At 36.3% G+C, this 144,179-nt stretch overlaps 9 protein-coding genes and 2 non-coding genes across 14 annotated transcripts in view; 4 read left to right on the forward strand and 7 right to left on the reverse strand.

Moving 5' to 3' along the window:
* LOC142171428 (cleavage and polyadenylation specificity factor subunit 3-I-like) overlaps window positions 1–13,039 on the reverse strand; it is a 13,348-nt gene extending 309 nt beyond the window's left edge. Inside the window, exons 1-6 of the mRNA XM_075233786.1 lie at window positions 12,893–13,039; window positions 12,170–12,323; window positions 11,975–12,072; window positions 6,304–6,349; window positions 6,070–6,219; window positions 1–1,521 (exon numbers count right to left, since the gene is read on the reverse strand). The exon at window positions 1–1,521 is cut by the window's left edge and continues 309 nt beyond it. Coding sequence (XP_075089887.1) covers window positions 1–1,521; window positions 6,070–6,219; window positions 6,304–6,349; window positions 11,975–12,072; window positions 12,170–12,322 — 1,968 coding nt within the window. The 5' untranslated portion in view covers window position 12,323; window positions 12,893–13,039. The remainder of the gene's footprint in view (window positions 1,522–6,069; window positions 6,220–6,303; window positions 6,350–11,974; window positions 12,073–12,169; window positions 12,324–12,892) is intronic.
* A 20,968-nt stretch (window positions 13,040–34,007) lies between these two features.
* LOC142171432 (cleavage and polyadenylation specificity factor subunit 3-I-like) lies at window positions 34,008–40,319 on the forward strand. Its single transcript, XM_075233793.1, has 3 exons — window positions 34,008–34,612; window positions 37,121–37,166; window positions 37,252–40,319. Exons 1-3 carry the CDS (start codon window positions 34,599–34,601, stop codon window positions 37,447–37,449), a joined length of 258 nt encoding a protein of 85 aa, XP_075089894.1. The 5' UTR covers window positions 34,008–34,598; the 3' UTR covers window positions 37,450–40,319.
* LOC107828028 (cleavage and polyadenylation specificity factor subunit 3-I-like) lies at window positions 35,368–41,882 on the reverse strand. 2 transcript variants are annotated; one of them, XM_075233788.1, is made up of 4 exons: window positions 41,564–41,882; window positions 40,512–40,665; window positions 40,330–40,427; window positions 35,368–35,958 (listed from the first exon to the last, which is right to left on the reverse strand). In XM_075233788.1, exons 2-4 carry the CDS (start codon window positions 40,662–40,664, stop codon window positions 35,928–35,930), a joined length of 282 nt encoding a protein of 93 aa, XP_075089889.1. In that variant the 5' UTR covers window position 40,665; window positions 41,564–41,882; the 3' UTR covers window positions 35,368–35,927. The 2 variants fall into 2 exon arrangements, with proteins under 2 accessions (XP_075089889.1, XP_075089893.1); XM_075233792.1 differs by lacking the exon at window positions 41,564–41,882 and adding an exon at window positions 41,080–41,262.
* Window positions 41,883–47,551: 5,669 nt separating this feature from the next.
* Window positions 47,552–49,200, forward strand: LOC107828029 (uncharacterized). Its single transcript, XM_016655277.2, has 2 exons — window positions 47,552–47,985; window positions 48,405–49,200. Exons 1-2 carry the CDS (start codon window positions 47,618–47,620, stop codon window positions 48,808–48,810), a joined length of 774 nt encoding a protein of 257 aa, XP_016510763.1. The 5' UTR covers window positions 47,552–47,617; the 3' UTR covers window positions 48,811–49,200.
* An 882-nt stretch (window positions 49,201–50,082) lies between these two features.
* Window positions 50,083–50,156, reverse strand: TRNAR-UCG (transfer RNA arginine (anticodon UCG)). Its single transcript has one exon. It is a non-coding gene; the product is annotated as a tRNA-Arg (tRNA).
* A 6,150-nt stretch (window positions 50,157–56,306) lies between these two features.
* LOC107828027 (transcription factor MYB1R1-like) lies at window positions 56,307–56,951 on the reverse strand. The gene has a single exon (XM_016655276.1). The coding sequence runs from the start codon at window positions 56,949–56,951 to the stop codon at window positions 56,307–56,309; it is 645 nt and encodes a 214-aa protein (XP_016510762.1).
* An 8,780-nt stretch (window positions 56,952–65,731) lies between these two features.
* On the reverse strand, window positions 65,732–70,403 carry LOC107790804 (phospholipase D delta-like). The gene is made up of 9 exons (XM_016612772.2): window positions 69,196–70,403; window positions 68,930–69,046; window positions 68,616–68,810; window positions 67,924–68,187; window positions 67,773–67,841; window positions 67,476–67,623; window positions 67,064–67,212; window positions 66,620–66,970; window positions 65,732–66,308 (listed from the first exon to the last, which is right to left on the reverse strand). The coding sequence occupies exons 1-9, from the start codon at window positions 70,111–70,113 to the stop codon at window positions 66,015–66,017; spliced, it is 2,505 nt and encodes an 834-aa protein (XP_016468258.1). The 5' UTR covers window positions 70,114–70,403; the 3' UTR covers window positions 65,732–66,014.
* An 8,170-nt stretch (window positions 70,404–78,573) lies between these two features.
* On the forward strand, window positions 78,574–78,644 carry TRNAG-GCC (transfer RNA glycine (anticodon GCC)). The gene has a single exon. It is a non-coding gene; the product is annotated as a tRNA-Gly (tRNA).
* A 581-nt stretch (window positions 78,645–79,225) lies between these two features.
* Window positions 79,226–88,054, forward strand: LOC107790801 (MLO-like protein 4). Of its 2 annotated transcripts, XM_016612770.2 has the most exons (15): window positions 79,226–79,441; window positions 79,536–79,593; window positions 79,920–80,146; window positions 80,235–80,351; window positions 80,723–80,783; window positions 81,046–81,137; window positions 81,539–81,613; window positions 84,390–84,475; window positions 84,779–84,828; window positions 84,906–84,946; window positions 85,025–85,198; window positions 85,284–85,319; window positions 85,909–85,976; window positions 86,318–86,378; window positions 86,467–88,054. In XM_016612770.2, the coding sequence occupies exons 1-15, from the start codon at window positions 79,316–79,318 to the stop codon at window positions 86,896–86,898; spliced, it is 1,704 nt and encodes a 567-aa protein (XP_016468256.1). In that variant the 5' UTR covers window positions 79,226–79,315; the 3' UTR covers window positions 86,899–88,054. The 2 variants fall into 2 exon arrangements, with proteins under 2 accessions (XP_016468256.1, XP_075080561.1); XM_075224460.1 differs by lacking the exons at window positions 79,226–79,441; window positions 79,536–79,593 and adding an exon at window positions 79,619–79,831.
* Window positions 87,312–88,076, reverse strand: LOC107790802 (ferredoxin-like). Its single transcript, XM_016612771.2, has one exon. The coding sequence runs from the start codon at window positions 88,029–88,031 to the stop codon at window positions 87,597–87,599; it is 435 nt and encodes a 144-aa protein (XP_016468257.1). The 5' UTR covers window positions 88,032–88,076; the 3' UTR covers window positions 87,312–87,596.
* Window positions 88,077–89,346: 1,270 nt separating this feature from the next.
* LOC107790800 (transmembrane 9 superfamily member 1) lies at window positions 89,347–102,624 on the reverse strand. Of its 2 annotated transcripts, XM_016612768.2 has the most exons (12): window positions 102,233–102,624; window positions 96,140–96,329; window positions 95,956–96,060; window positions 94,127–94,144; window positions 93,924–94,018; window positions 93,698–93,850; window positions 93,264–93,398; window positions 93,009–93,175; window positions 92,632–92,726; window positions 91,383–91,756; window positions 90,207–90,480; window positions 89,347–89,939 (listed from the first exon to the last, which is right to left on the reverse strand). In XM_016612768.2, exons 1-12 carry the CDS (start codon window positions 102,323–102,325, stop codon window positions 89,872–89,874), a joined length of 1,767 nt encoding a protein of 588 aa, XP_016468254.1. In that variant the 5' UTR covers window positions 102,326–102,624; the 3' UTR covers window positions 89,347–89,871. The 2 variants fall into 2 exon arrangements, with proteins under 2 accessions (XP_016468254.1, XP_016468255.1); XM_016612769.2 differs by lacking the exon at window positions 94,127–94,144.
* Window positions 102,625–144,179: the final 41,555 nt, after the last annotated feature.

Genomic DNA, 144,179 nt, shown 5'->3' on the forward strand with positions numbered 1-144,179 from the left:
AGCCACATTCCCATCAACATTTATTACCAGCTTACCGTCGTTCCCAAATTTCACATCACCAAACAGAGAAACAAGGAGTGCATGGACTATTTTCTCAGCTTTCTTGGCATCTTCCTCCTCGTTCATCAAAGTTTCCGACTCAACTGATACTTTAGGCATCTCCCTGCTGGCATTCAAAACCAATGCCACGATGGAGTCAGATACCATGTCACTAATTGGATCTGCTGTCCAATGAAGGGAGAGATGATTCTCTGACTCCTGTTTCACCGTCACTCGCTCATGCACTCGCAAACTTGGAACACCAGATTCCTCATCTGTCGAGGACTCTACACTTTCATAGATTTGCTTAAGCCTGTGTTGTATAACGGCAAAAGCACCTGAATACGGGATAGTAATTCTCTGTGTGACATTTGCAGTGGATAGCTGAGAAAAGACATGGAGATCATCAGGTGCCATGATCTGGTAAGTGAAACCTTTCTTTACAAGTAAACCACTGACGATTTCACCCACTTCAGGGGTCTTTTCAGCCAGCTTTCCAACAGTTTTAGCCATTTTCTCAGAGTTGAAGTGCATTTCAACCGATTGGCAGTTCTTGGGAGTAATTATTTTAGTATTGCCATCAGCAAAGAGAGAGGTAAGTTTCTGCTTGAGCCTTCCCATCTCATTAGCCTCTCCATGGACTAGAATTATGTTGGGAGGCATAAGTTCTTTCAAGAAGGTACTAGTCTGAGCATAATCCGCATGAGCTGAGAATGAAATATAATGAACCTGCATATTAAGTGGAGCACTCAAGCCATTTTGTAAGGTGACTTCCTTCGGTTCATTGATGATAGTCTTCGCCAAGGTTCCTTCCACCATATACCCAGGTATAACACAAGCATTTTTCTTGTCAGAGCACCATTTATCGAACAGTTGCCTTGACAAACCACTTTGAAGACTACCTGGGCTTGCCATCACCACACATGGTTTGTTGTCTATAAAATCTTCAATACTGTTCAGGGAAGAAATATGTTTGAAATTGAAGGGATTTGAGCTGGCAAACTGATTGCGGATCCTTTCATTCATGGCATTGATGTAAGTCTGATAGACAGCCATACACCTTCTTGCAAGTGGAGAAGCATAATATATGGGGAAATTAGCAAGTTCAGGATGGTTAGACCAATATTCCTCCAGGATAAGGAGAAGTTCCTGTGCACGTCCCAAGGCGAAAGCAGGAATCAGCACCCGACCGCCTTGCATGAGTGTTGAGTGTATCACATCAGTGAAAAGCTTCTCTCTTATCTGACGTGGCATATGGAGTTGAACACCATAAGTTGATTCTATAATGCAAATATCTGGAGAAAATTCTGGGGTCTCAGCAGCACGGAGATGCCTGTCTTCTTCACGGGAGTAGTCTCCTGTATAGAGAACTCGAACACCAGCAATATCAACCATAAACATGGCAGCACCAAGGACATGACCGGCAGTATAACACCAAAAGCGAATGCCATTTACTTCCATAGTCTGATGGAAGTCGACAACCTACAGAACAAGTTTTCACATGTCAAATAACCCTAGCCATATATGTTGATAAATCTTTTAAAAAGAATGATAAAGTGATCCATTGATATGGTGGGAAAAACCCAGTATACAAGTGTTATGAAAAATGTAACAAAGTGGTGAACCTACATAAAAACATGGCTCTCTACAATATGAAATTAGAAAGAAAACAAATAACTTTAAAACTGGTCTAACCAAAACATGAATTAGTGCCTATACTCTCTGACATTCATAAACTGCATGTATTTCTCCCAGATTGCAGATGTCCAATTGGCATGATGGCACATTCAAGGCACAATCTATCCTTTTCCTCAGTAAAAACATTAATTTTTTTGATAACCAGTAAGAAGATTAATTTTAATCATTCATGGAACCCAGACGCTACAATGAATACACGCAAAGGTCTGAAACTCTCTTAGCTAAATGAAAAGCACTATCTATCATCAATTGCTTCTCTAAGAAACATTTAATTCTAAGTTACATTTAACACTCTTCGGGACAATTAAACAAAAGGGAACCCAAAGAGTCCAGAAGATTTAAATTTCCACTGCACAACCCCTTATAGTCAAGAGAGATCAAATAACACAATCAGAATCCTACCTTCTCGGTGAAGAAATAACATATTGCCTTGATTCCATATTCCTGTTCATAGGCCAAGGAAACTTTTTTGTGTTAACGTTTCCATCGCATCCCCAAATTAGCAATACTCTACTCCTCCCACCATTCCACCTCCACCACAATTTAATACTTTAGCAAATTGGTTTTTATATTGATTCATTTTAAATTTCTTTTGATAATTGAGAAATTCTCGAGGTCAGCGGTGCACGGGTTGAAGCTAAGTGGATGATGGGCCCACCCCTCTACTCCCCCACTTAAATACCAAGCTTTTGTCCGGGACATGTTTCGAACTTGTTGCTTCATTTGAACTTATTTTCATGTTAAAATGTTTAACTACATGAGAAAAGAGAAGCTACCATTGAATTAGTGAAGAAAGTATATAGGAAAGAGCTCCTCATATAGGAATCTAGAGTACAAGAAATAAAGGGAAGTATCATAATTACGAACAAGTATTTCTAACATTCTAGATGCTGAACATAGGAAATGGTTTAACATAACCCTTTACAATTTTTTTTTTTTTAATTGATAACGTTAGTATATATTAATAAAGTCAGTACATAGGTTGTACTGGGAACCATATTTACAGGTAAATGCTAGCTGGATGTGCTAGTGTGCAGTCCTAGCAAGATCCTAGTATGTCTAGGATTGACAGTGTATCTTCTGTGTAAATCTGTTTACACCAAAAACAAAAAAGAAGAATACAATTGAGTTTGATCTTCTGCACTGAGTTGCTTCTGTCTTCAAAACATCTAGCATTCCTTTCTTTCCAAACTATCCACCAGATGCATGCTGGAACAGTCCTCCATCTATCTCTGTTAGTTGCTTCAGCTCCAGCTTCTTCCCAACTAAAAAGAACTTTTGTAATCCTGCAGGGCATTGTCCATGAAATACCCCTTAGACTAATAAAAAATTTCCATAGTTGGTCTGTTATCTTGCAGTGTATAAATAAATGGCTAACTGTCTCCGCATTTTCCCCACATAGAAAGCATCTTGAACACAAAGAGATTCCTCTCTTTATGAGATTATCCTGGGTTAAGACAGCCTCCTTTGCTAGTAGCCAAGTGAAACAAGCTACCTTATAGGGAATTCTTGGTTCTCCATATATGCTTCCATGACCAATCATTTATCTGTAGATCACTTTGATTCAAAATCTTATATGCTGCCTTCACCTGATAGACCCCTCTATTGTGCCTCTGCCACCAAAGTGAGTCCACCCCTTCCTGTATTCCTTTGAATGCTTCCAGCTTGTTGTAGAGGTCAGTTAATCTTGCTATCTCCCAATCATATAACAGTCTTCTAAGGGTGAGTTCCCATCCTTGAGAAGTCCACATTTCAGCTACTGTCTTCTGTTGGTTTTGTGCCAAACCAAACATATCAGGGTAAAGTTCCTTTAGACATCTATGTCCCAACCAGTTATCATTCCAGAATGATGTTTTCCTTCCATTATTCACTCTAATGAAAGTGTTATTCTTCATTGTAGGCCAAAGTGCCCTGATGGATTTCCACATACTAACTCCATATGATGTGCTGACTTTCTTTGACACCCAGTTATTTTCCTCACCATACTTAGCTTTGATCACTTTGCTCCATAAGTTTTGGGATTCTTGAGAATATCTCCATAGCCATTTCATTTTGAGAGCCTTGCTTTGATTCCCAGACCACCTTGTCTTTTCGCCACCGTGAGGGATTTCCATTTGACCAAATGGAAGACCTTTTTTTCCTTATTCCCCTGCCAAAGGAATGATCTTCTGAGTTTGTCTAATCTCTGTATAACTCCGGCTGGAACTGTGAGTCTAAAACTGAGTTGATTAAGACTAGCCTTCCCCCCATTGATAGATATTGTGCTTTCCACCTTGACATCTTCTTCTCGCATTTTTCAATAACTGAGTTCCAAATCTCTTTGGATTTAGATCTTGCACCCAACGGCATCCCAAGGTATGTAGTAGGTAGAGACCCTACTTCTCCTCCCAGTACAAAAGTCAGTTGCTCCATATTATAAACTTCATTAATGGGATAAATATGGCTCTTTCTCCAGTTGATGTGGAGTCCTGAGATTCCCTCAAACAGAACCAAGATAATCCTCAGAAACCTCAATTGCTCCTCTTCAGCATCACAAAAGACTAGAGTATCATCAGTATATTGGAGATTTGTGATCTCTAGACTGTTTGATCCATTCCTGTCAACCTCAAAACCTTTAACCCATAAATTGACTTTAGCTGCCTTAATCATGTTGTTCAGGTCTTCCATGGCTATAATGAAAAGGAAGGGAGAAAAGGGATCACCTTGTCTTAGACCTCTATAAGCAGGGAAGAAGCCTTCAGGAGATCCATTTATGAGAATGGAGAATCTGACAGTAGAGATACAGAATTTCATCCAATTGACCCATTTCTGTCCAAAACCCCTTTGTTCTAACATTTTCAGCAGAAATCTCCGGTTGACATGATCATAAGCCTTCTCAATATCTAGTTTACATAGAATTCCTGGTTTTTTCTGTTTGATTCTTGAGTCCACAGCTTCATTAGCAATCAAGACTGCATCCATTATTTGTCTTCCTTTGATAAAAGCCATTTGTTGAGCATCTACTAGTTTGCCTACCACCCTCTTAAGTCTTTTAGTCAAAGACTTTTGAGAGCAGCTTGTAGAAACTCCCTATCAGACTGATTGGCCTGAAATCTCTCAATTCTTTGGCCCCCGTCTTCTTTGGAATCAGAGCTATGTATGTTGCATTGAAGCTTTTCTCAAACATCTCCTGGGAATGAAAGTTGTTGAAAGCCTCCATGATGTTCTGCTTCAAAATATCCCAGTACTTAATGAAAAAGTCCATTGTGTATCCATCAGGACCTGGGGCCTTGTCACTTGCACACATCTTCAGGCAGCTCAGGACCTCTTGCTCTTCAAATTTGCTTTGTAGAGACTCCTTCTCTAATTCTGAAATTATGGGACAATTGTCGAAATTGGCTGCAGGTCTCCACTCTCCAGGTTCTGTGTATAACTTCTTGTAGAATTCAATAATCTCATTCTTTATTCTGTTTGGCTCCTCCACTGTTTCATCTTGAATCACTAGTTGGTCAATATTGTTGCATATCTTGTGTGCATTGGCAGTGCGATGGAAAAACTTTGTATTTCTATACCTTTCTTTGAGCCACAGGGCCCTTGATTTCTGTCTCCATGCACTTTCTTCATTCTTGAGGTGATCCTCAAATTCTATGAGGATAGCTGCCTTCCTTACTGATTCCTCCTCTGTCAAAGCTCTTGTTTGTTGTGTTGCATCAAAACCTGTCAATTGACTCAGCAGTTTTGATTTTTGCATTCCCAAATTTCCCTTACAACTTCTGCTCCATTCTTTTAACTTACCTTTGAGAGCTTTTAGTTTGCAAGCTAAAATATAGTCTGGTCTTCCTGAAAATTCAAAAAAAGACCACCAATTCCTGATTCTGTCATCAAAACCTTCGGAATTCAGCCACCAATTTTCAAACTTAAAGTATGATTTATCTTGCTCCCAAGCACCACAACGTAGGGCTATATTTATCTTTACAATTTGAATACAAGATATAACCCTGCAAAGATCTCTTGCGTTTTATTTATAGATCTCTTGCCTGTAAAAGTAAATATCTCTCGGCAGATTTGACATAAAACTATAAAGAACACCAAAGTGATGGTATGCCTGCATGATGTTTCTTCAGTGCACAAGGGTCAGCATGATGACATGATTGTCACCAATAATAATAACAATTTCATTTACTTAACCTATAATTCTATGGGATAAATACAAGATTACAAGTATACAACAACCCAACGCAAAGTGATGGTATGCCTGCCGGCCTGCGTGATGACGAATCAATTTCATAAATGTCTGCATGATGACTAATCAGACACTGCTTGGAGATCAATCATGGGATGTTGAAAACGAACCTCAATTTTGTCCATGGAGCGAAGAATGTCATGTTCATCAAACAACATATCTTCAACCGAGACTTTGCTCACTTTAACATAATCTGACAAAAGCAACTTATATATGGCCTTTGTTGCATGAGTCATAAATACGCGCCCTTTAAATGTAGTCTGAAAATAAAAGGAGCTAATATGAATCAGCAAAAGAGGTACTAAACAGTTGCAAGTAAAAAGATTTTGAACCCCTAAACAAACCTTTTCGAGGAAATAAGGAAGGGAGGCAGCATGATCTAAGTGAAAACTGCAAAGCATTAGAGCAAGTTAATGCAAGCATTTAGAGTAAGATAAAAAGGAAAAGGAACCAAAAAAATTCAGGATAAAAAAGAAACAGCTAAACAAATGGTCAACAGTTAATATGCATGCCGAGGGACTTGAACGCACTACAACGACAATTAGCGAGTGCGCATGTAATCTGTATTATATTAAAAGTACGAAGGACCTTAGTGAAATGTTGTTCCCCTTTTTTACCCTTTTAAAAAAGAGTTCACACTAGACAAAATAATCACTTAATTATTATCCTAATATTTAAGATTTTTAAATTGACTAAAATTTTGACCTTCTAAACCTTTCCTTATTTGAACTAGGTAAGAACTTCTAATATTTAGACCTTTAAAATTATCAAGATTTTGCCTCTAATAAAGTATTATCATCCTTAATTTACTTCTACTAAAATATAGGATGGATGACACGAAGAATTCCATAAAGAAGAAAAAAATGGAAAATAGTTATATTAATCTTATAAGAACAATGTACTGTAGATTTTATTCTATTCGAGGTCAAAAGTTAAACTAACAGCAAAATAATTAATAATCATTTACAAAACTATTTTTCATGTTTTCTTTTCTTGGGTATAAGTATTAATAACATAAAATTATATTAACTATATGTTTAAAAATTACACTCTACAAAAATAACTAAGAAATATTTTTAACAATATAAAAGAGAAATAAAGAGAAAGAAAATGATTGCAAAAATTAATAGCACTAATGCTTCAACAAACACAAAGCGCAAAAATATGATTTTTTTAATCATTTGAGAAAAGAATTCTTTATTAAAAATATTTAATTTAAAATTTGATATGAGCTAATATTAAGAATTTGAATCAATATAAATAAATACTTTTTTAACATTTAAAAAAATAATTAAGTATTTGAATTAACTAATTAGCAAAAGAATCAAATTCTATTCTTTCCCAAATTCATAAAAGTAAATTCATTTTTCAAGTGAGACTCAAATCTTAGAGACCATAAATTTGTTTCCATATGAACAAATCAATTATATATAATAAAGTATTAAGAGTTAACTTGGTTAAAATTTGCAAACTTGAAGAAATGCGGATGAAATAGTAAAAGATAAAATGTATTCAAACTGATATTTTTTTTATAATGGCAACATGTATATTAATAAATAAAACAGCACTAGGGCAGTGCCAAGCCATATTTACAAGGAAAACAAAACCCAGCTATGTCAACCTAAGATTACAGTGCACCTATCAGGTCTACTAGAGATTCTGCCTCCTCTACACAACTTTCTTTACACCAGAAATGAAGCAAAAGTAAACAGTTCATCTTTTTTATTATTAAAAGTAAACAAAAGTATTCAAACTGAATTATTATTAATTATTTTTCTTTTTTATAAAAATTAGGAATGATGATATTCGAAAGAAGGTGGGTGTGGCTCCCATTGATGACAAGATGCGGGAAGCGAGGTTCAGATGGTTCGGGCACGTACAGAGGAGAAGCCTAGATGCTCCGGTAAGGAGGTGTGAGCGACTGGCTTTGGAGGGCACGAGAAGAGGTAGAGGGCGGCCTAAGAAGTATTGGGGAGAGGTGATCAGGCAGGATATGACGAGCCTTCAAATTTCCGAGGACATGGCCCTTGATAGGAAGCTGTGGAGGTCGAGTATTAGGGTTGTAGGTTAGGAGGTAGTTGAGTCTTGCCTTAGTCCGTACCTTTGTGCGGCTAGTCTAGTAGGTTTTTTTGTCTGAAACAGCTAGTGGCAATGTTGTGTCTTACTACTCTTTTGTTTTTCATAGTGTCGGGCCTATTTACTGGCTATCACTTTTGCTTTGCATTTATTTTCTGGTTTTCATGATGTTGTTATTTTTTCTTATGGTATATGTTGGTGGTATTGATATTGTCTCTTTTCGTCTTCTTGAGCCGAGGGTCTTTCGGAAACAGTTTCTCTACTCCTCGGGGTAGGGGTAAGGTCTGCGTACACACTACCCTCCCCAAACCCCACTAGTGGGATTTTACCGGGTCGTTGTTGTTGTAGTATTTTTCTTTTTTATTTCGTAACTAAAAGCTTACTGCATATTTAATATTGAAACCTTTGAGGGAAAATAAATTGAGAAGGTATAAGATTCATTTCTTCAATTTATGTTACTTGACAATTTTTGAAGAATCGTAATAAAAGTATAGCAACCCTATTTTTATCTTCTCGAATAAACTTTAAAATAGCTTTTTAAGAAAACTCTCATCACAACTCTTAAATCTTCAGGGATTGTGTCTAGCTAAAACTAAAAAGAAAGTATGATAAATAGTGAAATTAAGCTAATAAAATTGTATAATTAGAACAAAATTTAAGATAAATATATTGAATGATGATGGAGGACTTCTATGAGACATGGTTTTTTTCTTTTATTACAAATATAACAATAACAGACCTAGTGTAATCCTACTATTGGGGTATGGGGAAGGTAGAGTGTACACAGACCTTACCCCTACCTTAAGAAGGTAGAAAGGCTATATAGGATCAGCATTTATCAATTTTAAGAGCTTATACTTTTATTTTATAACTCAAACACAGCTTTTAAGATAACCCTTACGTGATTTTTTAAGAAAATTAATTCATTGTGATGGAGTACACACGCAACGCACGTACACTAAGACTAGTTCACTGAAAATCAGAACCGCATAGAATAGATAATAAGATGAACTAGATCAGTACACTCCCCTAATCCCAGTTGAGGCAAAATACTAGGTGATTTCTCATCATCTATCCAAGCATTGGTGAACAATGTTACCTAGTAGTTGTGCTGGTGGGAGGTAGCAAGGATTATCTCGTAGATTTAGTCAAGGTGCGCACAAACTCGCCCGGACACCATGGTTATTAAAAAAAATAAAAAATCAGTCCACTCCCTCCACTCAACTAGCCAATCCTCCCACGGCTCCATAAAACAATAAAAAACAATTCTATGCAGCAACCATTGAAATAATCAAAGCCACAACTTCACAATTGGAAGGGTGGGTGACAATTAAAAATGAATTGCTAGTAAAACTTTTTTTCTCTGAACATTGGCCGTTTTGCTTCTAATAACTCGTCAATGGATCTTTGAAGCATTGTCCCCCTATCTGGACCATTTTATCAATAATAACAAAAATAATTTCAAATAGTGATGAGCTAGTCCATTGATGAATTCAAACCAATTGAAGTTTGTGCACTTCCAAACATGTGAGAGTATAATCACAAATGGAAATCTTCTTTTTCAACAGATAAGTGTGTAATCACGAAAATAAAAAATATTACAAGCCAGCGCAGAGAACAATATAAAAAGTTACTTCCTTTGTCCCATATTATGTTTGAACCTTAAATGAGCAGAACAATAAAGAATTGGAAAATAGCACCTTTGGTCCTTATGTTATCAGTTAATTCCAATTTTAGTCCTTGTGATATTAGATGAAGCACATTTAACCTTTAATTAAACAATATGAGTGTTATTGGTCCCTTCACTACAATAACAACAACAATCCAGTATAATCCCACTAGTGGGATCTGGGGAAGGTAGTGTATACGCAGACCTTACCCCAGGGAGAGAGGTTGTTTCCGATAGACCCCCGACTCCCTCCCTCCAAAAACTCCCCACCTTGCTCTTGAGGTGACTCGAACTTACAACCTCTTGGTTGGAAATGGAGAGTGCTCACCACTAGAGCAACCCACTCTTGTCTTTTGGTCCCTTCACTAAAGGAACTTAAAATAAAAACTGACAGTAGCTACTAAGAGGCGCAATTTGGATATTATATGTACAGCTTTCAGCAACAAATCCTCACAAATAATAACCTAATTCTAACATTTTAATTTGCATTGGCTCAGCAAAGAAACCCTTTTCCTCCCATCTTCCGTTTGGATTCAACTAAAGAATAGGTTTTTTAGTTGGTTAATGACAGTGCCCTTTTTCTGACACCTCTTGTATAAGAAGAGCCGTGAAAAGCTCTACCAAGAACACATAGAATCACCCAAACATAAGAGCCGATAATATTAATTCTACTTAGTTGTGCATCTTCTTTCGTCATTATAATTTGTTTTTCTTCTTGTGTTGAAACTTAAACACTCTTCTTCTGGAGCCTTTAGCAGCATGAACTTGATAAAGAATCAAACCAATTGATAAAGAATCAAACCAATATACAGTCAAATAGGCTCCACCATGAATTTAGCTCAGATGAGCTTTGCATCCGTTTAAGCAATAGAACACTTTGGGAGAAGTACTGTACTCAATACCTATTCAATTTATTGCCACTTAATATCAATATGACTAACCCACTACTAACCTAAATGGAGGGATTAAAGACTTAAAATCAAGCTGAAATTTTTTAAATATCTGAATTTCCCTTCTTAATATTTAGCTGTCAGTTTGTTTTCTAAATTCATTAGTGAAGGGACCAAAAAAACTCACATTATTTAATTAAATGTTAAATGTGCTTCGTTTAATATCAAAAGTAGGGGTGTACAAAGAAAACCGATAAACCGCACCAAACCGATAATCCGAGTCAAACCGGAAAAAAAACCCGATGTGGTTTGATTTGATTTGGTTTGGTATTGGAAAATAAAATCCGACCATAATTGGTTTGGTTTGGTTTTAACTAGAAAAAGTCAAACCGAAACCAAACCAACCAGATAGTAAATTTATATAATTTTTAAAAATATTGTGTACATATAAATATTTATTGTAATGTAATTTATAAATATTTCTTAAACTTTTTCACTGTTTTATCTTTTAACGTATTATTTCAAGTTTAGACTTAACATTCTTTAATGGTAAATAGATTTTATAGCCCATAAATGTAGTAACTCAAATAAAGTTCAAATCAATACTAATGCTAACAAAAGAAATTCAATTCAATATTAGGAATGACGATAGTCTTGGATAATTATTTTAGTTTTACATTGGTTTATAATGAAAAAGCATAAATTAGTTTATCTTTTTCTTTAGTGCTTAGTTATGTAATTAATATTAGTACTTACTTATTTTAGCTTGACCTACATAGTATTTTTACATTATGTTAATTTTCATTATGGCTTATTAATTAGCAATATTTGTTTTATGTAATTTTATTATTTTATCTTTGCTATTGAATATTTTAGTATAATGCTATGATTTATCTCATATTATTGTGTTAGTTTCTTGGAACACAAGTTACATATTTTATGCTATGAAGACTTTACCGGAAAAAAACCCGAAAACCCGAGAAAAACCCAGATTGAAAAACCCAACTTTGTTGGTTTGGTTTGGTTTATAAATTTAAAAATCCGAAACCATTGGTTTGGTTTGATAATTGAAAAATCCGAACCAACCCGACCTATGTACACAGTACACCCCTAATCACAAGGACTAAAACTGAAATTAAGCAATAACACAAGGACCAAAAGTGTTGTTTTCCCATAAAGAATTAACACTCAACATTCAAAATCATCCACCAAGAGAAAAACAATAAACAAAAGAAAAAAGTTTAAGAAGCCAGTCGTGGAATAAAGCTGGAAAAAGAAAATAGAAAGAAAAAAAATTAACTTGTGCTGAGGTGCTGTATTGAGACACAATCTTTCAAACAATAAAATGAACATTATAGAACTAAGGCACAGAAAACTTACTGGGTAATGAGAAGGACATCAATAGTTGAAGGATCAATTTCATCAAAATACGGCAAAGCAGCCATGCCTGAGTAAGCTGGATGAATGCCACAGTCAAACTGCCAAAAAACATCAAATGTAATTAATCGAGTTCAGAACTTGTGGCCCAAAAAAAAGAAAGATTTTGAAGAAGAATGACAAAGATGTGTAGCCTACCAAGACTGTTTTTCCTTTGAAAGACATGTAAACACAGGACCGTCCCACTTCATTCCCAGCCCCTAAAGGAGTGATAATGAGTTTATCTCCTTCTCTATTAACTGCAGGACTAGGTCTCTTCAAAGATGACTGTGGTTGTCCAGTAGACGCCATTCTTACATCCAAAGAACATATAAAATCAAACTATGAAAACACTAATCTTCATGCAAGAGATAAATAATAAAAAGAAATCCAAAATTTAACTGGTTAAACAATCATTCAGTTTCATTATGACCAATACCATAAAAGTCAACAGAATTCATCTACTACGCGTCAATCCTAAATTAGTTGACAGCTACAAGAGTCCTCGGATATCCATTTATGTTCTATTCAACATAGTTTGAGGAATTTTAAGCTGACTGCCAACCTACTTCAAAACCTACTTAGGGTCCATTTATCATATTGTGTGGTTCATGAAAAGAAAAGATCAATTAAAATAGGCGCTGATAGAATTCTACTCAGTAAAAACCCTGAACATACACAATCACGAACAAGGCAATGTTTTTGGGGTAATTTTTACCAATGTCGGCAAAAAAAAAAAAATGGCAAGCGGGAAGAATGCTGAATCATACAAAAACTTTAATATTAGGAGCAAAAAGAAATTAAACTCCAATAAGAACAAAGATTCAAGAGAGAATAAGAGTTAGGAACCTAAACCCTAAGTCCTGAACTGAAGATGCTTACAAGGTCTATTCGAGTATTAATTACTTCCGGCTGGAGATTTGCTCGGAAACGTGAAGTCAGCTCGGAGATTCGACGGGTTTTCACCGGCCGGACGAGGTAGAGAGTGAGAGGAAGTGCTGTTTTGCAATAAACGTTGGAATTGAAATTGGGCCGGAGAATGAGTGGTTTTATTATTTTGTTTTTTTGTTTTTAGTTGGTAAATAGAAAACTTTTTTTGAAAAATACTTTTTTAGTATTTGAATAGTGAGTAAAAAAAAAAAAAATTTATGTTAATCTCCTCGCTCACCCTACCTCCAATCTACATGTTTCCTATGCTACTCGCCCTCCCCCTCTAAATACCTAACATTACTATTCTTTTGAAAAATTCACATAAACCCAAAATAACTAATGTGTTGGTCTACTTTTTCATACACCTGTTAAAATTTGAGCTCAATAATTGAAAAGAAAATTATTTCTACAAAATAAAAAGAAAATACTCATTTTGCGAAAAAGAAAGAAAATAATTTTTTTACATCATGAAAAAAATTACTCATCTTGTTGAAATGAGGAGGAGGAGGAGTACGATATCATACACCATTAAAAAAATACTCTTAACAATATTTCTCTTATATTACCTCTTGCAACATATAAGATTCATACTAACAATAATAAATGTTTCATATACAGAGAAAAGAGAACGAAATATGAGCAACCCTATAATATTCATTCTCGTTCTAGGAATACTCAAAAAGCAAGTAGACATGAAAAAACCATCACAAAAATAACACATACCATATTAGAGAAGCAACAAAATGTTTTTCTATGATAATTGCTTCCTATTCTAGCTATGTTCTTTAAACCCTGTTGTGCATTTTAGTGTTTTCGCTTGAATCTTTCCGGCCAAACCTTGCGAAAATTCTGACTTTTTGCTATGAATGCCTTAGCTATCATGTCATTTTGCACCAAATAATCAAAAGCTTCACCTAAGAACTCTTCTTCGTAATCTTCAATTGCCATAATTTCTTCGTACAACCTTATCACATCTAGTCGACTATCAATTATCTTACCGATTGTCGCTGTCACTTCTCCAAGCTTTGTTGATATATAATTGACCACATCTTGCACATCAGAAGAACGACTTCGTTTGCGACTTTCTTTGATTTGAGAAGTTTCACTGACTACTCCAACTAAAGATTTTAATTCCAGTGGGGACCTCTTGCTTTGATTTGAGAAGATTCGCTGACTACATCTTGCACATCTTTTTTCTTAGATGGTCCTTCAATGTCATTATCATTACTTTTCTCTAAACTACGATCCAAGCCTAAAAACTCATTTTTGTATGTTTAACTTAGCAAAGGTAAAGCAGTTTCCTGTTTTGTAAGACAAGATACAATTGTTTGGATTAATTGACAACCTTTTCTTCATAGTATTAATAATCACCATTTCAATCTCGTTATCATGAATAGAGGGTTAGAATATTCACTAAAATCATAAAACAAACGTGGATGATAATAAAGCTGGAAAAGGGCTTAAGCTAGCCTAGTTTATAAATATTTTCCATTCATCTATCCGTCTAAAAAAGTATAAAACATTAATTCTATTAATAAAATTACACCCACGACTAACGGCAAAATCGATGGTCCTTCAATTTAATGACGTGGCATTATTTTAATGGGCAGTATGGCAATCTCTGACTGAAACAAAAAAATAAATCTTATTTTGACTCACATATCTGATCTAACCCAAGGTTTTGTTACCTGGTCATAAAACTATATTAACCCACTTACCTGATCCTGAATTCGGATATCTCACCACCCAGCAGGAAGTTTTGTTTCTCAAGTACTCTTAACTTAATTTCTCGAAGATGCCAATGATTTATGTAAGCTTTTTTATTTTCAATTTTATGGTTTAAAATAAGATTTTTTTCCCTCACTTTTCCTTTAGTTATCTATAACTTTAGGGGGTTTGTTCATGGGAGCAACGATTATGGTGTTGAGGTAGGCAACGAGGTAGAGGAGGTGATGAGAGCAGCGACTATGGTGGTGGGAGCAGTAGCTACGGTGATGGAGTGGCAGAGACAGTAGCTACAATGAAGATAGTAGTTGCGGTCAGTATGATGGTGGAGATCAACTCGTGAGGGTGGTATTTGGGCAAGAGAAAAGATGAACGGGAAAGAAAGTTTGGGTGAAATCAAGAAGAAGATCGGAAAAATAGGGAAGCCATTGGGAACAACAGGATAGTTGGATCCAGGATTTAAACCCTATGGGTTCAGCTTTTAAAATTTTTAGTATTGAATCCATTATATTTTTAAAGTAATGAATTCATATCTATTATTTTTATAATTTTAATAAATTTTTACACGTAAATTTTACTCTTTGTCAAAAGTTATGAGTTAAATTGAACTCGTCCATAATACGCTAGCTCCGCCCCTATCAGAGTTCATTAGGAGGAGGGACGAGCGAAGGAAGCATCCATGTTGACTAATCTGTTCTGCCACGCTTTCCCTGGCCTTGGCATCGCCGTCGTCGCTTTCTCCATCTATTGCATCGGCAAATTTGCTTACAACAATATGTCTACCCCTTCTTGTTCCACCTCTACCGCCACTGCTTCTCACTTTAACAAAATCTTGGGTCAGATAAGCTAGGTGGGTCGAAATAAGATTCATTTTCTGTTTCAGTCCGAGATTGTAAAAAAATGTCATGTCATTAAATTGAAGGCCTAATGGTTCTGTCGGTAGTTGTGGGGGCAATTTTATTAATACAACCAACGTCTTGTGCTATTTTAGATGGATAGATGGATGAAGAGTATTTATAAACCATTTAGCAAACAATAGGGATAGTTTAGGAAGAAGAAAAAATCCCCAATTAGAGAAAAATAAGTTGATAGGAAAAATATTTTTCAAACCTTGATAGGAAAAATATTTTTCAAACCATTTATGTCAATCGAATATGAGATAATGGAAAAATATTTTCTTGCCCTTAACAAGCACAACCTTTATATGAGATAATGGAAAAATATTTTCTTACCCTTAACAAACACAACCCTTGTCTCTTTCTTTTAGGAATTAGATATTAAAATGAACCGGATTGGACCTGAGAAGTGTGCTCTTGTCCGGTCCGAACCGGATCCTCTGTCAGTTCTGTTCAACCCCCTTAAACTTATACCTCCACAATGAAGTATGTTTCATGATTTATTGAAGTGAATATTTTTTTTATGGGATATTAGAAATCAACATGGAGGAGGAGAAGATGCATCCTAGTTGCGGTGGAAGTTACAGCTTCAATTATAGAAATTTAGCAAAAAGAACACATGCCACCCTTATAAAAAAAATTAAAGGGATTTTTTAGTTATTAATTTGTTATGTTGATTTATCCTCTATGTTTATTGCTTGGGTGTCCTAAACTGAACCTCTTTCTTGCTAATTTTTAAGGTGGAAATGCACTACACTTTGCAAAAAAAATCTATGTTATATACTCCTTATGTTTAATTTATATGAATCTATTTCAGTTTTAATCAATTTTAAAAATAATGAACTCTTTCCTAATAAGGAAACTCGTAATCTTAGGATTCCATAATATGCTATGTTTTACATTATAGGTTTTAAAAGATTTATAGTCATACAAATATTATGACTTGTTTACAACAACATGTTTCAAAAGTTTTGTTCTTTTTCTTAAGGCAGAATAGCTTGGGTGACACCCCTACTTGTTCTGGTTTGACTTCTCGGCCCTTGTACTACATAAAGTTTCATCTAGACACCTGAACTCGATCAAAACTAGTATTTTAAATATTTCTGACCGTTTACCAAGCTTATGTGAAATTAATATAGCTGAGGTAGACAAAATGCTTCGTATGCACGCGCATAGTAATCGTGAAATGGTGATTTTAATTTTTTTTAAAAGACAAAATCAGAAAAATAGACAAAAATAAAAATAGAAAGGTAAAAAGGTATAACAACTCATATCATTACCAACCCACGAGCCTCTTCAATTTTGGCGTTGGCACCGTCGCCTTCTCCCATTCCACCACCACCACCATCTACATCGCTACTACCTCATTCTATTGTTCCACCATCACCGCCACTTCCCCAAATTCTAGAACCATTTCTGAGCCATTTCTTGTGTCGCCACCACCTCCACTATGATAAGATACCTCCTCGTCTCCCTATTCCTCCACCAATTCAGACTATGCTGGGAAACAAATAAAACAAAAATCTAATTATTTGAAGTGTTGGAGACTATTTTGTATGAATTTTTTGAGTCCTCAAATAGGTCGAGTTCAACGGATTTGGAGATTTTGGTGATTTAATAGTAATAGAGATATCAAATTTGTACAGCTGTCGCGCCCCATTTTCTTGCAAAAGCGGGCCTCGACGTGTGACAACTCTTTTAAAGGGAGGTATTAAGAGATAAAAGTCTCCACCTAATAATTTTTAGGATGTGTTAGGGAACCTATTTGCAAATAACTCTGTTTGACTAGTTTGTGTCACCAAAGATCGGGTAAGGGCTCAAATTACCTCAAAGAGAAGGTGTTAGGCACTCTTTGAGGTCCCCAACTATGAGTCCCTGATGAATTTTAAACTCTGTGGATTAGAGAATCAAGCTAGGTGATCAAATAAGCAAAGAAAGATGTAGAAGTTGAAAACTCTATTATAACATAAGAATTAACTATATGACTAATTGATACAAGTCTTAAAAAAAATCACAAGGAGTACAATTGCTTTGATTTATGACTAAATGCGAACAACAAGCATATAAAGAAAAGGGTGGGGACTAAATTTTTTAGCCTAAAGGATCACCCCGTGCAACATAAATAATACTTCGCAACTTCCTTGAGGTAGGAATTTCTCATACTATTCAGCGGGCACAGACTATCATCTCCTGCAACCCAATTACTTTATTACTTAAAGGCGCTCTAATTCAATTCTAAGTCGTATCCTATGCGTGCACTACCCGTTACATGCCTATGGTCTAAGAGGCTTTGGACCTACTATTAGGTGGTTCTAGACTTTACTTAGGTTGCTCAAAATGATAAAACTATGCGACATTCAAAACAGATAGGACTGCACACAATAGCAATGAAAAGCGCAAGTTAACATCCACACATAAGCACAAAAGCACGCGATCAGATTTCATGTTACGTAGTAGACAGTTTCAGGATTAAGACATATTTGAGTCGTTAAATCCTATAGGCGTAGTTCCTATGTGATTCTGATTTCTGGTATTATACAGGCAATACTGCAGCTTTTAAGCAGATTGAAGCGTTACAAGTCCTATAGGTATGATTTCTAATTTTTTGCGTAATAAGGTAGGGAAACTGTCCCATAACTCCCAATTACTAGCGTTGATTTTGTGGACAGTGTCCTATAGGCAGGATTTCTAATAATCGCATAGTGAGGCAGTGAAGTCGCTTGAAAACACAGGATTAGCAGCGTCGATAAATATCTTATAGGCAGGATTTCTAACAATTGACAATTAGACTTGATTTTATAACACTTTCATCCCTATAGGCATGTCATATAAGTAAGGCAATACAAAAGTAACATAAAGCAGTTGATCAATTATTAAACCTTATAGTCATGATATCTAGATTAGCAAAGGCACTGTATTATTGTATCCTATAGGCATGCTTATCTAAGGCGTTGAGCAGTAGACATGGAAACAAGTGTAGCAACATAATTTGACAAGTTGAGTGAAGTGTGTGCGTGATTCCTACAGGCATGACTTCTACTAGTGTGTAGAAATGGAGCATGTCAAACAAATAGCAAACAAGCCATGCAGACTGTTTTCCACTTTATGCAAAAAACAGGATATACCTCTTTTCCCAATTTTACTAACTCCCCAATTATTTGTTTACAAATTATTACAGGACCAGATAATGAGTACAAGTACAAATATTACACAAAGAACCATCTGCGAGCCTGAGAACATGCACAAACGAAAGTAACCCAGCACTGACTGGGCCTTCAATAGCATCACTCTCCACACAACTAGCAGGACCAAATCCCAAACTTAGTAAAACAATAGAGTATACCTGAATCCGGCACCCAAGTCCAACAGTATATATGTCCTAATACCCTGCCTAAGATGCATGACTTACTTAACCATACAAGTAACAACTATTCGATGAAGTAATTAAGCAACTCTGAAGGACACACACTTAGTTCTTAAAGCTGTAATTAACAACAATTCTAACCAAGGTATATAGACAGAATCACACGAAGTTTTGGAAAATAATAAGGCATACATAAGGTGGGCTCATGCTAGATTTCAAAGTGACAGGATTGAACATCATAAACTAGAAAACTATTTCAAATAGAGTTTCAAAGCAAAGCATAGTCCAGAATTAGCCTAAACATCTTCGAACAATTAATATGAGAATCTAGTAAAGTCATGGACATGAACAAGTGGATGGAAGTTTTTACATGAAGGTTTTTAACATGAAAGCATAATGAGCATGTGGTCACAAACAATATAAAAATATGCTAATGGGCATAGTTTACAACGGTGGACAAACATGTCACTTAGTCGAACATGAGACTTAACATATTGAGTATCAATCATAGTACAAAGGTTCAAAAACAACATTAGAGCTCATGATAGGTGAAAATATGTCAACTCTAAATTAACATGACATGCAGACACTAGGTCTTAATCATATATAAGAGAATGAGCTAGCTATTGAATCTCATTCTAAAGGTCTTAGGCAATATTAAAGAGCACTGAATTGAACAAATCAAGGAACACACATTAAGTAGAAAGAAATCATATTTGGCTAATCAACATGATCAAGAAATAAATCTAGGAAAGCATTAAGTTATATATGAATAGTTTAACAGGAATTAGAACATATTCTAGGCGTAAATTGGTTTAATCACAAGAATCCAGAATAGGGTATAAGATAAACTCAAGACAAGCAGCAAATGTAAGCATTCAGACGCACATAAACACATCGGGCTAGACATGCTTAAGAAATCTAGAATCGGGGTTAGAATTTGGGCTAGTTCAGGTGCTAGAAAAAATATAGAACCACGAGAATAATTTCAGAGCAAATAGGGCTGCAAATAGAGATGTCATAGTAGCATATTGATTCACAAAAGGTTTCAATGACATAAATATACAGAGCATGAACACAAACGAATAGAGAATGAAATGACAAAGGCCAAAGACACTTACCAATTACAAATTAACGGACAAGTAAGTAAGAAGAATAATTTCCAGTAGTGCTTTAATTGTCAGTAGCAAAAGAGCAGCAGAACCCCTAAAATCCCAGTGAGTCAGAGTTCCCAAGGGTTTCAAATGAACCCGGGGCAGTGCTCGCACTGAGAAAGAACAGAATCGAATTCGAATGGCCTTGGCTTTCAGCCGGCCAAGGTTTCGAGTTTAAGAGTATAATAAATGAGAATGAGAGAATAATCAAGTGATTCTGGTCCCCCTTAGGGGGATTTGGAAAATGGTTTATATTGTGGTAGAAGTTGAACGAACAAACATAGAATCCAATCAATTAAACACAAAATAAGAAACGAAAATATCACATGCAATCAATGATAGAACCAGTAAAAGAAGAATCAAAACCCAAACCCTAGTTGGATTCGAATTTAGGACGAATGGTTCATAAGCCCCAATCACGACGCATAAGCCACGAACTCATATAATATCTAATGTTCATATAATATCCATTTGATTATCACAATATAGCATCATGGGACCCTAAGAGTTCTTCATAATATCCAAATGCTCAAAGAATCTCTTCAACCAAACAACTTCTGGTACTGCAGACACATAAGCCACGAACGCATCTTCCATCGTCGAAAGGGTTGTACAATTCTGTTTCTTACTTTTCCATGAAATAGCACTACCATTAAGTAAGAAAGCATAAACGGATGTTGATTTTCTATCATTCCGGTCACCAGCCCAATCAACATCTGTATATCCTCTCAAGTATAAATTATTTCCACTATAATATAATGAATAATCTACAGTTCCCTTCAGGTATCTAAAAATTCTCTTCACAGCTTTCCAATGATCTCTTTCAGGATCATATATGGAACTCGAGACATGTCTTCCTTCTCATTTTCAGTCTTCGGACACATTTTAAGACTTAAAATTTCACCTCTAGCTATAGGAGTATCCATGGATTTGAAACTATTCATGAGAAAACGCTCCAAAATTTTCTTTATATAAGTTTTTTGAGATAGAGTCTATAACTTTTTGGAACGATCTCTTTGGATCTTAACACCAAGAATATAGTCTGCCTCACCCATATCTTTCATGTCAAATAACTTAAAAATTCATGACTTGATAGTTTTCAAATACTTCAAATTATTTTCGACCAATAAAATATCGCCCACGTAAAGAGAAAGAATTATAAATATCTTATTGGACTTCTTCACATAAATGCAATTGTCTTAATTAATCATGGCGAAATCATATGAGATCACCTCCTTATGAAATCTCAAATAGCATTGCTTCGAAACTGCTTCAGGCCATAAATAGATCTTTTCAATTTGCAGACCTTCTTTTCTTGGCCTTTAGTGATGAAACATTTAGGTTGTTCCATGTAGATATTTAATTTAGTATTCCATTGAGAAAAGATGTCTTCACGTCCATTTGGTATAATTCCAAATCCAAACATGCAATAATAGCCAAAAGTATGCGAATTGAGGTAAACTTCACAATTGGTGAAAATGCTTCCTCGTAATCTATTCCAACTTCTTGAGTAAAGCCTTTTGCCACCAATCGTGCCTTGTATATTTATATTGACCCATACACTTTGCGTGTACTTTAAAAACCCAATGTCTCTATGCCTAGACGAAAGGTCAACTAGATCCAGACTTTGTTGGATTTTATGGACTCTAATTCTTTTTCATTACTTTAATGCACTCATCTTTTCCAGGGCTCGATAAAGCCTCAGTCACAGACTTTTGGCTCATCCATTTATGTGGGAGATACCAAAATTGTAATCTTCAATCTTATAAGTACATTTGGGTATATTTTTCCTCGTACTCTTTCATAGGTGAAATTCAGGTTCATCAGAAGAATTTTAGAATTGAGAATTTCCACGCCCACTCAGATCAAGAACAAGAGCCTGATCAATTTGATTATCAACCGTGTCAAAAGACACTTGCTGACTATCTGAGTTCAACATTTCATAAAGAGGCTCTCTGTACTTTACCTTGCTCTTCTTTGGAAAATCATTTACTAGAAATATGATATCTCGTGATTTAATCTCATTAACACTTAAATCCCCTAATTCACCAATGAACACACCCTTTGGAGTGTTCTGAATAGCTTATAAAGAAACATTTCTTATCTTTTGGACCTAATTTACCAAACTTGCTACTTTACAACCCCAAGGTCCTAAATTATTTAAGTTTGGTTTATGATTAGTCCAAAGCTCATAAGGAGTGGAAGAAACTGTTTTAGAAGGCACTTTTTTCAATATGTAGGTTTCACTCAATACCGCATCTCCCCAAAAAGAGATTAGTAAATTTACATGCGCCATCATGGACCTTATCGTGTCCAATAGTATTTTATTCCTCCCTTCTGCTACACCATTTTGTTGATGTGTGTAAGGCATAGTTAATTGTCTGGTGATTTTCTTTTCGTTACACAATTCTTCAAATTCTTTTGATAGATATTCACGCCTTCTATAGGTTCTTAAGGTCTTAGTTCTTTTGTCTAATTGATTCTCAACTTCATTCAAATATTTCTTAAAGCTTTCAAGTGCTTCAGATTTATGAGAAATCAAATAGACATAATCAAAGCGCGTAAAATCGTCAATAAATGTAATGACATATAAAGCACCAGACCTAGCACTCATATTTATTGGACCACAAATATAAGAATGGATCAATTGCAATGAAATATCAGCTCTCTTAGCCTTTCCAAATAGTTTACATGTAATCTTTTCGGCAAGATAATTTTCACAAGTTGGCATTTTAATTTAAGATAAAGAACCTAAATGTCCTTCATTAACCGATATATCCATTCGATCATGCCCTATGTGACCTAATTTTGCATGCTATGTAATGACATTAACACCATTCTTACTAGAATAACATTCCATAACACAACAGTCAATATAATAGTTATACGTAGAAGGATTGCAATCTAACACAATAAAACCATCATAACGATGTCCAAAACCATAAAAATATTGTCTAGAGTAATTCTAACACAATTGCAACTAAAGTTCGAATTGAAATCTAAATCTAGAAGAATAGACACAGAGACTAAGTTTCGTCAAATCTCTGAAACATATAGGATGTCATGAAATATCAAAGATCGGCCACCATACATGTCCATCTACAAGGGCATATCCCTTTGACTTCAAGGTTTGCAATATTTTCCACATATACATGCCTTAATCCTGGTGAAACTCGACGAAACTCTATAAATGCTTCTCTATCACGACTCACATGGTCAGTAGCCCCTAAGTCAATGATCCACACATGATAAGATTCAGTTAGTAAAATAGTGCATGGCACTTAGAGATGCGTTTTGAAATACTACCTTTTTCGGCTCAGTGTACTCACGAGCAAAATTCCCCGGAACTTTACAATTGTAGCATTTCATCTTTCTATTGTTCTTCTTCTTGTAGAACCATTTTCTTTTCTTGAAATTTGGCTTGTTTCTTTTCTTGGAGGATCCATCTCCGTCTTCTCACCTGTCACGACCTAAAATCCCAACTTGTCGTGATAGCGCATATCTCGATACTAGGCAAGCCGACAATCTCGATAAACTATAATTTCTCTTAAGTTTGAAAATACAATAATTTAATACAATACAAAATCCCACAAATACTAATACGAACACTCCCCAAAACCTGGTGTCACTGAGTACATGAGCATCTAATATGAATACAAGTATGGAAAATATGGTCTATAATAGTCTGAGACCAAATACAGTAAACAAGGAGATAGAGAAGGAGAGACAAGGTCTGCGGAACACGGCAGCTACCTTAAAATCTCCTGAAAATCAACCGCGCGAAAGGATCAACACCTGCTATGTTTGAGAACACCTGGATCTGCACACGAAGTGTAGGGTGTAGTATGAGTACAACCAATTCAACAACTAACAATAATAACTAAGGAACTGAAGATAATGACGAGCTACACAGTTATAGTTCACTTTCAGTAATTGCAGCAAAGAATAGACATGCTTTCAAATCCGGTAGTTTAAGTCAAATCAATTTTATACAGTTCAAGTTCATGTAATCCGGATATAAAATCTTTCAGAGATTTCACAACAATGGCATATAGCAACCAAGTGCAACAACAAATGCAAAGCAAGTACAGCCTCTCAGGCAACAGTTACTCAACTCATCACTCGACTCTCAGCCCTCAGCACTCACACTCAATGGGTACCCGCACTCACTGGGGGTGTACAGACTCCGAAGGGGCTCCTACAGCCCAAGCGCCATAATCTGCATGGACAACTCACGTGCTATAATATCCTCTGCACGTACAACTCACGTGCCATAATATCCTTACCTCACCGACAAGCCCTCGGCCTTACTCAGTCCTCAACCTCTCTAGTCTCTCGACTCTCATAAATCACAAAGATCAGCCCAAACAAAGATAACATAGTGTATGAACAAATATCCAGAAAGACTGAGGTATAATACGTAAGAAAAATCATGACTGAGTACAAGACAATAATTAGCAAATAATTCGACAAATACGCGACCTCGGTGGGTCCCAATAGTACTATCACATGACCTAAGCATGATTTCTAACATGATTTATAGTCAAAGTTCTTCAACACATAGAGAGCATATAGCTAACAATAAATTATTCAACTTAACAGTTTCACGGGATGGTCCAAGTCACAATCCCCTCACACATCCGTCACCTAGCATGTACGTCACCTCCAAATTAATCACATGACAAAAAATTCTGGGGTTTCATACCATCAGGACCAGATTTAAAATTGTTACTTACCTCGGATAAAAATAACCATGGATTCGGGTAATTTAACCAATATTGAGTTAAGAATACTTACCCCATTATTTTCCTTGAAAACTCCCGAAAACCGCCTCTTCCCGAGCTCAAATCCTTCAAAAACTAAGTCCCATTTTCAGAACTTAAACTCTCTGCCTAGACATTTGCTCTACACGATCGCGAAGAACAATTTTCCATCGCCCAGATTTTAATCTACGCGATCGCGAACTTTCCCACGCGACCGCGAAGCACAACATCACAGACCTACGCGATCGCGAAGCACAAAACGCGTGACTTCTATTCCTGCTCCACTTACTCTACGCGAACGCGACCTTCTTCACGCGTTCGTGAGTCACAAAATCCTAGAGCTACGCGATCGCAAAGCACAAAATGCCACTACCTCACATTAACCTTACACGACCGCAGAAGCATTCACGCGATCGCGTAGAAGGAAAACATCATCAGATATCAGAAAATTCCAGTAGTTGTTCAAGTCCAAATTTTTGATCCGTTAATCATCCAAAACTCACCCGAGCCCCTCGGGTCTTCAACCAAATATACCAACAAGTCCTAAAACATCATCCAGACTTAGTCGAACCCTCAAATCACCTCAAACAATGCTAAAACCATGAATTACACATCAATTCAAGCCTAATGAACTTTGAAATTTCCAATTCTATATCTTGTGCCGAAATACATCAAAGCAATCCGGAAATGACGTCAAATTTTACACACAAGTCATAAATGACATAACGAAGCTATTCCAATTTCCAGAATCAGATTCCGACCTCGATATCAAAAAGTCAACCCCCCGGTCAAACTTCCCAAAATTCAACTTTTGGCATTTCAAGCCTAATTCCACTACGGACCTATAAATAATATTCCGGACACACTCCTAAGCCCAAAATCACCATAAGAAGCTATTGGAATCATCAGAATTAAATTCCGAGGTCGTTTACACATAAGTCAATATCCGGTCAACTATTTCAACTTAAGCTTCCAACATGAAAATTCATTCTTCCAAGCTAAGTCCGAAATACCTTAAAACAAAAACCGGTAATTCAAACAAGTCATAATACCTCGTAGGAAGTTATTCAAGACTTCAAATAGTTGAAAGGAATGTAAATGCTCAAAATGACCGGTCGGATCGTTACATCACTCTTTCCGTTATTTTTCTAGTTTCTCTTGCGCTTGAAGCTTGAATTCTTTGTACTACTTGATTCCGACACAAAGGCACTAGGTACAACTTTAGAAGCACCAAGCCGCTCGTCTTCAAGCTCCACATGACGGACAACATCATCAAAAGTTTTGATGTTGTCATTTTGGGTCAAGTTAACCTTAAGATGTTCTTAATTATTGTGAAGAAACCGAATTACTGCCTGAACCTGCTGCTCATCGTAGAGAACATGACAATCACTTTTGAGTTGAGCACTCATATTTGACATCACCTTTAGTTGTTGCTTGACACTGTGATCATGGAGTTTTTTGTATGTGTCACATTTGATTGTCAGTTGTCTAAGGCGAGTCACAGTTGTACCGCCATATGCCTCTCTTAAATGTGCCCACATGACTTGAGCATTAGGATATTTCTCACATTCGTAGATGAGATCATCATCAACTGAACTTACAATAATTCTACGTGCAATGAAATCTTTCTTTTTGCAAATATTGTAAGTTTTTAGATCCCTCTTGTGTTGGGCAATGTTACCCTCCTTTGGGTGACTCAAAATATGGTTAATACTTTCAAGAGCATCTTGTTCTTTGAGTACATACCACATCTTACGATGTCAAATATCATAATTTTCACCATTCAGTTTGTCACCCTTGTTCAAGTCAACAATGATACTTTTCGATGCCATATCTGTTATTAGAGACAATATTACATCAATATATACTTCAGTCAGTTTATGCATGTTATTACACACTAAAGAAACTTAATTATAATATTAATTCTACATTTAGTATAAAATCGAAAGGTCGCTACGTTTCCATTCATCATCTATATCTAAATATTTTAATTAATATTAAAATCACATTTTAGTATGTGCTTCATTTCAAGTCTCAGCCCATTATAAAATAAAATAATATATAATACATGTAACCGGTGAGACAAACAAACAAAAATTCAAATTTCATTAAAATAAAATATATAATAACAATTTACATGATTGCTAGGACATACATATACAAATTGAATACTAACTCTTGGATATATACACTAAAAGGTGTACTAGGCCAAATATCAGTTAAAACTTCACCTCAAGACTCTGAAAGAGAGCCTGCTAAAATAGCTAACGCTTTCCAATCAGTAATCTCTATGTAATTAGACTAATCAGTCCTTTTTAACTGAAAAAAGTGATCAGGTTTAGGAATGGAAGCGTCAGGGGCCATTTTGAATTTCCTAAACTCCCTAAGTTTCTTTTCTCCTTCCCTTCGCTCAATTCTTTGATCCCTTGACTCATTTTGCATCGCTCTCGAAACATTCCTGGTGGCTTCAGGCTCCGAGTCTGAATCATTATAGAAATAAATCCTGTGATGATGCATCCTTCTACGTTGTCTCCTTCCTCGACTTCGAGAACTCTCACTTGGAGTAATTCGAGATTGTCCATATTCAACCATGTCTGAAATAGGATCAAGAAAATAATAAGAATGGGTACAACCATTCAATGTGACAATATACGTCACAATAACTTGTAGAAGAATAGGGATATTTGGGACGTTAGATCCCGTTTGGCCACGCAACCAAAATTTGATTATTTTGAAAAGTACTTTTTTCAGAAGTACTTTTTTTAGAAGTACTTTTGAAAAAAACTGTTTGTGTTTGGCCAATTTATTTAAGAAGTATTTTTTTGCAACATTTGATAAACAAATTGTGTTTGGCCAATCTTTTTAAAAAGTACTTTTGAGTGTCAAATTACCAAAAAGGATAGTACCAAGGTTTTATAATTCTTTTAAATAGAAAAATAAACTTAAATATTTATCGTAAGAGACTTTTATTATTATTTAATTTAATTAAAATATAAAATATAAAGTAAACAAGCATACTACAGATTTTTACATATATAGTTATACCAAAGCATATGATATTATCTAGTATAATTACTTATTGTTATATGATGATTTGAATAACTAAAATACATCATTTAGTATAAATTAGAAGTCTATCCACAAATTATTATATATTGATAATCCATCATGAAATAATAAGTAAAGTCACTCACACATGATAATATTCTCAACAATTTCATCTCTACTTCTATCACACAACGCCTCCATATTAGTAGAAGACCTGCCTCGCATTTCTAAAGGAATATCAGAAAGCTCATCTCCTTCATCAATCTCTGCAGTAATGTCTTCATTAGCATAGTAGTTGAATTCTTTATCGGTAGAAGAATGTCATCGGATGAAATTATATATAGACATAGTAGTTGTAACTAGATAATTCTGAGTGTCAAACTTGAAAGATGGCATTGAGCATAAAATAGAAATAATTTTAAATATATAAAATAAATCATAAAATAAATAGTTAAGTATGTTTAAACTAATTCAAAAAGAGTAACTTATTATTAACAACACATAATGTATATTTTTTTTTATTTTTTTAATTTAAATTTTTAAAAAAACTAATTATTACATAACCTTACTAACTTAGTCCTAAATTGCCAATTTTTTTATTGTGAGGTTGTCACTTGACTTAATGTGGATACATTTTCTTCTTCTTTTAATAATATATAGATAGATTATGCAATGCAATTGTAAATTTATTACCTATTTGTAGGTCATTTTCACAAATTAGATTTGATAACTGTTTTAAGATTCAGGAACTAATAGCATATAATAGAAGAAATTATAAATGATTATTTGTAGGAAGAGAATTGATAATCCAAAAAACGATGTAGATAATTTGCTTTAGTGTGAAAAAAGAAGAAGATAATTTGGAAAGTTACAAGACATTACACAAAGAAAAAAAAATCAAAAATAAGAAAAGTCAATAAAGAATTTGGAAAGTTACAATATGATTCATATATATATATAGAAAGTTACAATATAATTCATATATATAATATCTTTAATTTTAATAGAATGGTAAAAACTAGAAACAAAAATGAAAAGAAAAAACTTAAATTAGTAAGGGATAATTTAAAAAATATAAATTTATGGTGAGGATAGTTTTGTCGTGAATAAATTAATTTTCTACTTTTCCTTCTGCTTCTTGGAAGAAGCTAGAATTTTCTGCTTCTTCCCATAAGCAGAAAAACTACTTCTTCTGCTGGCCAAAAGTACTTTTCTGTATTAGCCAAACAACTCAAATTTTTTAAAAAGTACTTTTTGGGGAAAAAAGTACTTTTGGCCCCAGAAGCTTGGCCAAAGTGACTCTAAGACTAGTATTCTTAATATTAAAATATTCAGAGAAGCACTTAAAGAATATGTGTGTAAGTCTACATGGCCATTGGTATAATTATGTCACGACCCAAAATTCAACTAGTCGTGATGGCACCTAACCCAACCTGCTAGGTAAGCCAATTATCAACTATCCAATTCCAATGAAATTAATAAGGCAATTAATTTAAAAAAATATCTAAAATCAATACATTTCCTCAAGAACTGGTAGTACAAATCATGAGCATCTAAGAATAGAGTTTACAAAGCTGGTACGAAATAAATACATCATCTGTTTGAAAAGTACATAAACAGAGTTTTATGAATCTAAGACTATCATGAACAAGAGACCGCTACAACCGGAATACAGGTACACCTTCAGATTCAGCTCCCGACGAACGCAGCAACATCTGCACGCAAGGTGTAGAAGTGTAGTATGAGTACAACCGACCACATGTACTAAATAAGTAACAAACCTAATCTTAGGTTGAAAGTAGTGACGAGCTTGTACCAAGGTCGGGTCCACCACCAATAACCAACAACAGCTCATAACAACATAAAACAAGTAACAAAAGAAGTAACTCTGAGATAAAATGCTCATCTTGATCATGATTCTGAAAATAGTTATGCCTTCCAAGCACATCAGTGAAAACCCAAATCGTTACCGAAATTGCCAAAAATATGAATAAGTTTCAAAACAACAATTTTCCCAAATGCTAATAATAATTAAGATGTTTCGTTTTCTTTCCAGATAGCCAGTGGAAAAATGCATCACTAGGCCCATATGCCAATATGTGTGAGAAATCATGAATGATGTGATACCGTACATCATGAGAAAAATGCATCTCTATGCTTGTATGCCATATGTGCATGTCAATGCGATGCACTCAGTGATAAAACAATATGCATACTCTCAGAGTATCATTTCACTCAGTCCTCCCAGTCACTCAGTACTCCCAATCGCTCGGCACTCGCACTCAGTAGGTACCTGCACTCACTGGGGGTGTGTACAGACTCTAGAAGTTGCACGGACAACTCACGTGCTATATAAAGCCTATAAGGTCTGCTGCAGGCGGGCAGCCCCGATCCATATAATAATAATAATATATATAAAGCCAATATGGCCTGCTGCGGCGTGCAGCCCGATCCCAAAAATATCCTCACAGTCAGGCCCTCGGCCTCCCTCAGTCATCAATCTCTCCATTCTCTCTCTCATGGGCTCACAATGTCATGAAAATAACCAGAAAATAATGATATGATGTATCAATAAATAACAACAGAGACTGAGATATGATATGTAATGAAATGAATATGACTAAGTATGAATTTTTAATTTAAAATAATTAATTCACAGCAATAAGACCTCTGTGGGTCCCAATAATACTGGCACATATCCTCAACATGATTTTTAATATGATTCTCAGCTCAATTTCTTTAACACAAAAAACTACATGAAAAATGCCAAGATTATTTAACTACAAAATTTTACGGAACAATTACGTCATAATTTCTATGGTGCACGCCCACACGCCTGCCACCTAGCATGTGAGTCACCTCCAAACAATTCACATTATACGTATATTCAAGGTTCATACCGTCAGCTCCAAGATTAGAAGAGTTACTTACCTCGAACAAGCCGAATCCAATATCGAACAAGCTAAACAATGCTCCAGAAATTCCATTATGCGCGTATCAATTTCCAAACAACTCGAATCTAGTAACAATTAATTTAATTCAGTTAATACAAATTATAGGAATTTATCCTATATGAAAATACTAATTTTTCCACAAAATCCGAAATTACACTCAAAAATTATTTGTGGGGTCCACGCCTCAGAACCCGACAAAAGTTATAAAATATGAACGCCCGTTCAACCATGAGTCAAACCATATAATTTTTACTCAAATCCGACATCAATTCGACCCTCAAATCTTCAAATTAAACCAAGAGGGTTTTCAAAATTTTCCAACTTAATTCACTAATTAAATGTTAAAAACAACTATGAATTCGAGTAATTTTACTAATAATGAGTTAAGAACACTTACCCCTTTGTTTTCCTTGAAAATCTCCCAAAAGTCGCCTCTTCCTAAGCTCCAATCCGTCAAAAATGGAAAATGGGACGAAGTCTCATTTTCAGAACTTAAACTTTCTGCCCAGGCTTTTCTTCTTCGCGAACGCGGTGAGTGCCTCGCATTCGCGAAGAACAAAATTATTCCAGTCCAGATTCCTCCTTCGCGAAAGCGACATACCCCTCGCGCTCGCGAAGCACAAAGTGCCTCAATGCCTTTTACGTGAACGCATTCAACCAATCGCGAACGCGATGCTTCGTTTCCCCCTCACTACGCGAATGCGACACCCCTACGCGAATGCGTAGACCAATTGCATGGGGTTCTCGGCTGCTTCCTCTCTTCTTCGCGAACGCGTAACACCTCTCGCGTTCGCGATGCACACCCTGTCCACCCTTTGCGAATGCGTCCTCCTGTTCGCGAACGCGATAAAGGAAACCAGATGGTGCATCAGAAAAATTCCAGCAGAGTTCCAAGTCCAAAATCCAACCCGTTAACCATTCGAAACTTACCCGAGGCCCCCGGGACCTCAACCAAATACACCAGCAAGTTCTAAAACATGATACGAACTTAGTTGGACCCTCAAATTACCTCAAACAACGCTAAAACTACGAATCATACCCCAATTCATGCCTAATGAACTTATGAAAATTTAAATTTCTACAAATGACGCCGGAACCTATCAAATCAAGTCCGATTGACCTCAATTTTTGCACATAAGACATAAATGACATAACAGACCTATTTCAATTTCCATAATCGGATTCCGATCCCGATATCAAAAAGTCAACTCCCCGGTCAATTCCAAATTAAAATTTCTATTTTAGCCATTTCAACCTAATTTAGCTACGGGCTTTCAAATAATTTTTCGGACACGCTCCTAAATCCAAAATCACCATACGGAACTGTTGGAATCATCAAAACTCCATTCCGGGGTCGTTTATACATAAGTCGACATCCGGTCACTATTTTAACCTAAGCTTTAAAGCCTTGGATTTCATTCTTCCAAACTAACTCTGAAATACCTGAAAACCAAAACCGACAATTCACACAAGTCATAATACATCGTATGAAAGTATTCAAGACTTCAAATAGTAGAAAGGAGCATAAATGCCTAAAACGGCCGGTCGAGTCGTTACAAATTATTTCCTACAAATTCACACTGAAGTCAGGTGGAGACCAAAAAAAAAAAAAAAAAACACAACGAACATAATGGCTTTGAAAGTCATAGCCACTGTTCTCCTCTTTAATTTCTTATATTGGAACCAAAAGAAATAAGACATCAAATAATTCCAAAACTAAAGTTTTCAATACTTTTTAATCGCAGAAGTTAGTGCATCTTCATAGAGTAATATATTCACTTTAACTTCTAGTGCCCTTGCTATGAACACATTTTTAAAGGCTGTTCAAACAAAAACAATATGGAGCAAATTTTATTCCAACTGAAGATATGAAAGCAATTTCAATTCCAATACTATTTCTCTATGTTTCAGTGTAAAGACCCCATCAAATCAGAAAAGAAAAGTAATGATTTCGAACACTTCAAAAGAAATTCACACAAATAACATACATAGTTTCTTTGTTAGACAGTATTTTGTCTTCACAACACAGTTCCTATCAATTTTTTATGGTAACAACGCCAAAACACCAGAAGTAATTAAAGTTAAGTAATTAAAGTTTCCAATTACCAAGCAACTATGTTTCAATTAGAATTAAACACTGTGTTTGCTTTCCATGTTCAAAATCCAACTGTGAAAGAAAAAAAAATGGTTACATGTAATCACTAAAACAATGATTTGATAATCTTTAAAAAAAATCATAATTTTGTCATGATTCCGTACTGGCACATAAAAAAAAAGACAATACTTGGCCAAGTTTTGAGGCATAAATTGGTTTTTATGCCGAACGTCGATATTCCGATTCGGATTAGAACTTGTTCTTTTGCCTTTTAAAATAAATTTAATATAAAACAACACAACAAACAAGGCTCTCATCCATCATATTACAATAAGATACGTTTCAATTTTCTCTTAAAGTTATAGAAGTCATTTAATCAGGAAATGCTATTAGGGCACATACAATTTTTCATACAAATTGCGAACATCGAGTTCATTCGAACTCTCTGTTAATCAATGATGTAATAAAATTAATACTGATTGAAATTAAGTTGTGTATTCATCTCAATAGAGTACACTTCTAAAGCTCTGATATCAATGATGATTTAATAGTAATATGGATATCGAATTTGTGTACATATTAACAGCATCGGAAGATCGTTGAAATTTGTGTGACAGAAATTGCTCCACACTGATTCTATTTCACTTTGGAAATAGAATTTTGATTCCACAAACTAAGTGTCCTCTGTGTTTTTCTTTTTGAGAAGAAAGGAGAAGAGTTCTTTGTGTTTTTTCATGTGTCTTTGAAGAGAACATATTGTTCCCTATTTATTCAGAGTTAAGGAAGAAAGCAGTTCTAAAGAAAACTCTTCCCACCCAAATAACCGTATAGAATATGCTTTCGCGGATTCATCGTGTGGAATAACTTCTCATAAGAGGTTATTTAATCTTATCTATTCAAAAATAGGTCGGGTCAACCCACATGGAGTGACCCGCGATCCAAATAAAAAAATCCAACAAATTTGATTCTCAACGACGATATACCATCAACATCAATTGGATTTTTACAAGCCTTCATGTCCACAAATTCTATGGCTTAAACAATTCAAATCCTCCATTTTCTTTTCGTTGGCCTTAAAGATTATAGAATTGTGGTTATCGATAAAATTAGTTGTTGAATTGTTATATTAGATGGATTTGGAGGTTTTGACTTTTTGTAATTTAGGAAGAATAGAGTAGAAAGAGGCGGTTAAATAGATGAGGAAACTATAAAGGATGGCAGGAAGTAGCTTGTCACCAATCACCGTGTGAGAAATTAGTGAGCTTTCAAGAATGAAAATGATGGTGGTGGGTGAAAGATAGAACGCCGGGAATGTGGAGAGATGAGAGAAAGGTGTGGGATTTTATTTTATTTTTTTCTGAGAAAAAGAAATTGATTTGAAATTTTTATAACAATAATTTATGTAAAAGTAAATTATGATATGGATATTACTTATCTAGGTGGATCTGATGTGTCCTCCATATAAGGGAGAATGAACAACGCACAGAGTTGGATGTGTTTAAAATATTAATTTTGATCGAATTCAGGTGTTTAAATGAAATTTCGTGAAGTACGGGGAACAAAATATCAAACCAGAACAAGTAGAAGTGTTTCCTAGGCTATTCTGCCTTTTCTTAAACTCTTTGTCTGGCGACATATGTTCACACGAATTAAAATTGCATGGCAATTATGAGGTACGTTTGTCACTACTTTTTCCTTTTGTTTCAAAGTTTCCCTCCATTTATTTGATTTGCGAGAATGCCCATTTTTTTTTTACTTTAAGTTATATTACTTGTATTAATATAAAATAAGTTATATTCCACTTGCAACAACGATCTCACATATTTGGGAAAGACTTAAAATAATTTTTTTAATATATTTTTAAGTAGTTTATTTTTAAAATTTGTTAAATAGTGCATGTTTAGCCTCCATTAAATATTAACAAACTCTGACTATTAAATTTAACATGAACCATGAAATAAAATTTTGGCACTTCTTGTTTAAGATTTCTAATAAATTATATATACTCTCTCTATTCACTTTTACTTGATAACTATACTAAAAATATATTTTTATTGTTACTTGTCTATTTTAGCAAATCAAGAGAAAAATAATTTTTTTTTGTTTGATCCTTATCATTAACTACTCATTCCCCAATATTTTTTGAAAGCTATCATTATTATGGGTAAAATTATAAAATATATATTTTATTTATTTATTCTTAAAAGGGATGCTAAATCAAAAGTGGACAACTAAAAATGAAGGAAGCAAGTAACACATTTCATGCATAAAGTGGTCAAAACACACATTTCAATTATTAAAAGGTTAAATGTGCTTGATTAACAAATACTAAAGTACTATTATCTGAACTGCTAAAATAGACTTTATGTAGATCAATTAAGATCATAATACATTATAAATAAATGTGTGTGCGCGCGCTTGTGCTGATAAAAAGGCGTAGTATTTACATTTTAGAACCTAGCAACCAACCTAAATAGGCCATAAATTGACTATAAATAGGCCATTTCAACCGATTGGCAGTTCTTGGGAGTAATTATTTTAGTATTGCCATCAGCAAAGAGAGAGGTAAGTTTCTGCTTGAGCCTTCCCATCTCATTAGCCTCGAATTATGTTGGGAGGCATAAGTTCTTTCAAGAAGGTACTAGTCGGAGCATAATCCGCGTGAGCTGAGAATGAAATATAATGAACCTGCATATTAAGTGGAGCACTCAAGCCATTTTGTAAGGTGACTTCCTTCGGTTCATTGATGATAGTCTTCGCCAAGGTTCCTTCCACCATATACCCAGGTATAACACAAGCATTTTTCTTGTCAGAGCACCATTTATCGAACAGTTGCCTTGACAAACCACTTTGAAGACTGGGGTCTCGGCCTGTTTTCTTCACGGGAGTAGTCTCCTGTATAGAGAACTCGAACACCAGCAATATCAACCATAAACATGGCAGCACCAAGGACATGACCGGCAGTATAACACCAAAAGCGAATGCCATTTACTTCCATAGTCTGATGGAAGTCGACAACCTACAGAACAAGTTTTCATATGTCAAATAACCCTAGCCATATATGTTGCTAAATCTTTTAAAAAGAATGATAAAGTGATCCATTGATATGGTGGGAAAAACCCAGTATACAAGTGTTATGAAAAATGTAACAAAGTGGTGAACCTACATAAAAACATGGCTCTCTACAATATGAAATTAGAAACAAAAAAATAACTTTAAAACTGGTCTAACCAAAACATGAATTAGTGCCTATACTCTCTGACATTCATAAACTGCATGTATTTCTCCCAGATTGCAGATGTCCAATTGGCATGATGGCACATTCAAGGCACAATCTATCCTTTTCCTCAGTAAAAACATTAATTTTTTTTGATAACCAGTAAGAAGATTAATTTTAATCATTCATGGAACCCAGACGCTACAATGAATACACACAAAGGTCTGAAACTCTCTTAGCTAAATGAAAAGCACTATCTATCATCAATTGCTTCTCTAAGAAACATTTAATTCTAAGTTACATTTAACACTCTTCGGGACAATTAAACAAAAGGGAACCCAAAGAGTCCAAAAGATTTAAATTTCCACTGCACAACCCCTTATAGTCAAGAGAGATCAAATAACACAATCAGAATCCTACCTTCTCGGTGAAGAAATAACATATTGCCTTGATTCCATATTCCAGTTCATAGGCCAAGGAAACTTTTTTGTGTTAACGTTTCCATCGCATCCCCAAATTAGCTATACTCTACTCCTCCCACCATCCCTTCCCACCACTAACACCTCACCTCCACCCCAACCCCGCCTCCACACCGTCTATTCCACCACAATTTAATACTTTAGCAAATTGGTTTTTATATTGATTCATTTTAAACTTTCTAGGTAACTCTGTCCACCAAAGCTTGGATAAATGGGGACCTAGTATTTTTGCCTCCACTGGGAATCTGGGATAGGGGATTGGACTGATCTAGTTCATCTTATTATCTATTCTATGTGGTCCTGATTAGCAGTGAATTACTTGTGCACCCGCTAATTGTCTCTACAGTGCGTTCAAGTCCCTTGACATGCATATTAACTATTGACCATTTGTTTAGCTGTTTTTTTTTAATCCTGAATTTTTTTGGTTCCTTTTCCTTTTTATCTTACTCTAAATGCTTGCATTAACATGCTCTAATGCTTTGCAGTTTTTACTTAGATCATGCTGCCTCCCTCCCTTATTTCCTTGAAAAGGTTTGTTCAGGGGTTCAAAATCTTTTTTACTTGCAACTGTTTAGTACTTCTTTTGTTGATTCATATTAGCTTCTTTTATTTTCAGACTACATTTAAAGGGCGCGTATTTATGACTCATGCAACAAAGGCCATGTACAAGTTGCTTTTGTCAGACTATGTTAAAGTGAGCAATGCCTCGGTTGAAGATATGTTGTTTGATGAACATGACATTCTTCGCTCCATGGACAAAATTGAGGTTCGTTTTCAACATCCCATGATTGATCTCCAAGCAGTGACTGATTAGTCGTCATGCAGACACTTATGAATTTGATTCGTCATCATGTAGGCATACCATCACTTTGCATAGGGTTGTTGTATACTTGTATTTATCCCAGAGTTATAGGTTATGCAAATGAAAATGTCATCATGCTGACATTTATGCACTGAAGAAACATCTTTTACCTACTCTAGTATAAGGTTTCACATCGTGTTAAGTACTTTCGTGGAACAGAGGTAGCGCAGTCCAACTTAATTGTGGCTATCTGGCATATGAAGCATGCCCTCGATATTTTTGAGGAGATTGAGATTGTGGAACCTAATGCTAAGTTATTTCTAGGATAAGGGAGCATTTATCAGATCTTGGATGCTGCAGGAGGTTTTTTTGATAAGCCATTAGCTAGGATAGTAAGTTCCTATAGTATCATCATAATAGTTATTTGGACGTGCATTTTAGTGGTGCGTGGGCTCGTACATGAAGATTGAGGACATACTAAGATTCAGTTTCTTGCTTATATATGCAATATCGTATCACAGAGCCCTGGGCCGACCTGTAGGTATGCTAACGTAAAGCGAGGAGCCTGAACCTGCATAGATTATTGGTTATTGATGGATACTCATCTAAAGGAGATCTTCTTTCAGATATTATGTTTTAAGTTATGTATCAAAAAAGGGGAAAAAACTATCTTAATGGGATTTAACATACCTTATCAAAAAAGTAGTTGTCTTAATGGGAGAAATCCCTTTTCTTGAAAATATAAGTATGATATAGTTACTAATATCTCAAAAAATAACTTTTTCCTAAAAAAAAGTATGGTATAGTTACTGCGTCAAGTGTGGAGGTTGAATATAAGGATGTACATTGATTTCATATTAGCTTTTGATTAAAGTAGTTGGAAGAGGAGGTGAAGTTTGGGACAGCGATGCAGATTAAGCTGATTTAAGATAATCAAATTGCAATGCATATTCCTTTTAAGCCAATATTCTCATCTGCAGGAAAAAACAGTTTACATGTATGTCTTCATTATTTTTGTTAGCTTACTTAGAAATGCTTGTTAGTAATTATGATACTTCTCTTTATTTCATGTACCTTAGATTCCTATATGAGGAGCTCTTTCCTATACGCTTTCTTCTCTAATTCAATGGTAGCTTCTCTTTTATCATGTAATTAAACATTTTAACATGAAAATAAGTTCAAATGAAGCAACATGTTCGAACCCTGCCCCAGACAATAGCTTGGTATTTAAGTTGGGGAGTAGAGGGGTGGGCCCATCATCCACTTAGCTTCGAACCGTGCACCGCTGACCTCGATAATTTCTCAATTATCTAGTACGTGTGCTGGTGGGAGGTAGCAAGGATTATCCCATGGAATTAGTCAAGGTCCGTGCAAGCTCGCCCGGACACCATGTTTATTTAAAAAAAAATATCAGTCCACTCCCTCCACTCAACTAGTCAATCCTACCACGGCTCCATAAAACAATAAATAACTACAACAACAACAACAAACCCAGTATAATCTCATGAGTGGAATCTGGGGAGGGTAGTGTGTACACAGACCTTACCCCTGCCTTGAGGGTAGAGAGGTTGTTTCCGATAGACCCCCGGTTCAAGAAAAGAAAAAGAAAGTAGTAACAACCAGCAATACCAACAACAACATAATAAGAAAACAAGCAGTAACAATAACAAGATAATAAAAGCACAAGCAGTAACAACAACAAGTTAATAAGAAAACATGTAGTAATCAAGACTGTCAATAACCGAATACAAGGAAAACAATAAATAACTATTGAAATAAAAAAACAACTCTATCCAGGAACCATTGACATAATCAAAGCCACAACTTCACAATTGGAAGGGTGGGTGACAATTAAAAAGAACTACTAGTAAAGCTTTTTTTCTCTGAACATTGGCCGTTTTGCTTCTAATAACTCGTCAAGGGCTCTTTGAAGCATTCGTCCCCTATTTGCACCATTTTATCAATAATAACAAAAATAATTTCAAATAATGATGAGCTAGTCCATTGATGACTTCAAACCATTTGAAGTTTGTGCACTTACAAACATGTGAGAGTATAATCACAAAATGAAAATCTTCTTTTTCAACTGATAGGTATGTAATCACGAACATAAAAAATATTACAAGTCAGCGCTGAGAACGATATAATAAGTTACTTCCTTTGTCCCATATTATGTTTGAACCATTTTAAATGAGCAGAACAATAAAGAATTAGAAAATAGCACCTTTGGTCCTTACGTTACCAGTTAATTCCAATTTTAGTCCTTGTGATATTAGACGAATCACATTTAACCTTTAGTTAAACAATATGAGTACTTTTGGTCCCTTCACTAAAGGAACTTAAACAAACAACTGACAGTAGCTACTAAGAGGCGCAATTTGGATATTACAGGTACAACTTTCAGCAACAAAACCTCACAAAAGAATAATCTAATTCTAACATTTAATTAACATTGTCTCCCAGAAAAGAAACCCTTTTCCTCCCATCTTCCAACGAAAGATTAGGTTTTTTAGTTGGTTAATGGCAGTGCTTTTTTTTTTTCTTTCTCTGAGTCCTCTTGTATAAGAAGATCCGCCAAAAGCTCTACCAAGAACACATAGAATCGCCCAAACATAATAGCCCATAATATTAATTCTACTTAGTTGTGCATCTTCTTTCGTCTTTATAATTTGTTTTCGTCTTGCGTTGAAACTTAACCACTCTTCTTCTGGAGCCTTAGCAACATGAACATAAAGAATCAAACCAATATACAGTCAAAACTCAAAATAAGCTCCACCATGAATTTAGCTCAGATGAGCTTTGCATTTGTTTAAGCAATAGAACACTTTGGGAGAAGAAGTACCGTACTGCAATACCTATTCAATTTATAGAACTAAGGCACAGAAAACTTACTGGGTAATGAGAAGAACATCAATAGTTGAAGGATCAATTTCATCAAAATACGGCAAAGCAGCCATGCCTGAGTAAGCTGGACGAATGCCACAGTCAAACTGCCAAAAAACAAATAATCGAGTTCAGAACTTGTGGCCCAAAAAAAACGAGTTTGAAGAAGAATGACAAAGAGTGTAGCCTACCAAGACTCTTTTTCCTTTGAAAGACATGTAAACACATGACCGTCCCACTTCATTCCCAGACCCTAAAGGAGTGATCATGAGTTTATCTCCTTCTCTGTTAAATGCAGGACTAGGTCTCTTCAAAGATGACTGTGGTTGTCCAGTAGACGCCATTCTTACATCCAAAGAACATATAAATCAAATTATGAAAACACTAATTTTCATGCAAGAGATAAATAATAAGAAGAAATCCAAAATTTAACTGGTTAAACAATCATTCAGCTTCATTATACCAAAACCATGAGTGTCAAATGAATTCATCTAGTACGTGTCAATCCTAAATTAGTTGACAGCTATAGGAGTCCTCCGATATCCATTTATGCTCTATTCAACATAGTTTGAGGAATTTTAAGCTGGCTGCCAACCTACTGCAAAACCTACTTAGGGTCCATTTACTATATTGTGTGGTTCACGCAAAGAAAAGATCAATTAAAATAGGCGCTGATAGAATACTACTCAGTAAAATTGAAAACGAAACATTGAACAAACACAATCACGAAAAAGGCAATGTTTTTGGGGTAATTTTTACCAATGCCGGCAAAAAACGAAATTGGCAAGCGAGAAGAATGTTGAATCATCAAAAAGTTTAATATTACCAATAAGAACAACGATTCAAGAGAGAATAAGAGTTAGGAACCTGAACCCTAATAGCTTGTTTGGATTGTTGTTACATGTAAATGTATCGTATTGTATTGGATTGTATTATTTGATTAATACAGATAAATTGTGCCGTGCCAACAATACAAAGAATAAAATTATAATATTATTAAAAAAAAAAAAGTAGTGTAATGATAAAATATGGTTATTTAACAATAAATCAAGGACAAAACGAAAAGAAAAAGGCACCACGCCAAATTTATCGTTTTTGATGTTACGTACGGATATACAATATAATAAAATTAAATAACAATCACAATAAATATTATATTTAAAGTTACAATACGATACAATTACGTCTATTCGAACCATCCAAACAAGCTGCACGTACTGAACCGAAGACTGAAGATGCTTACAAGGTCTATTCGAGTATTAATTACTTCCGGCTGGAAATTCGTCGGGTTTTCACCGTAACGCCGCCCGAGGTAGAGAGGGAGAGGAAGCGCTGTTTTGCAATAAACGTTTGAAATTGAAATTGTGCTTACAAGCTCTCTTTTTCACTTTTTCACTTTGTCTCTTTATTTTAGGAATTATAAATTAAAATGGACCGGACCTGAGAAGTGTCCTCTTGTCCGGACGGATCGGACCGTCCCTCTGTTATGTTATTGAATTGAATGTTCTTTATATTTTTGGGATATTAGAAATCAACACGGAGAAGGAGAGAATGCATTCCAATTGTGGTGGAAGAAATTCATAAGAAAGAACACATGCCACCCTTATAAAAAAAGTTAAAAAGGGGTTTTATAATTATTGTCACACCTCCTTTTTTCCGGGATAGGGGATAGGAAGTTTTTCCAATTAAAGTGACATTATTCGAAATATGATTATTTATTTATTCAAAGTCGCTACTTGGAATAATTTATGGTATCCCAAGTCACCGATTTATTTTAGAATCCCAAATCGAGAAAATTTGACTCTTATTTATGGTCTGCGACACAGAAGACCGGGTAAGGAATTCTATTAACCCGAGAGAAGGTGTGAGGCACTCCCGAGTTCCGTAATTTTAGCACAGTCGCTCAACTATTAATAATTGGCCTAGTTATCTGATTTAATACATGTTTTAAACATATATGCGCATTTTTATTCCTTTTAACCGTTTTTAATTATTTATGAAACTTATTTGTACAAGACGCGATGTCGCAAACTCATTTATTTTTGTACATATTGCGAATCGCGTCACGTGAAACGCACCCGCGATTTACAACATATTTATTTTTATTATTATTCGAAGTTGAAGTCAAGTCACGTGAAACGCGCACTTGAGTTGGGGTTTACGTATCGTGATCATGCCACATGAACCATACTCATAGTCACGATGATTTATTAATCGCACCTAAAGCAGCTAGCATGTGTTCATGATTTATTTTTCCTTACGGGTTTGAGATTTGTGTAAGGTCAAGAGCTATGAAAATCAATTGTGGAAAATGGGTCAGCTTTTGCTCTTACTAAATTGGGCATGACAGAAACTATTTTGGACCAGATAAATTAAATTGGATCGTAGTATAATTGGCCATTTAAAGTCAATTAAAGAGTATGACCAGTTACTAGTTCATCAAGCTACTCCCTTATCAATTAGTCAATTGCAGTAGTACATGTTTCATTAAGTAAAGCCCAAACATCGGGACCAATCATTATTTTTTTAAAGTCCAAACCTCATATTTCAATTTCAACTAGCAGACATAGATTTTATCCCCAAAGTTCAAACATTCACTACGTGCCCAAAAATCATATTTTTTTTTATTATCAATCTTCATGTTAATCATCAATAAAGTAGCAAAATTTAACAAAGCTAATGAGACCTAACAATTAATACAGAAAAAAAAATTTAATTTTCATGAATCTAAATAAGATCAAATTAATATTCAAGCATAATATCTTAATAAAACAATGATGAGAGAAATGGAGCTTTACAAGACTGTTTTGAAGCTCTGATAATGGACAAGGATGTAAATGGAGCCTAGACCAAAATCGACAAATGGAGCTCGAACTCGACGACTCAACTTTGGAACTGTTATTTTCTATACAAAAGATGATTGTTTCGCTGGATTTTCGGCTCGTTTTTGTGGTGCTTTTTAGCTTGGTTTCCAGTTGGTTATGGGCTGGAGTTTAGGTGATAAATTGCTGAATTTTTTGAAAGAAAGCCGAAGAAAGAATGACACGAGTAGAAATTCCCTTATCCTAGAAGAAGAAAAATAAATTTCTCTCAATTCCCTCCCCCCGCTTTTTTTTCCCTCCTTCTCTCTCTTTTTTCATCACATTTCTCTTCTATTTATAAAAAAAAATTCGGAATTTTCAGTTATTTATTATTATTATTTTTTTTTTAATTAAAAAGAATTTTCACTTTCGATTTTTCTTATTTTTTTTTAAAAAATAATTCCCCACTTTCCTTTACTTTTATTTTTTAATTTCTCACTTTTTTTACTTTTAATATATTTAAAATCCCACTTTTTTATTTATTTTTTTATTTCACACTTATTTTACTTTTCTTTTTTTATTTCCTACTTACTTTTACTTTTTAAAAAAAAAATAAAATCAGATACCCTTAATTTTATTTTTTATTTCCAACTTTATTTTACTTTTCATTTTTAAAATTTTCACATTATTTTACTTTTATTTTTTTTAATTTTTTACTTTCTTTTACCTTTTTTATTAAATAATTTCTACCTACTTTTACTTTTACTTTTAAATTTTATATTTCTACTTTTCTTATTTTTTAATTCCTATCTGAAATTTGTTTTTTAAAAAATTATATTTATTTTCGGTTTTTAATTCATTTTATTTAAAAATAAAGATAATAATAATAATAAAAATAATATTAATAGTAATAATTGACCTTTTAAATTATTAATAATTTTTCTATATATATATATAACAAAGCTACAAAATATATATTAAATTCTGAAAATATTTACATAGTAGAAGGTGATAAAAATTCAAATATAGTCAAAAATTAGGTGCTCACAATTATTATTCCTTCCGGTTCACAATAATTGACTATTTTACCTTTGACACACCCATTAAAAAATTATGAACTCCTAGAGAAAAAAGATGTATTCACTAAATTAACTTTAATTAATTATTATCATGACACATTGGAATATGTAAATAAGGGCAAATTTTGGAAAAATAAAATTAATTCCTTCTTAATCAATTTAAAAAAGAATAAACTCTTTACAAATAAGGAAGCTCTTACTTTTAGGATTCCATAGTATGTTACTCTCTCCGGTCCATAATAAGTAATTTTTTGGTCTTTTTTGTGATCCAAAATAAGTAATTTTTTCATATTTCAAGAATGTATTAATTATTTTTTTCCTACATTGACCTTGGAGTAAAAAGTGTTGGAGTATGTGCTAGGAATGTTTATGTGAAGAGATAGTAAACGTTAATATGGCCAATAGCCAAAAAATTACTTATTTTAGACTGAAGGGAATATATTTTACATCACAAGTTTCAAAATATTTACAGCCATACAAAAGTTATGACATATTTTAAAAACACAAGTTTCAAATTTTTTATTCTTTTTCTTAAACTCCATGTAATGTTCACATGAATTAAAATTGCATGGCAGGTACATTTGTTACCACTTTTATCTTTTTGTTTCAAAATCTCCCTCCATGTGTTTGATTAGCGAGAATGCCCCTTTTTTCACTTTAAGTTATATATAAAATTGGTTATATTCCACTTGGGGAATGATCTCTTATATTTGGAAGAGACTTAGAATAATCTTTTAATGGAGTATATTTTTTTGAGTAGTTTATTTTTAAAAATTTGTTTAAAAGTGTATGTTTGGTCTCCATTAAATAACTCTGACCATTAGATTTAACGTGAACTTTGAAATAAAAATTTAACATATTTTGCCAAAGATTTCTAAAAGTAGTTTATATAAAACACATTTTATACATAAAATTATCAAATCACACATTTTAATTTTTAAAAGATCAAATGTGTTTGATTATATCAAAATCAAAATTTACAAATATTAAAGTACTATTATTTGAGCTGCTAAAATATAGATCAATCAAGATCATACACAGATTTGTGCTGATAAAAAGGATAACCAATAGGATAGTATTTAGATTGAAAAACCTAGAAACCGACATATATAGGACATAAATTAACTATAGTAGATGCCGAATAAGAAGACCAATTTGAATGTTCAAGAAAAAGCAGAACAACTATCAATGCTGAATATTCAAGAAAACAGAATGTGACTCCACCTTCTTATAATGTTAATGTAGAGGGTCAAGAAAAAGAAATAGAAGAAGCAAAAATAAAATTCAAAATTTATGAACAATAATGATAGCTTCTTATTACCCCCTGTGCAGTATGTGTTGGCTCTCATTATATTCTTTATAGTATAATTTATGAATCTTGAAAGCTAGTCCCACTTTAATCATATACTAACAAAGTTAAAGACTATTAAGTTTTGGGAGGATTAATTAATTTAAAGTGACATCATAAAAAAAATTGATATGTATGAATTTTTTTTCAATGGTAGAGGAGAACTTCCTGATGAGAATGATGATGAGGAACAATTATGAATATAATGTGTGTCTGAGAACCCATTAGCAAATATATAATAATACTCAGACCAACTTGCTGAGTACTCCTATTGGTAAGATCTTCGGGGCAACTAATGGACATGAAAGGAAAAAAGTCGAATTACATGAATTTATTGATCGTTAAGGCAGATTATGCCATATTGAAAAATATATGAGAATCACTAGAAGTCTCTCACTGTTTTTTCAGTACCGAAAGCAAAAGAAGAGATTACAACTGCTGCTGCTACTCACAATAATAACTGACAAGTACTCCTTCATCCTTAACTAGAAGTTTCGGGTTCGAGTCTCTGGGTATGGAGTCGCCTTTGTTAGAGAGCGCTTTACCCCTCAATGTGAGACTTTCCAACGCGAATCCGGATTTAATCGGGCCCCAATATGAATACCGGACACCGGGTGAAAAACCAAAAAAAAAATAAACTGCAAATTAAAAAGAAGGCAAAGGTGTAACTCTTGAAAACATTGTTGGAAATAAGAAATTACAGATTCATAGTGACAACTGACAAAGATATATAAAAGGGTGCAATCAAAGGATTTCAACAAGATTTATGCTTCACCGCAAATTTCTGATTAATTTACAGAAGATATATACTAGTCGTAATATACATTTATATAGTCACCAAATGCACTAGTCAATATTGTCGTGTAAACACCTCAAATGAGAAGAGCACTAGCTTAATTTCAGGTTATAAATGGAACTCGTTGTTGTTGCTAAAAGTAGGTAAAAATATTTGGAAAGCAAATTCTTCATTAGTGTTGGATGAATCTCTGATTTTTTGTTGATCGCAAAAATAATAGCCATATATGATGGTCTTCACACTACTTTTATTATGATGTATATAAAGATTTGGGCTTGTAATAAACTCTAATTTTATTGGCCAAAAAAGTGCTTTTGTGCACTAGCATACTAGCTTTTAAGCAGTTGACAAGATATTAGGAAGGTTAAAATTTAAATTATTATAATCATATACCTAAAATAATACTTTGAAACTAAAAGCTCGACTTACGTGATTGGTCAACAAGTTGAGTTAAATTAGAGATACATTCAATTTGAAGACTCAAAATTTGTTAACTTTCGTCTAATGAATTGTATTGTAATATGTTTCATAACAGCTTACAAAATAATTAACTTGTTGAATTGTGAAATATTACTTCCTTAGTTCAAGAAAAAGTACGTTACATTATTGACATTATAATATAAAATAAATTTTGGTCAGTCAAATTAGCGAGTAAAACATAATGCAAATTTGATTATTGACTCAATTCACAAAATACGTGTCGTATATTAGTTTATTTAACAAATTTTTTCTCATTCAGTGTTTATTATTTTCAATTGGGTAAAATCATTTAACTAGGCTGAATTGGCGCTGCCAACTCAACCAACTTGACTCTAATATTAAACATTAATAAACTATTTCAACTTTATCTGGTTGAGTTATCTTTTTAAATTGACGAGTCATAAATATACTTGTTTAAAACTTTAAATAATTAGTCTTAATTTGGATCAACATTTCTCTAATTTAGAACTTAAGCCCAAATTTTATATGCATTTTATCCAATACATATCTACAGCTTCACTCCTAGAAAGTAGAAACCATATTTCCGCACAATTTTTTTCCCCAAAACCTTTTCAATTATTTTTTCTGGAAAATTCCTATGAATTGCCAAAAAAATAATTTGGAGACGTTAGAACTAACTAACCAACCGACTTAAAAAGTTGGGATAGATTTGGTTATAAAATGAGAATTAGTGGCTCCTTTCTCAGTGAACTCTATTTCTTCTCTCATATCGTTCTCTCTCTCTCTCTCTCAAAATCAAGAATCGCCTGCATTTCATCATTTGGAAAGGAAGATGAGGAAGAAGAGCAAAGTAGATGTTCAAGAAAAAGCACAAGCAAAACCAACTTCATATACTGGTTCAAGAAAGCAGAATCTGATGGCTCCAACAGAAGCCACAAACGAAGCAAATTCATATACATTTCTAGGTCACAAGAACGTGAAAAGGCGGAAGAATATTAATCCATATTATAATGGAGATCGAAATATGTTGATGTATAGGAATTCTTTCCATGTACAAAGTCGTGAACAAGTGATGATCAGAGATAATCTCATGATTGAAAATAAAGAGTCTGTCACTGATGCTGCAAATTACTCAAAATCAAGTAAGGGGAGTGGAATCAAGAATTCATTTAAACAGATGATGATGCGTATTATCAATCGGTAAACACAAGAAACTACTTTTTTTTTTCTTTTTTTTTACTCTTGTGGGTGTTGATTTATTCAATAATTAATCAATTGAGTATATGAATCTTGAAAGTGGGTCTCAATTTAATTGTATACAAACATGGATAAGATCATTAAATTGCATCCTTGCTTCCTAATTTCTTATCTTATATCCAGAACTTGAACAATAATGATATATGAATTCTCTGACTGGGTTTGTTTCTAATTTAATTTAAATATAATCATTTGAGTATATGAATCCATTTTAATTGTATACAAACAGAGATATGGAGTCTTTGCTTCCTTTTGTTATCTTATATTATGGGGATTGGGGAGTGGAATCAAGAAGTTGAAAAACATAATGATACGTAGCGTAGGAACTCTATCATATTTTTTTTTTATCATTGTATTTGCAGAGGCAAACCAGCTAAGGAAGAAGGGCGAGTTTATAGTGTGTTTGAGAAAGCATTAACAGAGAAAGATGTTCAAGGCATGTTGCTGATTCCAGCGAAATTTGCACGCTATTTCCCTTCTTTTGATAAGACCATAAGTAGAACTAATGGACATACAAGGAGGGACGTAGAGTTACAATTTTTTGATCCTGGAGGCACATTTTGGGAGATCAAATGGGTTAAGGATCGTTCACAGTATTTTTTCAGTGGAAAATGGAAGGACATTGTTGCTGAACATGAGTTGAAATCAGGGGATGTTATTATCATTGAGCTTTCACATGACAAGCACTTTCCTATCAGATTTAAGAAGCAGAGAAACATTTTAGTGTGGGAACAACAAGTAGTCAAGGAGTCGGAGTCTACACATTAAGTGTCATCGGTGATTACTGTTTACCGAAATAAAAGAGTTCCTTAAGAATGCAAAAAGATTAATACTTCACTGCAAATTCCCATTTTTAGTTACTAGTAGTAGTATTACTTTCTTAGATCATATTAGTCATGGCAGCACAAATAAATCTTGTTTCATAATTCGCTCAAAATGGAAGAGAGTATTAGATTAGTATGCTGAACAAGTTGTTGATGCACAAGCTTCTTCGTATGTGGTGTCATTCTGTTGATACATTGTGCTCTATAATGTTCCCTTCTTTTGTTTTTCTTATCTCTTTTTTCCATGTTAGCACTTAGCACTGAGATTGGTTGGTATAACATGGAGTTTTAGTCTCCCTAATACTTGAAATTTTGCCCCTGTAATTCTATGATAAGATGGTGATATGCACATTTGGAAAAGAACTGGTTTCATCTCCATATTTGGCACTAATGTATGTTGTCTTTAATTAACACTTTTATACTCCTAATTATTGTTTCTTAGATTATGCTTAGCTTGCTGCATTATTCTTTTGCTTGTTGAAACATAAAAGAACTCATTGCTAGCTGTTGCTAAGACATGAAGTCTTTTAGTAGGAATCATATTTCACAAGTAGGCAGAAATATTTGGAAAATATTTTCTTCAATGTTGGATGAAGTTTCAGTTTTCAGTTGGATATTTATAGTAACGGCAGCTGCAACTGTTAATTGGCTTCCCACTATGAAACTGTTCCTTCTAACTTTTAAGCCGATATTAGTCTCGTGGCTAAAAAACATATTGGTGCAGTGGAAGTTAAAGGCTAATTCTTTCCTGTAACAGTCCGGTTTCCTTGTAATCTGCTTATATATATGGTGCTTTTTATTTTTAGGTTACTTCCCAAAATATACAACTGGTTTTGTTTTGTTCAAAGAGTAATATTCAACCACTCCCTCTGTTTCAATTTAAATGAGGTAGTTTGACTCGACACGGAGTTTAAGAAAACGAAAAATTTTTAAAACTTGTGATCTTAAAAACTTAAGGGTTAAAAGCTTTGTGGGGCATGTCAATTGTGTGATTATAAAAACTTCTCATTAAGAATAAAATTGGTAAAATTGAGAGTTTAAAGTTGAATTATTTCTAAATTTAGAAATGTGTCATTTATTTTGGAACAGACTAAAAAAGAAAGTACTTTATCTAATTTGTAACAGAGGGAGTAGTTCATTTAAAAGGTACTGTAATACCATCTGCCAAGAAGGCAAAAATGCCATCACCGGAGAAAAGCAATTTAGGTGGAAAAAACGACCACAGTGGGAGTCGAACCCACGACCTTCTGATCCGAAGTCAGACGCGCTAATCCACTGCGCTATGCGGTCCCAATATGCTACATTTCAGTGATAGCTTTTAATATCCCAAGTATCGCTAAAACACCCAAAAACCCTAAATTTAAGTGTTGATAGTAACATGAATTAAAACTTAAAATACAATATATTTTTATTTAATGACTAAAGGACGTTTAATATTCGGATATATAAAAATATTATTTAGGTCCTTTAGACCAATTCACTAATTAGCATAAAAAGGGGGCACATGCCACTTCCTGCTTTGAGTTTCAAACTCTCAATCCACATTCACCTTCCACGGATTTCAATTTTATTTTATTTTGATTTGATATTTGAGTGGGTTTTGCAATAGTAACATTAGATTCTCGGATTGCCAAATAATTAAGCCATATTTGCTTCCGTAATACAACAACATACCTAATATTATCCCACATATTTACTTCCGTAATCAAGAAGTCAAATACAAAATAATCCCGTAATTGGGGTGGGGGTAGGAGGAGGTTTGGTTCTAAGATAGAACTCGATAAACATTGCACTTAGTAAGAATTTCAGGGCTAACATTATCGAGTTTCAGTCAGTATCGTCTGTTATTTTATTTAGTTAATTGTATATTGGAAGACCCTACCTAGCTAAATAAATTTCCTAGCCTTATTCTTTTTTCATATTTAAAAAGGTACAAAATGTGGGACTGGCGGATACATACAAATATTACTAGTATATATGTCGCCTTGTTCAGATACATAATAATACTATTGTCATGAAATAAAAGCAATTTAGTAAAACATGAACAAGAAATGGAGATAAAGAGAATGAAGAGATTTTCTTCTTTAAATTGTGTATCTTTACCTATCTATTAAAGGTCTTTATATAGGTATGAAAAGTGAAGAATCACTATTGTAAATATGTCATTGAACATATCATTAAGCATTTGAGAGGAAGATCATGGATTTACAATCATAACTCCATAAGTATTAGAGTAGTGTGAGTTATGGAGATAATGGAGAGGAGTAGACATCCACCATAAATTAATTTTTCTTATAACACTCCCCCTTGGATGTCCATAGATAATGTGCCTCGTTAAAATCTTATTAGGAAAAAACCCTACGGGAAAAAATAATTCTAGTGAAGGAAAAGAAGTACACATTTAGAAATATGCCTTTTGGTTACTTCGTTAAAAACCTTGCAAGAAAAACCCAATGGGACAAAACCTTGTAAGGGAAAAAGAGTACAACACGTATTAACTCCCCCTGATGAGAGCATCAATTCGCATCGTTGAGCCTTCGCATCCCAATCTTATAGACTAGTTTCTTGAAAGTTGACGTCGGTAGAGATTTGGTGAACAAATCAGCCATATTATCACTTGAACGAATCTGTTGCGCATTGATATCACCATTCTTTTAAAGATCATGTGTGAAAAATAACTTTGGTGAAATGTGCTTTGTCCTATCTTCTTTTATGAATTCTCCCTTCAATTGGGATATGCATGCTTCATTGTCTTCCTACAAAATTGTGGGTAATTTATCACACTTCAAACCACATTTGTCTCGAATAAGACGTATTATAGATCTCAACCATACACATTTGCTTCATGAATAGCAATTATCTCAGCATGATTAGATGAAGTAGCCAAGATTGATTGCTTAGTCGATCGCCAAGATATGACAGTGTCTCCACATGTAAATACATAGCTTGTTTGAGATCAGGCCTTGTGTAGGCCAGATAAATACCGAGCACTGGCATAACTAACAAGATCGGGATTGCAATCACTGCCATATAATAAGCCCATATTGGTAATTCCTTTTAGATACCGCAATATGTGTTTGATTCTATTCCAATGTTTAATTGTAGGAGAAGAGCTATATCTTACTAAGACATTAACTGAAAAAGTTATGTCAGGTCTTATAGTGTTAGCAAGATACATTAGTGCACCAATTGCACTAAGATATGGTACTTAAGGACCAAGAAACTCTTCATTATTTTCATGAGGTCAGAATGTATCTTTATTTATATCAAGCGATCTCACAACCATCGAGTTACTCAATGGATGTGTTTTATCCATATAGAATCGCTTTAAAATCTTTTCAGTGTATGCTAATTGATGGACAAAAATTATATCTTTTATATACTCAATTATTAGACCAAGACAAAATTTTGTCTTTTCAAGATCTTTCATTTCAAATTCTTTCTTTAAACAATCTACTGCTTTAGGAAGCTGGGGTCCCCAGGAGTTCAAATGATATTTATATCATCAACATACACGGCGATTCTAATAAATTCAGATCCAGATCTTTTTATAAAGACACAAGGACAAATTGAATCATTCTTGTACCATTCTTTCAACAGGTACTTACTTAGGCGATTATACCACATGCACCCTAATTGTTTCAATCCGTATAAAGATTTTTGAAACTTTATTTAATAAATTTCTTAGAAACCTTAATATGTTTCAGAACAATTTAAATCCTTCAATGATTTTCATTATACGCATATCAAGTTTTTCATGTATTGCTAGATTAAAACCTGAAATGACTACATCCACCACAGGAGAACATGTCTATATGTAATCAGTGCCAGGATATTTAAAATTTTCTTGTGACACAAGTCGTGTTTATGTCTATCGACTTGACTTTTTTCGAACAAGAACACATTTATACCTCCACTGGCTTTATACTTTTAGGTGTTGGGATTATCCGTCCAACTTCATATTTTTCAGGTGAAGTCAATTTTCATTGCGTATTTTTTATTTGGACAATCATTTATCTGTCCAAATTTCATGACAGATTTGAGCTCAATATCCTCGTCAATAATATTTAGCGCTATATTATATTAACAATATCGTCGACGATCATTTTATGTCGGTTCCATTATTACCCAATAAAGACATAACTTAATGAGATCTCTTTATCTCATTATTTTCAAGTACTCGAGCCTCTCCCATAAAATCTTATGAAGTTTTATGTCGTGGTGCTCTTCTAGAGCACCTGCCTCCTTATTATGACCATTTTGAACGTTTGCTCCTCTCCTTCTTCAATGAGCTTTAACTTTGGAACCGATTAGTCTATTACGCTTTATGCGTGCCATAAAATCTGTCCATCAGGGACGTTATTCTATTTGGAGCATTATCAGCTGAAATATGACATTTAGCTTTGGGTCCGCAAATGCGTCTGGCAATAATTTGCGAATGAATTATTACTTGAACTTCAAGTTCATATTTTCTTGTACGAGGATCTATATGTATTCATAAAAATTCATTCCACGTATCGCTTTTTCAGTTGCCCCCCCCCCCCCCCCCCCAATATTGGGATCACCAATACATATCTCCAATCTTCTTTAGAGACCCATTTTTGCATTGCGGTGGAACAATTAAATCATATATCACATTCATATTTCTAGTTAGAAATTATTTGGTTCCTGACCCTGAACCAATTGTGATACGGAGACCATATCATAACTTGGCTAGATGCGTACAAGTGCTATTGTATATTAAATAATACATAACATACCAAATTTCGTTTTGGATTTTTTTTCCTCATAACCAATGGTTTTAGCTATAATTGGAGGCATATAATTTCTACTAAATTAACTTAGATTTAAACTAGCATTATCAAGATAAATTATCATAATTTATATTATGGAACTGTGCTCTCATAATTTGAGCAAGCAACCTTGCAAAAGCCAAACTGCAAGTTGATAACAAATGCACATGTGGCCATAGAATAGATGCATCTATTAAAATTATATTATAGTAAACGGTTCACATGGAAGGTGACTGGGCCCATATATTTATCACCTTTTATTCGTTCCAGAAATCGAGGGATTCAATCTCAACTTTAACTGGTATGTCATGTGAATATGCAACACAAGAGAATTCTTGAAGAATCTTCTATTTCTTCAATATATGCCAAGTGAATTCTCAATTAATTCTCGCATCATAATTGAATCGTGATGGCCAACCGGTCATTCCAACTAATATTTATTTCAGTAAACTTCTAGTTTATTTGTGGCTTGTGATTGCATCATCATGCTTATACCTGTGTAGTACAGATAGAAGAAAAGTCAAGTAATCTTTCATATTTACCCGGTATGATTATAGTAATATAAAGATATTCAATCTTATTTTTATTTATAGTATCAATATGCTAACCATTTTGGCTAATACATTTGAAACTCAAAATGTTTCTTTTGAGACTTACTACAATATTAATATCATGGACAATTTCATTCATCCGGGTAGTAATAAATTAGTTCTTCTGGAGCTCTTAATTGATCTTCTACTGCAAGATCTTTTGTCACACCATCCATAAAGTGAATGTCTCTTTCACAGAGAAAATCATATCATAATAAATTGTCATGGTCAAAATCATCATAAGCAAAATCATTTCTTGCTTTAATTTTGCCTTTAATAGCTTTTATAAGGCATGCCAAAATACTTTTTGGCGTATCAGATGTACGCAACCAATTACATATTCATGTAACCACACAATAATATTTATTTTTTTTATTTCACTCAATCCTTTCTTAGAGGTAAGTTGTATGGTATGAATCCAATCATGCATTGTATGTCTTTATTCATTACTTTTATCACATATTGCCGCATTCACCTTTAGGAATGGGTCTACATTCTCAATGCTTATCACAAGTCACATTCTCTTCAAGGAATGGATCATAATCAGCAGCATGCTTTATTATTTTTCATATCAATTTGATGGTAAATATTGCCTTCACACTTTGAAGGACTATTTCTAGAACCCTTATTGTTCTCCTTTTTATAATCATAGTGATGACTATTATTATTTTGATCTTTGGAACGCCGACGTTCATTGGTCAACCACTTGCCTTTATTTAGACTTATTATGTGTCGCTACCACATTCATTTCAAGAATGGAGCAAATCAAGTGGGACAATCTTCATACATTTTTCATGAAAAATATATTATTTTTCTTTAATCATCATTACGTCATCAACATGTCATCAACTCTTACCCATATAATGGTATGTTAGGCCATAATGAGTTGGGGCTCAAACCCAACTCTTATAATCACGGTGCACCGGGACTCACACCCGACGCCTTACCCTCATGGTGCATTGGGACTTGAGCCTACCGTCTTATCCTTATATAACGTTTATCACAAATTGTCTGATTCACTTCAGGGAATGTAACATAATTTTACATAGCCATAAATTAAAACTTTAGTAAGTTCAACATATCAAACACTATGATAAAAATAAGTGAATTAAAAATGATAAAAATAAGTGAATTAAAAATGATAAAAAAATATTATCAACGATAATTTTGGTCTAGTAAATACTCATGTACTAATATACTATATATAAACTTATCAAAACATATTATTTAGATATAGTACTATATATCATGAACTACCATTTCATTAACCATAAATTAATCCAAAGTGTAATTAGATATATTCTACTCCAGAAAACAAGAAAGCTTAATCATTGTTACTAGCATATTCTGTATTTACACAAAATATGTCCTAATAGACTAGCTAGTTATAAACCTTGATGATATTACCTTATCTAAGTATTAGTTAATGCACACTGCATCTAGTAGTAGATTAAATAAATAATTTCTAAATTATTGGTTCATATATATGAAAAACAGTAAAGACTGTTGTAATCAACGCATATCATTTCGTGCAAATAAAAAGCCATGGAAACCAAATGACACATGCATATGACTAGTAATTTTGAACATAACTAAAAAGAATTAAAAATATCCGGCAAGCTAAGTCATCTCACTATTCTTGCAAAAGAAAAATTATTCATATCTCGATTGGAGAGAAATTGACTTACTCTTTTAGGAAGGAGATAATACCTTAAAGAAATAGATATCTCAATTGGTAAGAGGATCGTGCTGATAACGTGTCATGAAATAAAAATAATTTAGTAAAACATGAACAAGAAATGGAGATAGAGAGAATGAAGAGATTTTCTTCTTCAAATTGTATATCTTTTCCTATCTATTACAAAGACTTTATATATGCATGAAAAGTGAAGAATCACTATTGTAAATATGTCATTAAGCATTTGAGAGGAAGATCATGGAGTTACAATCATAACTCCTTAAGTATTAGAGTAGTGTGATTTATGGAGATAATGGAGAAGAGTAAATATCCATCGTCAATTAATTTTTCTTATAACAACTATAACTATCCTTGATTTTTAGTTAATTGCAAAACTATGGAATACAGGTAAATTCAACCATGTGGACACCGGCACAAAACATGGAATAATGAAGAAATTATTACTATGATTTCTCTCAGAGCTAATTGCAGTAGGTTCTTGGTGATCTTGAGCATGTTCTTGAATAATCTCCAATGGAACAATGGCACGTTCACATGGAACTTGACTTGTTGGAATATTTCCACCAGTTTCTTGGGCATGTTCTTGAATTGTATGTTCAGAAACATTACGAGTCTCTCTTTCTGAAATAATTATTTCTTCAAGATGAACGTCGAAAATACTTGGCTTCTTACGATTTTTTCTCTCATCGGAAGCAGCAGCCAATCTCATAAAATACTTCTGAGCATGGCTAGCAATTTGAATATGTGTTCTATTAGGCAAGAAATCTTTACTAATCTTTGCCCAATTGCTTTTCCCATGAATCTCCAACCCCTTCAAGAATAATCTGTGTTCATCTTCAGTCCATGGAATTGCTTTCTTGATTTTTCTTCCATAGTTGGCTGAATCTTTTTTAGATGTAGTAGTAGAGATCTTCACGCCGAACAATTTGATGCTCTTGCCTTTCTCACTACATGTTCTTTGGTTATGCCCAATGCCACCACACAACGTGCAGTTCCAGGCCATTGATAATTTTCTCTTACTTTGCTATACGCTCAAAATCAAGAACGAGAACACAACTGGAGAATAGCTTTGGTCCATATATATAAAGAGATAGATGGATGATTTATATAGAAAAGTTTCCTTTTATGCTATGTAAAGCTGCAATGCTTTTATTAGATCCGAGTGAAAATAAAAGGAACGTGGTCTCTCTCGTAGGACTAAGGAAAATATTGACAATTATTTATGGGAAAGAGAGGTCAAGGTCTCAAGGATCATGATTATTACTGTAATAACTTACCATAATTTTTCCTTCTTTAAATCTGCTTTCAAATCCAAACGCCGTGTAATAATTCAAGGAAAGTTATTTTTCCCTGAGATTTCATCTAAATTTCAAATAATCCACTAGATCCGGAAAATTGATCAATAGATATTTTCCTTCATTAACAGCTGATTTTTAATATGTAGTGTTTAATTTCTTTCCAACCGACTTTTTATTGTATTTATTTATGGAGACACAAATCTAAAAGTTATTTACTAGTATATTATATTGCCATAGTAAAGAATAAAGATATACAATTCATTGATCTTTCATGGACAAATAATCCGAATTTTTTTATGGGAAGGAAGTCAAGGATCATAATTATTAGTACTAATAAAAAACCACCGTACGTATTCCTCTTTAAATCTGTTTTAAAATCCAAAAGACACGTGTTATAAATCAAATAAAACGATGAAAATTATTTTGAAGAAATAACACCAGGTGTTTTAATGGTGTTACTTAAAACATAGGCACAATTGATCATGTACATTAGGGTGTACAAAGAAAATCGATAAATCGCACCAAATCTATAATTCGAGTCAAGCCGAGAAAAAAAATCCGACTATGTTTTGGTTTGATTTGATTTGGTGTTAGAAAACAAAACCCGACTATAATTGGTTTGGTTTGGTTTTTACTAAAAAAAAATCAAATCGAAATCAAACCAATCCGACATTACATGCATACAAATTTTAAAAATATTTTATACATAAAAATAATAATTGTAATGTAATTTATAAATATTTTAAAAACTTTTTCATAGTTCTCTCTTTTAATGTATTATTTCAAGCTTAGACTTAGAACTTTTGAATGATCAAATATGTTTTATAGCCCATAAAAGTTAGTAACTCAAATAAAACCCAAAGCAAAATCAAATCAATCATAATGCTAACAAAAAAAATTCAATTCAATACTAAGAATGACAATAGTATTGGATTTTTTATTTTAGTTTTGCATTGGTTTAGATAGTAAAAATGCATAACTTACTTTAAGTACTATTTAGTCATGTAATTAATACTTATTACTTATTAGTCATACTTATTTTAGCATGACTTAATTAGTAATTTTAGATTATATTTATTTTATTATGGCTTATTAATTAGCAATATTTATTTTATGCGATTTCTTGAGTATTTTAGTATAATTATATTATTTTATATTATTTAAATGGGTAACATCTTATATAGCTTTATCCTACTAGGACCTAAACAATATTAGAGCACAAATTATATATTTTATGCTATGAAGATTTTGTCGGAAAAAACTCGAAAAATCCGAGATTGAAAAATCCGACTTTTGTTGGCTTGATTTGGTTTATAGATTTAAAAATCTGAGACAATTGATTTGGTTTGGTAATTGGAAAACCCGAACCAACCCGGCCTATGTACACCCCTCAATGTACATGTTTAGAATTTAGTACTTCGTAATGTATTCTTCTTCTTTGCAGTCTCTCTTCATCCATTCACAATGATCCCAAAACTTTTGCAAAATTTGCTTAATTATCCAAAATTTGCTCCGATTCACTCAAACATGTAGCAACACTAACTAATTATAATAATGTGGCATCGAAATTGGTAAGAGATGCCAGACAACAAATTCTACTACTATGGCCATCTAATAGTGACATTTGCAACTCAAAAGCACCAACTTTGTATGCAACAACAAACTTGTCTAGCGGTAGAAATTATAAAATAATTTTACACAATTACATTTCAAGCTTCAGGACAGTAGCTTGAAATTCGAACTGCAATGAAATTTTAGGACAAAGGCCTGAAGTTTAAACTGCAAGAACTGAAGTTCAAAGTAGGTCTCTGTTGCTTTTTTGGAATTGTGACTATGTTTTAAATACATTGCAATGCTGGCTATGCTTTTAAATAACAGGCCTAAAGGTGACTACCAATGCAACTTACCCATATAATATTGCTGTAGTCATCAATTTTTAAATTATTCCAGAATAATTAATCATCTTATGTCACTTAATGTAAGGAGGAAAACAAAACTGTATCCCACTATTTTATGGCTTTATCCATTCATCACTTCTTTTTTTTTTAAAAGAAATATCCATTCATCACTTGCAATGGTGATTTTATACAGTTTGTATTTGACAAAATCTTTACTTCTAAGTTCTAACGTATTATTGCGTTAGATGTTGATTAATAAACTTTTTTTAACATTTCTTTCTTATTTGTTTGTAGCTTAGAGATGTCGTTTTAACCTGTCCACTTGTATTTTTTCCTTATATGGTAAAACCTTCTCTTTATTTTATTATTTTGATTTTGATTTACTATTCCCTTTTATTTTCAGGTTTATAATAAAGTAAAAATTGATACTTTTATGGAAACGACAAGGCCTTGTTATGATGACTAATTTCAAATGTTATGTTTGGGTAAATTTCACAAATTGTCATATAATTATGACATTTTTTCACAAAAGTCATATAACTTTGTTTTCTCACACAAAAATCATATAACTATGACTTTTTTTCATTAAAGCCATATAACTTTGTTTTCTCACACAAAAATCATAAAACTTTCACTAACTCTCACAAAAATTATAGTGGTCGAAAAAATAATTTTTTCGGTAGTATTTTCTTATTTTACGTTTTTTTTATTTTTTATTTTCAATCTAATAAATAATTATCCAATTAAAATAGGAGAAATATGAGTATATTTTTAGTCGTTCCCAAAAATAATAGCCTATAAAATATATATATATATATATATATATATATATATATATATATATATATATATGTGTGTGTGTGTGTGTGTGTGTGTGTGTGTGTGTGTGTGTGTGTGTGTGTGTGTGTGTGTTATATACATATAATATACACATTCTATATATATTTGGGCTAGCAAATGCATTTAGTTTCGGCCGACCGATTAATTTTATATTTTTCCCTTAAAATGGGAATGACCTTACAATACTCATATACGTAAGTTAAAATAATACTAAAGTCGTTTGGTATGAGGGATAAGTAAAAATAGTGTTGGGATAAAAATTTAATACCACCTTATACCTTGTTTGGTTACCAAATATGGATAGTTATCTCGGAATTAAAATTAGTACCGGGATAACTTATACCTTGTAGGGGATGGGATAATTAGTGTTAGGATTATTATCCTAAGACAAAATAGTGAAATTCACAAAAATAGCCCTAAGGTCATCTTTCCAAATATTCGTTGGGTTCATTTGTTTCTCTTTATGTGCTTGAAAATTATAAACTTTTGCTCATAGACTCCTTTTTCTAATTGAATATTTTTGTGTATTAATGCTTTTCATTTTTATTATGGAAAAATTAGGTTTTCTTATGGATCATCAACTATTGTCCGATATCAGCAAGAAGATTTAGAAGAAGAAATCAGCAAATATATTTCAAAGAATTGAAAACTAGAGCCTCAAAAAATTATTTAATACTTGTTGATATAAGAATTGAAAATTGACGTGTCAACTCGATAAAGAAGCAAGAAGATGGAGTCTAAATAAGATGGAGGTTATTTTTGTAAATAAATAACTTCTTCTTAGAAATTATGCAATGCATGTCATTTTTAATACAATATACCAAATAGTGGATAAAAAATAATCCCCGCATAACCTGCATTCAAACCAAATGACCCCAAAGTGAATTCTTCCCCTGTAAGAAACTTAGTTCGGAATGCATGAGATTTTGATAAAAGAATAAGAAAATAAAAGGTATAATTAGATAGCACTTGAAATAAAAATGCTATCGATTTGAATAAAAATCTTGAAAATAAAAATAAAAAATAGAAGTGTCATGTTTTGAAGGATTTAAAATTCACTTTTAGTATTATTTTAATTTTTATATATGAGTATTGGGTTGGGTGGGCCAGGTCGGGTTGACTCATCCTTATTTTAATTGGATTATTATTTATTAGACTGAAAATAGAAAAATACTACTGAAAAGTTATATTTTCCAATCACAATAATTTTTGTGTGAGTTAGTAAAAGTTTTATGATTTTTGTATGAGAAAATATAGTTATATGACTTTGGTGAAAAAAAGTCATAGTTATATAATTTTTGTGTAAGAAAACAAAGTTATATGACTTTAGTGAAAAAATATTATACTCCCTCCGTTTACTTTTACTTGGCACGTTTTGACTTTTCACGCCCCTTAAGAAATAATAAATGAAGTGCATAATTTACCACGATACCCATATTAATTGATGCATATTTTATTGGATTTGAGAAAATGATTTGAAATGAGTAATAAATATTGTGGGTATAACGAGAATTTTTTTGTCTTCTCTTGATATGATGTCACGACCCCAAATTCCCTCTGTAAGATGTCGTGATGGCACCTAGTCTCTAAGACTAGGTAAGCCTATCAATGCAGAATAATCATAAATATCTGAAATAAATAAATTACAATTCAAATAATTACAACTCCCAAAATCCGGTAGAAATAAGTCACAAGCTTCTAAGAATTTATTCTCTATGTCTCTATACATCAGAGTCTAAAACAATTAAGGAGGCAACATAGTAAGATAGAAAGGGACTCCGGAGTCTGCGGACGCTGGCAGGTATACCTCGAAGTCTCCTCGTACAGCTAGTTTACTGATGCCTAGTCTGATAAGATGTACCTGGATCTGCGCAAAAAGATGTGCAGAAGCGTAGTATGAGTACACCACAGCGATACCCAGTAAGTGTCAAGCCTAACCTCGGTAGAGTAGTGGCGAAGTCAGGTCAGGCCCTACTGGAAAATAAATAATAACATGGTAAAATATTTAATAATATAATAGATAAAATGATAATGGAAATGAATCAAGTAGCAGGTCGCTATTTAATTATACAAAATAATGGCAAATGATATCTCGTAGAAACCAACAAAATTTCCTTTCAACTTAAGAAAATCACAACAAATAATTAACGGCAACTACGACCATAAATTAATATCAACAAGGGCACTCCCGAGGTACCGTCTCGTAGTCCCAAATCATAAATAAATTCACAATATCTCATTTTCTTATCTCACCGCGGGAGCCTTCACAATTTATTTTAAATAAAATATTTTTTCCGAAATAGCATCCCGCATTTAATCCATCCTTATCACACCGCATGACCTCTAGTAGTTCCCTCCTACTAGCCACGCGTATCAAGCCACCCTTATCTCACCGCATGCGTTTCAATACCCAGACCTTATACCACCGCATGCGTATCAATATCACCACATGTCACAATTTGCACCTCAAGTACCCAAATATTTTAATTTGCCAAAGTAAATCAACAACAATATTTTTCCACAATAAAGAGCTCATAGCTCATGCCAACATAAATTATCAATAATATTTTTCCACAATAAAGAACTCACGGCTCCATCACAATGAGTACAAAAATCTTACAAACATATTCGAAAATAAATAATTTAGCAAAATAATATTTCAAATCTTTAATACGTTGCTTCAATACCAAATTTAAAAATGTCAAATACTTCATATTAATAATATTTAATTTAAAGAAAATCAATTTCTAATAATGCATAGAATAAAAGAAACCAAGTTTCAACTAAATAGGTAAAATAATTAGCAGGAAAAGATCAAGCAAATTTTAAGTATACAAATCAAATCAATGATGGAGAATATAACAAGATTTAATAATTTAATTAATGTGCAACAGTGATCTTCACAATTTAAAAATATAATCCTTCACATTTATTCCGTGTACACATTCGTCATCTCGTGTACACGACTTTCATCACATTACAATTAATATCAATCTTAGGAAAAATTTCTCCCACACAAGGTTAGACAAGTCGCTTACCTTGACTTGCTCCAATTTAACCAAGTAGTGTATTTTTTTCTCGATTTTCCGATTCCGGTCAACTCGTATCTAGTCATAATTAATTCGATACAATCAACAAAAATTATAGAATTAATACTATAAGAAAATACTACATTTTTCAATAAAAATTCGAAATTAACTCAAAAATGACCTGTGAGGCCCACGTCTCGGAATCTGGCGAAAGTTATGAAATATGAATGCCCATTTAATCACGAGTCTAACCATACTAAAATGACTAAATTCTAATAACAATTCGACCCTCAAATCCTCAAATCTATCCATGAGGGTTTTTTCAAAATTTTTAAACTTAAATCACCAATTAAATGTTAAAAACAGTGATGGATTCGGGTAATCTAACCAAGATTGAGTTAAGAATACTTACCCCGATGTTTTCTCTGAAAATCTCCCAAAAATCACCTCAATCCGAGCTCCAAATCGTTAAAAAGTCTCATTTTCTAAACTTAAACATTATGTCCAGTGGTTTTTTTTCGCAAACGCGACCCTTGACTCGCGTTCGTGAAGCACAAAAATGTGTTGCCCAACTTTCCTCTTCGCGAACGCAAAGCTTTGCAAACTCATACCTTCGCGAACGCGTCCCTTACCTCGCGAACGCATAGAACAAAAGACCGGGGTTCCCAACTGCCTCACTCTCCTTCGCGAACGCGACGCCACTCACGCGTTCGCGATGCACACATTGCCCTACCCTTCGCGTTCGCGTTCGCGTCCTCTCCTACGCGAACGCATAGTACAAAAATCTCACCAGCTCAGAACACTATTCGCGAATGCGAGGCTCCTCTCGCGAACGCAAAGAAGAAACCAGAAAAATTGCAGCAGCAGATATCAGTTATCTCACCAAGGCCAAAAATGATCCGTTAACCATCCGGAACACGCCCGAGCCCCTCGGGACCTCAACCAAATATACCAACAAGTCCTAATACATCATACGAACTTAGTCGAGTCTTCAAATCACATCCAACAACTCTAAAAACACGAATCACACATAGATTTGAGCCTAATAAACTTTGAGACTTTTAATTTTTACAAACGACGCCGGAACATGTCAAATCAAGTCCGACTGACCTCAAATTTTGTACACAAGTCATAAATGACATAACAGAGCTGTAAAAAATTTTAGAACTGGATTCCGACCCCGAAATAAAAAAGTCAGCTCCCCCGGTCAAACTTCCAAACTTAAATTCCTATTTTAGCCATTTCAAGCTTAATTTCACTACGGACTTCCAAATAAAATTCCGATCACGCTCCTAAGTCCAAAATCACCATACGGAACTGTTGAAATCATCAAAATTCTATTCCGGGGTCGTTTGCACATAATTCGGCATCCGGTCACTATTTGAATTTAAACTTTTAATTTTTCTTCAAAATTTCATATCTCGGGCTAGGGACCTCGGAATTTGATTCCGGGCATACGCCCAAGTACCAAATTACGATACGGACCTACCGAATCTGTAAAAATACTGATCCGAGTCCGTTTGCTAAAAATATTGACCAAGGTCAACTCAGTTGAGTTTTAAAGCTCTAATTAGCATTTTAATTCATTTTTCACATAAAAATTTTCCGAAAAATTTTACCGACTGCGCACGCAAGTCGAGTAGTGATAAATAGTACTTTTTGAGGTCTTAGAACATATAATTAATTATTAAATTTAAAGATGACATTTTGGGTCATCACATATGCGTAAAGTGACAAGTAAAAATGAAAATCTATTTTTAGTATACATGCCAAATAAAAGTGAACGGAGGGAGTAGTTATATGACCATTTGTGAGATTTACCTGTTATGTTTCTTCAACTTTATGGTTCTCTTTTCGGTGTGAATTCACTTTAGTTCATTAAATGGTTTCTTCCATGGTATTTTCCATTAGCTCCATTCTTGGGTACCGTTAGCTTCATTCTTGTTTATCTTTTTTTCTATTTTATATATAAATTCTGTTTTGATCACTTGATTTGGATATAGATGTGTCAATATACAAATTTTGAGGAAGATTGGAGGTGGTTTGGTATCAAAATTCGTAGTTAAAATCGATTTCAAAAAATTCTTCTGAGACACATATATATGCATGTATCACACACATAGGTATACATGGATATACATGTGATACACATTTGATACGAATATGATACATATGTGATACACATATAATTTTTTTCATGTTTCATCTTTTACTTCGAATTTTTAATTCAAACCACATCAAAACTCCGCCAAATCATCCGAAAATTGAGATTCAAACTCATTAAGATGTACCCAATCTATTCTAATAACACCCATTAAAAAAAATTAACCTTTTTGACTATAAATAGCTAATTGACTAATATTGGTAACATTTGACCAATATTAATAATATTTAATGAATTGGCAAATTTTTATAACAAACTTATGCCCCTATTTAAATAATATATGCACAGGTGTTTGATCTGAACCGAAGTTGCTGCTGTTTGAAGTGAATCAAGGTTCACTAGGTAATTTTTCTTTCTTTTTCATTTTCAAACTTACCTGGTTAATGAATGTTTCCCCCCTCCCTCACCCCCCCCCCCCCCCGCCCTAACCACAAAAAAACCCCTCCTCTCTCTCGAAATTTGTCTCCGTTTTAATTCCTAGTAATAGTAATAATAATAATTTATACTATGATATTCCTAAAAGCAACAAAAAAAAAATCATATTACACCAACTATAACAAAGTTCAAAATATTTATCAACGTTTTCTTAACATCTAACTTGCACAATGTACAGACTTCTTAAGTAGTTGTAGCCAAAAAAATAGAAATAAGTTTGTACAACTAAAAAAAAAAAAAAATGTAGATAAAACTGACTATAAAGATTCTGAATAGATGCAATCATATCCTGCATAAACAATCTCTTATCTTCCTCCGTCTTTTAGGAATCTAGTATCCAAAATCTACTGATCCGACTAAGCAGAACGCGTTTCAAGCAGTGCCATTAGGTATATGTGATTGTTAAGTGGTAAGAGCATCAGGAAGATTTGTAGGTGCCCCTAGAATCTTACCACCAACATCAGGAAAGCATTCAAAGCCAGGCATAGTTGTGACATCTCCATTCTTGCTAACCTGAATTGGATATTGCATCAAATGCCCCTTCATCTTCTTGTACTCATCCCCTGAAAATGCATTCCAGTTGTATCTCGCAATCTCATTAACGCGTCTAACACATTCCACTGTCTGGGGCTCCGTCAAGGTATTCTCGATCACTCCAAGATGCTCAGCCCAGAGAGACATCCGATAACCATAGACCTGAATGCAAAAAGATCCATTTCCATTGATTGTGTGGTTAAAGTCGGCGAATTTCACTTATATGCACTGACAGTGTAACACATATTATGTTAGTTAAACTCATGAATATATGAAGTTCTCTTGTCTTGCATTAGCCCCTTAATATGCTCATATACTATGCTTAAAATAACAATTCGATGAATTTAGCCATCCAACTAAACTGCACCAGTAATCCAGTTCTTTGTTGTACTACTTTTACAACTATAGACTTCTTTGAACCACTTTTGTAATGCAGAAAAAGGGTAAAAGTGTTTTAAGTTATATTTCCAAACCTGGCCATGTGGATGACGATCTTTTTTTGCCCATGTGTAATTTGGTTGATAAGCTCCCATAGCAATTTCTGTATCCCTAGAACCACTCAAAGATCTTTGGTTGATATTTGCAGAACCCATCAACACATACTCATCATCTACTATCATTCCTTTTGAGTGTACATATATCATAAATCTCCCAAACTTCTGAGCCAATCCCTGTGACACAGATTTCTCACTTTTACCCTTTGCTACCTCGCGCTTCCCCAGGCAGTAGAAGTTCAAGTAATCCTGAGGATGAAAATACTGAGAAACCCTTGCCTTATCTAGAGCCTCTGCCACTATTTTGTACATCATAGCCATTGTTTGGCTCTGCGATAATTGAAGATTAATCAGAATTATAGTGAGGCTTATGAACAATCAGTTCAAAAAAGCAGGCATTAATTAAGTAGAGCTACTTCGAACCTGCCAGAAGAGAATTTCTTGGACTGGTTTACTGCTTGGGACACCTTCAGGCCACATTGGAACCACAATGTATGCTGCGAAAGGTTCATTTGCTGCTATTTTTCTGGCAATTTTCAGAGCTATTTCCATAGGGACTAGGTTATTAGCTCCTGTTATAAAGATAGAGTACTAATATGTTACTATACATAGACATTCAAGTAAGCTATGAAATTCGCTTTTCTTGTTAAAAGCCATTCATTTGCATCTTAACTCTTAACATTACGGATACAGTTTGAATTAATTTATTCTTAAGAGCTGTTAGTTTATAATTGGCTATTGGACCTCCAGGTAATCATTTGTATAGGACTAATTTGAATCTATGCTAGAAGTTTTAAGAACAATAGATGAAATTGAGTTAAGAAAATTTGCATACCTGAATTTCGGTGAGATGGCCAGCTATATGCAGAACCAAGAAAATACTGATTCTCTACGTAAACAAAGTGCTGGGCAGATCGAATTGCTTTCACATAAGCCAAATGTATGCTTCTTTCTATCTTCAAATTTTTTCCACTGGCAAGATTCTGCAAATGGAGATAGCTAATTTGACATGTTCCATTTTCACTTTCTGACTTCATTTGCCACACATCATCTACCAGCAACAACTTTCTGAAACTAGTAGTAATATATACAACTCAGGTTTTCAAAAAGCTTTAGTTCTATAGTATTATACCTGAGCCTCAGCTTCCTTAACGTCTTTTGGAAATCCTTTTACTGATCCTGAATCAATTGATCGAAATACCTGGGAAGAGTGCACAAGAAATGATTAGAATGAACTTCTAATGATTGACGAATAATCAAATGAAGAAATATGTCTAATATACTTGCACATGCCAACTCTCTGGATCTTGTTCACTTGTGACACGGACCACACGGTCACCATCTGGCCCAGCAGAAGGCATGCGAATTGCTGCTATTCGATCTAATTTAAGCAATGTATCAGATCCTTGTTTGACTTTTCTTAGTTTGAGCCATTTAATGGCCTTGTTAAATCTTTGCTCGAAGTTTGTCAAAACATCATAAGCAGCAGGACCCTCAATTTTACAGTGTAGATCATGCCATGGTTCTCTTGGGCCACCTGAAGTAGTCTGTATATATCATAAGAGATTACAATGATATACCTATCAAATATTAGCTTTCTGAAATGTATATGAAAGAAAAGATAAAGTCAACATTCAATGAAAAACGCAAAAACTACTGTTGTCCGTATTTGAACATAATGGTAAGTTGGTAACTCATCCATTTATTATCTATTATTATTTCAGCCACTATCACATGAAAAGGGAAGGCACTTTTACTTGTTTTCACCTGCAATCGAAATACTAACATGCAGAAATCCAAGCTGTAAATCCATCAAATAGCAAATGGCGTGTATCTTTCATGTGAATAAGAAGCTCAGGCACTAAGTATGGAGAAAAGGTTATACTTATAGAAGACTTTGGTTCCTGAAGAAGTTTAAACGGCTCTTATAAAACCTTATCCAGAAAACTTCAACAGATCCATATTAACAGCTTACCGTGAATGTAGGATTATGAACATCATTTCCAAAGACAGTATCAAGATCGCTGAACAGTCTATGCTGGGGAGTGTCATAGCGGCCATCACATAAATCCAGGCCACCAATAAAAGCAGTGATTTTCCGTTCATTCCCAGGTGCTTCTGTGTCAACAAGCACACATTTCTGATGATGTGTAAAAAGGCTTCCAACAATCTGCAGAAGAAAGTTCTTCTTAATTTGATCAATAGATGAAATCAATGATAATCATGAATTTATCCGTCAAATACTTTCCCCTCCACCTGCCCCTAAGAAAAAAGAAAGTATATATATACCTGTCTCTTCAAAACACTAAGCTTACTGCTGGCGGAACGAGGACAAAGCACACAGTGTACACTTGAGTGTTTAAAAAACTTTCTGGTCTCTTCATCATGAGTCTGCATTACACCTTCCTGAAATCGAGACAATAAAACAAATACATTATTATACTTGCCAAGCAGCTATATGTTCCATATATATATATATATAGAAAAAAGACTGCAAAATGGATTGCCATGAGATATTCAGCCTGAGGCACACATCATTGAATCTGAAATGTTACCGTTTTGAGGAATAAATCATCATTTGAAGTTTTATCATCCCAAATGAGCAGAATGACGCGAACTCCTTCTTGTGACTTGTACTTGAGCAAATCTCCAAGTGTTCGTTCCCCTGCAGACGGCAACGTCCTTGTAGGTTCTCTTACTAGCCGTATAGGATGATATACGGACCAACCAACAACATATATTAAATACTTAGCCTCCAACATGGCATGACAAATGTCTTCCCAACATTTGTTATGATTAAAAACCTTCCCATCATCTAGCAATATTTCAGGAAGTGTTGCATCAGGTACATGGGCATCCTGATAAAGAGTAACATTCCCTCCTTTTCGCAGTGGAAAATAAGTATGCGGTACTCCTACTCTATTGGCCTCACCTCCAACACCATTTCTATATATAGGGTTCTCTGCCACTGGCTTGTATTGGATTGACAGATGCAGTTGAGCACCAGTTTTCAATGGATCCCCAGAAGATCCAAGAATAGGGAACCAACCACTTATTTCTTTACCAACATGAATTTTATCAGCAGGTATTTCCACCTTTCCAATCAGTTCAGCACCTACCCCATCATTGTCCTTGACAAAAAATTCTACCTTGTCAACTTTGTGAGCCACTGGTATGCGTACATGCTCATTCCATGTGGGGTTTTCATCGTTGCGAATCACTGTTGTTCTAGCTACTTTTGCCCCGCCTATACATACAGACACATAGGGGTCACTAGTATCTATTATTTTACGAGTTGCTGATTTATTCCCTGTATCCTTGCTCTTAACCTTTCGCGTTCCAAAAGGACTAAACTTGGAACAACATGCCATGTCCATGTTTGGAAGTGACTTTGCTTCGATAACCCGCAAGTCCAGTTCTCCGTGCAGAAGTACTGAACCTCCAGGTATGTCCATACCATGTTTTCCAGCCATATTTTGCAGCTGATATATTATCAGTAACTCAACGCCTTATTTTCCTTGAATTCCTTGTAGATTTGCATGTATAATGGAATCATAAGCAAAACCACAGAAACTACAATCTTACTTGCTAATACATGTCTAATGCCAACCTCAAATATTTGACATTGTTTTGCCAAAAATGGCAACTGTATGTATCCGCTAGCTCCCTCACATGAAAGATATATAGATCATTCAATTCTCAGAAACAGAAAAGATCTGTGTTATAAAGCTTGCAAGTGTTATACCAAATACATGTCTTTGTCTGGAAGCAAGCATAGAGATGGTCAATTATGCTTCATTGCAATTCCTTCACCGAAGCATATCCAACGGCGTGGAACTGATCCCAACTGGAAAAAGTAAACAGTGTGAAACACATATAGTAACAAAGTAAACATCAATTGTGTCATACATGTTCTATTTTTGTGAACACTTGGAATTGTTCCCAGCTCAAAGGTACCTCCTTAGAGCTTAACCTTTACAAAAGGTTAAAATAATGTCCGCGCGCACACACATAATTACCATATTAATTTTAATTCACCACGCAAGAAAAGATCACAAATCCACCATTTTCGCGAGTAAAAACAATATGTATATCAGATCTCTACACCTTTCCCAGGTTTGTAACATACACGAACAGAAAATATAATTGTAACGAATGCCAAAAGAATGGCATTGATAACAAGAATTTACATAGTCTGTTTATTTGCATGTATATAGGACACACATTATATATAGATCATTAACAAATTTTTCATGATCTGTTTGAGGTGGGGGTAGGGGGAAGAAGAGTATTAGTTTACCTTAATTATTAATAATGATGAGAAGAAGGGTAAAAGAGAAATGAAAGGATCCAAGGAGACGTTTTGAGTTTTGTTTGTTTCAGTAAAGAGAGTCAGCCATGAGAGTCCGGATTTGGCGGGAAATAAGGAAATATAAACAGTTATTGTTGGGGTTTGTTTATACAGAGGCTAATTATACGCTCTGCCGTTCTTATTTTTCCCTCCTTCTATGTCTTTTATTCGTCTGAAAACAATATTTGCAGGAATTGTTGAACTAAAAGTAAAATTGGGGTACAACTATTTCAAAATTCTTGGCAGGATTTAGCAATCACTCGCATACACAAATGAAGAATATTGAGCTTATTTTTTGTTTTTTGTCGTGCTACAAAATTGTTTATCTCCATTATTGTAGTGTCATTGAGATGCTCTCTTTGTTCAATTTCTGATTGACAAGAGAATGGCATGTCATTGATTTGTATATAGTGTGAAATACATAAATTTATTAGTACAATAATTAAAGTCGCGTCGAATATAGAATAAAAAGAAATACCAGAAGCACCATTCGTACTAATCATGAATATATTGCGTTAAGTCCGTTCAACAAATGTTAATTTGAATAATTTCATTGACAGAACAAGAAAATTTCAGACTGTTATAAATATAGTATAACTATATATATTCACCAAATTATTCTTACCTTCTCGTCCTAATTTTGTTATGTACAACTCTTGAATAATGCCTAGGAAACTTAGTTGGTTTAACAAAAGGCAAAAACGGGAGGATAGCTAAAACTTTCATGCGTTATAATTGGTCAAACTAGACTAAGTAGCCGTTAGCAGGGTTCGAAGAGACAGTTGCAAAGCTCATAGCACGAAGCCACAACACCATTGCTTCGTGCTTTAGGAAGTTGTGTGTTTCTTTAAAGCGAATTTTGAGTGACGTTTAATTTTTATTAATAAAAAAAAGCACACATTAAGGTATATTGTTGCGAGAATATGCTGAGGTGGAGATATAGACACCTCCATAGGATGAATGATAAAAGCTACTGGTAGTATTATGCCAAAAAGAATATAATGTAAGCCTTTAAAAAAAGAATATAATATAAATTGCATTTAAAGTCATTATCAATTTAAAAGTTTATTTGACTTCTAACAAATGTTGCTGTATTGTTTGAAATTTAAGTGAAAAAAGTTTGTAATTTGACCTTTTGCAAATTTTGCACCGTAGTCTACAGTTGAGACAAATTAAATTTTTATAATTGGAAAAGATTCGGAGATCTTTCAAACTAAGAAGACTATTGCTCCTCTTATTCATTAGAGACAACATTTTTGTTTTGGAAGTCAAGTTTTTATTATAGAAAAGAACTATTATAACAGTATCCCCTCCCCCCCCCCCCTCCCCCCAAAAAAAAAAAAGAAATAAAAAAATAACATAGTATTGCTCTCTCTCACTCTCTCCTAATAGGGGTGTCAGTGGATATTTAAAAACCGATTAAATCGACCGAATCGCACCGTATTGAATCGATTTTTAAATTTCTTTTAATAAAACCGTAATTTTTTATATAAATCTGTAATTGTACTGATAATTAGGGTATGTTTATATTTTATAAAAATAAACCGAGAAATATCGAACCGTATCGAATAAATTTACAATGTGAAAAATATATTTATATATTAAGTTTAAAAATAATAAAATATTAGTTTTTTTCTTGTGCCTTGGAATTATGAAACATTTACAAGCCAACAAGTAATTAACTCAAAATCCTAATTCTCAAACCTATTATGCTACTCTTATTGAAACTAAATTATTTTCAGCATATTCACTAACAAGACACAAGGTATTGTAGCGATTATGAGTAGCAAACTACAATGTATTGAATATATTTCCTTTCGTATGATTTAGATTTATCTTTTTGAATATTTAATCTTCTATAGACTAATCTTGAATCCAGTTTGGTTAATATCTTTCCACTCATGTGATTTATATCTTCTTTATATTTGCTTAGTTTCTTTTACGGTGAAGTAGAATAGTTGATGGATCTATTCTAACCATCTTTCATATTTTCTTAATCGGAAAAGAGTTAAAAATGTCCTTAAACTATTGAAAAAGGTTTTAAAATACCCTTCTTCCACCTATTGGGTAAAAAAATACCCCTCCATCTACCTTTTTGGTTCACTTATACCCTTTGACCGTTATGTCAATGCTTAATTTAAAAAATAATTATTTAAATACCACGTGAAAACTTTTTATTGGCCAAAATTAAAATATCTAACTATCACGACCCAAAATCTACGTGACCGGCACCCGGTATACTACCCGACCCGAGCGAACCAAACCATGTGATGCACCCAAATCATATGTATGAAAACCAATTTAAATGCGGAAGCTCCTTGAAAATCATATACATTCTCAAGGTAGATGATAAAATATTTTCCAATTCAAAATCACACATGATGTCTTTCATGTTAATAACAATGAAACTAAGTAAAATAAATATTCTTTACTAAGTAAAATAAATAGAACCAGCGGTTGGATTAGTTCCAACAAAATAAAATAAGGAAGAATATGATAGCTACCACGAAATAAAAGTGGTGCTTCATAATACCTCGGAAAGAGAGTCATCCTGGCCTGACCACATGACACGTATCATACATCACCCTGAACACATGTAAAGTAAGCAGGGCCCTGGGGAGGGGGGGTTAAGGAATGAGTACACCACATCGGTACTCAATAAGTGTCACAGAATCTCTCTAACTCAAGTTCCTGGGACAAACTTTATAAAAATAATGCACCAATATTTGATATAAAATAATAAGAAATTCTATCAATCCATGACCCTTGTTATTTTAAATAACAACCAAGTGAAATATAACTTACAATATAAACTTTTAAAGCACTTACATCAATCCAAGATTTTGGATAAAATCGTACAAAATCATTCCATTTGCTTTAAGTCATCAAAATCACTTTCGGCTCCTTAGGCCTAAACATAAGAAAATCATCCTTACCTTTCACTGGGAGTACTATACCATCACCGACACAAGAAGGTCAACTAGGTTATGTACCTAGCGGCAAGTATCATATACCCTACTTGCTCAGGTCGTCTCATCGTAGTGTTATACGAATCGACTCAGCCATGCTAATAATAACACAAAAATAGTACTCTCTCGATGGAGAGCATTTTGTCGTAGTCTATACCACAAAGTGGCCATCTACGCCTATACCGACACGTGTAGTTTCATGACAACGAACACGATATATCCGAAATCAATCTCGGTGAACACGAGTAACTCCGAAAACATTTGATACTTCAAAATAGATTCATAGTAGAGTAGCCTCAAATGATCTATTTTTATCAAATCATAGCATTTATAGAAAATTCAAATCCTTTGAACAAAATTTAAATAAATAACCTTTTACATGCTAAAGCCTTTAGTAATTTAACATAAATCTTTAAAAGATACCACAAGTGCTATTATGTTCGTCAATTTCCAAAAGAAATACTTTTCATGAAAATTTATCTTTAGCACTCAAATATGCATACTCTTGTCAATACGTAAGTTTTGATAAAAACTTATAACATTTACCTTGAGTGTCACTTTGCTAACAAGATTTAAAATAAAAATTTATATAATGACATTATGGGTTTCGGATGCGGCCCTCTTCCCTCGATTTTGCATTTATAAGCCCAAACTTTTGGGTTTCGGATGCGACCCTGGATGATTCGCATCCCCATTTCACTCCTCTTTGAAGTTTCGGATACGTACTTGGACGCTATGGCAACACTTTACTGCCAGCCGCTCTTTCGGACGTGGCCTCGGATGCTTCGCATCTGCATGCTCCTCCGCCAGCCTTTGGTAACTTGGTCATAACTTCTTGTAGGAATGTCCAAATGGCAAACGGTTTGAAACTAGACTCGAAGATAGTTCATTTGATAGGTTTTACATCACATAACCATTTATATATATGTAGATATACTCATACAAAGTTGGGTCTTGTGCGTACTTATTTGGAACTTTAGTCTATCATGTAATTTCCAACTTGACTAAGTCTTAGAGCTCTCCTTAGACCCCACATCACTTATAATATATACCGTACACTTATTATCATATCAAATTGATATCCATCATATTAATAGTCCTCGTCTGCACATAAAATAATATAATTAGCGCATATCAACCTTCTTAATAACGCTTAAGTATTTCGAAATTATTTTTCGGGTGCTACATTCTCCCCCACTTAAGGCCATTCGTCCTCAAATATTTTACAAGTCACTTATAAGAATAGAGTTACCATCCTTTTACCTTTAACCATCATGCATAAGCACTTATGACTACATGGGTCTTATACTTCCTTTCCAAAATCTCAACTTACTTGCCCTCAAAATTTGGCTATCTTTACAAATTCTTAAAAATTTCGGCAGAGCTTCTCCTATAACTAGGACTATCCAAAAACTTTAACCTATCCAGAATAAGCTCCCACACGGGCACCAATAACAATATCGCTCAACAACCAACAATACACAATATAATGTACCATCTTGACCTTACTCGACCGTACATATACCATAAGTGCATCAAATGTATATCTTTAAAACTTTTAACTTGTAACATATATGAATGCCATTCAATATCAATAATTGCTCCTATACATAGCTCCAATATCACTATTATACATGCCTGCATTTTTTTTAGTCATGCATACGTCAAATTGTATCTGAAAAGTATCTTCAAGTAAACTAAAATCTCTCTATGATTGGAACTTTTACAAATTTCATAATGTAGAATGGAACATATCCATGCTGCCTAAATTCTCAGCTTCCTCGAAGCTATGGCTCATGCTTAGTGAGAGAAAAATTATGTTTCCCACTTGGTACCTATAAACTTATCCATTCCGACTCATAGTCTCAAAATTTTCTTATAACCAATACTTTCAAATTAGTTTGTTGCCCTTTTTGAGTCTTGTTTCCAATAAAAGTCTTCCTACTTAGAACTTTTAATATTCACAAATTATCAAAACTATTTTGGAATGTTCTTTTATTCCTTACCAAGATTAATAAGATATTTGTCTCCGATTTATCCGTCATATAATAATTTCATATTCCTACTTTCGCTCATACCTTTAGAGCTCATGTTAGATCCATAACTTGATAACTATTGTTACCAACAAGTTTGCTCTAAAAATAATTCAACTCACTTCATTTGAGTTCATAACACTAGTTTGACACCTACTCGTGGACATTCGTGTTCTAGTTTTATTTCTTGACACCATCGAGTATCATGTGACATTTTTCTATCAAAAATTTGGGATTGCATTTATTTTCATACGCACCATAGACATGTTGCCATAGCCCGTAAACTTTCAACAGTCAAGAGTCATCATTACCACGATGATACTTGCACTCTTTTAATATTAGTGCTCTTCTTTGAACCCGTACTTTTTACTCACATACTTTATTTTTGTATAGAAGTCTTTTCTCACTTAAGAATAATCATTGTATTACCCCTTCTATTTTATTCCGTGCAAAGTGTGCACATATTAAAAGGACTCCCTTATTCCACATAATTCCACGCATAATTCAAAGTACTCCCCCATTCTCCACAATACTTGAATTTAATTCAAACAACACATGTCCCTAAGTTGTAGGAATACATTCAAGTTGCGTATTAAATCCTTGACTATCAGAAATAACTTTCAACATCCATGATACAGAACATCGTACCTATTGCTCGTAATGAGTTTGTAAACGTAGTACAAGCACTTCATGAAAATTGTACCCTTCTGATCATAAAGGTTACTCATAATACCCCATTCATCTTGTTTTTAGTAACTATAACCTTTTATTTTTTAATTTTATAAACCATCACTTTAAAGGTGACACCTGCTTACTCAGACGCTCCCTCACTTAGGAGCAAATGAAATTTGAAACTCTTACTACCACTCAAAGAGTTATCTAAAATTTTGAATAAATTTTCTCGGACCATTTATATGCTCACCTCCTTTTGCACCCTTTATTTTGTCAAAAACTTTATGGCGGGCTCCCCCAATTATAAATCTCTATTTTGAGCTCAGAATCGCCCAGTCACTTCAAGAACCCTAACCCCCCAATACACAAAATACCCTCTTCCCCCGATTTTGTATTTATAAGCCTAGAATTATGAGTTTCGGATGCGGCCTTGGATGCTTCGCATCCCCACTTCACTCCTATTTGAAGTTCGGATGAAAACCTGGACGCTATGCCAGCACTTCACTGCCAGCCTCTCTTTCGGACGTGGCCTCGGATGCTTTGCATCTGCATGCCGCCAACCTTTGGTAATTTGGTTATAACTTCTTGTATGAATGTCCAAATGACAAACGGTTTGAAGCATTAGAAACTAGACTCGAAGATCTTTCATTTTATAGGTTTTACATCACATAACTTGACTTGTGTGTACTCATTTAGAACTTTAGTTTTTCATGTAATTTCCAATTTGATTTAGACTTAGGGTTCTCCTTATACCCCATATCACTTATAATATACATCGTACACTTATTATCATATCCAATTGATATCCATCATATTAATAGTCCTCGTCTTCACATAAAATAATATAATTAGCGCATATCAACCTTCTTAATAGCGCTTAAGTATTTCGAAATTATTTTCGGGTGCTACACTAACCCATTAGAAAGAACCACCCATATCTACCAGTTTTTCGTACTAACCCGCTTCAAACACTAATCCGACCCGAATCAAAATTTCAACTAAAAAAAAGAGGCCCCACTTCTATCAAACTCCATGGAACAAAAGCTCCATGAAAGTTGCAATGAACATGTAGAAGCAAATTTACTACGTATTTTTTTTTTTTGGTTATGGCATCTAGTTCAATTTACATGATAGACACAAATTGTATTTTATTCAAGATGAGTTTAATTTAATTATTTTCACATAACAGAAAGATCTCAAAGTGATTGTTTGGAAGATATCATAAACCGTTGGACTATCCCTATTTTCCGCCTCACATTATTGTCAAGAAAATCATTGGCTCATTCATGCTAGGCTTTTCTTGTTTGTTTAATTTGTTCGTGAACCTTTATTCGATGATAAAATAATTATTTTTTAAATTCAGCATTGACCTAACGGTCAAAGGGCATAAGTGAACCAAAAAGGTAGACATAGGGGTATTTTTAGCCCAATGGGTGGATGAAGGGTATTTTTAGACTTTTTTCAATAGTTCGGGGGCATTTTTTACCCTTTTTAGTTTCTTAATTCATCACCTTTTAAACTGTAAAAATGTCTAGAGAGTTTTGCTAAGCTGTATAAAAGTACGTATGTTATTTCATTCTACTTCTATTAATGACTTTTATATGACATTTAAAAAAAATTAGCGAACCGTACCAATACCGAAGAGAAACCGACATGATTGGGACGACTTCAAAAAATCCAATTTTGGTTATACATAATAGAATAACCGAAAAATTGGAATGATACAAAATTTTATAAAATAATCGGTCGAACTGACCCCTGACCCTCCTACTTCTAAGTACTCTGAAACTACCCCCACCCACCCACACATATTATATTATATTCAATGCAAGGATAAATCAGATTTTATTTTTGTATCAATAGCAGAAATCATATTTCAATGTTATCGAGAAAATGCTATAACAAGAAGCATCAGTGGTCTAGTGGTAGAATAGTACCCTGCCACGGTACAGACCCGGGTTCGATTCCCGGCTGGTGCATAATGAGTGCTGTGAAGATAATTGCGCCATTGGTGAGAATTTGGGTCTTCGCCAAGTCTGACATCAGACGATATTTCAGCGCATCTGAGCCTCTTTTTTTTGCTTTAATTTCTTACTCCCTCTCCATTTTTTAGTTTCTTTCGTTAAAACTAATTTTAAAACTGAGCAGCAATGCCGAAAAGAAACTGTCAACTGAATATTTTATTCCAGCTTAACTTTAATTGATTGAAAAAAAGAAATAGGGGGTAAAATAAAGAGAAAAAGACAGTTAGTAATGGCATAGAGTTTAAAGTTGAAGAAGAGTAAGGCGCATGCACAAAGACCGGAAGTTGGGGGGGTGAAGTACCTTCCTGGGACAGCCTGCATGTGAAAAGGTCGGACTCTGGGGAAACAAAAGCAAAAGATGTTAGCACCTCCCAACGCATTTTGTAGCTATGGCTTAATTTCCCCATTTTTTAATTAAGAAAGAACTAGCCACATGTACTATACATTATTAATAAGAAATTAAAAAAGGAAGATTCCATGCATGGTGCATCTCTCGTACGTACTAGTAATATTATATTATACTCCGTTCAATTAGAAAAATGTGTAGCCAGCCTTTTCAGTATCCAGTGATTAGCCACTTGCTGGATCTTGATTTTCCCAGAAAGTAGGTAGTAATTTTTCAAGAAATGGAAGTAGTTTTCAGGGAAGGGAGGTCATTAGAGGAAACTCCAACATGGTCTGTGGCAACAGTTACTACTGTTATGGTATTTGTTTGCCTTTTTGTCCAACGCTCCATTTACCGATTTGGAAGGGTCAGTACTAGCTACTCAATCACTCAACTTTATTAAGCACAGAATGGACAGTCTTTTCTTAATAAGTTGTGGGTTTGTGTTTATACATATGCAGTGGTTGAAGAAGACCAGAAGGAAAGCTCTTTTTGCTTCTGTCGAGAAGATAAAGGAAGGTTAGCAATTGCTGCTTCTTTAACTTTTAGGAACAACTTACGTTGCGACGATTTGTTAGATTTTGACTTCTTTTCTTAACCTCTACTTAGAAATGAACAAACAGATCCTTGCTTGCAATTTCATATAATGCTCAATTATGATGCTTCTCTTCTCAAGATCTTTTATGATCTTTTTCATTTATCTTTTTTACTTGAAGGGCTATAAGTTGTCAAATTGTGTGACTGACTCATCTAAAAGGTTAAGTTGTTATAGATTGCACACATTTATTTATTTAATTGTATCTTCAACATTTATCATTTGTTTCAATTGATTATTATTGGGACAGAGCTGATGCTGCTTGGGCTTATTTCTTTGTTGTTGGGACAATGCGCAAGGCAGATTTCTCAAATTTGTGTGGATTCATCCCTTTTCAGTAGTAAATTCTACCTTTGTTCTCAAGAAGATTATGACAGTGCGAGTGAGACAATCCATTTGTCGCGCTCCTCCATTTTCTCAAATGATACTGATATTCCTCCCAAGGGAATTTATCAACCATCACATCAATGTGGTGAGGTAAGTTGTTTTCTTGATTCGTATTGCACACGAATATATGATGCTTTCTGCTACTGTTCTAAAGACAATCTTTTGTAACTAACATCAGGGACGCGAACCTTTTGTCTCATATGAAGGTCTTGAACAGCTCCACCGCTTCTTGTTTGTTCTTGGTATCACCCATGTCCTGTACAGTTGTATTGTTGTGGGCTTGGCCATGAGTAAGGTAGAGTTCCCATATCAAGCTTTTATAGGCAGAGTCCTTATGCAACCAACAGTAGTGTACATAGGATTTTGTCGCCTCATTATCACAATTCGACTTTGTATGTGAGTTTGGGTTTAGGGCGGTAGATACTTCTTGTATCGAATTGATGTTTTTACTTTGCATTATTCTCAAATAGTGTCAGTCTATACATATAAATATATACATGTTGTTTTGAATAACAGTAGTATTATTTACTATATATTTTGTGAAGTTATTTGTCTAAGTGATGTCGGATGATACCCCTATATACAGGGTTCATGCTCTTCTTTGTTTGTGCTTTTGAAATTAAGGCATGCAGGATAATTATTCTCTCCTGATGAATTTGATTGTAGATCTACAGTTGGAGGAAGTGGGAAAACCAAGTGAGCTCTGGGACAGAGAACAGCTTACAAGGTACGTGGAATTGAAGATAATAAACTACGTGCACACAATATAAATTCACCCTCTTTCTGAATGAGCGAAAAATATAAGTTAATACTTGCACAAAATACGAATTTTAAGGAAACTTAATATGGATAGTTCAACATATATGCAATTTGATTGCGCGAATTGTCTTAAATATTAAACATGTGCTCTGATATTTTAGCATAGAGCTGAGCTTCTAAGTAGTGTCTCTACATATCATTCTTGTATTATCTTTTTCTGTTATTTTTAGTGCCAAAGAATAAGGAGATGAGGCGACAATCCACCTTCGCTCTGCATCATGCTTCTCATCCATGGAGTAGGAGTCGAATTCTTATATGGATGGTAATAGCTCTAGCCATATTGCAACAACATTATACACTCGTTTGTAAAGTTTGAGGAGGATCTTGATTTTTAACACAAGGAGGGGAAATGATTGTCACCGCATAGGTTAATGAACTATAAATGGATTTGGACACCGGCCACTAGACTTCTTTTCAAGTCGCCGAAATATTATCTTCTTGTCAAAATTTTCAATTTGTATTAGACTAAACTATTGTTACAGTCAATTGTTCCCTTCACCCCTCTTCAATTGGTCCATTGATTTCTTAAGACAGAGACTTGTCAGCCTCCCTTGCAAACAACAAATTCCCATACATTTTGTCTTGAATATTATTTTAGCAATTTGTTTTTAGATTAGCTCTACATATATGTATTTGACATACATTTGTTTTGTAATCTTGCAGCTTTGCTTTCTAAGGCAGTTCAGGACTTCAATTCAAAAGTCAGATTACTTGGCACTGAGATTGGGCTTTATCACTGTAGGTATTCAGTTTCTTTTGGTACTTCATTCCTTTAGATTATTCTCCTTATAAATATCTCAGTTCCCCTGTGTATGTGGAGGGAAGGGAAGAGGCAAAATGCTTATTATCCTTTACATGGTTAAAATTCGTCGAACATCACCCTCAACGTGCTTAAGCAGCTGCATTCGAATTGCCACGTTTATCCTTTTACGAAAACTTTAAGCAAATCTTGAAAATGCTGTTGATGCTAAGTGATTAATCTCTGAACACTAAATTGAATGCTCTAATTCTGTTTGTTCTTTAAGTTCAGTATCCTTGTACTATTTTGTTGCTTGGAGGTTTTTGTGGAAAAGGTTGTTCTATTTGTTTGGAATACCAACTTAATATACTATAACTAGTGAATATGCGCGATTATAAAAGAATATCAATCTATGAAATGATAAGCAATCCAGTATCTTCGATATTGAAAAACAAAATACTCATAAGCAGCATACCTTTCGGTTAATTCAGGCATAATAAATATTACTAATATTTTGATTGTCATAAGAAAGTCTTCTTGGGCATGGGATCGATATTTGGATGAACAGTACGATGTGCAACACTAACAATATAATAGCAAAAAGCTTTTTCGGTTCATCACTCTTCTTCATAGTTATTAGCATATGCCTTGGAATAATTTTGTCCTTGTTATCATTAGCCGCATTCTTAGTTAATTTTAATTTCTATAACCATTTATTTCAAATTAAGTTCACTTAACCCATTTTAGAAAACTGTATCCATATTAGTATTTGCGAATTTCACCTCTAACACAAGCCAAACTACTAAGGTTTAATTTTTTTTCTCTAAAGTGACTATGTCTCGACCAAATATACATCCTGACGTAATGACGTTATTTCTCAAAAACTATAATCAAACCTTCTCTTATGTAGATGTTAGTGAAATAATGGAAATGAAGCAATAATCAACTAATTTCTATACTATTGAGGCAATATTCTTTATCATTTCTATCTTTGACAACTTATTATATCCCCAGTAACCACCAACCAAACTAATTCCTGTCTAAGAGAATGGACGAAGAAGGAATCAAAGCCAAGGGCATATAAACAATCAGTATGAAGCAAACTTAATTTCCATCTAAATTAAGGTACCTTACATTAAGCAAAATCTGTCGAGATATTTTTCATTTTTCGAAGATGAACTATCAAGGGAAAAAAATTATTCTCAAGTTACTTTAAATTTCATCTCAAAACTATATATGTAACTCCACCTCATTTCATGATTTCTAACATGACAAAATAGTTTGATGTTTTTATATTAGCTAATTCCCAAAGACAATTCCCATTTCATTTAAACCCAAAAAGCAAACAGAATTGAAGAAAAGAGAAATTAAAAAAATCGGTAAATAATTTAACCTCACTAAACTTGGGAATATTTTCTCATGTCCATTTTGTTCACAAGTACTTCACCAATCTAATAGATTAGTTGAAACACACTAGAATTAAAATTAAAATCAATTTAGGCAGAAATAAGTAATCATTTCCATTTTCTTCTCTAACAAAAGTGAACGAAATAAAATTAAATTTATATATTTTTTAGACTCCGAAACAAATTGGTCAAAACCTACTTGAGGAAGAAAATAGAAAAATTGCCGCCACCCCTCTCCCCCAAATAGATTCATAGAACCAAACAAATTATCTACTCAAGGGAGAAATCAGAATTTTGCAAACCCACAGACAAAGATAAGTAACCAAACAAAAAGAGAATTTCTCAGAAAATAAAAGAAAAAAGACAAATACATATTCTGAGCACATGACCTCTCATAAAACATACTCCTATAGTCCTACTACACAGACATGAAGAGGATTACCTTGAATTCAAGTTACCGCTCAACATAGAAGTGCTTGACCGCACAGTTAGTCTTCCCAAATCCCAGCCACAGTTAAGCTTCTGTAGAAAGAGACGTTTTCCTCCTATGTAACCAGCTTAATTTGGTTGTCTGCAAACCGGATAGGCTTCTGCTAGTTGTTAATTAGATGCGACTCATGAGAGACCTCCTTGATTTCTTCTTCTTACCTTTTTCCTCCTCAACAGTCTAAAAATCACCCTTTTACGGTTTCTTGTATGCATCATCTTCACAGATTTACGACCAACACTTGAGAGGAAGTTAACACCTAGATCACCATCTTAGGCTAACTGGCACGTATAATATTAATCCTAATCCTCCAAAAAGAGAGAGAAGATAAGTGAATTTGGTGCTTGTCATAGCAAGTTATCTTGCCGCTAATTTGTTGTGCCGAGGGAAAGGTATTTAGCAGGAAAAGGTGCTATCATAATAATAAAAGTGTCCTTGAAGTTTTTTCTTCTTTTAAAGTAACACATTAGTAGAAGAAACGGTACATGTAACCGTTACTGCTTTAAAGGAAAACAAAAAGATTGCATTATAAGAATTGGAAAGTGTCGTTTCATTTTTTAACAGTTACTCCTACTACTTTTGGGCTATTAAAAATGAGATGAGGTAAATGGAGAAATAAAGGGAAAGAAGTCAAATAAAGGAGAAAAAAGATAATTAGCTTTCTTGGCCAAAGAGAGGTGCCAAGTCAGCACTCTTTTTCCCTCCTTTATATATATAGATATATATATAGATATAGATTAATGATATTGAGAGAAGAGGACACATTTACAGCTGTTTTATTATTTATTCACAACAAGAAGCAGTAATGGCTGTTACTCTCAAAATTCAATTGCATCAGACTATTTATCTGCATTGCCTCATTCTTGCTTCTATAACATGCAGAATCACAAGCTTCCACTTACTTACAATTTCCATAAGTACATGGTTCGTAGCATGGAAGATGAATTTTATGAAATTGTAGGGATCAGGTATGTTTTTGTTATTTGTTTAGATCATTTTAGTTCACAATAGGTGGGAGGATATTTTGAGTCAGTAATTATGACACTTCATCTTATAACATCTAATTAAAAGTCCTACCTGAGGGTATGTTGACGTATATTATAAATGTTTCTAGGTGTTTTGGGCAAATTTTTGCAAACGTATATATGTTCTAAGTTGTTGGGATCAAAGAAAGAGAAGAGGAAATCTCATCGATGTAGTTCTATTGCTATTTGATGCTAGCTTCTTCTAGAAATGGGTGTTTAATTAGAATAGTTGTGCTGACTTTGCAGTTGGCTACTTTGGAGTTATGCCATCATATGCATCTTCATCAATATTCATGGTAATTAAATTTTCTAATGTGAAAACATCATTTTTGGCTCGTTCAAGTTTCAGAGTGATGTTTCATATATAATGCAGGTCTTGATATCTACTTCTGGCTTTCTTTTGTTCCTGCCATTGTAAGTCCGCCTACCTTCTTTGGTCCGTTACCTAATTGAAATATGAAATGATCTACTATATATTTTCTTGTGCCAAAGCTTGTGATGGTGGTTGGAACAAAACTACAGCATGTAGTCTCTGTGTTGGCACTTGAAATTGCAGAGCCTAAGGATCCACTAATTATTGGAACACAAGTAAAGCCACGCGATGAATTGTTTTGGTTTGGGAAACCGAAGATACTATTACGGTTAATACAGTTCATATCATTTCAGGTCAATAGCTCTTATACTCGATTCACTGTTCAATATTCATTTCATGCAAAACAAATGAATCCATCTTTTTTGTGTGTGTACGCAGAATGCTTTTGAAATGGCAACATTTATCTGGTCCTTGGTGAGATTCATTGCCTTTCTTCTTGTTTAAGATTAATACATTGTCTTCTGCTAATTAAAAATGAATGAATGTGGAGTGGATAATCAGTATGAAAGGAATTTATGCACATCTACATATGACGAGACAACAACACATCCCTTGAACCAAAGTCGGACATTTAATGGTTCAATCATAGTAACCTTAAATTAGTTATTTAATAAGACTGGATTCCCTTCAGGTAGTTGAGGATTCTTCCCCTATGCTATCATTTTTTATCAATTTTTCATTTTCTTAATGCTTTAGAAATGAAAACAAACAGGTCACTTCTCTCTCTCTCTCTATTTGGTTGAATTCTTTTTATTTTTATCTGAGAAAATTACAAGTTCAGTTTGCACACTCTCTTCAACATAATATGCTCAAGTGATTTATTGACATGAAAATAATGTCAGAAAACTAATATTTGCACTTTTTGGAGGGCTACCTACTCATACAATGCAAGCTGTTGTTATTATGAAACCATGTATTTGTATTGGCTTAGAAGTTATTTTTAATTTCTGTGGAGAAGAATATTGATGATTCATTTCATAACAGTATTAATCGAATTGTGCAGTGGGGTTTCGAGCAACGGGCGTGCTTTATGAAGAACCATGCGATGGTTGTTATCAGATTGATTTCAGGGTATGTAAATTAATATACACTTTTACCCCCTTTCACTTATCGTTATATGAGCTGTTTGCACGTAGATCTCAATTCTCACCACAGTAGCGTCTAATCTCACTTCTCCGTCATTCTTCCTATGGGGTAAACATGCAGTGCAAAAGATACTTGAATAAAGATTGTGACCCTTTTGAAACATGTACGTACTGAAAAAATTGGATCCTTAGAAGATGTTTTTGGTACCTAGAAGCTGCACTCATTGAACATTAAAATAGAATCCGTAATATATCTTTTATAACATGTAGTGTATGATGAATATTAGTAGACCTATTTGGTACTCAAAAACCGCACTCTTTGAACAGGGTTCTTGTGCAGTTCTGGTGTAGCCGCAGCACTGTTCCTTTAAACGTAATTATCTCACAGGTGATTCTATTTCTCTATTCTTATATTATTGAAATGTCAACAGTCCACTAAACTAGTCTTAGGCTAATGACAATTGTTTTGATTATAGATGGGTTCGCGGTGTGGAAAGGCTCTCGTTGCAGAAAGTGTTCGAGAATCACTTCACAGTTGGTGTAAGAGAGTAAAGGACAAGTCTAAACGAGATGCTGCTTTACGCTCTATCACTACAAGATCAACGTGTTCCCTAGGATCAACAATTGATGAGATAGCAACAGTAACTTTATCTCCATGTTCTTCTAGAGGCTCATTTCACCACCTAGATGAGAATGTCCTGTCAAATGATCAGCAAGAAGATTGCATTGTTGAAACCTCATATGAACTTTCCTTCAGAAACGTTAACAGGGAATATTCATCGGAACATCTGGCCAATGATACAGAGGAGAATGCGGATAATGAGAGGCATTCATCTGAACCTCTGGTTACTGATATAGAGGAGGCAGGCAAGCCAGATACTCTCTTTGATCTGTTTCAAAAGACATGAATTTTTCAATCTGGCAATTCCATACTCAGACACTAGACACAAATATTTATTGCTGCCTTTGCTATCTGGCAATGGAGAACACTTCTCTAGGTTTAAGGTAGATTAGGAATGAAACAGTCTTGATGAATATACGCCCAATTTTACATGGAAATTTGTTCAGTTGGATCTTTTCATCTTTGCTCGCAGCAATTGCGCCCTCTCATGAGAACCAATAATCGCATCAAAGACCACTCTAACTGGCTAATCGTAAATAGCCCTAGGGTGATGTAACAAAGTATTATCTTGGACCTTAATCAAGGTAATTTTCTAATCTCGCAAAATGTGACAAGATAAGATAAGATAGACCCAATTTTCTCTTGGTTGGACATGGATTACATTTTGCATCTATGCCAAAAAAAATTTAACTAGACAAATTTAGGCAAACCACTTGGCCACTATTATTAAACCATATCCCATTTCATTGGTGTACAAATTTGATTCCTAAGGTGAATTTGGGACAAGTTAAATCTACATGAAAATTAACACATCATCAGCATCTAAAAACAGGGAATAAGGAGATGAAAGTTGATATACTAAGCAAATCAAAGTCATTGACTTGAAGTTGCAACATTGCATCTTTTATGATAACAAAAGAGTTACATATGAAATTAAATGCTCATCAAACAGATTAAAGTGTTTTTTGAAATAATGAGAGGGGCTTAGCCAGTGAGCTCCTCCTCCTTATGGGTCTCAATAGTAACATCAGACTGTGGGTAAGCAACACAGGTTAGCACAAATCCATCAGCCATTTGGTCATCATCAAGAAAGTTTCCATCAGACTGATCAACATTTCCACCTGTAACTTTTCCAGCACAAGAAGAGCAAGAACCAGCTCTGCAACTGTAAGGAAGCTCATGTCCCTCTTCCTCAGCTTGGTCAAGAATGTAAACATCATCTGGACAATCAAACTCAACTGTTCCCTCTGGTGTAATAAGCTTCACTTTGTAACTGGCCATGCAAGTAATCCTACCACCCCTCTCAGATTTAAGACCAAAGAGAGCTTGCCCAACATTTGGTATGGCTTTCAGGCTAGTCACTACTGGTTTCCTCGGAAGGAAAGAGGTGCTAACCATGGTACCTGAAATACTGGCCATTTTTACAATTTTTTCTTTGCTCTGCTCTCACTTGAGATAGTGAGGATATAAGAAGAGGGGGCTTGTGGAAATAGTGTGGTTTGGAGAGGTTTATCTTCCACGTGTCAATAGTGTATGGCTAGCTTTATCAGTTTATCAACTTAGCAGGATTCACCAGTTATCTTGTGAATGTGATTGTCACTGCTTTAATATCAGCCTTTCATTCTCACAAGGCTTGTGGCTTTAATTTGTCCTGTCTTCCCCTGCCAACCACAATTTAAACGGAAAACAAAAAGCTATGCTGTTAGGGAGATATTATATCTGGATTTTGATAGTTAAATCTATATTCATTTAAAAATACTACTGTAATAAATATAACATTCAAATAAAATAATAATTACATATATTAGAGAAAATTTGATTTAAATAGTATCGTAAAAGGTATATGTTTGATATAGCACACTCTAAAAGCTGGCAGCAGTGGTATATGAAGATAGTGGTGATCGGCGTTGATAGTTGTAACTAAGGTGGTGGATAGTGATAGTTGAGGTTGGTGAAGGTTGCTTGTGCAGTGATGGCCGATGGTGATTGTGCAATGATGACTAAAACTACTGGTTATCAACTGGTAGTTTGCAACGAAAGTGGTTGAAGTGGTGGTTGCACAGTGATGGCTAGTGGTGGTGGTTGGCATTAGAGATAATTAGTGGTAGTTGTCATTAGAGATAATTAGTGGTAGTTGTATGGTGGAAGCTAGTAGTGATTAGTAGCCAGTAGTGGCTGCCAGCCGATTTACGTGAAGTGGGTGTCGAATGGTAGTCAATAGAGTGATGGGTAAAAGTTACATTCAAATAAAATAATCAGACTTGTAGTGTTTGTTAAAAAAATGCACTTAAATAAATCGACATCTGAATAATTCATACCCAAACCTACCTATATTAAGCGAACAAACGGTGGTGGGGAATGATATGAATTTGTCACCAAACCTTTTCTAGACAGGAGAGACCAATTTTAACTTAAAACACTTAACTGATCGAGTACTAAATTACACGCTAAACAATAACATCAAAGTCCTTTCGTTTCTAAAAAGAAACAAAAGAAATCCGTAATGGTTGGTAAAGTTGGTGTCCATACACACAGAAGATCTCATGTTTGAGTTAGCTTTGCTCAAGTCACAGCTAAACTTAACGTGTTTGACCCAAGTCTCAGTAGTGATCGATCACCTGTCCTCGAACGTTACACAGATTTTGCTAGCCTTATTAAGAAACGGCACGAAAAGAACAAATTTGCCTGGCGAAACCAAGGAAAGCAAACAAAAAAAGGGGGCCTACATAGCAAATTAACAATGTAGCAAATCTTGACTAAACAAACAGCTTCACATCAATTATACACAAGTTCCTGAAAAGCTACAATCCTTTTTGAGCATCTGACATCCAATTAAATAGGGAAGATGGAAAATTCGGCTCCTGCTTCAAAAAATGCAATGTATATATCCAAACATGGTCCTAACTTGTTCACCAATCAGAAAAAAACTGACCTGAGTATCATTCCTTGGCAATAATCAACAAAAATCAAGGATCCGTGCTTAGAGTGTCCGAAATAACTATATATGACAGTCTGAAACCCTTACCAAATTAGCCTTGAATCCCTTAAACTCTCTAATCTTTCTAATTTAGGTACAAAGGGAAAAAGAAACTCTTACAGCCCAAAGAAGAGGGAAAATCTTCAGGACTCCAACGATTCCTGGCAGAGGCACCAACCATCCCCCACGGAGATTCATGGTTCTTGAGGCTCTTCTTGACCTTAAAGCCAAGTGACCAGGTGAATGAAGGGCATTGTCTGTCCTACTCTCTTTGGAAGAAAATTAGTCACATTTGATGTTTCTGTAAATCCTCCTCACGAATAGATTAGAGCCCAAAAATCCAACAGCACCTGAGTATAGTTGACAAAATCACATGGTTGATTAGGACAACATAAAACAAAATGAAGAGCCACAATAACTGTGTGCTCCCACAAGCAACATACAGAAAACATACAGAGACAGACTTATATGCATCCGTGTCCAAAGCAATGAGACAGGCACAAAACTAAAGCTAACATAAATTATCGCCAAGGAGAGCTCTTACGATGAAAAACAAATCCTACTCAAAGGCAATATCCCATAAATGGTGTAAAAAGAACTGGAGTTGTTATACTCACCGCAGAGAATCCCTAAGCCAAGGCAAAACATCAGTGTGTATCCAAAGTAGAAGCTGGTCTGGAAAAAACCTGACATCTTAGTCTTCACATAGTAATAATAGACTGAGTACAGGTATACATAGACAGCTGTAGATGCGGCTGAGAAAAATGAAGTCCATTGCCAATGGTAATTTTCAGCATTTAGTAGGAAATATGTTCCCACAATAGTCACGCAGATGGTAACAATAATGAGGATCAGAAAGACCAGAAGCATAAATCCATAGACATAGTACACCTGCAAAAGAACACAACGAAACAAATTAGCTATGACTTCATAATTTGCAAAGCCCAGCACAGCTTCAATGAAAATTTCATAAGTCGTTACCTGACAAAAGGCATTACTTCATATACTATTTTTCAATTTTAAAAAGTGGCTAAGTGCAAAATACAACTAATCATGTACATAAAAGGAGTAGGTTGAAGTCCCTTAAGACCCACCCCCTGGCCCTGAAAAAAGGATGATACCCTCCCACTTATCTTCGCCCTCCATGCTCGGGGAGGGAGGAAATGAGTTGATGTAGGAGAATTTGACGAAGAGTTAGACAAAAAAATGTGCAGAAGCACCAACAAATTCGAATTCTGCAGGTACAAGAAAATGAACAGAAGAGGTCAAAACGGATGTAAAATCTGCCTGTCCAGAAGTAATGCCCTCGTCATTAACCTAGGCAATCTTTTCCAGTTCTTCTCCATAGCATTTTAATAGACATTCTCCTATAAAATGATAGAGTTCCTACACACCCAAGTTCAAACAAACGATTAACGTAATTTTCATCCGCATGTATATATGAACATAAATGATGGCCCTCAACTTCTAATCCTATCTAAACAGTGGTGGCTGAAACACTAAGAACAAGCTGAAGTGAACAAGCCAACTGTCAAACCAAAGGGAGAAGGGAGAATGGTTTTATTTAAGAATTATTTGGCTCGACTCATTAAGAATTTTTTATTTGCCTTGACCCCTCATTGTATTTCAAATCCATAATTCAATTCACACTCATATTAATTAGCAACGAGTCTCGATCAATTGAAGAATTCTATCAACTACTTTCTATCTACATTTGTGAACTCTTCGCTTCATTTGTTATTCAAAGTGACTTAGCAAGTAGTTTACCAGCCTATCAGAAGGTTAGTCTTTACCTTGTAATTCCAGAAGGACGTGAAGACAAAATACATCTCAATAAATATGCTTCCAAATGGCAGCAATCCTCCCATCAAGGAAACTACAGAGGGTGTCAGGTACCACTTCTTCTCAGGAATAGGGCGAGGAATGGTCTTGACACGGCATGGATTGTTTGGAGCACCACTCCAGTTTCTTCCAAAAACAGTACCAAGAAGAGCCAGGGGAAAGGAAATGAATGCCCAGATGACAAAGACAACTACCATTGTACCAAAGGGAATGGCTGCTAGAGACCCATAAAATATGGCAATCGTGTTTAGAATAAAGCCAATCCCAAAGCACAAAAATGGGAATAGCGACGCTGTGAGAATCATTGATTTGATCCAGCTTTTCCCTGCAACCATGAATCAAACACCGGGATACTTTTATCGAGAGAGAGAGAGAGCATGTTTTTAAGCAAATATATACTAAGGACCCGTTTGGCCATAGATTTTGTCAAAATAAACTTGGGTTTTATTTGGCAAACACATGTTTGGCCATAGATTTTGCCTACATTTTGGCCAAATCCCAAAACCCAAAACCAGCTCAATAGCTGATTTTGGGCCAAAATATCACCATTATATTTTTTTAAAATTGCCCCAAACTTTTGTATTTTATAAAAGAGCCCACCATTTATTATTTTGTAACGATATTGCTTCGTCTTCTAGATCATCTGATAGTGTATCATGTAGTTCATTATAAAAATGATAATTTTGCATCAAATTTATTTATGTTCAGGACTATGGTTTGCGATAATATAATGAATGTTATTGATAATGGTATTGTTGGGTATTTGTGATAGTTTTTAGAACTTGTGGGTATAAGTCATGTTTCATGTTTTTCCAAACCAAACTTCACCCAAAACAGATGTCCAAACACATTTTCATCTTCAAACCAAACTTCATCCAAATCAAATTTTTCAGAATAAATTTGGGAATCTATGGCCAAACGCTAGCTAAATATCCCAAATGAAATACCTTATAAAAACATATCAAAAGATATGTATACCGAGTATCAGTAAACCAAACAATACAAGGAAATAAAAGCTGCACAACCAAAAAAATGTTGGTACCAGAATGTCATACAGTATACAGTAAAAAACATGAAGGCAAAATTTTCCATTCACCTGAACTTTCTTAGTCAGGTGAACCACAATGACAAGCCATAGAGAGGAGGTCCAATAAAAGTAGTGTCATGTATGCACAGATATAGATAAGCAAGAGTACATACCACCATTTCGTGAGTACATTGCACCACTAACATAGCCCGAAATGAAAGATGTCAAAGCATAACATACTATGAAAGTCGTGACAATAGCTCCTCTCCTGTAAAAAGAATATACATATGCCATGTAAGCTTTTTCCCCCCAAAAAAAGCTATTTAGCTGATAATTCTGTCAACATAGCGTGTAAATAGAGTTAATTAAAATGATTGTTGCTAGACAGGAATAGCCAACAGCCTGCTAGTAAATGTACAATTTAATGCAAAATTATTTGAAAAGTAGAAAAATAGCAGATAGCCATCATCAAATACCCCTATAACTCGCTTCTAGGCTTCATTAGGTAACAACTACTTTTCAAGGAATGATACCAAGAGTTCCAACATACCCAACATATAATGTCCCCACAATTGCCAACAGAATGACAAGGAGAACAAGCAGTGCCAGCTGTGCCCCAGTACCAACAAGAGCTGAAATTAATGCTAGACAACGAGAAGGCCGAAACACATCCCCGTGAACAAGTTTCCAACCAGACTCTTCACTAACATCTCTTTCCTGAGAGAAAAACATTAACATTTAAGACAGTAAGCCTTACATTTTAAGGCTTAGTCAAACACAAGGTTGTTCACGCACGAGTTGTTACCAGGGTTTCGAGGTCATCATCTTCCCGAGCATACTTGGCATAATCATTCCTCAGTGTGCGCATCAAAATCATAGACACCAGACCAGTAAGAAAGATGACCATCATGAAGGAATTAAATATGGAGAACCAATGGATCTGCAGAGTGAATATTACAATTATAGACAATACATGAAACTCAAGCAAAGTAATGAATTTTGCTATGCTACATTAAACACAAGGAGAGGATTTATACAACTTCAAATTGACTTTTTTCTAAATACAGCTTTGGATTGATCTACCTCCAATGATAAAATACACAACAGTATATACTCTGTCCAAGAATAGACCGCAAAAAAGCCGACATACAGAAAACTAATTCACCATCACTAGCTCCATATTTGGAAGGCATACCAATAGGTTTCCTTAATGAAATAATGCCCCAAACTAACGCTCACCTGATGCTCAAAAAATGGGTAATCCAAGTACACATCAAAACGACGAGCAAAACTGATATTAGTTGGTTCCCATTTGACAGAATATGTCATGTCCAAGGTTCTCTCAGCTTCCAAAGGCTTTGGGCTCTCCTGAGAGAGGTTAACATGAATGATCTGCAAGAAAGAAAAACCAGGACATATCAGCATGCAAACAGGCTACCATAGGTGAAATTAACAAGCCACTAACCTGGTCCTTGTTATATTTAATATTAATATTCTTATGCGTGTAAAGCACATGCTTGCTATCACTGTTTCTGTCGGTACGTAGCTCACCAACAAAACCTACGACACCAAATTAAAGTACAAATTAGAACCACTTAACCCGTATGAAGCAAAAAAAGAAAAATTGAAAGAAAAGCTTCTAAGGATGAAATCTCAGAGAGCACATACCCCATAAAGGTAGGTCATCTGGAAAAAAAAATCAGCAGGCCGGAAACAAAAGGTAAAAGTCAAGACAAGCAGAATCGACATAAAGTAAACAGAAATGCTAAAATAAATAATGTTTTTATAAGGCGTTCAGCTGAATAATAAATTTGCTTGGAAACAAAAAGAAAAAAAAAAGTCAAGAAAAGAGAAATCAACATAAAGTCACTTATCGAAAAATGAAATCGACCTAAAGTCAACAGGAATTTTGCAATTATAATAAAATAGAAGTAACAAGGTATTTTTTTTATAATATGTGAAAAGAGGTTGCAAGAAAAGTCCATCACTTCAAAAGTTAACCACAAACACCTGAAGCCTCACCAATGTCACTTCATAAGCAAATGGTACATACCTCCTCAGTTGGGAAGCAAAGGTTCCATACAAAATTAAAAATATTCACAATCTCAGTCTCTAGAATATAAGAAAACAAACATGAACAAACAAATTGAAATAACTGCAATTAATTGAAATATGTGGTAAAAACCATTTTAAAAAAATTCCAAGATGCAGCTTTTAATTTCTAATTCAGATTTAATGACCAATTTTATTATATGGTTTCTAATTTCCTGCTTTAATCACTAAAATATTCATCGATAACTTTACCTAACAATTCATATATTATTTTTCCATCCATATTTACTACTTAGTGCAGTCTTTTCCAACAGAGAAGCCATGTGCTCTGTGGCACATGCCTTCGTACCTTGGTGCCTTAAAAATGTGTCACCTAAGCCAAGGGCAATTGCTTAACCTTTTCAAAGCACCAAGCTTCAGGCTTAAGTGCGTCTCGAGGACACCTTTAAAATCATGCAGTTCAGCATACCTAAACTACTTCATGCAGTATCCCATTCTAAAGAACTATGTTGTACAAACATGGAAATCATGCATTACATCTTCAGTAATCCCTTGATCATCAGATTGGGTAACCTTGGGACGGAATGTAAAGCTCTCTGGAAAATGAGCAATGCTCGTATTCTGTAATGCATTTTTGGTCCAATGCAAGAGCGTCTCGAGAAAACAGTATGGCCCAGTGTCTATGTTGTATAGCGCAGTATACTAAGGTTTTATGGTTTAGCCAGTACCATTTCCAAGCAACACCTTTAACAAACCTCTTGGACAAACTGAATTTATATTTTCTTGAAGCCGACAAAAATAATCGCGATTGGTATCTTGTTTAAAGTCCCAAAAAATATTTTTAAAATCAAGCTCGAACTTTACCAAAGAGTAGACTAGCAGCTTACATTAATTTTTTAGTGTCCATTAAAAAGCTTTAGAGTCAACTATCTTTCTAATTCCGTTACAAAATTTTAGCAGGAGAAATGTTCCCTCAATATGCTATCCGTAAAACCATCCACGATCTTTCTTTATTCAGTAATTTGTAATTTATGTCTTTTTGATGAATAACCATCCATGATCTTTATTATTATTCAGGAATCATAAAACCAGAAGAGAGAATGTAGATATACTTAATGCAGGATAGCTACAGAAATATTTAGTTTACTTGCCATAACAGACACTACGTAACAAATATGAGGGAACAAAAGATGTTCTTATTGGAATATTTCACGGACTTCTATCAAAAATAAATTAAGAAATACAATGTGATCAGTGTTGGAATAATAGTAGTAACTTGAATGAAATGTAGTAGTAAATAGTGTTTGAAGATTTTGATTTTGCGTATATGTATTATATCCCATTTCATTCCAAATTTAATGGGAAGTTCTGTGCTTTGGTGCAGAAACAACTCTTTACAACCATTAGCTATATTATGTCAAAATATATCAAAAATTAATACGTACCAATGAAGAATTCAAACCAATAATTGTTTTCGATTGCATCCTTGAATAGCTTAACCTTGGTATCATCAAGCTCAAGCTCACAAATGCCACTCTTGTCCACATTTTCTATAAAACAGAATAGTCCATGTCAACTCAAATCAAACAAGAAAAAAACTAGGATTCAAATTAAAAGAGACCCGCATACTGTGAAACTTAATGTCAATCTGACTATCGATAAGCTCATTTCCACCCAAGACTTCACCAAGGCCACCCCATTTGTGAGTAGAACCAGATGCATGGCAGAATGGTAGGCTGTAATAGTTGTATGTTTCCTGTGGGTTATTATATGGCCCAACTTTATTTACCCAAAGGGTAACAGGATCATCTGGTTGATACTGATGAGAAAGAACAGGGGTCAGAGAAAAGCAATTGCATATGACAAATGGTTAGATAAGAAAGAACAAGTATGAGTGTACTGATACAGTCACTTTACTGGTGCATCCATTAATACTTTGCAAAAGTTTACAGGATATGAGTTTTGTATATTCTAAGAGATTTTTCTCCAAATATTCAGAAGTGAACAAAATGTGGAGCAAAGAAGTAGGCAAACATGTATCGCACAAAAACATAAGCTAAAAGAACAATATTGGATTAACATCTTACAAACACCTGTGCATGAATAGACAAACTATAGGGAGAAAAGAACCCATAAAATTTAAATGCATCAGACCGCAGCAGTCCAATTGACAGCAACAAGTAATAGAGTAGAATGAAGCGTGAAAAGAACCATAAAGTCTCTTGAAAAACAAAATCATATACCTTCTTCAGAAAGAGAATATGAATTGCAATAATAAGAGCAAAAGAGAGCGCATGTGAGACTGAGTCGGCCTCGTTAGTGTTAAGGAAATTGCTCGTCGGTAGAGAAGTTTGCAGAAATATAGAGGTACTTGCAGCTTAAATAATCCAATGTTTATTAGAATTTACTAATCCATTTGCCTTACAGATGAAGAGGTTAAGAATTGCATATGTCATGAACTCCAAACTTACTATAACACAGTAGAACAGGACATAAGTTCAGTGTTTTTTCAAATAACCATAAAACAAGACATATGTCCAAATTAGCTGCATGGTCATTAAAATATCATCACGTAGTGGAGAATGGGACAGTTGTGTGGTAATTATCATGAGAAAATACACCTTGATAAGATGTTTATCCAGTATGGGCAAGACTTTAGCACTAAATAACTTTATGAGAAATACCATTTTCCAACACCATTGGCCACTTTAAGGATCATTCCTAGAGCAGCCCTTCACTTGCTAAGTTATTTTGAGAATCAATTGCAGCTTTTATATGTCTGCACAATGAACTTTCCTTTTGCCAACACCGTGTTTCTTTGCACCTAAAGGAATGGCATACGGTAAATGATGTGGGTGAAAACCATGGGAGACCACGGTTCAAATCCAACCAGAGGAAACAAAGCTAGGTGATTATTCTCATTTGCCTAAGCTTTGGTGGGCAGAGTTATCTGATACCTACATTAGTGGGAGGTAGCAGACACCCAATGGAATAATTGAGACACGCGCACACTGACATGGGCACCACCATTCAGTGTTATCAAAGGCGAAAAGCGCAAAAAATACTCTAAGGTCTGCTAGGTCTCTAAGCGCAAAGCGCAAATAAAGTATGGGCTAATGAAGAAAGTCACAAATAGAAATAAATATAAATATGTATGTGTAGTCCAAGACTAATATCTATAAGCATAAATATCAAATATATAGACAAAGAAATTGAAGAAAATATATGATAAAGTGAAATATCTTGTTTAGTATCGGCTCTTTAGGATTATGCTCATTGGCAAGAAAAAGTATGCCTTAGAGCCTTGATGACAATACCGAAACGCTCACTAAGTGAGGCGAAGCGCTCAACATGTTTTGAGCCTCGCTTTAGGGCTGAAGCACACTTTAAGCATGCCTTTGATAACATAAAAAAGCTTTTTTGCTAGGTTTACATGTATATCATCCTCCTATTACTTTTTAAATTTATCGAAAAGTTTATTACAGATATGTTTAGGTCGTACTTTGAGTTTTTTTTAATAAGGTAATAAGAGAAATTGAACGATCTTCTTTTTGATAGGGGAATAATAAGATGATACCAGAAGCAAACACGAGAAGTATAGAAGGCTCTCAGATCTTAAGTAGCAGAAAATAATTACTCCATATTTTTTTGAGAAGGAATTTTTTTTTTTAGAAGGAAAATAATTACTCCATATGTAATGCAAGTAATTCAAAACTGACATTGGCAACAAGAAGAAGGGCTCTTGAGTCTTGACCTATTATAGAGAGGCCTCTAGATAAAAATCATTCTCAAAGCTCTTTTTCATTTTTATAAATGAGAATCATTGTCACAGCTAACCGAAACAAAACTTCAGCTTTAATAATATAAATAGCCAAAAAAGCAATAAATACTGCAAAGCCCGTAAATAAGTAAATTTTCTGCAAGACTCTCTATTACCACTGCTCCACCTCGTGCACCTTTTGGATACCCACCCCACAGAGTGGGGAACAGAATGACATCAACAATTGGCAAAAGAACTATATTACTCTGTTAAAAAAGAACATAAATAGGTATAGCGCGTGTAAAACCATGCGCTATATGGGTCTGAGCTAACGTCCAGGCTTAACGGCTGCCAGCCGAGTTTTTTTTAAAAAGAAAAATACATAACACATGGATAACATGCGCTATGTAACCCAAAGAAAAACTTTGGCTGCAAAAGTAAGCTACCCAAGTGCCAAAACACAAACATAATACTTATAAGAACTATATATCAATTCAAGAGTTATTAACAATGTTAAAAAAAAAATATGTTTAAATAGTTTTTGTAATTGAATTTTGAGAGTGGAAGAAGATTATTTAGGTTCAAACTTTCCACCCAAGAATTTTCAAAAAAAAAATTAATCAAACAATTTCTTTATTTTGGTTTTTTCTTTCAATTTTTAAAAAAAAAGATATCACGTGATTTAGTAACAAAGTATTTTGCTAAAACTAGCAACTATGCGATAAGTGAGTTGGAAAATATAACATCTTTCATTTACCTTTAGTAAGCGATAGATAATACTTAGTTAACATTTTCTGCTTGTTTATAATTGGAAAACATTTTTTAAGCTCATATCATCTAGAAATTGTTTAGAAAAGGTACAACTTTTGTGCTTCTTTTTTGTGTAACTTTCTTATTATTAAAAAGCAATGTGTCCTACAACAACTACTACAACAACAACAACAACAACAAACCTAGTGTAATTTGAAAAGTGAGATCTGGGGAGGGTAGTGTGTATGCAGACCTTACCCCTACCTTGTAAAGATAGAGAGGTTGTTTCAGGTAGACCCTCGGCTCAAAACAAGCATAATTACAGCAGTACAACAACAATAAACCCAGTGTAATCCCACAAGTGGGGTCTAGGGAGGGTAGTGTGTACGCACACCTTACCCTACCTTGTAAAAATAGAGCGGTTGTTTCCGATAAATCCTCGGCTCAAGACAAGCATGATCACAACAGTAATGAAAAAAAATACCGTAGTGGAGCCATGAAAAGCAGGAAAGAAAAGCAATGTGTCCTAATTTAAAATAATTGAAAATAACTTATTACTTTTTAAACATTATTATTAATGACTATTTCAATTTATTGGTTACTTAACCAAAATAAAAGTATTTAATGCATAATGCATAGGAAAGGAAAAGGATATATTGTTTGGTTCCAAATAATTTTGGAAAATTAAATTTGTTTCAAAATATTTGATGTTTTTAAAATAAGATGTTATTTTTTACTTTCTTTTTTTCCTTCAAAATCTGACCTTACAACTCCAAGTATTTGAGTGTTAATATTGAAATATTTAATGAAGAAATAAATTGCATGTAGATAAATATTCTAATAATAAAAAGCTAACAAATATCTTATTAAGGGGTATAAAATTTTAAAAGACAAATAATTGTCCAGCCATGGTGATTTTTTATTTTTATTTTTTTAGTTTAACGTAAATGTAAACAGACGATTCTAATTAGGATTCCAACTTACTGAGAGTAAGGTTTATCAACTTCTAAGGGAATATGTGTGTCATAATGAAATAACAACATGTTAGTTCACAAAATTGAGGGTGTGTTTTGGGCCTTGGGTAGTTTACCTTTGCGGCCAAAATATTTTCTTGGTTTACGTAACGCATGTTATCCATGCATTATGTATTTTTCTTTATAAAAAGAAACTCGACTGTTAACTGGGGACATTAGCTCATACCTATATAGCACATGGTTACCTATTTATGTTCTCTTTTTTTGTACACGGTAATATAGTTCTTTTGCCAATTTTTTATGTCATTTTGGTTACGGACTCACTAGGTTCACCACTTATACTATTCGACTATTTCTCTAAGGCTGCATCTGCCTGTGACACAGCTGCTTTAAATTAATGTTTTAACTTTAACCATCATAAACTTAGAACATCTCTCCAGTCAGCCACCCTATGAAGCAAAGTAATTCAAATAAAAGGTTTCAACTTTTGGTATGTGGTTGTTTTCCTTCTGATGAATTGATATCTCCATCTAACCATGCAAATTTAGTGGCTCCACCGGAACTTTACTAACATTCATGATTCAACGTACCATTTTTGTTAACTACTAAAATTCAAGGCGTAAAGAATAACCAATTAAATTACCAGATAAGGCAAGTTACATGGTAAGATCAAAATGGAGTTGTGTATGTGTCACTTATCCAACTTAACAAGTAAAGCTATAAAGGAACAAGCTGAAAATTCGTCTACAAACCCTTCCGGACACATTAGATTATTTTTTTTATAATGCCTTATGGACGCATTAGATTTAGTAGAATAACCTAACATCATATCACAGAGATTCTCCAACATCAATAGTTTTCCACCAATTTTTACTGATAAAAAAAATAGATAACCACCAATTTAGTAACCAACAACCATTGTCAGATCTCCCTGGACAGCCTATAACAGCAACCCATACACACCGTGGCGGAGGCACCTTCAACCAACAGGTGTCATCCGACATAGCCTCGGGGAAAAAATAATTATATATGTAAATAACAATTTTCTAAGAACTAATGTGTATATATAGTAGGCTGCCACTCCTACTATTTTCAATTTATGTGATATTCGTTCCTTTTAGCCAGTCCCAAAAAGAATGACACCTTACTTTATTTAGTAACAGTTTAATTTTAAACTTTCTATTTTACCCTTAATATGATGATTTATAGCCAAAGAAATTTTTAAGGCTTGTTTTAAGACCACAAGTTTCAAAGGTCTTTTATTAATTCTTAAACTACGTACCCAACCAAACACCATCACATAAATTGGGACGGAGGGAGCACAAAGTAAACATCAATTTGGGTTAAGAAGTAAACCATTAGAACCCCACAGCCTCACATCCAAACATGTATACAAACCGAATTATGACAATAGATCGACATTGCCTACACAAAATCCTGTGTACGCTACTGCATGCACATGCAATCATTCTGAAGACTTATTAGCAACTTTACTTCACTACAACATCTTGCTCAGTAGTTACAACTAGAAAGATGTAATGGTTACAAAGCTCAATTGCACGTGAAATCGTCAGCAAATTGAAATTTTTGCGATGAAACAAAGGAATTTATTTTAAGATCTACAGGTCACACATTACTTCCTCTCAGGAGAAAAAAAGAAGATATCTAATTCCATCCGGTGTAGGCATTAACACTTTGCTACGAGTCATACTGTATAGTAAACATCTAATGCTAGAGAACTCCTAATTGGTCCTAAAAGACAATTTTGAGTACTTGAATTAAATGAGATCCAGGATTTGAACTTTATGGGTTTAAGATTCTAGGACTGCGACCTCAAGTACGCGGGTTCAAAATTTAATTTTTATACACATTGATGAATTTCTTAACGCATATATAGGGTCTAGGCCAAAGCTACTGGGTTTGCCGGAACCCAGAGCTTACATTGTGGGATCCTCCCCTGGAGTTGAATGAATATAGAGGATTTATATATAGGATTGATGCCTAGTTGCAGCCATTGTTGTATTTTATTTATTCAATGTTAATCAAATCTATAATGGCTCACAAATTACACATGACGCACGAGTAACATCCCAGCAATCAATATCCCCAAAGATCTGACTAACACGGGAACAATTCCATGAAAGTGACGGAATTTCTACAAGTGTGAACCATGAAAAATAAAGAATGATCTAGAATTAGGGTTTCCCCGTTGCAATGTAGAATATGTCAGATTTATACCTTGTGATCGGAATCGGAAGCAAGCGCCGGAAAAACGATGAGGAAGGCGGCGAGGAGTAGAACAAGAGATAGTGATCGGGCGGTCGGCCGCATCTGTATCGCCGGCAAGATATGGATCCAACGGTTCAGGTTAGCCTTTCGGTCCGGTTTTTTCGACAGAGAAAGAGAGTGAGTAGCGAGAGATGGTTTGCAATTTAAGAAAACAGAAAAGTAATTTTTTTATTACACCAGAAGAAATGAAGTCAACCGTAATTAATTATATGTCGTTAGGAAATAATAATAATAATAATAATAATAATAATAATAATAATAATAATAATAATAATAATAATAATAAATGTAAATTTCTCAATGCGTAAAGAGTACTTCACTATTTCCTTTTTTCTTTTACAGATTCACTAAAATCTAAAAAGAGTAAGAACCAACCAAACCATAAGTTTGAAGGGGAAAAAAAAGGAAAATAAATTGGACCAAATTTAATGTCTTCTCTTTCAACAGACATTATAACTTTATGAGTGTGCAAGGTTTAATTAGACTTTAGTGACTAGAAAAATCAAGACTTATGCAATCTAAAATTTGCCTCTTAACTTTTATGAGCTAAGTTAACTGTGACTTCTGGTTTTCAGAACATATTTATTAACTTCACAAAGGAATATTAGAGTTACACAAATAGCCGGTCAACCGTTTTATATATATATATATATATATATATATATATATATATATATATATATATATATATATATATATATTGTGTCACGACCCAAAATCCTAACTTGTCATGATGGCGCCTATCTCAATACTAGGCAATCCGATAATCTCAATAAACCAAAACTTCTCTTTAAGGTTGAAAATATAATATTTAACTACAATACAAACACTCCCCAAAACGTGATGTCACTGAGTACATGAGCATCTAATATGAATACAAGTCTGGAAAATATAGTCTATAATAGTTTGAGACCAAATACCGTGAACAAAGAGATAGAGAAGGAGAGACAAGGTCTGCGGAACACGACATCTACCTCAAAATCTCCTGAAAATCAACCGCTTGAAAGGATCAACACCCGCTATGTCCGGGGATATCTGGATCTGCACACGAAGTGCAAGGTATAATATGAGTACAACCAACTCAGCAAGTAACAATAATAAATAAGGAACTGAAGATAGAAACGAGCTGCACAGTTATGATTCATTTCCAGTAATTCCAGCAAAGAATAGACATGTTATCAAATCTGGCAGTTTAATGTCAAATCAATTTTTATACAGTTCATGTTCATGTAATCCGTAAATCAAAATCTTTCAGAGATTTCACAACAATGACAGATAGCAACTAAGTGCAACAACCAATGGAAATCAAGTACAACCTCTTAGGACAACAATCACTCACTGGGCTCCCAGCCCCCATCACTCACTGTGCTCCCAGCCCTCATCACTCACTCTCAATGGGTACCCGCACTAACTGGGGGTGTACAGACTCTAGAGGGGGTCCTACATCCCAAGTGCTATAATCTGCACGGACAACTCACGTGTTGTACGGACAACTCACGTACCATAATATAAATATCTGGATCCGCACGGCCAACTCACATGCTATAGTATAATATAAGGATCTGTACGGCCAACTCACATGCTATAGTATAATATAAGGATCCACACGGCCAACTCACGTGCTATAGTATCAATATCTCACAATCAGGCCCTCAACCTCACTCAGTCATAAATCTCTCAAGTCTCTCGGGCTCTCAATAATCATGAAATCATCCCAAACAACAACGATATGAAGTATCAATAATAATAATAGAGACTGAGATAAAATGTGCAAGTAAAAACTGAGACTGAGTACATATAGCATTTAGCAAGCAATTCAACAAGTACGCGACCTCTGTGGGTCCCAACATTACTATCACATAGCCTAAGCATGATTTCTAACATGATTTACAGTCAAATTTTATCAACACATAGAGAGCATATAGCTAACAACAAATTATTCAACTTTACAGTTTTCCGGGACGGACCAAGTCACAATCCCCTCGGTGCACGCCCACACGCCCGTCACCTAGCATGTGCGTCACCTCCAAAATAATCGCATGATACCAAAATCCGAGGGTTCATACCCTCATGACCAGATTTAAAACTTTTACTTACTTCAAGCCGTGAAATTTTTATTCTGCAATGTCCTTTCCTCGTGAATTGGTATCCAAACACCTCGAATCTGGTCATAAATAATTCATTTCAGTCAATAAAATTCATTGAAATTAATTCCATAAGAAAATAATGATTTTCATAAAAATTCAAAAATTAGCTCAAAAATCGCCCGTGGGGGCCACGTTTCGGAACTCGACAAAAGTTACAAAATTCGGAAGCCCATTCAACCATGAGTCTAACCATATCAATTTCACCAAAAATTCGGCCCCAACTCGACCCTCAAATCTTCAATTTAAACCAAGAGGGTTTTTAAACTTTTTCAACTCAATTCACCAATTAAATGATAAAAATAACCATGAATTTGGGTAATTTAACCAATATTGAGTTCAGAACACTTACCCCATTGTTTTCTCTTAAAATCACTCAAAAATCACCTCAATCCAAGCTCTAAATCGTCAAAAATTGATTTCAAAACTTAAACTCGTCAAAAATTGATTTCAAAACTTAAACTTACTGCCCAAGCTTTTCTTCTTCGCGAACGCGGTCAGTGCCTCGCATTCGTGAAGAACAAATAGTTCCCGTCCAAATTTCTCCTTCGCGAACGCGACATCACCCTCACGTTCGCGAAGCACAAAATGCCTCCGCCTCAATGCCTTCTACGCGAACGCGTTCAACCCACCGCAAACGCGGTGCTTCGTTCTCCCTCACTACGCGAACGCGACACCCCATACGCGAACACGAAGGCCAATTGCCTGGGGTCCTCAGCTGCTTCCTTTCTTCTTCGCGAACACGTAACACCTCTCGCGTTCGCGATGCACACCCAGTCCACCCTTTGCGAACGCGTTCTTCTCTTCGCGAACGCGAAGAGAAAATATTGCCAGCCTCTCAGCTTCTCTTCGCGAACGCAAGGCTCCACTCGCGAACGCGATGAAGGAAACCAGATGGTGTATCTAAAAAATTCCAGCAGAGTTCCAAGTCCAAAATCCAACCCGTTTACCATCCGAAACTCACCCGAGCCCCTCGAGACCTCAACCAAATATACCAACAAGTCATAAAACATCATACGAACTTAGTCGAACCCTCAAATCACAACCATGAATTACACCCCAATTCAAGCCTAATAAACTTTGAAATTTTTAATTTCTACAAACGACTCCGGAACCTATCAAATCACGTCCGATTGACCTCAAATTTTGCACACAAGTCATAAATGACATAACAGAGGTATTCCAATTTTCAGAATCAGATTCCGACCCCGATATCAAAAAGTCAACCCCCGATCAAACTTCTTAAAAATTAAACTTTCGGTATTTCAAGCTCAATTCCTCTACGGACTTTCAAATAATAATCCGGACACGCTCCTAAGCCCAAAATCACCATACAGAGCTATTGGAATCATTAAAATTCAAATCCGAGGTCGTTTACATATAGGTCTATATCCGGTCCACTTTTCTAACTTAAATTTTTAATTATGAGACTAAGTGTCTCATTTCACTCTCAGTTCCTTTCGGACCCGAACCAACTAGCCCGATAAGTCATAAATCAATTGCAAGACATAAATTAAATAGTAAATAGGGAAACGGGGTTATAATATTCAAAACAACCGGCTAAGTCGTTATATTCTCTCCCTCTTAAACAAACGTTCGTCCTCGAACGAGTTTAGAATATTACGTGGAGTCTCAAATAAGTGTGGATATTTATTCCGCATCTCCTGCTCAGTCTCCCAAGTAGCTTAGCTAAATATTAGAAGAGCTCCCTCTCTTTTCTTCGGGAAATCGAGTTCGTTGGGCTGGTTCCCTGTCCCCGATATTACACGAAAAGATTGATTGGTTTACCGCATTCTCCGACTGACTGGCCTCTCCACCGCACCTTCACTGATGCTATGTTCTTTGACCTCAGCTTTCGGACCTGCCGGTCTAAAATAGCCACCGGCTCCACATCATAAGTCAAATTACCGTCCAGTTGTACTGTACTGAAATCCAGAATGTGAGACGGATCCCCGACATACTTTCAGAGCATGGATACACGGAACACTGAATGAACACCTGATAGACTAGGTGGCAAAGCAAGTTCATAAGCCACCTCCCCAATTTTCTTAAGTATCTCAAAAGACCCAATATACCGAGGGCTCAACTTGCCCTTTTTCCCGAACCTCAACACACCCTTCATGGGTGAAATCTTGAGCAGAACCTTCTCCCCAACCATGTGAACAACATCACGAACCCTCCTATCGGCATAACTCTTCTGTCTAGACTATGCCGTGCGAAGGCGTTCCTGAATCACTTTGACCTTCTCTAAAGCAACAACATCAAACTTTCTCAAAGTCCGTGGGAGTCCAACTACGAAGTCCATGGTAATAAGCTCCCACTTCTACTCCGGAATTTCAAGTCCCTGTTAGGCTTGTTCATGGATCGGATTTGGCATATTTTGGACTATCCGATCGGATTTCGGATTTGATAAATTGCAATCCAAATCTGAACCAAATTAAATTCGGTTCGGATTGGATTTTGATATTTGGATCGGATAAATATTTTGGATTACGGTTCGGATTGTAAGCCTTATATATTAAGGTGCTTATTCCATGAGTTCATCTATTAGTGATCGGTGTAGCATAACCATCAACCTACTCTATAAAGAGGGGATCTAACAACTGATCCATAAAGATTTACCCAGCTAGAACGAGAAGGAAATACATACTCTATAAGGATAAACAACATCAATAATTCAATATAAATTCAAAAGGTTAAAGTGAATAATATTAGTTGATAATTGTAGCAACAGAACTGAACAAACCCAAAAGGTTAAACTGAATAATACTAGCTGATAATTGTAGCAACAGAACTAAATAAACTGTAGTACCAACAAGGCAACAGATCAACAAAATAGCATCTTTGAAAAATTTAAGTATGGAAAGGAGGGAGAGAATAAAAAACCAAAACCTTAGATCAATCTAAAATAAAAATCGACCACAAATAGGAAAGAATCAATCAATAATCTAAAATGGAAAGGATGGAGAGAATGAAAAATAAAAAGAAACCAACAAACCTTACTTCTTGAGAGCAAAGATGAAGCGGCGATATTGGAGATTTGGAGTGATGGAGGCAGGTCTAAAAGCTCTAAGAGATACTTGCTGATGTGAGAGAAATAAGACAAATGAAACCCTATTTGATGGCACCCTCACTTTTATATGTAGGCCTTATATTTCGGATTTCAGATCGGTTTGGATTTAAATTAAGCCAAATCGTATCCGATCCGATATCCAAAATATTTAAATCTATAATCCGAAATCTAATCCAAATAGTTAAAATCCGATCCGAATCGATCCAAATAACATGGATCGGTTTGGATTTTCGGTTCGACCCAAATAATGCACATCCTTAGTCTCTGTAGCAATCCGCCCGGTCTCTGATGCTTGTACTGTACCTGTTGACAATTTAAACACCAAGATACAAACCCAACTATATCTTTCTTCATTCGCCTCCACCAATAGTGCTGCCTCAAATCCTGATACATCTTTGCGGCGCCTGGATGAATAGAGTACCGCGAACTGTGAGCTTCCTTGAGGATCAGCTCACGCAATCCACCTACATTAGGCACACATATCCTGCCCTGCATCCGTAATACACTGTCATCTCTAATAGTGACTTCCTTGGCATCACCGTGCTGAACCATGTCCTTAAGAACAAGCAGATGTGGATCATCATACTGGCGCTCTCTGATGCGATCATATAAAGAAGACCGAGAAACCACACAGGCCAAAACTCGATTCGGCTCGGAAACATCCAATCTAACAAACTGATTAGCCAAGGCCTGAACCTCCAAGGCTAAAGGCCTCTCTTCTACCGGTAAGTATGCTAAGCTGCCCAAACTCTCTGCCTTACGACTCAAGGCATCGGCCACCACATTGGCCTTTCCGGGATGATAGAGAATGGTGATATCATAATCCTTAAGCAACTCCAACCACCTTCGCTGCCGCAAGTTAAGATCCTTCTGTTTAAACAAATGTTGTAGACTCTGATGATCGATATATACCTCACACTGGACACCGTACAAGTAATGCCGCCAAATTTTCAAGGCATGAACAATAGCTGCTAACTCAAGATCGTGGACTGGATAATTCTTCTCATGTACCTTTGCCTGGATGCATAGGCAATCACCCTACCGTCTTGCATAAGTACTACGCCGAGACCAATCCGCGACGCGTCACAACACACAGTATAAGACTCTGAACATGTAGGCAACACCAATACTGGAGCTGTAGTCAAATGTGTCTTAAGCTTCTGAAAGCTCTCTTCACATTCATCCGACCACTTGAACGAAGCACCTTTCTGGGTCAATTTAGTCATAGGCGATGCAATAGACGAGAAACCCTCCACGAAACGACGATAATAACCGGCCAAGCCGAGAAAACTCCGAATCTCAGTAACTGAGGATGGTCTGGGCCAATTCTGAACTGCCTCTATTTTCTTCGGATCCACCTTAATACCTTCACTGGACACTATATGTCCCAAGAATGCCACTGAACTAATCCAGAACTCATACTTAGAGAATTTGGCATAAAGTTTCTCCTCTCTCAGCCTTTGTAATACAATACCCAAGTGTTGTGCATGCTTCTCCTGGTTACGTGAGTACACCAGAATATCATCAATGAATACCACGATAAATAAATCAAGATATGACTGAAATACACTATTCATCAAATGCATAAATGTTGCTGGGGCATTGGTTAGCCCAAAAGACATCACAAGAAATTCATAGTGGCCATAACGAGTCTTGAATGCCGTCTTTAGAATATCCGAATCCCGAATTTTTAATTGGTGATACCCAGTCCTCAAATTGATTTTGGAGAACACCCCCGCTCCCTGAAGCTGGTCAAATAAATCATCAATACGCGATAATGGATATTTATTCTTGATTGTAACTTTGTTCAAATGCCTATAATCAATGCACATCCGCATAGTACCATCTTTCTTTTTCACAAACAGAATCGGTGCACCCCAAGGCGACATACTAGGTCTAATAAACCCTTTTTCAAGGAGTTCCTGAAGTTGCTCTTTTAATTCTTTTAACTCAACTAGTGCCATACGATACGGAGAAATAGAAATGGGTTGAGTGCCATGTACCAAGTCAATACCGAAATCAATATCCCTGTCGGGTGGCATACCCGGCAGGTCTGCAGGAAATATATTCGGAAAGTCTCGCACGGTCGGTACTGAATCAATAATAGGAGCATCTGCATTAACATCTTTCACAAAGGCCAAATATGACAAGCATACCTTTACAACCATACGTTGGGCCTTCAAATAAGAAATTACCCTGCTAGGAACAAGATCTAGAGAACCCCTCCATTCAACCTTTGGCAACCCCGGCATCGTCAACGTCATGATTTTTGCGTGACAGTCCAGAATAGCATGACATAGAGAAAACCAATCCATACCCAGGATTACATCGAAATCAATCATACCGAGTAATAAGAGATTAACTCTAGTCTTCAGTTCCCCAATAGTTACCACACACGACCGATACACGTAATCTACAGTAATAATATCGCCCACCGGTATAGATACACAAATAGGTGAAACTAAGGACTCACAGGGCATAACCAGATAATGAGCAAAATACAATGATACATATGAATAAGTGGAACCAGGGTCAAATAATATAGAAGCCTCCATGTGGCACACTGAAACAATACATGTGATCATTGCGTCTGAGGCAACAGCATCTGGCCTGGCAGAAAAAGCATAGAATCGAGCATGTCCGCCTCCTGATCGGCCTCTCCCTCTTGGGAGACCCCTAGCTGCCTGGCCCCCACCCCGAGCTGGTTGGGCAGTTGGTGTAACTAATGGTGCCGGTGCCATCGGTCGAGAACTCTGCTATGAAACCCCACTCAACAGCCTAGGACACTCTCTCTTGAAATGACCAAATTCTCCGTACTCGAAATAACCCCTCCTCTGACGGAACTGCTGCTCCTGATAACCTGAGGAATGACCTACAGAAGCCTGTGCGGATGAGGCATGATGAGAACTCTGCGCTGGTAGTGCACTAAATGAAAACTGGCTTGAGTGAGCACAGTAAGAACCATGGCTAGCTGATGCACCACGATGAGCTGGATGACCCGTCTGAGCGTGTCTGTAAGAACGACCCCTACCACGGTGAAACTGGCCCCCTGAAGGAACACCGTTGTAATCACCCGGACTACGAGGCATCTTAGCCTCTCTCTCTCCCCACGTTCTTGGCTACGAACTATCTCTATTTGTCGAGCAATGTCCACTACATATCAAAAGTAGCACCAAATACTCTCTCCATAGTCATAAGTAACCGCAGCTGATATGTGAGGCCATCAATGAATCTCCTAATCCTCTCCCTATCAGTGGAAACCAACTAGACTGCATGACGAGCTAACTCCGAAAATCTCATCTCGTACCGCGTCACGGATATATCACCCTGGCAAAGCTGCTCAAACTGTATGTGCAGCTCTTCTCTACGGGATTGAGGTATGAACTTCTCCAAAAAGACCACGGAGAACGGATGCCAAGTAAGGGGTGCTGCGCCAACAGGCCTACATCTCTCGTAATTCTCCCACCATCTGAGTGCAGACCCAGAAAACTGAAAAGTAGTGAATGAGACCCCACTAGTCTCCAGAATACCCGTTGTTCGAAGCATCCGTTGACACCTATCCAGAAAATCCTGAGCATCCTCTGACTCAGTATCGCTAAATGGTGGAGGTCGAAGCCTTTCAAATCTCTCAAGTCTTCTTTGCTCATCATCTGCCATAACAGGAACTACCGGCGCCTGAGCAGTTGTAACCGGTTGGGCTGGTAGTGCTCCTGGTATCTGAAGTCCTTGTACTACCTAGTTTGGAGTACGGGCAATAGGGGTATGAGTACCTCCCCCGGCCTGAGAAGTGGCAGGTGCGGCCTGAGTCGAAACCACCAGAGCAAGACCAGTGCAGGCTGCCAATATCTGGGCCAAAGTCTTCTGAAGGCCTGGAATCTCAATGGGCATAGCCGGTGCCTGAGCTGATCCTGTCGGCTCAGCTATATCTAGAATCTGCTCCTGAGCTGGAGCAACTGGTGGTACTACATGTGCTGGACCAATTGTGGTACGAGCTACACCTTGACCTCTACCTCAGTCCCGGCCTCTACCACGGCCCCGACCTCTCGCTGCCCTAACTGGTGGCACTGATGGTTGACCGTCCGATTCGGTAGTACGTGTCCTCACCATCTGTGAGAGAATAGAATAATAGAAATTTAGTTTCCAGAATCACAAATTCGCACGATAGAATGCAAGAAAGTGAAATTTTCCTAAAGGTTTCGTAGACTCTCGAAGATAAGTACAAACGTCTCCGTACCTATCCGCAAGACTCTACTAAACCTGCTCATGACTCGTGAGACCTATGTAACCTAGGCTCTGATACCAACTTGTCACGACCCAAAATTCTAACCTGTCGTGATGGCACCAATCTCGATACTAGGCAAGCCGATAATCTCAATAAACCAAAACTTCTCTTTAAGGTTGAAAATATAATATTTAACTACAATAAAAACACTCCCCAAAACCTGATGTCATTGAGTACATGAGCATCTAATATGAATACAAGTCTGGAAAATATAGTCTATAATAGTCTGAAACCAAATATCGTGAACAAAGAGATAGAGAAGGAGAGATGATGTGTGGCTATAATTCCATAGTTTTGTACATTATGTGTCTTGCATTTTACATGCTTTAATGATAAATTACACTTTATTTGTGCATAATGGAATCTATTTTATGTGTCGGTGAATTGGAGATAAAAGTAGAGCAAAATGGATACTTAAACGTTGAAAGTGTGCTCGAGAACAGTGAAAAGGAGAGACCTGGCGAGGCCAGCCAAAAGCCAGGCTGAACCAGGTTTTAGCCTGGCGAGGCTAGCTAAAGGCCAGGTTGAATTAGGCTTTAGCCTGGCGAAGCCAGCCAAAGGCCAGGCTGAACTAGGCTTTAGCCTGGCGAGGCCAGCCAAAATCCAGGCGTTAGGCTGGCGATGCCAGGCCTGAGGCCAGGTCCAATCCGAGTTTTGAAGACTAAATTCGTTTTTGGGTTTGACTAGGACTTGGCCTACACATTTAGGGTTTCCTATACACATATAAATAGACCTAAAATCACCACTTGGAGGGATTTTTGCAGCCAGAGGCAAGAAGAGCTGGTGGAATCACCCCTTGGGAGTTAGAATCATCAATTTCTACATCTTTTCATCTTTACTCTGTATTTTAATTATGCAAAATATGTGGGATATTGTTACTATAAGTATGAGTAGCTAAATTCCTATTCTAGGGTTTTGATGGAACTTATTGGAGGATGATTTTCTTGTTACGTTAATATAGATTTGCCGTAGTATTTTCTCTATTTGCTCAACTATATTATTCTTGTAGTTGATTGAAGGGCCCTCAATTAGCTGTGCCTATTTAGTATGTATTACTCAGGAGAGAGTGCATATTTAGGTAGTTGTTGAACAACATCACTCCTAAACGTATATGAGGGATCAATACGGAGGTTTAAAGGTGAGATTATGGATAACGAAACCTTGGTGCGATCTGAGTGAGCTGTACTTAATGCCAGCTAGCGTAATTCGGGAGAATATGTCTAGTAAATTGTGGTAATTACTCGGGAGAGAGTTACGACAGTTAGAGTGTTCATGGTCGATAGAGAAGACTTAGGCAAATTTGTAGAAAACGTAGCGGAAAAGATTCCGACAATAGGGGAAATCACAACCTTAGATCATTCCAATTCTTGTTTAAAACACGTTCGTAGTTAGTTATTAATTATTACATTTTCATTACGTAACATTTAGTTAATAAAAAAAAAATCTAAATTGTTACTTAAATATTTCTAAAGATTGATTGTGTGAATTTTTGCGAGTCTAGTAGTTGTGTTTGATAGGTTAATTCCCTGTGGGATTCGACTCCGGACTTATATATCTGAATATATTTGCAACCACCGCTTAGTCCTTTTTATAAGGCATAGTTGGGCGTGATCAAATTTTGGCATCATTGCCGGAGAATTAACGGTGTTATTAATTGCAGCTAAAAGAAGTGCTGAAATTCTTAGTATAGTCAATTTTCTCCATTCTAAACCAAATACATTGAAATTTTAATGTTTTGTAGTCTTGGGTGTTACAGGTGCATGCCTAAGAACTCCTCAAGAACTGGTGAATTGCTCGAAGCGTTATCAGATCCTGAGAAAGTTTTCAAGGCACTAAATCGTGCAAACAAGAAAAGCAAACAACAACGAAACTCGACAGAACAAATCGAACCAAACATGGCTGACAGAATAGAAAATCCAATCAACAACAGAAAAATGAGAATGAACCAAATAATCGGGGCGTGGTGCCTCTTGTACCAGAAATAACATTATATGATTGGGCACAATCCACCGCCGATAATCTGCCAACCGCAATTGCAGTCCCTCAGATACAAGCAGAATCATTCCAAATCACAAATAACATGCTACATTTGTTGCAGAACAAGGGACTATTCTCAGGGTCACACATTGAAGATCATCAGCAGCACCTGAAGAATTTCCTGTCAATATGTTTAACGCAAAGGCAACCTAACGTAACACCGGACGCAATAAATCTTTTGTTGTTCCCATTCTCGCTGACAGGAGAAGCTCAGACTTGGCTTAATTCTCTCCCCGTAAATTCCATCACTACTTGGGAGGAATTAGTCAAGCAATTTTTGAACAAATTCTACCCACCAAATAAAACTACCCAACAGATTGATGATATATTGAGCTACAGGAAAAGACCAACAGAATCACTACAAGAAACGTGGGAGAGGTTCAAGGGCATGCTGGTTAAGTGTCCACATCATGGTATTCCAGATCAGATGTTAGGGCAGAGATTCTACATGGGACTGGCTGACAGCTTAAAGGCCAATGTTGATGCTTCAGCAAGTGGAGCATTTCTGAGTAAAACGTTCGTAGAATGCAAGACCCTACTTGATAAGATGGCACAAAACTCAGGATGGATGACAAGAGCCTCCACGATCACTCCGGTAGTTCACTCAGTGGCTTTTGACCCAAACAATTCCATAGCTGAGAATGTGGCTACTCTAATGACATAAATGAGTATCCTCACCAAAAAGATTGATGAATCAGTCCAGAAGCAGCAGGTTCACATAGTTGACACAACTAATGGGGGTTTATATACACCATGCATTAACCAACTATATGTTTGCTCGTGGAGTGCGGAAGGTGACAACCAGCAATATCATGGAGATATGAATTATGTAGCCAACTATGGGGGACAGAGGTAAGGTGGTCAGAATTGGGGTCAACATAATCAACAATGTAGACCAGCACAGCAGCAGTACAATAACAACAACAATGTAGACCAGGACAGAGGTATGGATTATAGAAAACTAAACACAGCCACCCGGAAAGACCATTTTTCTTTACCATTCATTGACCAAATGTTGGATAGACTGGCAGGGAGGTCTCACTTCTGCTTTTTGGATGGGTATTCGAGGTACAATCAGATTTCCATAGCCCCTGAGGATAGAGAGAAGACATCATTCACTTGTCCGTATGGCATCTTTGCCTTTCGGAGAATGTCATTTGCCTTTCAGAGGTGTATGTTAGCCATTTTCACTGACATGGTTGAATATATTATAGAAGTCTTTATGGATGATTTCTCCGTGGTGGGGGATTCGTTCGAAGACAGTCTGCACAATTTAAGAAGAGTGTTAAAAAGGTGTGTGGAGACAAATTTAGTGCTGAACTTGGAGAAGTGCCATTTTATGGTACAAGAAGGTATAGTGCTGGGGCATCGAGTGTCCAGTAAGGGTATTGAGGTTGACCATGCTAAGGTTGAGGTGATTGAGAAGTTGCCACCGCCCACTTCAGTTAAGGCAGTAAGAAGTTTCCTCGGGCACGCCGGGTTCTACAGGCGATTTATAAAGGATTTCTCTAAAATTGCTAACCCCTTATGTAAAATCCTTGAAAAGGATCATTCTTTTGTGTTTTCTGATGACTGCAGGTTAGCATTTGAGGAGCTGAAGAGGAGACTGGTGACTGGAGGAGACTGGTGACTGCACCAACCATTTGAGCTCATGTGTGATGCGAGTGACTATGCTATAGGAGCAGTCCTGGGGCAGCGGAAGGACAAACTGGTGCACCCAATTTACTATGCAAGCAGAACGCTAAGCGGTGCACAACTCAATTATACCGTGACTGAGAAAGATATGTTGGCTATGGTGTTTGCATTCGACAAATTCAGGTCTTATTTGATTGGTTCAAAAGTGATTGTTTATACTGACCATGCAACACTTAGGTACCTGATAGCAAAGAAGGTGTCAAAGCCATGCTTGATCCGTTGGGTTCTTTTGCTACAAAAATTTGATTTCGAGATCCGCGATAGAAAATGGCAGAGAACCAAGTGGCAGACCACCTTTCAAGGTTGGAGGGAGCTGAAAAGAAAGTCGAGGTAGAAGATATAACTGAGACATTCCTAGATGAACAATTGCTAGAAGTGACATTGGAGGAAACGCCATGGTATGCAGACATTGCAAACTACCTGGCAAGCGGTATTGTCCCCTATGATCTTTCCTCTGTTCAAAAGAAAAAGTTCTTTCGTGACTGTCACATGTATTATAAGTATGAGCCTTACCTGTTCAAGATTTGTGTTGATAACATGATCCGGAGATGTATCCCCGAGATAGACCAATCTTCTGTTTTGCAGGCTTGTCATGCATCACCATATGGTGGCCACTTCAGAGGAGTAAGGACCGCCGCGAAAGTGCTGGAATCGGGCTTCTACTGGCCGACAGTGTTCAAAGATGCACACTTATGGGTGAAAGGTTGTGACGAATGCCAACAAACTTGGAATATTTCCTGCCGACATGAGATGCCTATGAACCCAATTCAAGAGGTAGAAGTGTTTGACGTGTGGGGGAATCGATTTCATGGGGCCTTTCATCAGCTCATATAATAACAAATACATACTCGTAGCTGTGGACTATGTGTCGAAATAGGTGGAGGCTGCAGCGCTCCCGACAAATGATGCTAAGGGGGTAATTGGTTTTTTGAGAAAGAACATATTCACCCGATTTGGCACTCCAAGGGCGATAATCAGTGACAGAGGCACTCACTTCTGCAATCGAGCCTTCGCAAAGTTGTTAGAAAAGTATGGTGTACGTCACAAAGTTGCCACCCCATATCATCCACAAACGAGTGGGCAAGTAGAAGTGTCGAACAGAGAGATAAATAGTGTTTTGACAAAGACTGTGAATGCTACAAGAACAGATTGAGCAAGAAAGTTAGATGATGCACTCTGGGCTTATCGTACCGCTTTCAAAACTCTGATTGGTATGACACCATATAAATTGGTATTTAGGAAGGCATGCCACCTACCAGTGGAGCTGGAGCATAGAGCTTTATGGGCACTACGATAGTTGAATCTCGATATAGAAGCTACAGGCACAAGTAGAGTCACAGAGCTGCACGAGCTTGATGAATTTCGTTACCACGCTTTTGAGAGCACAAGATTATACAAGGAGAGAATGAAAATAATGCATGATAAAAATATTCTTGAGCGGAGTTTTAAACCCAGAGATAAGGTATTGCTATACAACTCAAGGTTGAGGTTATTCCCGGGTAAGTTAAAGTCACGATGATCGGGACCATTTAGTGTAGTGGAGATTCACCCCACCGGAGCCATAGAGATTGCTGCATCAAATGACTCTCGCACATTTAGAGTCAATGAGCACAAGTTAAAACATTATTTGGGCATGGAAGATGCGAAAGTAGTGTTGGTGACTCATTTGCTCGAGCCACCAAGGTTAAGCGAACCTTAAGTGCAATTATCTGCGTCGTGCTACGACGTTAAATCAGGCGCTCGTTGGGAGGCAACCCAATTCGTAGTTGATTTTTAGTGTAGTTAGAATTTTCTTTTTTTTTGTTTTGTTTTTAGGTACTAACAAGTTTACAGGCGAGTTTGGGCAAGTCGAACAGGGTTTCAGTATCACCTGACGTACACCAGGCGCTGGGGCTGGCGACGCCTAGCTAATGCCAGGTTCTACTTGGCCTTAGGCTGGCGACGCTGGCTAACGCCAGGTACTGGGCCAGGCGATGCCAGGTAAGTTATTTCGGCCCAGTTTAAGTTATTTTAGTCGAACCTCCTCACATTACATGCCCTAAATACTGAACACAATACAAACAACCCTAACCTCACTTAAACCAAACACACATCAAGCTTTAGAAAAGAAATTCACAAGCACACACATCTTCTCATCAGCGTTGTTCTCAACCAAACACACTGCATGAATTGCCCTTACCCACAAACACTCAATAACACATTGCCAAGTGGCTTCCCCCATCCCCATTGAAGTCAAGTTTAGTCTTGCTATTCTTTGACACTCATCAGAAATTCTCAGGCAGCTCCCTCCTCTCAAAAGCTTCAAAGGTATGATTTGATCTCTTTCCTTTGTAATTTCGAGCGGGGTACATGTATTTAATTACACACAAATTTGGTGGTTGTTCTTCATTGTAGTATTGAGTTTGTGTGCCCCAACCCCATGAAACCCCATAGGAATGGTGTTGCGATTGTGGAAACATGTGGTAGTACGGATTCCCCAAGTCGATTTGGGAGGATGAGGCAATCCCTTATTTCCATAAGAACTCCCATGGCACTAATGCATGTTAAGTGTTTGATATAATGCCTCAATGGTATTCCTTGTCCCCATTGGAGCCCGAGTCTCCGAGATTAATAGACTAGTGTTATGAAGTCATACACCACGATAAAATCTTAAGTGTGGGGTGGCTCGCGGGTAGCCCATGTATTGTTCTTTGATTCTAATATTAAGAAAATACGAGGTGAAGTCTGAGTAACCTCGGAAAGTCGGAAAAGAAATATGTGTGTAGTGTGTAATGCAGTTTTATTTGACTAATGCTTATTTGTGTAGGAACAACGATGCCTCCCAGAAAAGACACAGGCAAAGCCAAGGCTACTTCCACTGCGCCGGCTAAAGTAAAGGCGACCTCAGCACCTCCCCCAAAGAAGAGAAGGAGGGGGGGAGCTACCTCCAATATAAGTGGAGTACAAGTTGTAGCAGCTATAGCAACTATGCGTCAACAACCACAAGGCCAACGGGAGTTTGGCATCAATAGCATACCACCGCATACTAAGGACTGGTACAGGCGTTGTAGGCCTAAACATGTACACCCAGAAGTAGCTATCAATGAACGGAGCTTGAAAGAAAAGTATCAGGCAATTTGGAGGGGCATTCAGGATATGGGGTTGAGCTATGTATTCAAGAACACATGGAACATTAATATCAACTTAGTCCGAGAATTCTATGCAGGGTTTGATCTGCAGAGTACTGAACAACTGATGCCGATTCGTGGATGATTGATAGATTTTTCACCCACGGCCATATGTAACTTTTTAGGTGCTCCGGATGTTCCTATGGAGCCATTGGACCACTTCATTTGCCGGCCTACATACAGAGAGTTGTGACACATGCTTTGTGGTGCCTATTTTACGGCAGCATGGGTCCGGGATAAGATAACTAATCGGCACAAGAGGTTTCCCAAGAAGAAGATGAGGGTGGAGGCTCAAGTGTGGCTTAAACTGATAAATGCACGGCTCCTACCGAGCAATCATGACACACTCATTAGCCGTGAGAGGACCTGTGTACTCTACTTCCTCATGACGGGTCAAAGGGTAAATGTGGGTCATCTGATCCGCTACCAGATATTTGTAGTTAGAACGAGTAAAAAGATCGATCGAATGCCATTTGCCAATTTTCTAACTCAGTACTTAAGACACGAGGAGGTTGAGGAGGAGCTAGAGTTTGACCACACCATCGATCAGCCCCTACGACAAACGGACATCATCGTTGATAAGTACCGAGCGCAACGCTCAGGATGATAGTTTTATGGCCTATCTCTATGGGATGATGGATTTGCAGCTAAGGATAGGAGGTCGATAGGCCACATATGAGGAGAGGACTGAATTGGAGCACTGGTACCCGCTCAATGCTCATGCTCAGCAGCTGGTTGGGTTAGGAGATGGATACAGACTCCCCGATGATGAGGATATCAATACACCGGAGCAGTCTGAGGCTGATCCAGAGCAGTAAGATAGTGAGGGAGATGATGATGATGAGGAGGATGAACATGATAAGGAGTGGAGAGCGTCGGAGGATGAAGGCATTGTTGATCAGGGAGTTTCTTTACACCCTACTCATTTTTTCGTGTTTTGTCATTTTGTGCATGCACTGAGGACAATGCATGAGCTAAGTGTGGGGTGGGGACTTGTACATAGTTAATTTTAGTTATTTAGTTATTTAGTGTTAATTGTTTTAGTATGTGTTTTAGTAGTTTAGTAATTGATTTGGCTATGTGTTTTAGTTATTTAGTGCCGTTAAAAAAAACAAAAAAAATAAAACCAGAAAAATCGGACTCATCCCGACGATGGATTTCCCAGACAGTTTTCTTGAGGGAAGTAAGTCAAAAGAAAATACCAAAAAGATAGTGTAGTAATTCCCCCTTGGTTTTTCTTTGGGCGGGGGTCTTTTTCCAGAGGCTTTTAGTTGAACCGGGTGTAGTTAGTTTTAATTTTTTGGAGTAGGAACCACGAAGCTATGCATTTAATTGTAGCAATATCTCTTAGCTTTGTTATGCCTTGAGAATAGTTAGTACTATGGTTGTGACGCTTAGGCTCGGTTTTTGACTCTCGCATAAGTACCTTAAATCGTAGATTCCTAATTTTGCTTAACTGCTTTGACTGGAGTGTCGCGATGAAACCAATCATGAGTGAGTTATGTGCCATGTGTGTGTGAGTTTTATATGTATTCTGTGCATTGCATTTGATTTTTAGAACTTTCCATGTATGTGTGCAAAGCAAAATAGTAGTCTTGTTCAGTCTGAGAAGTGATATATGTATTTCTTTGTTAAGCCAGATATATATAGTTTACCCACCTAAAAGTTATGTAACGTAGTTAACCCCTTTGAGCATGTAATCCTGTTTCTTTGGCAACCACACTACAAGCCTTACCCAATTGTTTGAAGTAACCATCTATTTGATCTTTTTCACCTCTAATGAGCACTTGAATTATTATGAACTTTGTAAAAGTTAAAGTGTGGGGTGGTTGGTTTGGTTTTTGCGTGGAACTAATGAAATAAGGAGAAAGATGAAATGTTTTGAAAAAAAAAGTTAGAGCCGCTTGAATTGAAAAAGAAGAAAGAAAGAAAAAAAAATAGTTGTATTGCTGGGAAAAAGAATATTCTTTGATAAGTGGCGACTCTTAATGTAATTATGCTTAAAGAAATATTGGGTAATATAAATTGAAGTGAAGGTGGAATGTTTGGTTTGGCATAAGTATGGTATGTGTGTCAAAGTATATGTATTGAAGTGCTTAAAGGAGGTGTAGTCACTCATATCCAAATGTATCCTACCCGACCCGTAGCCTACATTACAACCAATGAAAGTCCTACTTGATCTTAGACTGGATGAACTCGATTAGTAGAGTATTACACTACATGCAAGCCTATGGTGCATCATTTGTGGCATATGAATGTTATTTCTGAAAGAGAGTGAATTTTGTCTATCTTGAGTTCCTATGTTCTTAAAATTCATTGTGTGTGGAACTAAGCTCTTTGATTGAGTGAGGGCACATGATTCATGAAGGAAAGGTAATGTTGTTGACATCCATGTTAGAATAAGTAAGTGAATTGTGAATAAGGCATGGTATTTGTGAGTCGAATCTTGAGGCGAGGATGCCACACTTGTGTACTTAAACTATTTTTTTTTTTAAAATAAAAAATAAAAAATCTTGGTGTAATGAGTTAGGAGAATTGCTTAAAAAGGTCGTGTCTATAAGTGTAGTTTGATTGCTCGAGGACGAGCAATGTTTAAGTACGGGTATTGATGTGTGGCTATAATTCCATAGTTTTGTACATTATGTGCCTTGCATTTTACATGTTTTAATGATAAATTACACTTTATTTGCGCATAATGGAATCTATTTTATGTGTAGGTGAATTGGAGATGAAAGTAGAGCAAAATGGATACTTAAACGTTGAAAGTGTGCTCGATAACAGTGAAAAGGAGAGACATGGCGAGGCCAACCAAAAGCCAGGCTGAACCAGGCTTTAGCCTGGCGAGGCCAGCCAAAGGCCAAGCTGAACCAGGCTTTAGCCTAGCGAGGCCAGCCAAAATACAGCCGTTAGGCTGGCGACGCCAGGCCTGAGGCCAGGTCCAATCCGAGTTTTGAAGACTTAATTCGTTTTCGGGTTTGACTAGGACTTGGCCTACATGTTTAGGGTTTATTCTACACATATAAATAGACCTAAAAACACCACTTAGAGGGACTTTTGCAGCCAGAGGCAAGAAGAGCTGGTGGAATTACCCCTTGGGAGTTAGAATCATTAATTTCTACATCTTTTCATCTTTACTCTGTATTTTAATTATGCAAAATATTTGGGATATTGTTACTATGAGTATGAGTAGCTAAATTCCTATTCTAGGGTTTTGATGGAACCTATTGGAGGATGATTTTCTTGTTACGTTAATATAGATTTGCCGTAGTATTTTCTCTATTTGTTCAACTATATTATTCTTGTGGTTGATTGAAAGGCCCTCAATTAGCTGTGCCTATTTAGTATGTATTACTCGGGAGAGAGTGCATATTTAGGTAGTTGTTGAACAACATCACTCCTAAACGTATATGTGGGATCAATACGGAGGTTTAAAGGTAGGTTTAGGGATAACAAAACCTTGGTGCGATATGAGTGAGTTGTACTTAATGCCAGCTAGTGTAATTCGGGAGAATATGTCTAGTAAATTGTTGTAATTACTCGGGAGAGAGTGACGACAGTTAGAGTGTTCATGGTCGATAGAGAAGACTTAGGCAAATTTGTAGAAAACGTAGCGGAAAAGATTCCGACAATAGGGAAAATCACAACCTTAGATCATTCCAATTCTTGTTTATAACCCGTTCGTAGTTAGTTATTAATTATTATATTTTCATTACGTAATATTTAGTTAATAAAAACCTAAATTGTTACTTAAATATTTCTGAAGATTGATTGTGTGAATTTTTGCGAGTCTAGTAGCTGTGTTTGATAGGTTAATTCCCTGTGGGATTCGACTCCGGACTTATACACCGGAATATATTTGCAACGACCGCTTAGTCCTTTTTATAAGGCATAGTTGGGTGCGGAACACGACAGCTACCTCAAAATCTCCTGAAAATCAACCGCACGAAAGGATCAGCACCCGCTATGTCTGGGAACACATGGATCTGTACACGAAGTGCAGGGTGTAGTATGAGTACAACCAACTCATCAAGTAATAATAATAAATAAGGAACTGAAGATAGAAATGAGTTGCACAGTTATGATTCATTTCCAGTAATTCCAGCAAAGAATAGACATGCTATCAAATCTGGCAGTTTAATGTCAAATCAATTTTTATACAGTTCCTGTTCATATAATCTGTATATCAAAATCTTTCAGAGATTTCACAACAATGACAGATAGCAATTAAGTGCAACAACCAATGAAAATCAAGTACAACCTCTTAGGACAACAATCACTCACTGAGCTCCTAGCCCTCATCACTCACTGGGGGTGTACAGACTCTGGAGGGGCTCCTACAGCCCAAGCGCTATAATCTGCGCGGATAACTCACGTGCTGCACGGACAACTCACATGCCATAATATAAATATCTGGATCCGCACTGCCAACTCACGTGCTATAGTATAATATAAGGATCCGCACGGCCAACTCACGTGCTGCACGGCCAACTCACGTGCTATAGTATAATATAAGGATCAACACGGCCAACTCACGTGCTATAATATCAATATCTCACAATCAGGCCCTCGGCCTCACTCAGTAATAAATCTCTCCAGTCTCTCGGGCTCTCAATAATCATGAAATCAGCCCAAACAACAATGATATTATGTATCAATAATAATAATAGAGACTGAGATAAAATGTGCAAGTAAAAACTGAGACTGAGTACATATAGCATTTAGCAGGCAATTCAACAAGTACGCGACCTCTGTGGGTCCCAACAGTACTATCACATAGCATAAGCATGATTTCTAACATGATTTACAATCAAATTTTATCAACACATAGAGAGCATATAGCTAACAACAAATTATTCAACTTTACAGTTTTTCGGGACGGACCAAGTCACAATTCCCTCGGTGCACGCCCACACGCCCGTCACCTAACATGTGCGTCACCTCCAAAATAATCGCATGATACCAAAATTCGGGGTTTTATACCCTCAGGACCAAATTTAAAACTGTTACTTACTTCAAGCCGTGAAATTCTTATTCTGCAATGTCGTTTCCTCATGAATTGGTCTCCAAACGCCTCGAATTTGGTCATAAATAATTCATTTAAGTCAATAAAATTCATTGGAATTAATTCCATAAGAAAATAATAATTTTTCATAAAAATCCAAAAATTAGCTCAAAAATCACATGTGGGCCCACGTCTCGGAACTCGACAAAAGTTACAAAATCCGGAAGCCCATTCAACTACTAGTCCATCCATATCAATTTTACCAAAATCCGACCCCAACTCGACCCTCAAATCTTCAATTTAAACCAAGAGGGTTTTCAAACTTTTCCAACTCAATTCACCAATTAAATGATAAAAACAATCATGGATTCGAGTAATTTAACCAATATTGAGTTAAGAACACTTACCCCATTGTTTTCTCTGAAAATCACCCAAAACTCGCCTCAATCCAAGCTCCAAATCGTCAAAAAATTTCAGAACTTAAACTCATTGCCCAGGCTTTTCTTCTTTGCGAACGCAGTTAGTGCCTCGCGTTTGCGAAGCACAAATAGTTCCCGTCCAAATTTCTCCTTCGCGAACGCGACATCACCCTCGCGCTCGCGAAGCACAAAATGCCTCTGACCTAATGCCTTCTACACGAACGCGTTCAACCCACCACAAATGCGATGCTTCGTTCCCCCTCACTATGCGAACGCGACACCCTCTACGCGAACGCGTAGACCAATTGCCTGGTATCCTCAGCTGCTTCCTCTCTTCTTCATGAAGGTATGGAGGCAGGACCTGGAGTCTAAAGGTTTCAAGTTAAGTAGGACTAAGATGGAATATATGGAATGTAAGTTCAGCGACGTGACGGGGGAAGCGGATGTGGAAGTCAGACTTGACTCACAGGTCATCCTCAAGAGAGAAAGTTTTAAGTACTTAGGGTCAATTATCTAGGGAGATGGGGAGATCTACGGGGATGTTACGCACCGTATTGGGGTGGGGTGGATGAAATGGAGGTTAGCATCTGGAGTCCTGTGTGACAAGAATGTGCCACCGAAACTCAAAGGTAAGTACTATAGAGCGCTGGTTAGACCGGCCATGTTGTATGAGGCTGAGTGTTGGCCAGTCAAGAATTCACATATCCAGAAGATGAAAGTAGCAGAAATTAGGATGTTGAGATGGATGTATGGGCATACTAGGCTGGATAAGGTTAGGAATGAATATATTCGGGAGAGGGTGGGCGTGGCTCCGGTGGATGACAAGATATGGGAAACGCGACTTAGATGGTTCGGACACGTGCAGAGGAGAAGCCTAGATGCCCCGGTTAGGAGGTGTGAGCGGTTGGCTTTGACAGGTACGAGAAGAGGTAGAGGGCGGCCCAAGAAGTATTGGGGCAAGGTGATCAGACAAGACATGGCGCGGCTCCAGATTACCGAGGACATGGCTCTTGATAGGAAGGTGTGGAGATCGAGAATTAGAGTTGTAGGTTAAAGGGTAGTCGAGCGGTTTTCCTATTTATCCCGGTTTTCCTCTTTGTACCGATGAGTATGATAGTGTTTTGTCTAGCACTACTAGCGATTTATGTTGTGTTTCACACTTTTGCATAATATTTGTGTTACTGCTTTTCCATTTATTTACTGTCACTCATGTTGCTGATTATTTTTTTGGTTTTGTTGTCACAGATCTATTGTCTCTGAGCCGAGGGTCTCCCGGAAATAGCTTCTCTACCCCCGCTGGGGTAGGGGTAAGGTCTGCGTACACTCTACCATCCCCATACCCCACTGGTGGGATTTTACTGGGTTGTTGTTGTTGTTGTTTTATCAAAGCCAATACAACTATCAAGAACTGACTTGCACTTTTTGTATGCCTTGATTTTTATTTTAAATTTAAATAAATAATTTTAAATTATGTGTTGTGCTAAAATTATTATTTATAGATATAATTTTTGTAGTAGTTGTTGGGAAATACACGTGCGAGCCTATTGCTCTTAGGATATACTTCTTAAAAATTTCTATTACTAATTTAATTTAAAAATGTATTATAATATCCTATTACTAATTTAACTCGAGAAAGTATTATATTGTCCAAATTCATGTAGAAAAAGGAGCGCCTATATTATTATAAAAACATAAATACAATATTAATAGACCAAAATAGCCCTAAATTATTAAACGGAAGAACTCATAGGAAGAGGACATAACTGCAATAACCTATTTTTTGGACTACAATACCTTCTATGCTAATTTTTAATATTTAATATTTTAAAATTAATAAAATTTTATCTATTAAATTATTATTAAAAATATGTAGGAAGGTTTAATAAAATCAATTTCATAAGAATCCTCCGTATTAGTAATGTATTACCACTCCATAATGTCCAATACTAAGAAAAAATAAAAATAATATTAAATAGACTTCATAAAGAGTTGAAACTGAGAAAAAAAAAATACCCCCACAATAATATATTTTTATATTATATTTGAACTATTTTTCTACTCAAATAATATTTTTTTTAATCAATTTTTCGTATAATATTAAAAAATACTCAATTATTAAACAACAACTAGGAAAATATTTAAGAATATAAATGTGTGAGAAAGAGAAAAAAATGGTTGGTAAGAGTGAATACCACTAATGATTCTATAAATATAAAGATCTAAAAGTGAAATGTCATATCAATCTTTTACTCTTTAAAAATAAAATTTATGATGGATAAAATTATAATTAAGATTAAATATTCAAAATAAGAGATGAATTAATATTAAGATCTGAATCAGCAAAGAATGAATTATTTTTATATTAAAACCAAATAATTAAATCTTTTAATTAATTATTTAGTAAGAGAATCTAATTCAATTATTTTTTAAATTCATCATATGAGTAAAATTCTTATTCAAGTTAAAAATAAATCTTAGGGTACATAAATTTATTCCATAAAAAGAACGTTAGAATACAAAGTAAAAAGGTTAGTGTTATAAATATATTATATTATGGATGTTCATTTAGTACTCCGTTGTAAATAAGCTTCTTGAAGAAGCTTATCCATATGAGACTCCGCCGTAAATATGTTTATCTATTTAGTACTCTATTGAAAATAAGCCTCCTGAAGAAGCTTATCATTCGGTATTCCGTTATGGATAAATATTACCCATGGTAGAAGATTATCTATATCTGGCACAACAACTTAGAGTAGCAGCTTACAAGCAGCTTACACAACAGCTTACACAGCAGCTTGCAGTAGCAGCTTACACATTAGCTTCCTTTCTTCTATAAATAAAGGAGAATTCAGTTCATTATTGTAATGATCTGGCCGGTCGTTTTAAGAGTAATAGCCCCGATCCCCTATTAACTGCTTTTTTCATATCTATTTCTGCTATTGTGACTTGCCGGGATGATTGGTTTTGAGTTTCGGAGTGTTTTGGGATACTTAGTCCCTAAATGAGAGCCTAAGCCTTAGGATTTGGGTCGTAGTCAGAACTATGTGAAGACGACTCCGGAATGGAATTACGTCGGTTCTGTTAGCTTCGTTAGGTGATTTTGGGTTTAGGGGCGTGTCCGGATTGTGTTTTGGAGGTCCGTAGCTCATTTAGGCTTGAAATGGCGAAAGTCGAATTTTTGGAGTTTTGGGCCGGTAGTGAAATTTTTGATATCGGGGTCGGAATCCGATTTCGAAAGTTGTAATAGGTCCATAATATCGAATATGGCTTGCATGCAAAATTTGGGGTCAATCGGACGTGGTTTGATAGGTTTCGGCATCAGTTATAGAATTTTGAAGTTTCAAGTTCTTTAAGTTTGAATTGGAAGGTGATTCATGATTTTAGCATTTTTTTTATGTGATTTGAGAGCTCGACTAAGTTCGTATGGTGTTTTAAGACTTATTGGTATGTTTGGTTGAGGTCCCGAAGGCCTCGGGTGAGTTTCGGATACTTAACGGATCACTTTTGGACTTTGGAAGATAGCAGATTTCTGGTGTTCTATTGCAGGCATTTTCTGCATTGAGTTCGCGAGGGAGCCCTCGCATTCGCGTAAAGTATCTGGGAAGGGCAGCTGAATTACTCTTTGCGTCTGCAATGTCGCTCTCGCGTTCGCAATGGTGAGGAACCTCGAAGCTACGCGTTCGCGGCATGGTCCTCGCATTCGCGAAGAAGAACTGGAGGCAGGCGAGATTTCGTGCTTCGCGTTCGCGATGGAGATCCCGCATTCGTGAAGGGTCAAGCTGAGTGGTCTTCGCATTTGCGACATGTTCATCGCGTTCGCGATGGAGGATTTTTGGGCCGAAGTAAATTGTACTTCGCGAACGCGAGGGTGTGGCCGCGTTCGCGAAGAAGGACGCGTCTGGGCAGTATTAAAGTTTCCAAAAACGGGGGTTATGCCATTTTTATCAAAAACTTGAGTTGGGATCTCGGATTTTGGACGAGGGATTGAGGGATTTTCAGAGATATCGATTGGGTAATGATTCTTAACTCCTTTATGGTTATATTCCACTAATCTATGCTTGAATTCATCGTTTAATTTCGGATTTGGGGTGAGAAATTGAGAAAAGTTCTTAGGCCGAATTTTGGGGTTTTGATCGAGATTTTGGTATCAGATTTGAACAATTTTGGTACGAGTAAACTCGGGAGTGAATGGGTGTTCGTATTTTACGACTTTTACTCGATTCAGAGACGTGGCCCCCACGGGCGATTTTTGAGTAAATTTCAGAATTTTTGTTAAAATGTTGATTTTATTAATTAGATGAGTCTATTATGGTTGTATTTATGATATGTAATTGCTTTTGGCTAGATTTGGGCCATTCAGAGCCAAATATTCGCGGGAAAGACATTGTGACCGATTGATTGAGCTTGGTTCGAGGTAAGTAGCTTGCCTAAATTTGTGGGGGGGGGGGGGATCCCCTTAAGATTTGGAAGTATTGTGCTATGTGAGCGCCGTGTACGTGAGGTGACGAGTACGTACACGGGCTAGTTATGGAAAATCTGATTTTCTTACTGAGCAGCAACATGTTTTCCTGTTATTTTGAGTTATACCATTTTAATGAGTACTAATCTATTTTCAGTTCTTAATTGAGTTATTCCAATATGTGTAGCTATCATGTTTAGTCTAATACAACATGTCTACGTGTTTTAATTGTTTATGTGAATTATGTGCAGCATGCTTAATAAATTTCCTGCTTCTTCCCTGACTAGTACTTAGTCTAAATTGTAAGAATTCCGTGATGTAGTTGTATTTCTATCATTCGCGCTGCATATTTATTTTGGGACTACGGAACGGTATTCCGGGAGATCCCCTTGCACTGCATATTTACTTTGGGACTACAGAACGGTATTCCGGGAGATCCCCCTGCACATTTACTTTGGGACTACGAAACGGTATTCCGGGAGACCCCCTACACATATTCCGGGAGATCCCCCTGCACATTTATTTTGGGACTACGGAACGATATTCCGGGAGATCCCCCTGCACATTTACGTTTGGGACTACGGGACGGTATCTTGGAAGATCCTCTGTTGTGTTTCTGTGTACTAAGCTGTTACCTTCTATTATTTCATTGTTGTTAAATTTCAGCTTTTATTTTATTGCGGTATTACATTCTATATTATTTTATTATATATTTGCCAGTGGGGCCTTGACCTGACCTCGTCACTACTCGACCGAGGTTAGGCTTGGCACTTACTGGTTACCGATTGTGGTATACTCATGCTACTCTATGCATATGTTTTTCGTGTGCAGATCCAGGTGTACCTTATCAGCCGCACTATCAGTTAGCCGTGACAGCTTTGGAGACTTTAAGGTATATCTGCCGCGTCCGCAGACCTCGGAGTCCCCTTCTACTCTTTCTCATGTCCATTGTCTTCTATATTTGCTTTGTTAGATTTTGATATATAGAGACACTAGATTTTTTCTTCTGTAGTTTGTGATTCACGATGTTCCGGGTTTTGAAATTTGTTGGGTATGTTTGAATAGTTGGTTAAATTTAGATTTTTATTACATTATTCGGCAAATGTTAGGCTTACCTAGTTGTAGAGACTAGGTGCCGTCACGACGTCACACGGAGGGAAAATTGGGTCGTGACAAGTTGGCATCAGAGCTCAAGGTTCGTAGGTGTCGTGAGTCACAAACCGGTTTATTAGAGTCTCGCGGATCGGTACGGAGATGTCTGTACTTATCTTCGGGAGGCTATGGAACTGTTAGGAAAAAAATAAAAAAATTCACTACTTTGATTCCCTGTCATGCGAAAATTATTAACTTCAAAGATTCTAAACTTCTGTATTCTATTCTCTCACAGATGGTGAGGACACGTACAAGCGGATCTGATAACCAGTCACCCGCACCCCCTGCTAGAGCCATGAGAGGCCGGGCCGGGGTAGAGGCCGAGGACGTCCACGTGGTATAGCTAGAGCACCCGCACGAGCTGCTACAGAAGATCCCCCAGTAGCTCAAGCTGGAGGGAAGACACCTAAGATACCTGTTGCTGCACCAGCCCTTCAGGAGACTCTAGCCCAGTTTCTGAGCATGCTTAACACCTTAGCTCAGGCTGGATTGATTCCACTTGCTCCTGCCACATCTCAGGCCGGGGGAGGAGCACAAACTCCCGTCGCCGGTACTCCAGAGTAGCAGGTTCAGGTCGACCAGGTTCCACAGGTTGTAGCAATGCAGCCGGTAGCTCCAGCTCAGCCCAAGGTTAGGACAACAACTTCTCAGGCGGAGCAGCTCAGACTTGAGAGGTACAAGAAGTACCACCCACCTACCTTCAGCGGATTGGCTACAGATGATGCTCAGGGTTTTCTGGAGGAGTGTCATCGTATTCTCCGTACTATGGGCGTAGCGGAGACGAGCGGGGTTTCTTTTACCACATTCCAGCTTAGAGGAGCAGTCTATCAGTGGTGGCGTGCTTATGAGTTGAGTAGTCCGGCTGAGGCAGCTTCACTTACATGGACTCAAATCTCGGACATGTTTTTGAGAGAGTATGTCTCTCAGAGCCTCAGGGACTCATGGCACACAGAGTTTGAGCACCTGCGCCAGGGTGCTATGACTGTGTCAGAGTATGTAATTCGTTTCAGTAATTTGGCCCGACATGCACCGGCCTTAGTTGCCACAGTTCGAGAGAGGGTTCAACGGTTTATTAAGGGTTTCCATCCTAGCATCGGAGTAGTATGGCCAGGGAATTGGAGATGGATATTTCTTATCAGCAGGTTGTGGGTATTGCCAGGAGATTCGAGGGCATGTTTGCCCGGGATAGAGAGGAGAGGGAGGCCGAGAGGTCTCGAGAGGCTGGTTATTATTCTGGAGCTCATGCCCCAGCAGCTCGCCATGGTAGGGGTTATGTGAGCCGCCCCGTTCATTCAGTTCTTGCAGCCTCCAGCAGTGTTCCAACTCCTTCTAGACCCCAGGAGCCTTATTATGCACCACCAGTATCTAGTGTGCCTCCTGCACGGGGTGTTCCTAGCGGCCAGTCCAGCAGACCTGGACCGAGCCAGTCACAACAACTGCGTCCTCTTAGAGCTTATTTTGAGTGTGGCGACACTCGGCACATGGTGAGGGATTGCCCCAGGATTAGGAGGGGTGCACCTCCACAGACTTTTCAGCCACAGCGTGCTCCACCGGGTCCTCAGGCTATGATTATAGCACTAGCTGCCACCCCACCTGCTCAATCAGCTCGAGGTGGAGGTCGAGGAGGTAGAGGTCGCCCTAGAGGGGGAGGCCAGGCCATATATTATGAACTTCCTGCTCGTACAGAGGCATGCTTCTGATTCTGTCATTACAGGTATTGTTTCGGTCTGTCATAGAGATGCGTCGGTATTATTTGACCCAGGCTCTACATATTCTTATGTGTCCTCTTATTTTGCTCCGTATTTGGGCGTATCTCGGGATTCTTTGAGTTCCCCTATTTATGTATCTACTCATGTGGGAGATTCTCTCATTGTGGACCGTGTGTATCGGTCGTGTTTGATTGCTCTTAGTGGTTTTGAGACCAGAGCCGATTTATTATTGCTTAGCATATGGACTTTGATATTATTTTAGGCATGGACTGGTTGTCATCCTATTATACTATTCTTGATTGTCACGCTAAAACCGTGATGCTGGCTATGCCAGATTTACCGCGATTAGAGTGGAGAGGTACCTTAGAGTATACTCCCAACAGAGTTATTTCTTTTCTTAAAGCTCAACGAATGGTTGAGAAGGGGTGTGACGCGTATCTAGCTTATGTGAGAGATGCCAGTATTGATACCCCTACAATTGAGTCAGTTCCAGTAGTGAGGGACTTTCCAAATGTGTTTCTAGCTGATCTTCTAGGCATGCCGCCCGATAGAGATATTGATTTTGGCATTGATTTGTTGCCGGGCACTCAACCCATCTCTATTCCTCCATATCGTATGGCTCCTCCTGAATTGAAGGAGTTGAAAGAGCAGTTACAAGAATTGCTTGATAAAGGCTTCATTCGGCCCAGTGTGTCACCTTGGGGTGCTCCTATCTTATTTGTGAAGAAGAAGGATGGTTCTATGCTGATGTGTATTGATTACTGCCAGTTGAACAAAGTCACAGTGAAGGATGGTACCCATTGCCTCGTATTGATGACTTATTTGATAAGTTACAGGGTGCCAGGGTGTTTTCCAAGATTGACTTGCGTTCTGGCTATCATCAGTTTAAGATTCGGGAGCCAGACATCCCGAAGACTGCTTTCAGGACCAGATATGGTCACTATGAGTTTCTTGTCATGTCATTTGGGCTAACCAATGCCCCAACAACCTTTATGCATTTGATGCATAGTGTGTTCTGGCCTTATCTTGATTCCTTCGTCATTGTGTTTATTGATGACATCCTGGTATATTCCCGGTCTCGGGAAGATCATGAGCAGCACCTGAGGACCGTGCTTCAGACTTTGAGGGAGAAGATGTTGTATGCAAAATTTTCTAAGTGTGAATTCTGGCTTGATTTAGTGGCATTCTTGGGCCACATAGTGTCTTGTGATGGGATCAAGGTAGATCCAAAGAAGATTGAAGCAGTGCAAAGTTGGCCCAGACCGTCCTCAACTACAGAGATCTGGAGTTTTCTTGGTTTGGCGGGGTAATACCGCTGATTCGTAGAGGGTTTCTCATCTATTGCAGCACCTATGACCAGGTTGACCTAGAAGGGTGCTCCATTTAGGTGGACAGAGGAGTATGTGGAGAGCTTTCAGAAGCTCAAGACAGCTTTGACTACTGCCCTAGTATTGGTATTGCCTTCAGGTTCAGGGTCTTATACAGTTTATTATGATGCGTCGCGAGTTGGCCTAGGCGCGGTGTTGATGCCGGACCATAGGGTGATTGCCTACGCGTCCAGACATCTGAAGGTGCATGAAAAGAACTATCATGTCCACGACCTTGAGCAAGCAGCTATTGTTTATGCCTTGAAGATTTGGAGGCATTATTTGTACGGAGTTCCTTGTGAGATTTACACTGATCACCGAAGTTTGCAGCACTTGTTCAGGCAGTAGGACCTTAATTTGCATCAGCAGAGGTGGTTGGAGCTACTTAAAGACTATGATATCACTATATTGTACCACCCGGGGAAGGCCAACGTAATGGCCGATGCCTTGAGTCGTCGAGTAGAGAGTTTGGGGAGTTTGGCATATCTTCCGGCAGCCGAGAGGCCCTTAGTCTTGGATGTTTAGGCCTTAGCCAGCTAGTTCGTGAGATTGGATATTTCAGATCCTAGCCGGGTATTAGCTTGTGTGGTTGCTCGGTCTTCTCTTTATGACCGTATCAGGGAGCGCCAGTATGATGATCCTCATTTTCTAGTTCTTCAGGACAGGGTTCGGCGAGGTGATGCCAGAGATGTGACTATTGGTGATGACGGTGTGATGAGGATACATGGCCGGATCTGTGTTCCCTATGTAGATGGGCTTCGGGAGTTGATTCTTGAGGAGGCCCACAGCTCGCGGTACTCCATTCATCCCGGTGCCGCAAAGATGTACCAGGATTTTAGACAACATTATTGGTAGAGGAGGATGAAGAAGGATATAGTTGGGTTTGTGGCCAAGTGTCTAAACTGTCAGCAGGTCAAATATGAGCATCAGAGGCCAGGTGGATTACTTCAGAGGTTAGAGATCCCAGAGTGGAAGTGGGAGTGGATCACCATGGACTTTGTAGTTGGACTTCCATGGACATTGAGAAAGTTCGATGCTATTTGGGTGATCGTGGATCGGTTGACCAAGTCAGATCATTTTATTCCAGTATTGACCACTTATTCTTCTAAGAGGTTGGCTGAGATTTATATTAGAGAGATTGTCCGCCTTCATGGTATTACAATATCCATCATTTCAGACAGAGGTACACAGTTCACATCACGGTTTTGGAGAGCCGTATAGCTGGAGTTGGGTACTAGGGTGGAGCTGAGCACAACCTTTCATCCTCAGACGGACGGGCAGTCCGAGCACACAATTCAGATTCTTGAGGATATGCTCCGTGCCTGTGTGATGGAGTTCGGAGGGTCATGGGACCAATACTTGCCACTTACAGAGTTTGCTTACAATAACAGTTACCAGTCAAGCATTCAGATGGCACCGTATGAGGCTTTGTATGGTAGGCAGTGCCGGTCCCCAGTGGGATGGTTTGAGCCGGGCAAGGCCCGATTGTTGGGTACAAACTTGGTCCATGATGCCCTGGATAAGGTGAAGGTGATTCAGGAGAGACTTCGCATAGCCCAGTCCAGGCAGAAGAGTTATGCGGATCGGAAGATTCATGATTTGGCATTTATGGTTGGTGAGCGGGTCTTGCTTCGGGTATCGCCTATGAATGGCGTCATGAGGTTCGGGAAGAAGGGCAAGCTGAGCCCGAGGTTCATTGGTCCTTTTGAGATATTGCGGAGAGTTGGGGAAGTTGCTTATGAGCTTGCCTTGCCTCCCAGCCTAGCAGGAGTTCACCCGGTATTCCACGTGTATATGCTCCGGAAGTATCATGGTGATCCGACTCATATATTGGATTTCAGCTCAGTCCAGTTGGACAAAGATCTATCTTATGTTGAGGAGCCAATAGTCATTTTGGACAGGCAGGTCAGAAAGCTCAAGTCAAAGAATATTGCTTCAGTAAAGGTCCAGTGGAGAGGTCAGCCGGTCGAGGAGGCGACTTGGGAGACCGAGCAGGATATGCGTAGCTAGTACCCTTATCTTTTTACAGTTTTAGGTATGTCTTTATACTCGTTCGAGGACGAATGATTGTTTTAAGAGGGGGAGGATGTAACGACTCAACCGGTTGTTTTGAGAGTAATAGCCTCGATCCCCTATTAACTAGTTTCCCCAAATCTATTTCTGCTATTGTGACTTGCCGGGATGATTGGTTTTGAGTTTCGGAGTGTTTTGGGACACTTACTCCCTAAATTAGAGCTTAAGCCTTAGGATTTGGAATGTATTTGGAACTGTGTGAAGATGAATCCGGAATGGAATTCCATCGGTTCCGTTAGCTCCGTAAGGTAATTTTGGATTTAGGGGCGTGTCCGGATTGTATTTTGGAGGTCCGTAGCTCATTTAGGCTTGAAATGGCAAAAGTCAATTTTTTGGAGTTTTGGGCCGGTAGTGGAATTTTCCATATCGGGGTCGGAATCTGATTTTGGAAGTTGGAATAGGTCTGTAATATCGAATATGACTTGCGTGCAAAATTTGGGGTCAATCGGACGTGGTTTGATAGGTTTCGGCATCGCTTGTAGAATTTTGAAGTTTCAAGTTCTTTAAGTTTGAATTGGAAGGTGATTCATGATTTTGGCATTTTTTGATGTGATTTGAGAGCTCGACTAAGTTCGTATGGTGTTTTAGGACTTGTTGGTATGTTTGGTTGAGGTCCCGGGGGCCTCGGGTGAGTTTCGAATACTTAACAGATCACTTTTGGACTTTGGAAGATAGTAGATTTCTGGTGTTCTGTTGCAGGCATTTTCTTCATCGCGTTCGCGAGGGAGCCCTTGCGTTCGCATAAGGTATCTGGGAAGGGCAGCTGAATTACTCTTCGCGTCCGCGATGTCGCTCTCGCGTTCGCGAAGGTGTGGAACCTCGAAGCTACGCTTTCGCGACAAGGTCCTCGCGTTCGCGAAGAAGAACTGGAGGCAGGCAAGATTTCGTGCTTCGCGTTCGCGATGGAGATCCCGTATTCGCGAAGGGTCAAGCTGAGTGGTCTTCATGTTCGCGACATGTTCATCGCGTTTGCGATTTGGGCTGAAGTAAATTGTACTTCGCGAACGCGAGGGTGTGGCCGCGTTCACGAAGAAGGACGCGTCTGGGCAATATTAAAGTTTCCAAAACCGGGGGTTATGCCATTTTTATCAAAAACTTGAGTTGGGAGCTCGGATTTTGGACGAGGGATTGAGGGATTTTCAGAGATATCGATTGGGTAATGATTCTTAACTCCTTTATGGTTATATTCCACTAATCTATGCTTGAATTCATCGTTTAATTTCGGATTTGGGGTGAGAAATTGAGAAAAGTTCTTAGGCCGAATTTTGGGGTTTTGATCGAGATTTTGGTATCAGATTTGAACAATTTTGGTACGAGTAAACTCGGGAGTTAATGGGCGTTCGTATTTTGCGACTTTTACTCGATTCCAAGACGTGGGCCCAACAAGCAATTTTTGAGTAAATTTTGAAATTTTTGTTAAAATGTTGATTTCATTAATTAGATGAGTCTATTATGGTTGTATTTATGATATGTAATTGCTTTTGGCTAGATTTGGGCCATTCGGAGCCGAATATTCGTGGGAAAGGCATTGTGACTGATTGATTGAGCTTGGTTAGAGGTAAGTGGCTTGCCTAACTTTGTGTGAAGGAAATCCCCTTAAGATTTGGAACTATTGTGCTATGTGAGCACCGTGTACGTGAGGTGACGAGTACGTACACGGGCTAGTTGTGAAAAACCCGATTTTCTTACTGAGCAGCAACATGTTTTCTTGTTATTTTGAGTTATATCATTTTAATGAGTACTAATCTATTTTCAGTTCTTAATTGAGTTATTCCAATATGTGTAGCTATCATGTTTAGTCTAATACAACATGTATATGTGTTTTAATTATTTATGGGAATTATGTACAACATGCTTAATGAATTTCCTGCTTCTTCCCTGACTAGTACTTGGTCTAAATTGTAAGAATTTCATGATGTAGTTGTATTTCTATCATTCGCACTGCATATTTATTTTGAGACTTCGGAACGGTATTCCGGGAGATCCCCATGCACATTTATTTTAGGACTACGGAACGGTATTCCAGGAGATCCCCCTGCACATTTACGTTTGGGACTACGGGACGGTATCTCGGGAGATCCCCTGTTGTGTTTCTGTGTACTAAGCTGTTACTTTCTATGATTTCCTTATTGTTAAATTTCAGCTTTTATTTTATTGCGGTATTACATTCTATATTATTTTATTATATATTTGCCAGTAGGGCCTTGACCTGACCTCGTCACTACTCGACCGAGGTTAGGCTTGGCACTTTGTGGGTACCGATTATGGTGTACTCATGCTACTCTCTGCATATGTTTTTCGTGTGCAGATCCAGATGTACCTTATCAGCCGCACTATCAGTGAGTCGTGACAGCTTTGGAGACTTCAAGGTATATCTGTCGCGTCCGCAGACCTCGGAGTCCCCTTCTACTATTTCTCATGTCCATTGTCTTCTGTATTTTCTTTGTTAGATTCTGATATATAGAGACACTATATATTTCCTTCTGTAGTTTGTGATTCACGATGTTACGGGTTTTGGGATTTGTTGGGTATTTTTGAATAGCTGGTTAAATTTATATTTTTATTTCATTATTCCGCAAATGTTAGGCTTACCTAGTTGTAGATACTAGGTGCCGTCACGACGTCACACGGAGGGAAAATTGGGTCGTGACAATTATGTACATAAGTTTGAAGTTTGAATAATATATCATTTTCTCTCTATACTTGTCTTTACTTTACTGTCTTTATTTTATAACACGTTATCAGCACGAGACTCTGCCATCTCGAGAAAATACTTTGAAAGTATCAGAGGTATGAACTTTCTTTTTCTAAATAATGTCAAATCTTTTTAAACTTGAGTTTGTAGCCCTGGATATATCGGGCAAAAGCTACATGTCTTGGATGCTTGATGCCGAAATTCATCTTGATGCGATGGGTCTGGCAGACACCATCAAAGATAAAAATCAGGCATCAAACCAAGACCGTGCCAAAATAATGATATTCCTACGCCATCACCTTGATAAAGGCCTGAAAATGGAATATCTTACTGTTAAAGATCCAGTCATACTGTGGGATAATTTGAAAGATAGATATGATCACCTGAAGATGGTCGTTCTTTCACATGCACGTTATGATTGGACTCATCTAAGGCTACACGATTATAAATCTATCAATGAGTATAATTTTGCTATGTTATGATTTATTACCCAATTAAAACTGTCACGACCCGAAATTTCCCACCGACGGGACCGTAATGGCGCATAACATTTCACTTGCTAGGCAAGCCAACATTAGAAAAATCGTTAAACCAATTCCTTATTTCCATTCATTAAATAATAATAATTAACTAAGATGAAATATAATAACTGCAGAATATCATAAAACTGTATTAATTACTACCACCCGAATCTGGAGTCACAATTCACGAGCATTCTAGAATTTACTACAAGTATTAGTTTGACAGAAATACAACTGTTTGAATGAAAGAAAACAGTAGGACATAAAAGATAGACGGGGACTTCAAGATCTGTGAACGCCGACAGATCTACCTTGAGTCTCCGGACAGCGGACCAGTAGCAAATCTCGATCAGCCTGAGCCGGTATCAAAATCTGCACAGAAAGTGTAGAGTGCAGCATCAGTACAACTGACCCCATGTACTGGTAAGTGTCGAGCCTAACCTCGGCGAAGTAGTGACGAGGCTAGGACAAGACACCCACATATAACCTGATCAATATAATCATGCTAGTGGCAACAACAGTAAATAAAGCAATAACGCAGAAATAATGGGAAAGGGACATACAGTGGGGGAATACAACATAAATAGTGAGAATAATGAAAAGACAGAATTAAACAGAAAATCCTTAAACGAATTGAGCAATTAAAACAGCAAAGGAAAACAACACGACATCACCCTTCGTGCTTTTACTCTCGACCTCACCAAATAAATAAATAGAATGGCACGACATCACCCTTCGTGCTTTTACTCTCAACCTCACCAAATAAATAAATAGAACGACAGGACATCACCCTTCGTGCTTTTCACTCTTCCTCACAATATAAATAATGCATGCACGATATCACCCTTCGTGCTTTACACTCCTCCTCACTAATCACAAAATCAATAACAATGGATAGATAAGAGTATCACAAGAAAATCAGTATTTTACCCATAATCCATAACACAATGTAATCTCAACCTTGAATCAATATTCTAAAGTTACCAAATCTCAGTGAAACCAGATATGAGTCACCCATCATTTCAAATAACCCGATAAGCATGGATAGTAGAATTTAAAGCTACAAAATAGACAAGAATATAATTTCACTCGCATGCTATGACTCGACAACGACTCATAGATGCTCGTCACCTCACCTATACATAGTATTTAACAAAAAAACACGTAGCAAATGAACACATAATACCTATTCCCTCAAGCCAAAGTTAGACACGACACTTACCTCGCTCCAAAGGTCACTTAATTCTCAATCACAGCTTTTCCTTTGGAATTCACCTCCAAACCACTCGTATCTATTCAAAAATGACTCAATAATATCAAATATTGCTAAAGAAATAAATTATTTTTCATAAATTAAATTTCTCAAATTTTCCTCCAAAAAGTCAAAAAATCGACCCCGGGCCCGCTTGGTCAAAACTCGAGGTTCGGACCAAAATCCTTTTACCCATTCACCCCCGAGCCCGAATATGTAATTAGTTTTGGAATCCGACCTCAAATTGAGGTCTAAATCCCCAAATTCCCGAAATCCCTAGTTTCTACCCTAACCCCTAATTCTACCATGAAAACTCTAGATTTTAGGTTAAAAATTCAAGAAATGTAATGGGTAATTGAAAGAAAATGGGTTAGAATCACTTACCAACAATTTGCGGAAGAAATGGCTCTTGAAAAATCGCCTCTCACCGTTTGGTTTTTGAGAAAATGAATTTTTGGCTAAAATCCCGTTTTTGGATTCTGTTAAGTGCTGGGCGACAGTGTTCATCGCGTTCGCGAGAGCACTGTCGCGTTCGCGAAAGGTACTGGCTGCCAAGCCTATGCGTTCACGAGACCCAGCTCGCATTCGCGATGGTTACTCCCCCCCTGGCCTTCGCGTTCACGAGGCATTGCTCGCGTTCGCGATGAAGGAACGACTGACTCCCCCTCCACAATGCCTAACACTACGTGTTCACGATGGGCTTGTCGTGTTCGCGAAGGGTAACGCCCCCATCGCTTCGCGTTCGCGACCAAGCTTTTGCGTTCGCGAAGAAGAAATCTTCAGCTGCCCAGTTTACTATTCGCGTTCGCGAGAGTACCTTCGCGAACGCGAAGAAGGACATGCCAGAACACCTGCTACAGCAAAATACCAGATTTCCAAAGTCCAAAACATCCTGTGGTCTATCCGAAACTCACCCGAGCCCTCGGGGCTCCAAACCAAACATGCACACAAGTCTAAAAACATCATACGAACTTGCTCACACGATCAAATCGCCAAAATAACACCTAGAACTATGAATTTAGTACCAAATCAAATGAAATTCTCAAGAACACTTTAAAATTTCTATTTTCTCAACTGAACGTCCGAATCACGTCAAATCAACTCCGTTTCTCACCAAATTTCACAGACAAGTCTTAAATATCATAATGAACCTGTACCGGGCTCCGAAACCAGAATACGGACCCGACACTAACAATGCCAAACATCAATCAATTTTTAAAAATAATTAATTTTTCGACTTTTAATTTTCATAAAAAATTCATAACTTGAGCTAGGGACCTCTGAATTCGATTCCGGGCATACGCCCATGTCCCATAATTCGATACGGACCCATCAGGACCGTTAAAACACGGATTTGAGCCCATTTACCAAAACTATTGGCCGAAGTCCACTAAAATAAACTTTTAAGGCATAAATTCTTATTTTCATCAATTTTTAACATAAAAGCTTTCCGGAAACCTGTCCGGACTGTGTACGCAAATCGAGGAGGGTAAAAATGAGATTTTTAAGGCTTAAGAGCGTAGATTCGAGTTCTAAAATATAAGATGACCTTTTGTATCATCACAGAAACTATGTGGTGACAATATTACTGATCACGATATGTTGGAGAAAACTTTCACCAGTTTTTATGCCTCGAATATGCTCCTGCAGCAGCAATATCGATAGATGGGATTCAAAAAATATTCTGAACTTATCTCACATCTTCTTGTAGCCGAGAAACATAATGGGCTATTAATAAAAAACCATGAAAGCCGACCTACTGGTTCTTGTCCATTCCCTGAAGTGAATGAGACGAACTTCCACCAAGTTAAGCGTGGAAGAGGACGTGGCCCCAGTCGTGGTCATGGCCGTGGTCGGGGAGGAAACTCTAATCATGGTAATAACAATGCACCAAAGAACCCTCCTCACCACCAGCAGTGGAAAAGGAAGGAGCAAAAGCATGAAGCGGTGCAAGCAGCAAAGCCAGAAAATGCATGCTATAGATGTGGAGGAAAAGGGAACTGGTCATGTACATGTCGTACGCCAAAGCACCTGGTTGAGCTGTATCAAGTCTCCCTGAAGAAGACAGAAAAATGCTGAAGCAAAGTTTATTTCTGAAGATAATTTAGACTTCATGCATTTGGATGTAGCTGATTATTTTGTACTCCCAGAAGGAGAAACAAGTCATGTGATCGGTAGGGAATCTATAGAAATATAAATATTTTAATTTTTGTTGTTTGTAGTAGATAGTATGGTTATGTAATTGTTGTACATACATAAAAGTTATGCTTTGAAAATAATATTTACTATCATATTTATTTTGTTTATGTCATTTTGAAGAATATGGATAATCCTCAAATTATGTTTGGATCAAAGACCAATCATGAAGATATTTGTGTAATTGATAGTGGAACAACTCATGCCATATTCAAAGATCAGAAATACTTTTCTTATTTGCATAAGGAAAAAGCAAATGTTTCAACAATTTCTCGTAATATAAGTTTGATTGAAGGCTCCAGAAGAGCTACTGTATTTCTGTCTAAGGGAACAAAACTTATTATCGACAATGCATTGTTCTCCTCCAAGTCCCGAAGAAACTTGTTGAGTTTTATAGATATCCGCCGAAATGGGCATCATGTTGAGACAATAGATGAAATGAACGTGGAATATCTTTGTATTACAAAGAATATTTTTGGCCAGAAATGCATTGTAGAAAAGTTACCAACTTTATCTTCTGGCTTATACTATTCAAAGATTAGTACAATTGAAGCACACTCTATCGTAAATCAGAAGTTTACTGATTCAAATACTTTTGTGCTTTGGCATGGCCGTTTGGGCCATCCTGGATCAATAATGATGAGATGGATTACTAAAAATTCGAGTGGGCATCCATTAAAGATCCTGAAGATTCTTACAAATGATGAATTTTCTTGTGATGCTTGTTATCAAGGCGAAATGATCACTAGACCATCACCAATGAAGGTTGGCATTGAGCCCCCTACCTTTTTAGAACGCATACATGGGGATATATGTGGACCTATTCACCCACCAAGTGGGCTGTTTAGATATTTTATGGTCCTAATAGATTCATCTTCAAGATGGTCTAATGTGTGCCTACTATCATCTCGCAACCTGGTGTTTGCAAAGTTATTAGCCCAAATAATTCGATTAAGGGCACAATTCCCAGATTATTCTATAAAGGCTATTCGCCTTGATAAGGCTGGAGAATTCTCATCTCAAGATTTTGATAATTACTGTCTATCAGTTGGAATAAAAGTTGAACATCCTATAACTTATGTTCATACTCAAAATGGCCTTGTAGAGTCATTTATTAAACGGCTGCAATTGATAGCGAGACCACTACTTATGAAAACAAAATTGCCCACTACTGTTTGGGGCCATGCTATCTTGTACGCAACATCACTTATCTGTCTCAGAGCAACACATTATAATAAATATTCTCTGTCACAATTAGATTTTGGTCATGAACCAAATATTGTCCATCTACGAATTTTTGGATGTGTTGTATATGTGCCAGTAGCACCACCACAGCACAGTTAGATGGGGCCCCAAAGAAGGTTAGGAATATATATTGGGTTTGAATCACCCTCTATTATTCGCTATCTTGAACCATTGATGGGAGATTTATTTACTGCTCGATTTGCAGATTGTCGATTTGATGAAACAAATTTTCCACAATTAGGGGGAGAGAAAAAGGAAATAAAAAGAGAAATTGTGTGAAAAGTTTCATCATTATCTCACTTTGATCTATGTACCCCTATATGTAATCAGGAAGTCCAGAAGACTATCCATTTACAGAATATAGCAAATCAAATGCCAGGCACATTTACTGATTTGAAAAGGATAACTAAGTCGCATATCCCTGCAGAGAATGTGCCTATCCGAATTGATGTCCCAACATGACCATCTACTAGCATGAGAGCTAGTGAACCTAAAGCACGCCTGAAGCGTGGTAGACCTTTGGGTTCTAAGGATCGAAATCCTAGAAAAAGAAAATCGATAAATGGTCAAAATGATTTTATGAAGGGATCTCCTGAAGAGATCCAAGATATGATTAGTTCTGAGATTCCGGAAGAAATCAATGAACCCGAGACTCAAGTGAGTGAGGAACTTTTAATAAGTTCTACTGGTGATGAGATTAATTTAAATCAATCTGAAATAGTGGTGGATAATATTTTTGCATATTATGTTGCACTTAACATTATGCAAGATAGTGAAAATCTTGAACCCCGATCTGTCGAAGAATGTCGACAAAGATCTGATTGGCCAAAATGGCAAGAGTCAATTCAATCGGAATTGAAGTCACTTGCTAAAAGAGAGGTCTTTGGACCAGTAGTCCAAACACCTATTGGTATAAAGACAGTTGGTCATAAATGGGTTTTTGTGCAAAAAGGGAATGATAAAAATGAAGTTGAAAGATACAAGGCTCGCCTTGTTGCACAAGGATTCTCACAACGACCTGGAGTCGATTATGAAGAAACATATTCACCAGTTATGGATGCCATAACATTTCGATATCTCATCAGTTTAGACTTACGTGAAAGGCTTGAAATACATCTAATGGATGTGGTTACAGCTTATCTGTACGTGTCACTTGTTAATAAAATTTACATGAAAATCCCTGAAGGATTTAAAATGCCTGAAGCATATTCAAAATCTCGGAAAATGTACTCAATCAGATTACAAAAAGCTTTGTACGGTTCAAAGCAATCTGGGCGCATGTGGTATAATCTCCTTAGTGAATATTTGTTGAAAGAGGGTTACATAAATGATGTTATTTGTCCATGTATTTTTATAAAGAAAATGGCTTTAGAATTTGTTATACTTGCTGTTTATGTTGATGACATAA

The sequence above is a fragment of the Nicotiana tabacum genome, chromosome 2 (genome assembly GCF_000715075.1).
Source record: "Nicotiana tabacum cultivar K326 chromosome 2, ASM71507v2, whole genome shotgun sequence".
Taxonomy (NCBI): Eukaryota; Viridiplantae; Streptophyta; class Magnoliopsida; order Solanales; family Solanaceae; genus Nicotiana; species Nicotiana tabacum.

What these genes read in the sequence shown, in the direction of transcription:
- LOC107790802 (XM_016612771.2), bottom strand. Translation starts at nt 88,031, where the DNA reads ATGGCCAGTATTTCAGGTACCATGGTTAGCACCTCTTTCCTTCCGAGG.
- LOC107828028 (XM_075233788.1), bottom strand. Translation starts at nt 40,664, where the DNA reads ATGGCGTCTACTGGACAACCACAGTCATCTTTGAAGAGACCTAGTCCT. An exon ending in TCAAAGGAAAAAGAGTCTTG is followed by an intron (nt 40,428 to 40,511) that starts GTAGGCTACACT and finishes GTTTTTTGGCAG; the next exon opens with TTTGACTGTGGCATTCGTCC. An exon ending in GATGTTCTTCTCATTACCCA is followed by an intron (nt 35,959 to 40,329) that starts GTAAGTTTTCTG and finishes CTTGTTCTGTAG; the next exon opens with GTTGTCGACTTCCATCAGAC.
- LOC107790801 (XM_016612770.2), top strand. Translation starts at nt 79,316, where the DNA reads ATGGAAGTAGTTTTCAGGGAAGGGAGGTCATTAGAGGAAACTCCAACA. An exon ending in TGTCGAGAAGATAAAGGAAG is followed by an intron (nt 79,594 to 79,919) that starts GTTAGCAATTGC and finishes TTATTGGGACAG; the next exon opens with AGCTGATGCTGCTTGGGCTT. An exon ending in TGGGCTTGGCCATGAGTAAG is followed by an intron (nt 80,352 to 80,722) that starts GTAGAGTTCCCA and finishes ATTTGATTGTAG; the next exon opens with ATCTACAGTTGGAGGAAGTG.
- LOC107790804 (XM_016612772.2), bottom strand. Translation starts at nt 70,113, where the DNA reads ATGGCTGGAAAACATGGTATGGACATACCTGGAGGTTCAGTACTTCTG. An exon ending in TTAAGGAAGCTGAGGCTCAG is followed by an intron (nt 67,624 to 67,772) that starts GTATAATACTAT and finishes CTCCATTTGCAG; the next exon opens with AATCTTGCCAGTGGAAAAAA. An exon ending in ATCGTCATCCACATGGCCAG is followed by an intron (nt 66,309 to 66,619) that starts GTTTGGAAATAT and finishes TTTTGCATTCAG; the next exon opens with GTCTATGGTTATCGGATGTC.
- LOC107828027 (XM_016655276.1), bottom strand. Translation starts at nt 56,951, where the DNA reads ATGGCCTGGAACTGCACGTTGTGTGGTGGCATTGGGCATAACCAAAGA.
- LOC107790800 (XM_016612768.2), bottom strand. Translation starts at nt 102,325, where the DNA reads ATGCGGCCGACCGCCCGATCACTATCTCTTGTTCTACTCCTCGCCGCC. An exon ending in AATGTACTCACGAAATGGTG is followed by an intron (nt 91,757 to 92,631) that starts GTATGTACTCTT and finishes TCATGGTTGCAG; the next exon opens with GGAAAAGCTGGATCAAATCA. An exon ending in TGGCTTAGGGATTCTCTGCG is followed by an intron (nt 89,940 to 90,206) that starts GTGAGTATAACA and finishes AACTATACTCAG; the next exon opens with GTGCTGTTGGATTTTTGGGC.
- LOC107828029 (XM_016655277.2), top strand. Translation starts at nt 47,618, where the DNA reads ATGAGGAAGAAGAGCAAAGTAGATGTTCAAGAAAAAGCACAAGCAAAA. An exon ending in ATGATGCGTATTATCAATCG is followed by an intron (nt 47,986 to 48,404) that starts GTAAACACAAGA and finishes TTGTATTTGCAG; the next exon opens with AGGCAAACCAGCTAAGGAAG.
- LOC142171432 (XM_075233793.1), top strand. An exon ending in TCCCTTATTTCCTTGAAAAG is followed by an intron (nt 37,167 to 37,251) that starts GTTTGTTCAGGG and finishes TTTTATTTTCAG; the next exon opens with ACTACATTTAAAGGGCGCGT.